The 121896-nt window shown below is 42.5% G+C and overlaps 2 long non-coding RNA genes across 3 annotated transcripts; both read right to left on the bottom strand.

The window, feature by feature from the left end:
* Positions 1 to 4692: 4692 nt before the first annotated feature.
* Positions 4693 to 84611, bottom strand: LOC116663593. Of its 2 annotated transcripts, XR_004319807.1 has the most exons (4): positions 84524 to 84611; positions 55615 to 55712; positions 25716 to 25796; positions 4693 to 4817 (listed from the first exon to the last, which is right to left on the bottom strand). It is a non-coding gene; the product is annotated as an uncharacterized LOC116663593 (long non-coding RNA). The 2 variants fall into 2 exon arrangements; XR_004319806.1 differs by lacking the exon at positions 4693 to 4817 and having other exon boundaries at positions 25685 to 25796.
* Positions 84612 to 88656: 4045 nt separating this feature from the next.
* On the bottom strand, positions 88657 to 96751 carry LOC116663594. Its single transcript, XR_004319808.1, has 4 exons — positions 96741 to 96751; positions 94416 to 94426; positions 90748 to 90750; positions 88657 to 88731 (listed from the first exon to the last, which is right to left on the bottom strand). It is a non-coding gene; the product is annotated as an uncharacterized LOC116663594 (long non-coding RNA).
* Positions 96752 to 121896: the final 25145 nt, after the last annotated feature.

Genomic DNA, 121896 nt, shown 5'->3' with positions numbered 1-121896 from the left:
GTGTCTGCTTCTTTGTCATATTTCTCAAAAGATTATTCACTTACTTATTTTAGCCCCTGGTGAAAAAAAAACTAAGTGACAATAACAATTTTAACTTGCTTATTCTTAAACAATTCTTTCCCATGAAAATCATCAATTGCTGAAGCTCTGGGATCACACCTTCAATTGTGCCCAAGGCCTGTCATCAGACCAGAGAACTTCCCAGCTTCTGCCGCAGTCTTTTTTTTTTTTTTTTTTAATGTCACAGATTTCGACTCCCAATAGCAATGCCAAATCTCTCTCTTTTCTGACATAATCTCTGTCTGATTTGAATGAACATTTTCTCCTGGGCCTATTATAAATAACACAAGGGAGCAGCTGGGAAAGAGAAATGGGCGCTTGACGGCAGGTGATTTAGAAATTCAGAGACACAAAAATTCTGGGCAGAGAGGTGCAAACACAAAGGCGGGTTAAAAATACAGGACAGGACTCACTACATATGGCCTTGATGTCCCTGAGATTCATCATTTCCTCGTAATGGAGTTTAATAAATCCAAGCCAAACTGATAAGGGTTGGGCTCTTAGCAACCAGGAGACAGATCTTATTGGCCCAAAGACCCCATACATTAGAGGAAGGAAAGGGGGCAGTTGACACCCCATTCCAGTGGAGCCGTGGAGACAGATGGGAAGGCAGACACCAGAAATACTCTGTTTCATGGAGTAATACAAGGTTGTGAGCCAGTATGACTGTTTATGTGCCTGAAATGACTTCTTTGGCGGTTGCTTGCTCTCTTCTCCCAGTATCCTGCAGAATCATGTGGGAAAAAATGAGATTTTTTTTCTCCTATGAGGCACTTGGTTTTCAGAGGCAAGCAAAAACAGTACTGAGGTGATTTTTAAATTTTTTTCTTAATAAGGAGATTTAAATAACAATTATCTGCCCAAAATTCAGCTGTTTAACAACCAAATTGTTCCTCAGTCCCACAAGGACCAAAGATGCCTGATTCCAATCAATTCATAGGCATTACATTGTCCAGGAGAGTTGAGGAGACAAAGCTCTATTGTGCTTTGCCTTGATTTCTGTCCCTCAGCACTCGTGTCTGCTTAGTTTGGCGTCAGTGGCTCCAATACTGAGACGGGGGCCCTCCCAGGGTTTGAAACCTAGAGTGGGGGAATTTAGACTCCAACTCCTAGCTTCGGTTCTGGTAACAGGGTCCTTGCTGACCCACCTCGATCACCTGTCTGTGTCCCAGGTCCTGTGGCACCAGGGCCTTGTGATGCTGTCATCAAGGACCTCACTTAACCCCTTCCCCACCAGTGCCTGGCATCTTGACTGCTGTCCAGTGTGCAGCTGACACAAGGGGAGAGTGGGCTGATGGGAATGCACCAATATGCACAATTAGAGAACGCTTCACTCTACGGATATTTATCGAGTGCCCTGTATGTGCAGACTCTGTTCTAGACAGTATGGAAGACCTATGAAAGTCATGCGCTTGTACTCTCATGGGGAAGACAGACAGTACACAGATGTAGAGCTCCTTTAATGCCACTCAGGGATGTTACATAAAAGGAAACATGACAGACTCCCACACAGAAATGTAACCCCCAAGTCCCCACAGGACTGTGAAAAACTAGTGATCCCACAACTGAGAAGTGAGGATGCCAGCAGGTCAAAGTGACCTCTTTTGCCAGTTACACACCACCCAGACTATTCCACAGGCTTCAGCTCCCAGCCTGCCTCCTTCACAGAGGCCAGTGGATTTATCTGCGTGAACTGTGCCACAAAAGAAATCAAAGTTCCATTTTCCAGGTCTGATATTCCTTAGCAGAACCCAATCTCAGGCCTGACTGGAATTGCTCCCAAAATAGAGGAATTTCTTAATATTGTTTTTTGTGATCACTTTCAGGAGAGATGCAGGGAGAGAAAACCAGGAGTCACCTTGTGTGAAAGCATTTTCCCCTGAAGAGTGCTATAATTATTTCACCTTGAAAATAATATCACTCTGTTTAGAGTTAGATATTGAGTTTCTGATATGGCTTAAAACATAAAAGGAATCAGAGAAAGTATAGATGACTCAATGAGATCCAGCTAGAAATAGGTTTTGACTTCAGTATTGGCCAAATGCTTTACTGAATAAGGTAAACGAGTGAAGAAAATAATAATTACATTCTCTGTCTTAGGAAAAGATAAGCTTAAGAAAGAGTTTATTTTTGCTTCTGAGGTGGGGTGGAGCAGTCACGTTTTGAAGGACAGGAGTCACGGATCGATCACCATGGAGCGAGCCTGTGGGGATGACACTCTACTCATCCTTTCCAGATGACAATCTGAGACTAAGCACAGCTCCTCTAAGTCCGTTCCTAAACAGGAGACTTGTCTGGGGCTCAGAGCAGACAAACACTGACCCAGAATGAGCCCCATTTTCCATTGGTCACACACATCCTCAAGGGGAAAAGCACAAACTGTAAAAGCTTTCTTTCCTAGAACAGGAGTGGGAGACAGGGACAAAGGGAAGTTCGTGCCACTTTCTAGTCCCAAAGTAACTCAGCCTCCCTTCCTTGGTTAAATGTCTAATGACAAGAGTCCTCAATTTGGTCCATATGTGGGACTTAGTTACATTTCGCTGGCAGTCCCCATGAACCCTGCACTGGGGCATGGGCCTTATCTCCTCAGAAAATCTCACCTGCCTGCCCCAATATCTTTTTTTTTTTAATTGAAGTATAGTCAGTTTACAATGTTGTGTTAATTTCTGGTGTACAACATTCAGTTATATGTGTATATATATTTATATGTATACTCTTTTTCATTATAGGTTATTACAAGGTATTGAATATAGTTCCCTGTGCTATACAGTAGGACCTTGCTATTTATCTTCTTTTTTTTTATAGTTAATTCCTTCTACTTTTATTTTTTAATTAATTAATTTATTTAAGTACCATTTAATTACAGTGTTAGTTTCTGGTGTACAGCATAGTGATTTAGTCATATATAGATATATATTCTTTTTAATATTCTTTTTCATTGTAGGTTATCGCAATATGGGCCCCAGAAGCCCCATGGCAGGACACCATGTTTGTTAGCACCCGTGGCCTGTGTGCAGGTGCTCAGAACACTGACTTCTACCATCTGGGTTAGGCTTTTCCCAGCACATGACATAGATCTCACTTTGCATCTGCTCTTACCCAGTGATTTGTCCACTACCATGTCCATTCCCCTCTTAGAATGCTCCTGTCCAAGTCCAGTTATCTTACCTATGTCTAAATATACCACAAGATACATTAAGAGTGATTTAAGCCCTGTGTGTGAACATGATTAGGACTATAACAGTCAGTCCAACTGTCTGAATTCCTACAGCCCTTACTATCCATACAACTCATTTGGGAATTTGCATACATTCATACTATTGTCTTTCCATATGTGTGTACATTTCTACACATAAGCATCCTTCCTCTCCAACTAGATTTCATGCTTCTTAAGAGCAGAAACCACAATTCATATTCTGCATTCTCAGCATCTTACATAATCCCTCCCATTTGTAAGTGCAATGAAATATTTATCACCAGTGGTGACAGTGATCAAGATTTGTCCAAGACAATCTCAGTAATCTCAGTGCTTAATAAGCACTGAGTCAGCTGCCCCTGCCCATGAGCAGGCTACACAGATCAGGAGAAGAAAATCAACCCCTGAGTGTGCCCAATCAATGGGGTAAGTACCAGACAAAAATCAGCTTGGTCCACAAGCTGATCTTCTGGACAAGATCAAGAATATCTCTGGCTTTTGGGCTGAAGAGATACTTTCCAATGTACAGCCGACACTCTTATAAGAGATCTCCATTAACCAAATCAACAGGTTTGGCACCGTCCAATTGCTCTACAAAGCACAGTGGCTGATGCCTGCGGCACAATCCAGGCACGTGGCTAAGAGGCCACGTATTGGAGCCCTCACGCTTTTGCGCCCACCTGTTGTATCCTGTGCCTGCCAAGAGCATGTGAATTTGTTCCTTACCCTGTCAAAGTTTTAAATGCATATGAAATTTTATAACTATTACAAAAATTGATAAAATGTGAGCTTAAAAAGAAAGTTAATTCTATAAAAACGAGGTTGTAAACTATGGAAAGATTCCAAAGGCAGGTTGAGAGGAAGGTGAACAAATTTTAAAAACCTGGGAAAATTACTATAAATATCTAGGTTTCTATGCATTGCAAGGAGCTAGGTTTCCCCTCCTCGAGAGAGAAACTGCTCCTATTTTGATAATGTGTATGGAAGAGTAAGGCTTTGACCCTAAATCAAAAGATTGAGAAAAAAAATATGCCTTCCCAGGTTTTTAAACTGAAATAAGATGTTCGCGCTGAGTAGGCATCATTTCTTCGGATTCCCATTTTTAACCAGTCTTTACATTAAAACAACTACCCATCCTGTCACATTCAGATAAGAAGGCTCTTACTATCCACCCACCCCTACTTTATTCCCAGAACCCAGCTGAGAAATTGCTCAGAATTCAGGAGGCCAGAAGCAGCAGGAGCTGTCACCTAAATTGTGATAGAAAATGTAACAGAGAGTCATTACTGGGGATTGTCTTCTCTTCTGCTGGTTTTTATTTTCAGTCTTAAATATCTATGTCTGTATCTATCCCATGTGCTTTTGGAAGCTTCTGGGTCTCTGTAGAATATTTACAGAAATACAGTACATAATTAAAATCAATAGCAACAAATAAATTACCTGCCAAACTGAGAATGCACCTTCAACACGTCACCACACGGAATTCAACACAGTCAAGCGCGTCAAACGGTCAGTTAAGCAAACAGGCTGAACAGTGCATGCAGGATCTGGAACCATGGTTCTGGGATGAAACACACAGGAGATTAGACACAGTCCCTTTCCCTGCAGAGCTTACAATTCAGTGATCAAAGTGGGTCCATCGAATTGCATTTAGTTCATATGACAGCAAGGCAGGGTTAAGGTGGAGGGGAGGGAGGGAAGGAGCCAATTTTGAGTTTACTCCTTCAGTACTTCCATGGTCACTGCCAAATGGATATTGGAAAGCAGCAAGCATGAGGTAGAAATATTGTGTAGAATACAATTATAAAAATCTTTTTCGTAGATTCACAAAATGTTAAAAATAGGAAAGATGATCTTAGACACATCTTGTCTAACTGCCTTACATTGAAGACGTGTAACCAAGATACAGGGAGACAGCTGAGTAAGGCAGCACCGCTAATTAGGAGCGAGGTTGGAACCAGAAATCAGATATCCTGACTCTAAGTCCAGTGCATTCTAGAACACTGCACGACAATGTTCCCCTCTTTTTGGTTAGCATCCCTTCTCCACTTCATGACCTCAAACCTGCCCAAAGCACTGAGGTTGAGGGGAACCCCTGAAAGCTCATTTCTCAGCAAAGTCAAAACTCCTAAATAAATAGGCTGAAAAACTTTAACAAATTGAAGAAAACATCAAGTTGAACAAAATTTCATGCTAATTGTGTGGTTTAATGTAGACGAAATATTTAAAGTACTGAAACAATCATTGATCAAGTTAAGCTGAGAACACAGACTCATTTATCTGGAAGAAATCCAGTCAGAAAACCTATCTACATTTTATTTACTCAGCATATATTCTCTCTCCTCAAAAAAAAAAAAAGTAAACCTCACTAGAATTATTATAAGAATTTACATTGCTTTCTGTAATCATGGCCTCTAACTAACTCAATTCAGTAAATATTTCATGAGTGTACAAAGTATTTAGTGAGCATCCACTGTGTTCAAGGCTGGGTGTTGCTGGGTGACACCAAGGAGAGCGTCTCACATTTCGAGGAGTTTACAGTCTAATCCTGGAAGCTGTACTTCAAATAACAAACACAGACTGGATTGTGGTCAGTGTTACAATGGAGGCAAGAATGACCTGGAAACACAGAGAGGGAAACGGGTGTGGGGGGAACTTTCATAGGTGAGATTGTTTTTGCGCTGGGCCCTGAAAATGGGAGGAGACACCACATAGAGAAACTCAGACTTTCTTATCCTAAAAGGATAGCCCACTGCCATATTTTTTTTCTGCTCTTTACCTCCTGCTCATGTGTCAGCCCCTTGAAACTTCCGTTCCACCTCCCACCTCCAAATTAAAACTGTTCTCGCCCATTTCTCCGGTGACCTGCTACATTGCCAGATTCAATCGCCATTTTCAGTCCTGATTCCAAATCATCCCTTTGCCAAATCCTGTTGGGCTCTTAGCTGGTTTTCATCATCTGCTCTCTTCTGCGGCTCCCTGCTTCTCTGACAGCTCCCTCTCCATCATCCTGTTCTCCACAGTTCCTTGCTCACACATTTTCTATGTTGGCCCCTAGCCCTCCCAGCTAGATAATTTTACAAACTCCATGGCTCCAACCCCTACCTTGCACTGATGATGTACATTTAAATTTCTAATTCCCTATCTCTTGGTTAAATTCCAAAGTCATCTTTCCTACTATTTGCAGGCCTGCCAATGTGAAGGGCCCACGAGCACCCCAAACTCAACATGTTCAAAAGCTGACATGCATCTCGCTCCCTAAACTTCCTCCCCAACTTACGTTCCTTATTTCTACTTTTATACCTTTCACACCTCTGTACCTTTTTATCTTTTATTTCCTACCCTAAAAAAAAAAACTGTTCTAAATATGAACTACTGAGAATTTAACCTGGAAATGGTTAAAAGTACATTTGTCACCTCCTCTGTGACAACCCAGAGAGCAATGTTGTCTTGAAAAAAGTAACAAATCTCATTATGAATTCTGGTTCCAGCATTAATTATGTGGTCCTATAACCCTGACCCCACTGAACTTGTATTTCCTCAGCTGTATTATCTACCTCAGAGGGTCATAAGCTTCACCTGACATGCTCTATATGACAAGCTTGGCACAGGAAATGGCACCTGGGAGGTCTTCCATGGATATGTGCCATGGTCCCCTCTCTCCTGTCTCTGGGCTACCACGGCACATTAACCTGCTGACTGCAGCCAAGGTTACACGGTATTCTCATGCTGATCCTCCAGGCCCTAAGCTCTTCAATGGGAAAGCCTACAACCCAGTACCACCAACGGGCACTCAGCACTTATTTAATTCCTAATTAGACTGGAGACCGGTCAGCACCCAAGTCTAGGGCTCAGGATCTTGAGTTGACATCACTGATGAAATGATGATACTCTTAAGGAAAACAGAGAAATGGAGGATAAATTCTTTTTTGGGTATACTGTGAAGAATTTCACGTGGGGCACACTGACTTTTAAAGAGCAGAAGGAAGACACCCAGCAGGCAGTTGGGGCGGTGCCTGGCCTGGGGGAATCCCACACTTAAGGAACAGGGGGAAGGGACAAGAGGCAGCAGCAAAAGAAAAGGGCCGGGGACATCAGGATAATACAGTGACAGAGAAACAAAAAAGGAAGGGATTTCAGGAAGAAAACAGAGGGTCCCTGATGCTGAATACAAAAGAGAGGTTCCTAGGATTAGGACAAAAAATAGGCTCTGGGGTTTTGGTCAAGGAGGAGAAGACAGTTTCAACAGAAGTGTGAAAACAAAAGAGACTGCAAGGGGTTAAAAAGTGAGGGAAAATCTCCACAGTAACTAAATCACATCTAGCAGTCTGTATGTGTATGAATGCACAGAGTTTTCAATACCTGATATTTGATACCATCAGCAGAAGCCAAGGCGACAGCCCAAGTGTCCTCCCTCCCAGGTGTCATGATCTACTACACCATGCTGGAAGGCACACATGTCTTTTCTGTGTACATTTATTCCCCTCCCCACTCCACCCCACTCCACCCCACTGCAGCTACATGACTCTTATCCAGACATCGGCCTGCCGTCTCACTCAACTGCAGGCTGAGATTCTGATGGATTCCTGCCTTGCATCATTGACAATTTCATCAGTCAGAAGAATCAGGGAGAAATGAGAGGAACAGCTTTCCCTCAATTAATTTTGACCAACAGTCAGCCTTGAATGATGGAGTGGATGTGATAAGAACTTTAGGGGAAAAGTGATGAAATCGTCTTGTAATAGTCAAGGAAGAGAAAGCTGGTCCTAGTTAGACACGGCTCATAGGATTCAGGAGAGTGGATTTTCGTGTTTGACTTTCCACCCTTCCATCCCCGAGGCTCAGAGTTCCTAAATGGGAAACACAGGGCCTTGAACCCAGCTCTGACTGGTTAGTGATTTTTTTTAATTAATGACTCCCATAAACTCATGCATATTAAAATTGAAGATGACACCAAACAGAAAGAGGACTTAGAGGACTGGATCACGACCTCACAATCATTCATCAGCCTAGCAGGATGAATTGAAACTAATAAGATTATTTTAATTAGAAAAATAGAAAGCTCTTCCCTGGGGCTACAGAAAGAAGAGAAGAAATATAGGTTTGGAATAGGATAAAGATATTAAATAAACTTAGGCTTTAAAAAATTAGGAAGGAATGTTAACATTGTGACAGATTAGCACTTAGAAGCTGGAAATATAATCTATAACTTGCAAACAGGAGAAAAAAGAAAGGGAAGAAAACAGGAAAGAAGAAAAGAAGGAATGACAAAAGCATAAAATAGATGACATAAATGAGTTCAAGTATATCAATTTTTTCAGCAAATACAGATGAGTAAGCTTACTTGTTAAAATTCAGAGTATCAAATAGTATTTAAAAAAACAGCTATACATTATACACAAGTAACCCCCCAAACCTAGCACTACTGGAAATTTGAAAATAATGTAAAAGTTTTAAAAATGTAGGAAAAATCTTAGCAGAAAATTTCTAACACAGTAATATTTTTATAAGACAAAATAGAAATTAAGATGAAAAGCATTAATATGAATAAATAGGGCCCCTACACATTAATCAAAGGAACTACCCCAGGAACAGATAACAATCATTAAATTACACGCAGAAATGTAGGATAGAAGATCTCAATTTAATAGCAGTTCATGTGAAAATGATGAGGTTTTACTTTCATAAATTAAATAATGGCCAACGGGTTAACACAGTTGCATCCAAAAGGCAGTGTAATGTTGGCTAACATTGATGGTGTGCAGAACAGCTCAGTTCAAGACGTGCTTTCTCTGCACTACCAAAATTTATCTGAGGTGGAGTGCTCAGGTCTGGCTATGTCATCTTGAGACAGACACTGTCAAACTGGAGAACTTCTTGCAGGATGTTCTCCAGGATGACAAAGATGAAAACAGAATGAAAAAAAAAAATCACCTAGTAACAGCTGAAGGACAGGTGATACCATTTAAGAAAAGAGCAAAGTTTACAGGAGCATGTAAACCAAAGTGGGCACTGTAGCCAAGTGGTAGAGCCAGGGCTGGAATGAAGGACATCTCACTACAGAGAGCATACCAACCATTCTCAACTCCACTACCCTACATTGCCTCTCCATAAAAATATCAGAAGAAAATAAAAGAAATCGTTTTCATAATATCAGAGTTTAAAAGACTTTCCTAACCGTAACATGGAGATCACTGCCATGAATGAAAAGGGCTCTTTTTTCAACAAGATGAATTTTTGAAATTTTGCAAACAGAAAGATACAATAAACAAAGATTAGGTAAAGATACAATAAACAAAGGAGTGACAATAAAAAATGCTAGTGAAGATGCAGAGAAACTGGATTCCTCATACATGGCTGATGAGAATGTAAAATGGTCGAGCCACTTTGGAAAACAATTCAACAATTTTTAATCAAGCTTAACATTTGTGGACCATAAAACCCATAAAACCCAGAAACCACACTGTTGGACCTTTATCCTAAAGAAATGTAGACTTACGTTCACACAAAACCCTGTACATGTATGTTTACAGCAGCATTATTTGTAATGGCCAAACACTGGAAACAACCCAGATATGCTTTAATAGATGAATCCTTAAACAAACAATGTTGTGTTCAGACCATAGAACACTAGTCAGCAATAAAATGAAACGAACTATTGATACATACAACTTGGATGCATTTCCAAGGAATTATACTGAGTGATAAAAGTCAGTCCCAAAAGGCTACTTAGTGTGTGATTCCATTGTACATAACATTTTTGACATGACAAAAATTTTAGAGATGGAGAACAAATTAGTGATTGCCAGGGGTTGGTGGGAGTTGGAGGGTGCAGCATAAAAAGGAGGTGGATGTGCTTACAAAACGGCAACATTCAGGGTCCTTGTGGTGATGGTACTTACTGTTCAGTATCTTGACTGTGGTGGGGCATTCATGGACCTACACCTGTGATAAAATTGTATAGAACTATCAAAAAGATAAGACGGTAACAAGTTTGGGGCAGGATGTGGAAAACCTGGAATCCTCAAACACTGCTAGTAGGGCTATAAAATTGTACAGCCACTTTGAAAAACAGTTTGGAAGTTTTTGGAAAGGTTCGATATGGAGCTACTCTGTGACTCAGCAACTGCACTCAGAGGTATATACCAAAGAGAAATGAAAACATGAGTCCACGCAAAAGCTTGCACATCACTGTTCAGAGCAGCGTAATTTATCATAGTCTGATAGTGGAAGCAACCCAAATGCTATTATCTGAGGAATGGATGAAATGATGTGGTACATTCACACAACGGAATATTATTCTGCAATTAAAAGGAATGAATACTGATACTTGCTACAACATGAATGAATCTTGAAAATGTTATTTATGTTATGTGAAATAAGCCAGTCACAAAAGATCACACATTGTATGATTCCATTTATATGAAATGTCCAGAATAGGCATATCCAGAGAGAAAGGAGATTAATGGTTACCTAGAGTTGGTGGGAGGAGTGACTGTTAATGGGTACAGAGTTTCTTTTGTGATTGATGAAAATGTTTTAGAATTAGATAGTAGTGAAGACTGCAAACCTTCATGAATATACTAAACTATTGAACTGTATACTCTAAACGTTAATAAATTTTGTGGAATTAAATACACACACAAATTAGTGCAAGTAAAACTGGGGAACGCTGAACAGTATCACTGAATTGTACCAATATCAATATCTTAATTGTGATATCACACTACCATCCTGCAAAATGTTACCATTGGCGGAAATGGTAAAAGGTATGCAAGATTTATCTGTATTATTTCTTGCAACTGCATGTGATTCTACTGCTGCAAAACTTTACAATCACCATATGCTGTAAAATTCACATTCACCTAAACCTCCTCGCTCCTCAGTGCTGGAGGAACAATACTATTTCTGCTTCTCCCTGCTTTCCAATCACATTGAGTCCTCTCATTGACAGAGTCTAAATTAGCACCCAGCTGGCAAAGGATTCTGGGACATGTTGTCCTAGGCTTCCAGCCCCTCTGATACAGGGAGATCCTGGAAGAAAGCATGGTGAAGGCATATATATATATTTTATATGTGCATATATACATATGCATACATGTATATTCATTATAATTGACATCTAGAGAAATGTATATCCATCCTAAATTCATGGCATAATGTTTAAATAAAATCTGTGTTTGAAATTGCACATATAATGTCTCAGCTTGTGTTTCCCCAAAAGTAACATCTACAACAGAGTTTGATGTGTGGGAGGTTTATTCAGGAATATGATCCCAGGAAGCAAAGCAGAGAAGTAGGAGGACTGAACAGCAGAGAAGGGAGAGAGGAAATAAAGATGAAATATCGCGTTGGCCACCACAAGAGGAACTAACTGCTTTGTCTCTTTCTGAGAAGCCCAGGAAACAAAGGGGCATGTTTGGTCAAAGGTTAGGGTTGCACCTGCTGAGCGGTTCCCTCAGATGTGTCACACGCCGACACCCCCGTGTCAGAGAAGCGAGAGGCACGTGGCGTGTGCCTGAGGTGAGGCTGTTAGAAACTGGCTGAAGCCCACATCGCTGTGGCTGGTGACAACGAGAAGATGGGATGCAATGCACAAGAGGAATCTGATAAATACAGGATGATTCCAATTACATGAAATGCTTGTATCAGACTGAAAAAAGTCTGAAAGGAATTTTAGTACTATGCTAGCAGTGGGCTATAGGATTATGGATGATAATTTTTGTTTTTTTTAAATATGTTCTTCTACTTTCAAGCTTTCTACAGTAAGCATATACTGTTTCTGTAATCACAAAATGCTATCGAAATTATTTTTAAGGGCTGAGCTGTATGGTTTGAGGATGAATGTTTATACAAAGACCAGATGACCCAGATAGGATTCTTCTACTGGATGGAAAGCCAGACCATTTGACCTCTCAGATTATAGGTTAGGACTCTGTAATTATCAACCTGCAATGGCTGGGAAGTACCAGACACTAAGTAGACACAGAACACAACACACATTTGCCAAAGGAATGAATTTTTGCAGCAGCACAAATAGAGAGAGTTGGAAGACTCCTGCTCCTAAGAGTCCACAATCTCGTAGAGAAAATAAAAGGCAGAGATTTAAAAAGCCAGAGCTAGCTTATGACCCAGAAATTCTAGGTATGTACTAAAAAAAAAAAAAGAAAAGAAAATGCATATCCACACAAAAATTTGTACACCAGTGTTCATAGCAGCACCATTCAGAAGAGCCAAAAGGTGGAAACAACCCAAATGTCCATCGATAGACAAATGAATAAACGAAATGTGGTATATCTATATAATGAAATATGATTCAGCCATAGTAAGGCATGAAGTACTAATACACACACACACACACACACACACAGACACACACACACATATATATACTGCAACATGGAAGAACCTTGAAAACATTATATGAAGCAAAAAAAAGCTAGATGCAAAGGGCCACATTTATATGATTCCTTGTATGTGAAATATCCAGAATTGGCAAATCCATGCAGGAAAAAAGTATATTAGTAGTGGCCAAAGGCAGCGGGGAGAGAGGAATGGGGAGTGATTATTTAAAGGGTATGATGTTATTTTGTGGACAATAAAAGTGTTCTAGAAGTAGATAGTGGTGGTGGTTGCAGAACATTGTAAATACATTTTAAAAAATCACTGAAGTGTCCACGTTAAAGAGGTTAACATGGTAGATTTTGTTATGTGAGTTTCATTTCAATTAAAAACGATAATAGCTAACATATAATGTACGGCAAATAATGACATTAGAGTCTAGAGGAGAGCGGGAGAGGGCACATGGGCTTGGGGTCATCAGAGATGGCTTCATGAAGGAGGTAGGAGTTGGGGACTTCAAAGGGGCAGGTTAACAGACATTCCAAAGAACTCAGTAAATGCTTGTGGAATTGAATTCAATGAGAAAACATTCCAGACAGTGGTATCAGCAAGGGCCAAGACAGCAAGATGCAGGATGAGTCCTGTGATGATCAGTCAACCTCTCTAGTTACGGAAGATTTGAACAGTGGAGGGATGGGAGCAGATAAGGCACAAGAAAGAAAACCGTTTGACATTCACATAAACATTTTACACTGAAAAAATCCTGCCCAGGTGATGCTTTCTCCAAATTTTATTGTTTTTATTCCTAATTAGAGGAAGAATATAAAAGAAGACACTCTGGCCTAATGGTTTTAAGATTCTGTGTCAGCCGTAAGGTCATGCTGCAGAGCAAATGACCCCAGGATTTTAGTGGCTTCCAGCAGCAACGGATCATTTCTCATTCACTCCATGGGCTGATTACAGATGGTCTGTGGCCATGCTCTCTGTCATCTTCACTCTGGAACCCAGGCTCACTGAGCAGCCTCTACCTGGAACTGTCATCGTGGCAGAGAACAATCAAACTGATTGATCTTAAAGTTGCTGCTCAGGAAGGACACCTCGTCCACTCTCTCACTGGTCAAAGTCAGTTGCATGGCGTTGCACGAGGTCAACAGGATGGGGAAGAGACACCAAATACGGGCGACCAGGAAGACAACTGAGCACAAGCTCCAACCCTGGTCCTGCTACTTACTGACTGTTGGCAGAGTTGCTTAATCTAAGCTTCAGAGTCTTCACCTTTTAATGAGGATCATGATTTCTACACCATGGAATTCTTGTGATGATTAAATGATCACGTAAGTAAAATGCTTGGTGCAGTACCTGGCATGTAGGCATCGCCCACTAAAATGAACTGTTCTCCTTCAGGACAGGAACTTTTTTTTACTTACTGGTTACTCAGTACTCAGCACATGCTGAGCACAATGTACGTACTGCAGTAGATGCTTCATAAAGGAGTAAATGAATGAATATATGCTCACTAAAGAAAACTTAGAAAACAGAAAAATATTCAGAAGAAAATAAACTTATTCTTTTCAATTAATGGCCAATGCACAAGGAATATACTGATGAACAAGTTATGGGCCCTTTTTAACTTACATTCTTTTTTAAATTGAAGTATAGTTGATTTACAATGTTGTGTTAGTTTCTGGTATACAGCATAGTGATTCAGTTATATAAATACACATATATATATACTTTTTCATTAGAGGTTATTACAAGCTATTGAATATAGTTCTCTGTGCTATACAGTATGACCTTGTTGTTTATCCATTTTTTTATATATAGTAGTTTATATCTGCTAATCCCAAACTTCTAATTTATCCTCTACCCGCCCCCCACTTTCCCCTTTGGTAACTATAAGTTTGTTTTCTAAGTCTGTTTCTGTTGAATTTACATCCTTTCTTGTCCTGGCTCATGCCTGAAGCAGAAATCAAAGCTTAAATGCACAGATTCTGCCTCCCTTCTAGTAGGCTGGGCACCATTTCTGAATAATATGTCTAGCTCAGCAGGGGCCTGGTGATAAGCAGTCCTAATGGAGCTCACTGTCCAGACAGGGCACGGGATTATACTGGAAGCCTTCAGAAAGTGAGAACAAGAGACAAAAAAATGGAAATTATTGCCCAACTTAGTCTTTCCTGAGATGAGGTCTCCAAAGAATGGAAGCCCCTCTGCTGGGATTCCACTTACTTATCATCACCTCAGGACAACAGAGAAGTTCTTTTTGAGATTTAAAAAATTTTTTATTTGAAGGCCCATAATTTAAATGTATACCAGTAGATACAGAAAAGAGGAAGTGCAAATAAAAATTCTAACTAAACCCCAACATGACTAAAGGCAAAGTCATATCTCCTTTTTCATATTCTCCTTTTGAATATGTGAATTATATATTAAGTTTGCTTTTGCAATGTAAAAGTTTTCATTACTTGTTGACCCCTTGATTGGCGTGGCCCATTATTACAAGGGTTTACCACAGGTAAGATGGTGCTCCCACCACTTACATACACACAGATACACGGACATACGCACACTGCATCTATGAAAAGAGACATAATGGCTAGTCAAGCCTAAGGGCCCCGCTAAGGAATACAAATCCTTGTTCCGTGTAGACTAATTGGTAGAAGCCACAGGGAAACACCTCTCAGTTAAATGGAAGACTTTTCACGTATAGCCTTTCAAGTCCTTTAACCCTGAGCTGCAATGATACCTGTAATGGTCTGATTTAACCCGAAGAGCCCATCAGGCAGTTGTTCTGTTGTATTTACGGTTCTTTCCATCCCCTGAGAGTCTGGCAACAAATGTGTGTGAGCACCTGGGTTCTGCCCCCAACTCTACTAGGAGTTATAAGGGACACCAGACTTAGGACCACAGTCCCTTCCTTGGAGGGGGTTACTCTCTACCTAGGCAAACAATAGACACCGTGGGAGGTTCAATAACTTGGCCAACGATGACACAGCAGCTCACAATATCACAAGGAGGATTAAGGTTAATTGCCAAGAAAGTGCCACAGATAATCAGTGCCAGGGGATGAATAAATACACCAACATCCACTCTGGCCGCTGCCTAATCTATAGATTTAGATCAAATGAGCTATCAGCAAAACAGATTTTTTCAGGTTCCCTGAGGCGGCTGTTTCAGAAGAACCTCCACCCCACTCTCAAGTCCTTGACTCCACCCCAGCACCAGCAACCCCCTACACACACTCACACACACTCATAACTCCCCAACTCTACCCTGCACAAGGACCTCCCCTTACACACACACACACACGTTATTACTCTGTGGGGAAGGCTTTTCAATGGAATGGCTTCTCTGCTCTATGAATTGTGTCCCCTTCATATTTCTCGCCACTTTTTCCTCCTTTGGTCAACCACCTGTTCACTGCTAAAAGCCAAGTGTTTCCTTATGGACCTTTAGAATTGGCTTGGACAATCAAAACACTGCATCTGATCTCTTAAAGAACACAGCCAAGATTTGAGAAAGACAGAGGGAGTTTTAGATACAGAGGATTCTGAGAAGATGGAGGACATGACCATTGTTCTTCCTATATTCAAAAGGAAAAAGCAGGCTTGTACCATCTGATGTCAAAAAAGTAGATGTTAGGATGATAAGATTTGTTTAAACCTATGGCAGGACACAGAGCCAGCAATGCTGCCCAGCAGCGGCAATGAGCCATCTTAGCAAGTTGTGAGGTATTTGTCCCAGCAGAGTTCAAGCTAAGGAGTGGCGAATGCCTGGGGAGGATGATCTAGGAGCCTGAACCCTCTCTCAAGCCAGAGAGTCTCTCCCATGTGGTCCCAAAAGTGCCTTGTCAAGGAAGAGAGACTAGAGCTGGGTCATGGTCACCAAGTAACACGTAAGAGTGAATGGACAAAAGTCCTGGGGTAAAGTGATGACAAAGACCATGGGGTCAAAACCACTGGGGGAGAATGAAGGCCCAAGTCTGAATGAGAGGCTTCCAGAAGGACAGTGATGAGGAGATGACAGGGAGAACTTAGCTAGGGATTCAATTTTAGATGACCTGAATGCCAAGATTAAAAAGTGGGGATTTTGTCTTAAAGGCCATTGGTAATAAACTGGTAGCCGACCAGTGGATTTTTACTTGAAATGCCCAGTGTTTTAAAAGGTGTTTGGCTTACGGTTATCAAAGTGGAAAGGAGGGGAGGGATAAATTAGGAGTATGGGACTGACAGATATACAGTACTATACATAAAATAAACAAGGATTTACTGTATACTGCAGGGAATTATATTCAGTATCTTGTAAAAACCTATCACGGAAAAGAATCTGAAAAAGAATATATACATATAACTGGATCACTTTGCTGTATACCTGAAACTAGCATAATGTAAATCAACTAAAGTTCAATAAGAAAAAATGGAGAATTTGCTTATTAGATCATCACACATATTATAGAACGTTTATAGTTGTTAATTGGTTTCCATTGTCCACTGAATAAAAAAATTGGATAAAGTTATGTCTTTTTTTTAAAGGTGTTTGGTCCCAATGCAAGCAGTTTAGAGTCTAGTGTCTCACATTCAACGACTTTACAGATTTATATTACTTGCTGTCCACAGTGACTGCTGCCACAGATGATACATCACAGGCGATTTTCAAGCGGGAAAGTGGAATGACTACCATCGTAGGGAAATCAGTCCAGTAGGAAAGTGCAGCTTAGATTTAAGCCTTTTCCACTGCAACAGTCCAGGCATGAGACACTTGACCTAAACCTGAAGGGTGACAGTGTGAGAGGAGATGACAATGGAGATGCAAGACAGGTCTGAAGGGAGAGGTGATGAGAGAAAGGCATTCATAGGGGAGGAGCATTTACTATAGTCAAATCTCTATTCATCCAAGATAAGCTGTGTGACTTAAGGAGAGTTACCTAACAGCTCTGTGCTTTATTTTTCTAAGATACATAGTGGGGATAAAGTGGTCTATCCATCCCTCTGTCTGCATTAAGGATCTATAATAATTTATAGAAATCCACATAAACTTCCTAGCCCAGATCCTGCCGCATAGCATTTCATAAATGTTAGAAAATTTTATTGCATTTGACTGTTAAAATAAAATTGTGTGATTATTTGTTTATACATGTGTGTGTTTGTGGTGTATTAATAGACTGGAAGTAGGAGAAGTCAAAAATTACTAATTTCAATACACATTTGAGGTGCAGATTTGAGGAAAAGATGAGTAGTTAAGTTTTAGATATTTGGGGTCTCAAAAATAACAGTTCATAGGCTTTATCTGAGTAAAATTTTCTTGCTGAAAATTGACAATATGCAGTTAGGGAAAAGTTGGACTGAAGTTTCAGATTAATTGGGGAGGTTTGGGCTGCAAGTAACCAAAAATTCAAACTCAGCAGGCTTCAACAATAAAGGCAACAGATTAGCTCCCACAATGGGAAGTCCAGAGGTGGGAAAGCTCAGGATTAGTTACTTTAAGGACTCTGGTATGGCAAGGGATCCTGGTTCTTTCTGTCTTTCCCCCATCAGCCTAAATGTGTCAGTTTTCTTCTAGACCTGTTATCCACATGGTCATAAGATGGCTGCAGCCACTTCAGGGATTACATTAAGACATGACAATGAAGCCACTCTTTCCTGTGAAGGAATATTTACCAGATATCCTCCAATATATTTCCCTTCTCTTCTCTTTGACTAGGATTGGGATAAATTCTCTTCCCTAAACCAGTCATTAGCTAGAAGAATTGGATTCCTCAATCTGTCTGAGATAAATCTGGATTTACCCCCTGAGTCAGGAAGGGGAGGAGTGGACACTCAGTTAAAGACAAGTATGGCTGCTGGATAGCAGTCTCACCAGCTTGCATCACAGGCTGAGTCTTAGGGGTCCAAAACCTAGGCAGGTGGCTCCCCAATTCTTTTTACTGTCACATGACTCCTGCAGAAGACAGCTGCCTTCTGGCCACTGGACCTTTCCACCTCCTTTCCAGCATTTGGGATCTTGTGTCCTTCTCAACAAGACAGCTGTCCCTCAGCTCTTCCAGGTGTCCAGAGTGAAGTTACCACCATGGACCAGAAACTAACTCCATGCAGCAAAAGGAGAGTGTGGTGGTGTCTCCTTTCCCACCGCCACCTGCAGCAATGCTGCCACTCTGGCATTGTCCTTGGAAAACCAGGGCAGGCTGGATCAGTTACATGGACTGCCTGACACCCCCCAACTGACTCACACAACAGGCAGGAAGCTGGGTTGGCTGGTTGGCTGGCAGATGGTGGCAAGGAGTGGCTGGCAGATGGTGGAGGGTTGCCCAGTTGCCAGGAGGAGCAATAAGCAAGAGTCCTAGCAGAACATAAGCCCTTTGTCTCATTAATCCACATGACAAACTCACTTTCAATCAGCACACAATTCCCCCCCTTTCCTGAGGTCCTCCTTGTTAGCCACTGACCAGGAGGTGGCATCAGAGTGTTGGACAACACAGATGGCCATCTGCAGTTCTCCAGATGGAGGGAAAGAGAGGAGCCCAGAGGAACTTGGGACCCTCAACTCACTCTCACTGAACAAGAAACTCATAACAAGCCAATCTGAAAAACGCTGTCAGGAAAAGATCATTAAACCATCTCCTTACGTCTTGCAAGGTCTGGATCTAAGTCATCTTAGAATGACAACATTCTCTCATAATGTTCATGAAAATACCATTAACTTGCCATGGACTCCCTCGGTAACAAACACACTGTCAATGAGACAGTTTGTTTTGAAAGTTCAGCCCACTGGCTCCAAAGCTTTCACAAGGGGTCCCCCGAGAAAATCATTCATCAATTTTTCCCCTGGGTTGGGCCCATAATTTAAAAAATATTGTCTTCCAAACAATTTTTCCAGCAATAGTTAATTTCCTCTCCCATCTTCTACAATGAAAAGTTGTATTTAACTGGGCATGCAATACAAACCAGAAACAGCTATCACAGAATTTCCAGTAACCATTTAAAATTTTTTAATTGAATTAAAATTAAAAGCACGCATATCAGAGTATGTTGTTCAATTTACCTTCACAAACTGAACACACTCACATAACCAGCACCCAGATTAAGAAACAGAACACCACTAGCACCCTTGCCCTCCCTTCTAGTCACTAGGCACCAGCCCCTCTTAAGGGTAATCCCCATCCTGACTTCCAGCGTAAATGGTTTTTACAGGATGTATTCTTTCTCTCTTGCTACTTTTGAGCAACACTGGATAAGATCCATGTTACACATAATTAAAGATCATTTGCTCTCAGTGCCTAGTGTATGTTCTATTGTATGAATATACTACAATTCACTTATCAGTTCTACCATTGTTGGGCACTTGGGTAATTTCCAGGTATTGGCTATTTCAAGAGTACTTCTCTGAACATTCTGGTACCTGTCTTTTGGGGAATATATATAAGCATTCCTGTATCTGGTATCCATACCTAGCAGAGGAATTGCTGGGCCCTAGAAAATGTGTGTATTCAGCATTCAGCTTTGGTAGACAGATTCTGCTACACAGTAGACTCTGCCAAAGTGGTTCTGCTAGACATTAGAGATTTTTGAAATGTGGAAAAAGCTTATGGATGCCACAACTGCTTTCATGGACCCCTTCAAGGTCTAAGGACATCAGTTAACATAAAAGTCTACATAAAAGAAATGTATTGTCTTATTCTGTCTTCAATGAAAACAGGTAACACTTACTATCCCTCATAAAATGCTTCCTCACTTCAATTATTTTGACACTGCAATGAAATCCTCTCCTAGGCCTGTTACCATGGACTTTAAAGACTTTCCACCTGGGTAATGCCTAGCTGATGGGCACAGGTAATACTCATCTGAGGCCTCTCTGTGTGATGGGGACGCTGAGTCTCAGGAGCCTTATGTGGCCACAGTAGGGGTGGGCTGACCTCCATAACAACACCCTCCATCACAATCGACCTCTCTCTTCAGTGTCAGGGAGAAAAGGAGGCAGAGTGAGGTCTGAAAGGCACACACTCTGGGGGAGACAGATAGCAGTCTAGACCCGGATTTGGCCACTCTCTTGTGTAAACCTGGGACATGTGACTAACAAGGACAGTTGTCCAGATCCATGAACCTGTGATTAACATTGTTTTTCTAAACCCAGCACCTTCCTTCCTGGTAATTGAAAGAAGCCATTAGAATGAAATCTAAATTTCTGACTATGCCCATAAGGCCGCATCTGAACTGAGTTTCTCCTGGCCTGTCTCCCCTCACTCTCTCTTTTGCTCACGATCTCCCAGTTGCATGGCTCCTTCTTTTTCCCTCAAAGATGGCAAGCTATGTTGTCCTTTCAGAGCCTTTGCACCTGCTGGTCCCTCTGCTCCATGTGCTCTTTCCCTTCATCTCCACGTGGCTGCCTCTTCCTCCTGGTTCAGGTCACAGCTTAAATGTCACCTCCCCTTGGAGTGCCCTTCACTGACCAACTCTCACAAAGCAGCACCCCCCCAACCTTTCTCTATCCCATCAGTCTATTTAGTATTCTTTGAGCATATCGCATTATGTGACATCATTTGCTTATGTGTTTATTGCCTTCCACAACTGGGACAAAAGATCCATAAGGACAGTGATGAAGTTTCTTATTCATTACTCTACCCTCAGCACCTAGCATAGTTCCTGACTCATAGTAAGTGCTCAGTAAATGTCTGAGGAATGCATGACAGAGGCCCAGGTGAAAGAGTGTCTGGCTCAGATTCCATTATCATTCACTGCCTTTGGGAAAACAAGCGAAAGCCCAGGTCCCACCCGTCACAGTTTGATACCCTTCCTCTCCTGAGTCCCGGATCAGCAGTTGTGCTGGCCCTAAGACACTCACTCTTCTAAGAACCTGGCATCTCTCCTACCTCATTTCAACAAATCAATGTCATGAACTTTCTGTTCTGCACAAATGTGCTGACACCATGCAGTGAATCACCAATACACCAAGAAGGCAGTTTAATTTGTCAGAAATGAAAACTATTGGCTGTAGTAAATAGAAACTTGGAGCCTGAAGGCTCTGCAAGACCCAGATGCCATCCCTTCTAGCTCTGTAAACTCTGGGAGCCAAGACACGATCAATGGGGAAGCTGCCCAGCAGGACCAACCAATGGGGAAGCATGGTCTCGGTACGCTGGGTCTGTCAAGCCCAGCAAGGGCAAGAAGCACTGGTCTTCTCCTTGTACCTGGTGGCCATGAGCTGGCAGCTTCAAATGACTCTGGCAGCTTTACCAGGAGGAAGATGGGGCTTCGTTTATTGGACGTCCTCAGAGTTTTAAAAAACAGTATATATCAGTGGTTTTGTCTTTTCCCAGAAAATGAGTTCCACAGGCATCAACTAACATGTTTTCATTTTGTTAACTTCTGTGCTACTCAGTGCTTGCAAAAGGTCCAGAAAGAATGCAAAATAACAAACATGTTGAGAAGCTGTAAGTGTTCTTCAAACAGAACACTTCAACAGAAGACCCTGAATAGCCAAAACAATTTTGAAAATGAAGAACAGAGCTGGGGGAATCATGCTTTCTGACTTCAGGCTATACTACAAAGCTACAGTAATCAAAACAGGACAGTAACAAAACCCATGCACTTATGGTCAATTAATCTACAACAAAGGAGGCAAGAATATACAATGGAGAAAAGACAGTCTCTTTAACAAATGGTGCTGGGGAAACTGGACAGCTACCTGTAAAAGACTGAAATTAGAACATTCTCTAACACCATATACAAAAATAAACTCAAAATGGATTAAAGACCTAAATATAAGACCACATACTATGAAACTCCTAGAGGAAAACATAGGCAGAACACTCTAACATAAATCACAGCAATTTTTTTTCAAACCAGCTCCTAGAGTAATGTAAATAAAAGCAAAGATAAACAAATGGGATCTAATTAAATTTAAAAGCTTTTGCACAGCTAAGGATACCATCAACAAAGTGAAAAGACAACCTACAGAATGGGAGAAAATATTTGCAAATAATGCAATCAACAAGGGACTAATTTCCAAAATATACAAAGAGCTCATACACCTTAATAACAAAAAACAAACAACCCAATCAAAAAATAGGCAGAAGATCTAAATAGACATCTCTCCAAAGAAGATATCCAGATGGCCACCAAGCACATGAAAAGATGCTCAACATCATTAACAGTTAGAGAAACGCAAATAAAAACTACAATGAGGTACATCACCTCACACCAATCAGAATGGCCATTATTAAAAAGTCTACAAATGATAAATGCTGGAGAGGGTGTGGAGAAAAAGGAACCCTCCTACACTGTTGGTAGCAATGTAAATTGGTGCAGCAACTACAGAGAACAGTATGGAAGTTCCTTTAAAAACTAAAAATAAACTTACCATATGATCTAATTATCCCTCTCCTGAGCATATATCCAGAAAGAAATATAATTTAAAAAAATACATGAACCCCAATGTTCACAGCAGCACTACTTACAATAGCCAAGACATAGAAACAACCCAAATGTCCATCAATAGATGACTGGATAAAGAAGATGTGGTATATGTATATAATGGAATACTACTCAGCCCTAAAAAAGAATAAAATAATGCCATTTGCAGCCACATGGATGGACATGGAAATTGTCATTCTAAGTGAAGTAAGCCAGAAAGGTAAAGAAAAATGCCATATGACATCGCTCATATGTGGACTCTAAAAAGAAGGACACAAATGAACTTATCTACAATACAGAAACAGATTCACAGACATATAGAACAAACTTGTGGTTACCAAGGGTTAAATGGGAATTTGGAAATTGCACCTCTTGGGGAGTGATGGAAATGCTAGCTATCTTGATTGTGGTGGTGGTTTCATGGGTGTATACATTTATCAAAATTCATCAAATTGTATATCTGAAATATGTGTAGTTTACTGTACAGGAACCATACCACAATAAAGGTGTTTAAAAATAAATTAAAAAAAAAAACAGAACACTTAATACACAGGTCAGAAAATGAACCAACATGATACAATCAACTTTAAAAGACCAGAGAATTTTAAGGTTGGCTTGGCCTGTGCTCTTTAAGCTGACACAAAATTGGGCCTTGAATACCCTCTGATTATTTACTGCTTTGATCCCAAAGCACCTATTCTAACCCATCAGTGAACCAGAATCCAAATGCCCTGATCCCACAGGCTTCTGGCCAGATGTCTCTCCTATCAGAACATAACTTTGTCTCCCCTCTTGGCCAATCCACTGGCACTGGATCTCAGGCCAATGCTCCCACCGTATTCATCTCCGTCCCTGGTGAAGAGCCCAGACACATCAGGAACCAAGCACGCCCACATCCCATCTGAACCAGCTGTTCAGAACTCCGAGGTTGGGCTGCATCTAGCGATGACCGGAAACACCCAGCTGGGCCCCAGAAGCACTGGGTGAGATCTTTGCTTGGGGTTCTTGTGTCTGTGCGACACAGCTAGCATCCACACGTGGGTTTCCACCTCAAAGACTCCCAGTGGAGTAGGTGTGAAGCTGGCCAGGCAGCAGCAGCAGCAGCAGCACAGGCAATCAGGAGTGGAGGCTCCGGGGGTTCGTGGAGCAAACCCAGGTTTTGAAAACCTTCCCTCTGCCGAGCTTCCAGCATGCCGACGCACACAACTGTGCTCAGCTGGTAGGAGATCATGCCAGAAGAGAGCACAGGAATCTCAAAGCCAAAAAAACAAGAATGAGGAAACCAGAACGGGAGCCTGGAATTAGCCTGGAAACCACAGCCATTAGTGGAGTCACCCTGGTGAGCCCTTTGGGGGTCCTGGGCTGCCTCTCTAAGTGGCAACAGTCTGACAATGGTCTTTAGAGACCTCAGATACATAAACTTTTGATTATGTCCACTTTCCCAGAATCATGGTTAATACTGGTATTTTGGTGTCACGTTCACTCAGTAACCTAAAAGGGCTCTAGGTTAGAGAATTTAAAAACAAATAGTATGCCGCCCACAGATACGGATTTTTTTTTAAACATGAATTATTTGCCAATATTTTACATTAAGAAATCGCACCTAAAAATCCATTTTTACAATCTCCCTTGAGAAAATGAAGATCTGACAAAAATGAACCTGTAGTCCTGCTCGGTAACACCCAGCCAGCGCTCAGAGCAGTCTCCTTTTTGCTGCGGTCACAGGCTCTAGGTTCATTGCCATCTACCTGGCCTGCTTCCTCATTTAAGCTGCTGGCCTGGCGGGAATTTGAGTTTGAGACCCCTGAGCTCAGCACTTAGAGCACCCAACGGTGGGTGCCTGCACGGTGGGGTCTGGGGTAACATTAGCTGGGGTGGTGGCTGATGTCATAGGTATTGTCCTGGTTGTCTTGGATGAGGGTTTGTTGTTGAAGATTCTATGCGCTACAGTGCCTACTTCAGGAAGACAAGACAAGCATAGCTCTTCATCACATGAGCTTTAAACCAACAGCAAGATCAGCATAGGTTGATTTTGTAAAACACTGCAAAAATTCGAAAGTGACAATGATTGATGGGGTGTAGGAATGGAGGCTCCATAAAGAAAGAGGGAGATCATAAATTGGAATTTCATTGCTCGCTGTCACACAGGGAAGGGAAGACGCAGCCCACAGCCTCAGATACGAGATGGACAGATGCAGCCAGCCCCCTCCTGGGCTTTGGGGGTAAAGTCTTGGACTATCCGTAAAGAGAAAGGTGTCTGAGTCTAAACTCTGACCTCACGCAAATTCAGGACGCCCCTCAGAGGGCAATTTTTGAGCACTTAGTATGTGCTGATGTTGAATGAGGTATTCCACCTACACTGGTTCACAGAAAAGGCAAAGAATACAGATTGGAGTGGAGGCTTGTAGTTGGCTTGACTGGGTTCAAACTCTCGCTCCATGCCTTATGAGCTGTCTGAACTTGGTTATATAAGGTCCTTAAAATGTCCTTTTCCCAACCTACAAAAGGGAAAAATTGCAGGACCTACTATATTGCTGTTAGGAAGATTAAATTAAAGGGTTTAGCATAGCAGCTGGCTTATATTAAAGACACAATAACTATTATAAGCATTATTATTATTACTAACCCTCCTTTTATCCGGTGATGAACTGAAAGTCAAAGAGGGTCAGCAGCTTGCCCCAGATGATCATATAAGTACTAGAACCGGTACTCACATTCACCTTCATCTGCCCAAGGATATCTGTGGTTCTGGCACCTACTTTCCAGTGATATCTCCTGGACAAAGAGTAGAAATCCTAAATGAAAAAGAGAGAAGGAGTTTGGGTAATGCTTTCAAAGTACAGCATTAAATCATTCCTGACCTCTGGAACTTTTTCCCCCTAAATCCCACAGTTCTACCCGTCAGTGGAGCCATTTTCCAGGCCCAGGTTAAGCCCAATTCTCCATGGAAAGATAAGGCCATCCATCCCAGACACAAGTCAGGCTTAATAGAGAATGGCAGGACAGGGTCATCGGCAAAGCCACCTGGATCTCAGCCGGTCCTCTCACATGGAAGGCGAGCTCACTGCTGCTCAACCCCACGGTTCTGGACGTTCTCCAGGCATGAGTGACAGGTCCTGCCATGTGGGCAGTCGAAGGCGTGGGGGTGGTGGAAATCATATGGGAGATGGAAGAAACACATTGTGGGTAAGCAAAAACCAAACAGATGGCGTGGCTTCGCGGCAGGTGGCTAAGAAGCCACAGCAGCAAGCTGGCTAAACGGGCATATGCAAAGCCAAAGAACCAGGAGGGGGCAAAGAGATCGAGCCCCAGGGGCACCAGCTTGGCAAAGAACAACTGCAGCCAGGAAACTAAAGGAGAAGTTCATGGATTAGTGAAGAATCAAACCCCAGTGGTGTGAGGGGCCTGGGATTAATGGGGAGGGGGACATGGGGCAGAATTGAAATAATCAGACACAGAGCAAGCAGAAGTTTAGAGCAGCAGCCGAAAGCCAGCCTGGCCAGGTCTGAAAACTCAGGAACAAGTGACCACTAACACAGGGATGGTGGGCAAAGCTAGGAAGCCTAAGTAGACTAACACCAAGGGGTCTTCTGATGTCTCAGCAAGGCTAAGGGACCAGCTGGAGTTCTACTGGAAGCAGTCTGCATCCCACATCCCAGGGAAGCCACTGTTAATGGGCATATGCACATATATGCAAACATACGTGTGTGGTCATATACACACACATACTCTCAGGTATTCAAAAACAGGATTAGACTACATATATATTATCCAACATTTGTTCACTCAGCTGGATCAGGGACATCTTTCAGTATCTGTGAATTTACTGCTGCATGATCATTTTAGGGGCCTTGTTGTGCTCCATCAGGTATGTGAACACAGCTGACTTAGCCACTCCCCACTGAAGGGCATGTATGGTGGGGGACGTACGGTTTTTCACTGTTATAAGCCATACTGTTATCATCATTGCTTTCCTTGGGATTAATTCCTGGATGTAAAATTGGTGAATCAAAGGGCATAGGAATGTTTTAATATTTTACTACCTAAGAAAAAAAAGTGAAAAGGTTTCACCAATTTATCCTCTCACCTGCAGTACCAAAGGACAGTTTTCAACACACCCTCCCCAACACTATATATTATTATGACTTTGCCATTTGCTAAGTAAAAAACACCATGTTATTTTTCTATCTGTATTCCTCTGCTTACTAAGGAGACTGAACATTTTTATCAGTATATCCATGACTAAGTTCAAGATCAGTCCACCTACAGAGAGATGTCACTGAAAGTGGTGGCTGAAACCAGCTGGCCCGCTGCTCAGACCTGGCCTCAGAGAGAGATTCCTTCTTCACACCCACAGGTTCGAACATGGGCTCAAGGGGATGCACCTCAGCTTTGCAGATGCAAAACCCTACTGCTTCGGTTCACCCAAGCGTGTCCTCGCTCTGGGGATAGAGGTTTGCTAAGCAAATTCACAGGAGATGGGTTGTTAGACCAGGATGTGAATTCATCAATTTATAATAAAGAAATACAATCTTTCCAATAATGGGAATAGTCATGTCCAATAACTAGGATACTCTCTTCTGCAAAACAAACTAGGAATCAGAAGGTAACTTGATGACTGAAAATATATCCCCAGAGACAGAGAGGAGCAGCAAGACGGCATTTCTGGAGACCAGAACACATCTGCAGGCAGAGTCAGGGTCCCCCCACTGGTGAATTCTTTCTCTAGCTCCACATGTCTTGAGGACAGTTACTCTTGCCAAGCCCATCCAGAGAACCCCTCTCTTCCCAGACATGGCCAGGAAAGGGGTCTGTGACTGTGGACAACCCACATGATGATCAGACTAACAACTTCAGCAGCAGTCACCTCCTGCTCTAACCTACAAAGTTAATCCCTCACCCAGGCCCATGGATACAAAACCAATAGCCTTCACTGTCACCCTGTTCTAACCTTCTGGGCCAATCAACCAATCAATCAATATCCTCTCTCTTTCTCCATCTGTCTCTTCTGCCTACTCTGTCTAGTCTCTGTCTCTGTCTTTCACACACACACACACACACACACCATACTTTATTTCTTTGTTTTCTCATACTGTGGTCCAAATACTTTCTACTTTGCTTTAGCTTTCTTTTATTGCATGAATCCATGTTTCATCTCTCCACCTTATACCTGCCCGAGACCACCCACTGGCTCTCAAATTAGGATGTATGTACCCTGGAGGGGTCACAATGGTTTGCTGAGTTATACTTGGAGCCACAGGAGAAACACGGCTTATCTGAGATAACTCATTTTTCTAAACGTTACACAATTTAAAATAGATCAAAAGTAGAAAAACATAGTATGCAGCAGAATATAAAATGTGTGAGTTTTTCATATGAAATCAAATTTTTGAAAAAAAAATCAGACTCGAAGAAATTCCATGTCACCTACAGTTTCTGATTAAACCCCTAACCAGTCCTCACCCTCCTGCACCCACACCCCACCATGGGAGGGCTATGCATCTCAGTCCTCTGCTTCTTAAGAGCACTTCAGTGGGAAAGTTTAGGAAGCACTAATTATCCACTGGAGTAAAGGATAAGAGCAAAAAATCAGACAGACCAGGGGTCAGATAGACTTGAGTCACACAGACCTGGCTTGGAAAACAGCACCCCCTTAACTAGCTGGGTGCCTTCGAGTGAGTTATTTACCACCTCAAAGCCTCAATCTCCTCATTTGCTGAATGGGGTATCAGCAAACTAACTGATAGAATGTTTGACAGTCATGAGAGTCTATAAAACGTGTAAAACTGATTTTAAAAAATTTATTTGTAACCAACCTCAGCTCAGCTCTGTGGCTTCCATTTCTGCTGCTGGTGGAAAGCTTTTAATCTTTCAATGCAAGATAACTTGGTCTTTTCTAATTCAAGACTTACTTTGGGGGTAAAGTTTGACTTAAATTAAAATTCATCCCTCAAACTTCTCCACCCCTGGGAGGCATCTGGGTCCAAGGGGATTCTTCATGGTATTAGGAGGGAGCAGTGACCATCTTGTCAGCCCCTTGCTGGAGTTCATATCTGCTCTGGTCCATGTGCTGGAAGTGTTCATGCCAGCCACAGCCACAGCCTGGGGCCACCAGGAGGAAGACAGGCCTCCTTGTTTTATTCCTGGGTTGATCTAAGGTTGGTGATCCCTGCAACTGTGCCTTAGTCTAAGTGGGACACAGCTTTCCCTGGCATCATTCAGCTATCTCCTAGCCCTCAAAGGGGTGAAGACCCTTAAAGGGCTAGCCAGGGCTCCCTGCGGCTGTCACCAGCGGCACATGCCTTCCAGGGCATCCTCCTTGGTGTATCAGTGAAGCATCTCACTGCTGGGCTACCGCTGACACTTTCTCCACTCAAGAGGCTGGGGTGGAGGTCGGGGAGACTTAGGGCTGGGTGTCTTTGTGAAGCCCAGTAGATATTCTCCCAAGGGTGGGAACAGCTAGAACCCAAGATGACTCTGCCATTCACGAAACAACTTCTTGGTTTATCCCCTGCCACTGCAATCACCTCTGGCTCCAAAAAACATGCCGAGGTAGGACATACGCCCTTTGAGGTCAGCTCTGAGCCACAGCTATTAAAATAGCAGGTGCACATCAAACAGGAGTCATCATGTGTTCGCAGTCCCGGAAGGGTACAATAAACAAAATTAAATAGACATCTCAGTGATCAAAAGCGAAATAGCTACTGCCAAAAAAAAAAAAAAAAAAAAAAGCAGACAGAGAACACTTATAAACTTGAAACATGACTTGCATTTGACTCTTATCTCTAAGTATCATGAGAATTAACTAATGTTGAGCTCCTGGAGAATCTAAGTGATATATAAATGCTAAACAATTTATGTTTGCTGAACCACTTAGGATGCTTACTGAAATACTGTGCAATACAGATATTCTGGAAGATTAATCCCCCCAAAAAGCAAATGACTTCCAAAGTGGCTTGATAAATGACAAGGAAATAGCAGTTTTATGAATCTAATACTGATGTTCTATGCTGCGATGGAACAAATATTAAAAGAGAAAAATCTATCAGTATCTCCAGGATACCATTATGGTGCCCGGGTAGCTGCACCTGCCTTTCTGAAGAAAGTGATCCCAACATAATAGCTTTCCATAAAGACACTGGCACATGAAGAAATGGGCTGGCTATTTCAGTGAACACTTTGTGAACACTTAGATGCCGGAACTATGCTAAATGTTGGGAAAGCAAAGATAAATAAAGTGATTCTTAGGTCACTTGCCCTCACTTTCTATTTCACCTGTGTCCTCTATCTTGACAGCTAGAACCATCCCCGGGACTCTCCCAGTCTCCCCAGTCTCAACAACCTGGCAGTCATCCTGCACTCCTCCTTGTCTCTCAAACGCCAAATCCAATTAGTCACTAAGACCCAGGGTCGCTGCTGCAATCTCTTCCCATTGGAGAGTTGACCCTGGGGCGATAACTGCCCTGCACTTCCAGGCTGCCCTGGCACTGGAGAAGCACAGAAGCAAGGAGGACCTGAGGCTGTCCTCCAAGGCCATGGCCGAAATCACAAGTAGACCCAAGGATGTGACAGAGGACACCCAAGTGTCTGCTCCACCAGTCATATTACTCAAGGAGGCCACAGAGCAGAGAAATGACGAGATGAACAGTAAATGGAGAGACAGTGAGGATCAGGAGGGAATGGAGGGAAAAATAAAAAGAGAGATGATAGGAACAGAGACAAGAAGGAGATGGAAGGAGTCCTGAAGCCAAGTGAGAGGTAGCAGCTAGGACCTCAGAAAAAGTCAGTCCTTCTGCTGAGGGGACCAGGATAAAGAGCAGAGAGCAGATTTTCAGACAAATGGGACAGGGCCACTTACTGAAATAGGGTGAGGAGCTCTCAGAGGCCGCTGGTATTTGTTCAAGCAGACTTTTCAGATAACGGAGGTGGGAGTCAGGAGGGTATCAGGAAATACAGTTAAGAAAATTAGAAAAAAATAACACTGGATTTCACCCCAAAATATGGTCATATTCTGAACAGAAGGATCTGAGAGTTTGAAATTTGCAACTTCAAGGAAGGGTAAGCAAAGGCATTGCCTAGCTCCTGTGTCCCACAGTGATTGGAACCCCTGCTGCTACAACAAACGTGCTTCTGAACGTGGTCTGAGATTGCTATGCAATGTGATTGGGTGGGATGAGCGTCGGGGAAGGAGCTGGCACCTGGAAGATTTCTCTCCTCCAAAACTACCTTTCCCATCCACTCACTGAGGCCTGAGGTTCTAGTTGTGCTGGTAGAAGGAAAGCAATGAAGGACCAGGTGGTGAGTGCCTATCTCATGCTAGTTCCATGCCAGGGGGTTGACATACACTATCTCATTTACTTCTCGTAGCATCCTCTGAGGCAAAGATGTCTAATCCCCATTTTGCAGATGAGAACATTAAAGCTGGGAGTGGTTAAGAAACACTTTCTATTGTCACACAGCTAATAAGAGGCAGAGCCACAACTCACGCTCCATCTTTCTGCACCAAAGTCCCCGGTGTTTCCCCCTCTCACCATGCTGTGTCCATCGGGCTTAACACTTCATCTCCCCGTAACAAGGCCATCACCCCTAAAAAGGGTCACATACTTTTAGATGTCATTAGCTTTGTTCATTCATTCAGTGCACATCTACTTAGCACTTCATTGGATTCATTCATTCACCAGGTATTTACAGAGTCTCACTGATGTGCACGCACTGAGCTAGACTCTGAGATTCCACAGCCAATGACCCAGATGTGATCCCTGTGCCCTGGTGGGGGAAAAGGGACACAAAACAATGGAAGAATTACCAATTGCAAATTTGGAATGTGCTATCAAAGAAATAAACAGGAGGCTGGGACAGAGAGTACTAGGGAAAGGGTAGCCCGCATTAGAAGGCGATATTCAAGGCAAGCTCTGTAGAACAAGGTGGGCAAACATGGAGGCTGGGAGAAAGGGATTCAAAGCAGCAGTAACAAGTCATGAAAAGATCCGGAGCGTGAAACAAGCTTAAAGAAGGCTCGTCGGACTGGACAATGGTGAGAGCAGAAAACGGGGGTACACAGGATGCTTGAGACACAGGCGGGGCCCCATCCTGCAGGGCTTGGTGTGCTCTCTGGGGACTCAGGGTTTTATGCTACATGCAGAGGAAGCCATGACAGATTACAATCAGAGAAGGAATGTGATCCAGTTACGTTTTTGAAAGATTTCTCTGGCTGCACATGGAAAATGGACTCTCGGAAGCCCACAGTAGAGACAAGGAGAACTGCCAGGAGGCTGCTGCTGTATTCTAGGAGAGACAAAGATGGCCTAGATTAGAGTGGTGGCCACAGAGGTGGAGGGAAGTAGCTGGCTCTGAGGCATTTGGAGGCTGAACCTAAAGGACTAACTAAAAGCTCAGGTAGGGGAATTCTGGGATTCTGCAGGAGAAATGAGATGGATAACGGTGTCATTACTGAGATGATTTGGTAGGAGAGGAAGGAGAACAATAGTTTTGATTTTGAACTCTTGGCGTCTGAAATTCGACTTGCTTAAGAGACATCCAAGTGGAGATGTCCAGTAAACGCCCTGCTGTGTGAGTCTGGGATCCAGAAGAGAGGTCAGCTCAGGAGAAATCAATGTTGGAGCTGAGAAAATGAATAAATACCGAGGAGAAGCCCAAGGAGGAAGCTGACGTCTAGAGGTCTGGTGGAGGAGGAAGAGGCTGCAAAGAAAACAGAGAAGGAGCAGTCAGTGATGTCTCAGGCGAAACAGGGGAGGAGGATGTCACAGAAGCAAGGAGAGAGGCTATCTTAAAGGCTACGCTAAGGTTGCTGAGAGGTGAAGAAAGATGCGAGAGTAAAACGATAAATGAGACAGAATTCTCCTCCCAGAAGAGTTCACAGTCTGATGAGAAAAACCGATATGATTGATGAAGGAATAAAACACTAGTGTAACATTTATTGAGCACTCACTATGTGACAGGAACTAAGCTGATTTATATGCATTATCATCAAAGCCTCCACTGCAATAGGAATCCTTATTATTCTCATTTTACGGACGAGGGAACTAAGGCTCAGAGAAAGTTCATAGCTCACAAAGACCACAGAGATATTCAGGGGGAGAATCAGGATTTAAAGGTCGGCAGTGTGATTCCCAAGGCACACTCCTAACCACAAAGGTATCTGCCTCTTGTCGAGGACACAGACAAGCAGTCCATTCCCTTATTACTCTCCTTGGCTCTTCCCTGCCTAACTCACTGCTTCCCCTTATGCCCACAGACATCCCTGCTCGGGACCTGGGATGGCTCTATCCCTGCAGTGACCTTGTTCGACGTGGTAATGATGCTCAGAGAGGCAACTCTCATGGCTTTGAGATGTCACGTCCCCTCCACTTCCTTACAGCTACCAGGTTAATCTTACCAAGACCCTAAACCTTGCCTCGTGGGTGCCCTGACTCTCAGACCCGGTCTGTGAATATTTAACCTTCATTTTCAACCAGACACTGATCAGATCAATCTCAGGTACTTCAGAGGATGGTTGACACAGCAGACCAGCAAAGGCAGTATTCATTGCTGATAAACTGAGGAAATGGAAGCAAAAGCCATTTTAGCTTAACTTGTTTCCTATAAAACAGTTTTGAAGGTAAAAGGTACTATTTTCTTGTCAGTGTCAACATTTCTTCACTGGATAAGTGAAATTATGTTTCCATCAATGACGAAAACTCTCCAAAAGGGAGGTGACATCTTGTTTGGCTTCTGGCAATGGAAGATTGGGTCTAATGAAACCGGTAACAATGTGGATGCATAAAAGAACATTTGCAAAGGATGCAAGCGAACATCACCAAATGTCTACTGTCTGCAGTGAGTGTCTGCCCAGAACTCTCAAACCTTGCCTACACTAATTTGGTTCCATTGACTTGATGGATATTTTTCACTGAATTTTTGCCTGTTTTCTAGGTGAGAGGTACAGCCAGAGACTGAATGCTACTGCTTTCTCTCGATTACCTGTTATCCAAACTCATCACTGATTCTCAGCAGCCAATATTTGGATAGACACCTTTGCTCTCTGCTCCATAACCTCCAGCAGTGCCGTCTTGCTGATCCAACCAGAGCCATAGTCTATCACCCATTCATCTGAGTTCAGCTATATCACAAAATCAAAACCAGTTTAAGAGATGCCCGGTCTGGCATGGGAACTCAATATTCAAGGCTCCTGAGCTCCAGAAGGCTGATTTTTAGCTGCACTTCCTCTCCCTCTGTGTGAAGGACGACATGTCAGCTGAGCCCATGGCAGTTGATGCCCTCACTCCAAAGATGGGATCCCCAAGACCTACGGCTGGAGAGGTGAACCAAAGGAATCACTTTGAAGGGTTAAAAGCAATTCCCTTCTGTGGGAGAGAACCAAGTTCCCTTTATCTCATAGCTGCTGAACTGAAGCCTGCAGTTACTTGGCATCTAGCATGAGCTGTGCCCAGAAAACCAGAAATGAGAAATAGAAGCAGAAGCCCCACACACAAACGCTTTCGCGCTTAGCAGAAGTGGAATTCTCTAAGATATTAAGAGGCATCTTTGTCCCACCTTACAATACAGCTCTGACGCTGTTCTCAGATCTCTTCATGGCTGATTCTTCTCAAACTAACAGCTGATCTAAGTCACACGCACATTTTGGAAAGTTGTAAATGTGGAGCTCGCACCAAGCCAAAGTTGCACGTGTATGAGAAGCAGAGAAGGGAGAGAGAAACAAGTAAAGGAGAATTCAGAAGGAAGAGTTTAATAATTTTCACGGATCCATCCAAAGAACATAAGCAAATGCCATTTTTATTCCTAGGCACACAAAAAATAGTAGGAATCAAAGTAAAAAAATAATAATAAAGTCTTTTTTCTACGTTGTGCCATTATACAAAGCATCATCTCATTTTCTCCCACTTCTCTCCTTTTCCTCTTTCTCCACCCAACCCTGCCTCTAAATAAATCAAATTTACAACATAAGATGTGGCTGATTATAATATGCAACATTATTTTGTGAGCCATCAAAAAAGAAAAAAATGCTGCCAATTAAACCCTGACACACACCTTGGTTTCGGAGATGTTGAAATGTGAAAAAAGTGTTCATCAAAAAGTCTCTGAACCACAGCATGCACACGTGCACACACGTCAACGAATTTCTCCAGCGAGGGCAGAAAAACTGTCATCAAGAACCAATTTTCCAAACAGGCTAGATTTGTGCCACCCCTAAAAAGGAAGGGGTGGGGACGCTGAAGTTTATTTTCTAGCATATATTTGCTGCCTAAAGACATCTCAGAACACCACTGACAGATAATGGACCACATTTCATATCTGAGAAATGTGTCTTATTTTTAAAACTGAAAGCAGAGGAAGTCATTAGACTTGTTTCACTCTTGCCACAGAACGGCAGGGCAATTTTCATGCTACCTGCTCCTTTTTATTTTCTTCAGTTTTCCATTTTCCTCTCCTCTTTTACATTCATCTTTATTCTTGCTATCTCTTTGCTTATTTTGTTTTTGCTAACTTGAAATCTAGTTTCGGTGTCTCCATATCTCATTAATGTGGCCTGCCTCAAAGGTCCTTAATAATAACTTATTGTACATGTTTATTACACTTGATAGGAAGTAATTTTTATTGAAGCTTCTTTTGTCTCCTCGTTTGCAGGTAATCTTGTGTCTCCAAAGTGGTAATATGATCTTTAAGAAAGGAGTATTTTTAGCATTATTCTTCTTTGTTATAATCAGGGAGATGATAATGAGAATTCATGAGCCTGCAAAGCAGGTACAGACTGAGTCCATCTCCAAAAGAGCCCAGTACCTAATGATAATGAAGATGCTTTGTATTTATTTGGCGTAATGTTCCTGACACCTAATAGTGGCCATTTTCTCTCCAACACCATGGATTCATTTATATCAACTTCCTCATTGCATCTGTTATTTTTTAAAGCCTTATCTAGGTCACTCATACAAAAGGTGGGTGACAATTAATTGAAGTTTAATTATTCATCAAATCAACATTTATTAAGTGTCCAACTTTTGCCCAGACATTCTAGCAGGCACTGACGATAGGACAATGGCTAAGACATAGTCCCTGGCCTCAAGTTTAGCAGAAAAAGGGGAACATATTTGAATCAAACATGGCCCAGTGTATTTGTCCCTTCCAGCTGCTATAACAAAATGCCACAGACTGGGTAGCTTATAAAGAACAAACACAGTTCTGGAGGCTGGAAATCTGGGATCAGGGGGCCAGTGTGGTCAGATGAGGGCTTTCTTCTGGGTCGCAGACTTCTTGCGGTATCTTCACATGGCAGAAGGGGCTAGGGAGCTCTATGGGTTCCCCTTTATGAAAGCATTAATTCCATTCCTGAAGCCTCCACCTTCATCATCTAATCGCTTCCCAAAGGGTCCAGCTTCTATCACCATCATATTGTACATCAGACGTCAACATGTGAATTTTGCAGGGAAACAAACATTCAGACCATAGCACCCAACAACCTTCAGACAGTTAAACCAGTGCTGGCCCTCCTATATTTCCCCTAGCAGACTAGCAATTACCACCACCTTCTCCAGATCCCTGTTCCCCTCAACTAAGACAGCTCAAGCCTGTGTCTATGGCCTTCCCACCTCCGAATCCCACAAACACCCACAAAATACACCCTTAAGAAAAAAAGAAAAGTGGAGGCTACAATTAGAGGCATAGCCTATTCTGCGATTTATGTCCTCTGCTTCATTTCCCTGAGGCCTTAAAGCAAAAACTAGACCATTTTAACTATTTATCGTGGAAATTTTCAAATATATAAAATAGAAAGACTACAATATGAACCCCAAGTACTTATTCTTGGCTTCAATTTTTGCCATTTTTATTTCATCTCTGCCTCCCGCCTTTTTTCTTACTGGATTTCAAAGCCTAGGTCTCCTACTGTTTCACCCATAAATACTTCAGTATGTATCTCTAAATGATTGGGTATTTTTTCTTTTTAACTTCACCACAATGCCATTATCTCATCCAACAAAATTAACAAGAATTTATTATCTAATAACCTCCCTTATTTTCCCCTGACTGTTGCAAAAATATATTTGTATAGTTAATCTGTTCAAATCAGGATCCAAACAAAGTTCACAAAAAGCATTTGTTCAATTAGTTTTTTTAAGTCTCTTTTAATCCAAAACAGTTTTCTCTCCCTTCCTTCTCTGTGCCATTTATTTTTGAAGAAAACTGGTCATGTGTCCAGTGGCTGAATATATCTTCGTGGTGTCATCCAACATGTTCCCTTTTCCTTTGCATTTCCCATAAACTGGTAGTTGGATCTAGAGATTTGGTTACATATAGACTCAATATTTTTTTTTAGCAACAAGATGCTGTAGATAATGCTGCGATGTCCTACTGCATCACCTCAGGAGGTATACAATGTCTGATTGTTGCACTTTTTGTGATAATCAGTGAGTTCAGGTGATGTCAACCTGACCCACCCCCTGAGAAGTTCCCCCATGAACTTTCACCTAGTGTTTGCGCAGCCATTGATCATTATTGCCTAGAGTCACTATTCTATTGGGGATTTTATTGCAATTAATCAGTCATTTCATGTTACATATGTATAGCACAGAGTGAAATCATTTACCCTTGCATTGATTAAGCTAAATCAAAAAAATATATAGTTAACATTTTTTAGCACAGAAGCACCCTTGAGACAGTTATCCAAAAATAAATAAATAAATAAAAGTAGCAGAGTTCAACCTATAGATTCCTCCACCTTTCTGAGAACCAAAACTCTGTTTCAATAACCAAAAATTTCCCAGAGTACCTACTTGACAATATTTGTCCTTTTAAAATCTATTGATTAGGAAAATGTAAATGATGAAAAGCTTCTATGAATTCAGCAACCCACTAAACAGATTTCTATTATATTGATCATAGCAGTAGCCTATACACCCTTGAAATATAGCAAAGCATGTGTCCTAGGGATAAAATGTAATTTTAAATTATACAAGTTGCCATCTTTCCCCCTTCTGTCTTACATCCCAAACCATGCCCTCTAAAGGGCTGATGAGTAAAGACAGACTGGTGGAGAGAGATTTCTTCAGGCTAAGTGTCACAAAAAGTCTGTGGGAGTTCACAGAGAGCACAGAACAAGATTTTCTGGCCAGATTTGCTCCCCTCTCCACTCTCCACCCTTTGATATTTTCAAAAGAGACTGCAGAGGCCTCAAATTCCTATTCCAATTATTCTGGATGCTGGGATTTTACATGACTTACCTGCAGGTGTGAGACATGGTGTTGATTCAGCTGACAATGTTTTCTTACAGATTTACAACTCTAGGAGCCCCCTTGCCTTCTGCCACTGGGGTCTACAGTCCATCAATTGCCCACTATGGGTCTGCGTACTTGGGTTCCTAACACTTTAACATAAACTCTACCATCACTGCCATCCCTACAATAATACTAACAGTACCCACTATTAAGTGTCTTGTCTACATAAATCTAGAAGGCAAACAAGCCAATAAGGGCATATTTTAAGCTAGAAGTTGCTTCCCCAAGACCAACTAGACAGCCCGCAGCACCATCAGTCTTTAGTGGTCATCAAGGTCATCAAGTTGAGGCCAAAACACACACACTGTGCAGTTGTCTGGTTAGGCTGGTTGCTCACAGACAAGATACAAGGCTAATCTGATCAGTGACCTCAACTCTGATGTTTGCAGTGCCCACTCTTAGGGGCCCCAGATACAACCCTCCTTCCTGTATACAATAGGCTGTTTGATGTTTCTGCTGATATTCTTCACTCAGAGGTATTTTATTTCAGAACTCATGAAGTGAAACTTTTGAAATTGTGAAGGAATGAAGCAGTTTGTTGCAAGCAGAGCTGGCTTTATAGAGATGCAAAGACGAAAAGGAGCAGCTTCAAGCCATCAGTCAGGGAGAATTTGCAAAACATCTTAGATGAGTCAGTTCCTTGGAAAGACAGCTCAGAAGAGGAGTGGGGAGGCAGAGTGGACCTAAGGAGAATGATAAGGCTGCCAACTAAACAAGGACTGCTGCCCCAGTCCTTAATCCCCAGTGTGGTCATAGAGCTCTTTGCCAATATTCACAAACCAAAGGGGACAATTTGCTGTGATCCAAAAGGCGAAGCCTACTCTCTTCATCAAGCCTAGCCCAATATTCCTCTTAACATTTTTTTAGAATTGTTCAACCAGAACATATTCCTGAAATGCAAATCAGGGGGAAAAAAACAAAACAGTATCTTGCAGACACTGATTCCAGCCTTGAGAAATGAATCCTGACAGGAGCCACATAACATTTTCTTAGAGAACCAGTGGGTCTTGCTGCTTGCCTCCTCCAAGTGAAACTGGACAGTCATAAAGCCAGGATCAGCATTCATTCATTCACTCATTCATTCCTTCAATACACACTTATTGGACAGCCCTGTGCTAGGACGGACAGAGATGAACCTGACAGATTGCTGGTCTACGGTTTCCCAATCTAACCAGCAAGATAGAAAACAATGCCACTAACTCAGAGCCACACGGAAGGATGATGTTACAGTAGAAGTGAATCTCTCACATTATGGAAGATGCATTTTAATTTTTCAGTGTGCAGTCAGGGGAAGCTATGCAGGGCCATGCCTTTGGAGTCTTGCTTTTGCTCCTGATTTACTGCAGCTGCAGGTTGTAGCCCTGAAATAAGAAGAGGCTAGATTCCACTCACTCGCCGCCCGCCCCCAACAAGAAACTCCACGTCTCAGCTTTCTGAGTTTGCTGTGGCCAGCTCTTTCTCAGAAATGGTAGTCACTCGAGGAGGACTATTCCTGTAAAAAGAAGAGAGTGACTTAACCAAAGCTAAGAGTTCCTCCCCGGGGGTGGAGGAAGAAAAAAGAAAGGGGACTTTTAACAAAGATCTACTCCAGATGGGTGAGGGACAGCACAGATGAGATGAGATAGCCGAAGTCCAGGCCCCACTTTATTTTTTTGGAGAAAACTTTAATTTGAAAAGATACATACACCCCAATGTTCATAGCAACACTACAACAGCCAAAACATGGAAGCAACCCAAACGTCCATTGACAGATGATTGGATCAAGATATGGTATATATATATACAGGCCCCACTTTATTAATTAAAAATGTATTACAGTAATTATAGATTCACATGTATTGCAATAAATAATACACAGAGATCCCTATATATTTTCCCAGCTTCCTGCAAAGGTAACATCTTGCAAAATTACACTCTACAACCACAACCAGGATATGGACAGACATACACCCCACCAGTCTTACTTCAATTTCCCTTGTTCTACTTGTACTCATTTTCATGTGTGTCTATAAAGTTCTATATAATTCCATCACCTGTGTGGGTTCATGGACCCACCATGACAGTAAAGAAAATGTACAGTTCCAACACCAAAGGATCCCAAATTTTGCTCTTCTATGATCACAGCCATCTCCCCTAACACCTAGCAACCACTGAATCTGTCTTCCAGTCCTAACTTTTGTCATGTTCTGATTGTTATCTAAATGGAATTACATAACAGTAGCTTCTTGGGCTGGCTTTTTTGCCTTTGGCTCAACATAACGCCCTTGCTTTTTGTCTAAGTTGTATGCGTATCAATAGTTTGTTCTTTCTATTGCTGAGGGGTATTCTGCAGTATGGATGTACCATAGTTTAACACTTTACCTGTTAAAGGACATTCTAGAGACCCTCCTTGCTGGCTCCATGAAACCCACATACCAAAGACCTGCCGGGGCCTCTAAGAGCTGAGGCAGCGTTCAGCCTCCAGCAGCAAGAAGTCATGACCCACACCCGACAACCGCAAGGTTGTGAGTTCTGCCAATGACCTGAGTGGGCTTGGAGGTGGATTCCTCCACAGTCCAGAGAGTCACCATCCTGATTGTAGCCTCATGAGAAACTAAGTAGAGGACCCAGCTGAGCCCTGCTCAGATTCCTGATCTCCAGAGACCGTGAAATAGCAAATGTAGGTTGTTTTAAGCTGCCAAATTTATGGTAATTTGTTACACAGCAATAGAAAGTGCATACAACAGGTGTTACAACTGAACGTTTGAGGCCTCTCATTATTCGTATGTTGAAATCGAATCCCCAGTGTAATGGTATTTGGAGGAATGTCCTTTGTGAAGGTAATTAGGTCATGAGACAGAACCCTCACGAATGGGATTAGTGCTCTTATAAAAAGAGGCCAGAGACAACTGGTTGCTTTTCAGCCATGTGAGGATACAGTGAAAAGTCAGCAGTCTACAGCCTAGAACAGAGTCCTCATCAGAATTCAACCCTGCTGGCAATCTGATCTCATACTTCCAGCCTCTAGGACTGTGAGAAATAAATGTTGTTTCAGCCACTCAGTCTATGATATTTTATTACAGCAGCCCGAGCTGACCAAGACACCAGGTGAATTCTGCTGCTTCTTGCCAAGGACAAAATATCAAAATCTCACCTTCACGTATAATGGAATAGAACAAGAAACGAACTTGATGTCAAAAGCACCCGGCTCAGCCATTCACTGGTCTCACCTTGGTAACTTATTTGGACCTCATTTGCTTCATCTATGAAATGGAAATAAAAATAACTTCCTCACAGGAAAAAATTTTTTTCCGCACAGCAGCAGATAACCAGCATCCTGAGCAATTCTGATGCAGAGCTTGGAGTCTATGCTGGACCACACCTTGAGAACCACTGGCCCAAACCAAGGTCAAGCTGAGCCTCCCGCACTAAGCTACCTGGAACCAAACCCTACAGTCTTCTTGACATTAAAGACCTTCCTGTCTCCTCGGGGCCCTTCAGCTCTTCAGGAGTACTTTGGACTTTGAGTAACATCTGCCTCCTGTCCCCCAGGCAGCCATCTGACTCTCCCACCCAGAGGGGGCCCAAGATCATACACAGGGAATCATACAGCAGACATTTTGTAGTTCGTCCCTTTTTACCATTTTTTGAGGTAGTGGGGAGCTTCTGGAAAAATATTCGGGGTCTCGAATGCCTCTACTTAGTTTTCTAATGTCTAGTTCGTCACAAGGTCACCTTTTAAATGACAAAAAGATTGACATGTACAATTATGACAATTATGTGTACATAAAAATATATACATTTTAGTGTCTGCCTCCACCTACACACATACAAACACACACAAACACAGAAGAATGCAAGCACCAAAACATAAGGGCAGGGAGTTTTTCTGTGGTGTTTACTGATGTACCTCCAGAGCCTAGAACTTTGCCTGACCTGTATTTGTAGGGAGTAGAAAGAAAGGAAAGAGGGAGGGAAGGAGGGGAAGGGCAGGGGGAGCCAGGACAGGTCAGGGGAGGAGCTAAGCTAATCAATGAAATTAATCCGATGTTAATGAAGGATTGTAATTTCAACCTTTCACACCTCAAAGAAGTAGCTAGTAGAAACCTTCCAGGGCCACGATATGGTGACTCACATTCCAAAAGCAGTTGTCCATTCATCCCCTTGCAGGGACAGCAGGAACATCTTAACTTCCCATTTATCTGTCATAAAACACCCCGGTGCCCTCAAACAGCCACAATTTGCAGCCAATTGAAGACAGCACGCATATTTTTAGAAACCCTAACAATGACACACCGCTGTTCATTCGTGAGACTTCTTCTCACGCCAATCCACTTCCTGTCACACAGTGGACTCACACCGAGGGATGGCCCGTTGCTGAAGGGCCCCGTTAATGCACAATGGCCTTAATGGGCCAATCTTTAAACAGATCACCCAGGCCAATTAATAATAGAATCAAGTCAGAGAGAGAAGCTTCTCTTTTAACTTTCAATTTCCTTTTCTGGTCAAAGACGGATCTGTAATGTGATTTTTAACATGGCTTTTTGCAGCTCCAGATTTCTTGAGCATTAAAACCAGCTTCATGGCAGTATTTTTCCTCCTTCCCTACTTCCCTAGCTTTGGGGAGCAAATTCTTTCAAATCTGTCCGCAGATGAATCCGACGAGCTTCCTGCATTACTCATCGTTGGTAAATTAGGAAAATTATTACCAGGTTGCTTTGTATCTCTTGACAAGTTTAACCACTAAGCACCCTGATGTCCTGTTTAATCGAATAATTTATTTACACAGAATTGACATTTCTATCCATATTTCACACTAAAAAAAAAAAAAAAAAGAAAGCACTGATATACATTTTCTCCCTTAATTCCCACGAGACATAAATTTGTTCTCCTCCATGTTAAGAAGAATTTCTTAAATCTCTAGTCTTTAATTTGGAACCATCACCTCTGGTCACTCTGGGGAGTGGGAGCAGAAGGAAGGGAAGATACTGGAACACGCACTAACCAAGGTTGGCCTGGCTTGCGGTACCTGTGTGTGTGCACATGCCTGGGAGAAACCACGCACGTCTGATTTATCCCAGGTCCCAGATGAGACGTCAGAGAGTAGCACTGAGGCAGGTCGTCTGCCCCTCAGGTTTTGGAGAATGTGCTCTAACTCTCCACCTCTGTGCACTAACGAACAAATATGAAATGCTCATTATGTGCAAGGGACTGAACGATGCGTATGTGAAGACAGAAGCCCACAGGCGGGGGCGCGGTGCAGGTGGAGTGATCCAGTACCACACTCAGTGCCAGGCACAGATGTACATTTTCTCCTTTAATTCCCGTGAGATACAAATTGGTTCTTCCCCATTTTATCCATTCAGAAACTGAGGTTCAGAGGAGTCAAGTAACCTGCCCAAGGTCACACAGCCAATTATGAACACAAGCCCATCTTCTTCCTCCTAGATCACAAATTATCCCTGGTCTGCCAACTATTAACTCTTGCTCTTCCCCAGGCCTTCATTCCCTCTACTCACAAATGGTCACCACTTTATCTGGTGGCTTCCTTCTTTTTAATACTATAGCATTAGGGTAACTCTCTTCCCAGGTAACTTCCAAAGGGCTATTTTACATTACTCCTAAATTCATCTCACAAGTGGGGCCAGCTTTTGGGAGAATGGGATGATTTATCACCAAAGCATTCGATGTAAACCCCACCCGGTAAAGCTGTACAAAATGTAGGATATGAATCCTCACTTCAAGAGCTGAAAAATAAGTATGTGACCCCTAAAAAGAACAAATTTGGGTGGCCCAAGCCCTTAAAAACATAACCTTTATTTCTTCAATCAGGGTCTTTCCTTAAAATTGGACAGTTAAACATAAACGAATAAATAAATAAGGCTTCAAAGGAAGTAAGGACCATGCAGAAAGCCTAGTGTACTCTTTCTTTGCAGTTGCCGATCAAATCAACAACCCCCTCCAGCCCTGTGCTGTGGGTGTCTCTTGCTCTCCTCAGCATTCACCCCTCAAGAGCAGTGACATTTGCTGATTACACCCATTTGATTTTCAGAGGCCAAGGTGGATTGTATTCACCGTTCCTATTAGCCTAGCAATATCTCCCTGTATTTTCTGCAGTAGATTTTCCAGACAGCAATAGATTCTAATCAATCTTCCTGGCTTCATTTCTCAGAATCTTACCATCTCCTCAAGGAAAATTTCAAACCTGATTTATCATCATTACCAGACCCTAAATATTCACCAGATTCTATATTATTTATTACACCTAGTTAATTTCCCTGTTCTGGACTTATGGGTCAAATCACAAAGCATGTGAAAGATTATCCCCACAATATGTCATAAAGACTCAACTCTAATGCAGAGTCACATTTAAAAAGAAGCTTTTCGCTCCCCACAGAATAGCTCTGAACAGAAGCTGAGCCCTTCTGCTTCTCTTCAAGACTCTGAGCCACAGCCAGGCACAGGCTCCCAGTGGTCCCGGAACTGCACACCTGCAGACGCAAATGCAGTGACTTCCCCATCTCCCTCCAGCCGGGCCAAACCTCCCCCACCATACACCCGCTGCTGTATTACAGAGCCTGGCAAGGGGCTGCAGGAGAAGCAATTCCAGGTCAGCCCTGGGTGAAGAGAAAGTGTTCTAGGGTTACAAGGAGATAAAACGGGGACACAGGACACAGGTCACAGGACTGCCCTTCTGGGGCAAAACGACGCTCCCAGTTTGACCCATCCATCCTAGAGAACAAAGATCCCCTCAATGGCGACCCTCTGAAGGAGGCAGGTTGCACCCGCACCCCTCACGTCTCCCAACAGGCTAACGGTGGCAGCTGTTCAGTCCATACCTCCCAGCCCCCTCCCCTCTCCGAGAATGAGGGAAATTTGGTTTAGCCACCAGCAGTCTGAACCTGGGCTTACCCATAGCACAAGCAATGCTAGAACAGGTTCCATCTGAATTCTCTTCCAGGAGAATTTCTAGGTTACCTGACACTCTGTGCTTGAAGATGACCTTTCAAAGCCCTGCTGCCCAGGAAGCAGCTGCCTGGTGTGGGCTGGGGCACAGGAGCGGGCTCGCCCAGGTCTAACGCCTTAAGAGACAAAGGAGGTGTTCCGTATTGCTCCAGATGTCAGAGTTAGAATGAAGATGAAATGAAATGAAAGGTTTCTTCTTGATACAAGAAGGAACTTCAGAGTCCCTTCCAGAACAGCCTGACTTATGGAATCGCTAAACAGAGGTTAAGTCACAACTGCCAGGGATGTGTGAGGCAAATCAGAAAACGGCGAAGAACTCTGCACCCGCCTACACTGGCGTGACTCTATTCCACATTAAACTCACAGAGCCACAGTACTCTCCACCTGGAACAGGCTTCTGAGCTCATTTAAAAAAAATTAGAAAATCTGGTCACACAAGGCCTACATTAAACTAGATGAGGCTATGCTCTACCACAGTCGCCACCATCCTCAACTGCCCCCCAGCTTCACATTAAAGTTGGGGTTCTGTTGGCTTTCTGTTTTATTGTTTTGTTTTCTTTTCTTCCAAGGCCTCCTTTTTTTCACATGTTATTTTCTGTCTCACCTCTGTGGCTAGGAGTGTTTGCTGCTGCTGGCCTAGTGAAACCCTAGATAAGCTAAGGCTCAGAGAAGTTAAGTAACTTGTCCGATGTCACACAGCCAGCAAGTACAAAGCAAGGAGCAGTACCCAGGTTTTCTTGTGATCTGGTTCTCCTTAAACTTGTCCACACTGCCAGCCTAGAGATGACTCATTCCTCTGGACTGATTTGACTATTCACATTCAGGGTGTGTAAACTGCCCCCTGCCTTGCACTTTTCATTTAACATTTCCTAGTGATCGAGTGTCCACATTTTCCCTTAAAAAACAATAATAATAGCAAAAAATAACTCTTCTTTCCAGCTGACTTTACAAATTACCAGCATCCCAAAGACCAAACACCCTTTTGTGTATCCAATAAAAAATCGACCTGATGAACACATAAGATTGCAGTTTTCCTTGTAAAATCAGGACTAGGCCCAAACCTTATTATTTCAGACTCTGTACTGATAGTCCAAATCAATAGTGCAAACAAGATTTCTGGGGGAAAGGTTAAAGTAATTGACAGAACATGCTGGTTTTAAGCCACCAGAAGCACTTTCAAAGCAAGGAATTAAACACAAATAATTGATAAGCTCATTATAAATCATCTTTATCTATCTACATATACGTGTATATATATATATGGGGCTTTACAAGACATCTCTTTATAATCTAATTTGACTTACTGCTCACATTTGAAAGTGATCTGACTGTACATCTCTTAACATCTTTGGTAATCAGACCCTTAAGCTGATTTAAGCTGCCTATGTTCCCAATTAGTCAGGATTTGTAAGGACTGAGCAAACTGAAGAAAAGACTGGTTAAGAACTTTAAAGCTTTCACTTGGGGTGGGAGATCCCACTAGCCAGGGCCTAGGCTTACTCATTTGGTGTGCGTGTTAAATAGGGTTATGTTTCCCCCGAGCTCTAAACAGAGCTGCAGCTTGGTTGACTTGCTCTCAGGTCCCTACACCGGAGGGAGCTGGACTTAGCTGGGTCAGGTCACATGTCACATTTAGGCTCACATTTTACATGAGACTAATTTTAACAGAGCAAGTTAAAAGTGAGATTGCCTAATCACCGAGGCCACACATACTGAGCTATCAGACTAGACAACTGGGATGGAGGATTACCTTTGCTGAACATTAAGCCTAACTCTCAGAACACATTAAGTCGTCACTGTGGGCTGCCTACCCAGGAACCATTCTCCCTTCTTCCTTCTGAGGAAAACTTACATTAAGCAGTTAGGTATCTAGGATTGATACTCAGGTAGTAGACAACAGACAGACTTACAGCTGTTTACAGATAGCATCCAGCCTGACTGGTCATGTCCAAACTGTATTAGACATAACACAATTAGAATTTCAGTCCTTCCCGAGATAGTCTAAGAACCAGTCCTGACCACAGAAATGAGCCCTGATTAGTGTCAGCCAATCACAGTAATCCTAACCTCCTTGCCAGCGATTGGCTTAGGTACCCTGGCTTGAGCCAATCAGTATAGAGCATTCTCCCTGTTGACTGCTATTGGACCAGGGCTGAGTCCACAACCTAAATGACCCAACTGGACTGGAGACAATGAATACTTGGTCCATAATTGAGGGAAAGATTTTTCTCTCACTCACATAGAACAAAGAAGTCACTTGTCCCAGCTGTTAATGGCAGCCCTCTTGAAACTCAGGACAAAGCCTATAAACAGATAAGGGGAAGTAGGGGGAGTATGAAGACTTGCAGAGAGACAGAGCCACAGTCCCCAGGATTTGAGTACTGTGCCTGGAGCCTGCCCTACCTCCTATCCTCCATTACAAGAAGTAGTACATTTCCTTATTGTTTAAATTATTTTAGATTTCTGTTCCTTACAGTTCAAAATATATGTGCACAAGCCAATTTATTAGAAGCAGGTTAGAGGGACTTTCCAGGTAAAGTCAGTGTCTTAACCCAACCCCATACATTTTTTTAATCAGAGCAGATAGAGCAACTGTTCACAGCTGCAAAGGAAGTTCAAAGTTTTTAACGTATGCACACAGTGTATGCACACATGCTTGTAACTGGTGAGGCAAGGAGGTTAACAAGGTGGAGAAACATGGATCTGGAAAGAGTTAGTCTCAGGTCCCTCTCAGCTCTTCTCTTGTAAACTCTGTGACCATAGCGAAGTGTCCATATCTGTAAATTATGGGCTAAATACGTGTCTTACAGCACTGTTCTGAGAAGTCAGTGGAGTGCTGTGTATAAAATACTGGTGCACAAGACAGAAGATCAGTAAGTAAAAGACGTTTTTCCTTCTCCTTTTCCCACCCCGTCTTTGAAGAAGGCTTTGCAGATCTCTTGACCCAAAGCTCCCAGTGCCTCAATTTCTCCAGCTTCTATTTCAGCCTTTCTTTTCTTCCCCTCCAGCTCCACATTTGTTTAACTCTCTAGCTCTGGTATGTTTTGTGTGATTGGTGTATGTTTTTCATCGATTCCATTTACCAATACCTATTACGTGGCAGGTACTGTTGTGACATGTAATGCTATGACCACAATCACGCAGTGAGAAATATGATACACTTTTTTATAGTTGATGAAATGAGGACCAGAGGAGTGACATAAGCTTGTTCACGATTTTTCTTAAGGTGAATTAAAAGCAAGGAATTCTAGGCCATGTGACTCTAAAGGCTGTGCTCTTAGCTACTTCATTACACTGTCCATCCAAGGAGTATCTATATATCTCCATATGTCTCTTCCAGTGGACTAAGAGTTCTTCAAAAGTACAGCCATTGTTTTCTAAGGGAAGCTAGGTAGTGCATGGACTGGACAGTCACCTATTCTAAGCCATCACTGACAACACACACTTTTGACTGCCCATTGTGCAAGCCTTCTTGAGGCCTGAGCTACACAAAGTAAGAGACATTGTTCTTACGTTCAAGAGGCCCTAAATCAGAAACAAGATCTCTGCACAGAAAGCAATATGATATAGCATATCTTACTTCCCCAGGGAGAAGCACCAAGTCCAAGTGCCACAGGAGGTCAAAAAAAGGAGACCACCAAGAGCTGGAATGGATGAGCAGAGGTGGAGCAGGCACTGCAGGCCCATGGGAATTAAGCAGGACCTTAGAGGGATGATCCTGTGTGCTTGAGGGGAGGAAAGGTGATGGAGGGGATGGAGGTGATGAATACAATCGTTGGAGGCAACACAGACAGAATACAGAAGGTGCCAAAGATAAACAAAGCCAGATATTACTTAGAGTGATAAGGACAGATTTTTAATCAGCAATATACTATTGCAATAGGGAAAAGGGTCCAGCAGGAACTGAACTCAATTTTGATTTGTACAGAGGTGACTGGGCATTTTAAAGGGAGGATGAGTGACTAGGGAGGGGATGAGCGGAGGCTCAAGGATGAAGTGGAGAATGACAGTAAGCTGGAAGGAGTCAGTCCCTGGGAAACCCGTCTGGGTTTGCTAACTGGTGCTTATTAAAGTTGGGCTCCACCCTCCCACAGAGTCTGGAGGCAGGAACCCCATCTTCAGGTCTTGGCTGGAACAAGGAGTAAATTCTTTTAACAGCGCTGAGTTTTCTCAGGCAGGCACTTTAAGGCAGGGGCTAGGGTCATTCCCAGGATACAGCCTTGAGCTGTTTGTTAGAAACTATTTTAGTGTTTGTTCAAGTCTTCACAGGCCAAGGTTGAGAAGAGGACCCGGAGGAGCCTGGCTAGAGTCTGGTCAAGGAGAGAGTCCCTGACGGAGAACAGCTTCTAGCTGGCCGGGCACTGACAGAGCTCTCTACGTGGAAGAGCAGTGGATTGATCGGATTGATAATGAGGTCAAAAATCAGGCTGGTGATTTTGAACTCTCCCTAAGAGGTAGTGAAAGCACCCATCCCATTTTCCCCAAGACTGAGGGCTTTCCCACGATGGGAGACATTTGGTGCTAAAATGGGGAAAATCAGGCCAACAAGGACTTGTTGATAATCCCCCTACGTGGAGGCACCAGGCTTCCAGGGAAGACGATTGAACAGGAAGACAGTGTGTGTAAGAGTTAGTGGTTTTGGGTGATTCCTCCCACTGTAACACTTAAGACCTCAAGATTACCTGGCCCTTTGGTGGGTCAGGTTGTGTGGCTGGTCCCTGCATCCTGGTTTGCTAGTTCTGGCAATAAGTCAATGTTGCAAAGTTTCTGAGCTGAGATGGGTCTGCCTACTTTGTTTTGAGAACCTCGAACAGACAAGAGTGTGCTTGTTGAACTGCTGGAGAAGGTAAGACCTTCTAGATCTGCATTTAAGGAATAGTGAGGAATTTGAAGAATTTCAGTGCAGAAGGACTGGGTTGGAATTCCCTCGCCACCAATATCTAGCTAGACATGCGACCCTGTACACTGCTCTTAACCTTCCCTAAGCCTCAGTCTCCTCATCTGTAAAATAGAGATAAAAACGTCTCGAGCTCACAGGGTTACTGACAGAAGTGAGATTATGTGTGAAAGGTTACCTGGAATCTATTAAACATTCAGTGAGGAGCAGCCACTGTTACAAGAGCGGTGGTTGTTTTTGTTGTTATGTGTGGGAAAGAAGCATGATTTTATCCACAGTGTTTAAAGGTCAACATCCTGAAACATTTCCACTGGGTTAGATTTTGAGGTGAAATAAACCAACATGAGGAATCTGTCACATAAATAGAAGCTGACCCTGGGTCCTTCAGACTTATGTAATGGCCACTCAGAGAATTCTGGAAAAACAAAGTAGACTAGTGAAAAATGCTGTATTGCCCCTAGGTGCCATCCATCCGAGGGAGAGCCCTAACCCCAGATTTTACTTTCTGTGTGAGAGGAAGGTTGAAAGAAGGGGAACAAAATTCAGTTAACAAAAACATAATTGATTTCCAAAATCCACGAGCAGAAAGCATCATTCTTGCTCGTCAAGGAAAACTCTATCAGCATCAAGTGTGGTTAACAACACAGAGAGCTGAAACATTTATTTATGAATCTTTTAAAATATGCTTTTCTTTGAAAGCCTGGGGAACAAAGTATAATCAAATCTCTATAAAATATTGACACCAGATTATTGCTGCAGTAAGGAGCAAAATCCAAAGCAAGTCACCTGTCACCTCCCCTGAGTCCAGGGAGGCCTCTGAAAGGGGACGTGTGAGCAGCTGGCTCAGGACCTTTAAAATGCCCAAGTGTGCCCAGGCCACAGCATTCCTGTCACCACTCTCACCACATGGGTGTCTCCATCCGGCCCACCTGGCCTCCACCTGGACTCACAGCCTCCAGAGAACCCAGGGTTTGTCACTTGGAAAGTTTAGTACCAGACTTGACCTCTCTAAAGCTTCAGTTTTCTCAGCTGCACAGTTGGAAAGACAACACTGACGGCCCAGGATTCTTCTGAAGATGAGGAGGAAGTGCATGCTAAGTCCTTTAGTTCAATGCATGGCACACAGTGAGCCCCAGTGCCTTTTTCTATCTGTCCTCTGTCCTCTTAGGCCCCCTGACTCTTCCAGACTCTCAACTCATACCTCTTCCTAGAACATGATGGTGCTGATTTAGCAATTCTGTCTCATTTCATGAGTATCCATTTATCCTACCACACAACAACAGGGTAAATTCTTTACAGCCAGAGATGGCTGATCATTTAATAATAACATAGCGTGCCAACCTCATCTCTAAATCTTTACAAACATTGACTTGTTCAACAGTCATTACTCTTACAATTCCTATTTTACAGATGAGGAAACTGAGGCAGAGAGACAGAGAGATTCAGTAACTTGCCCAGGTAGCAGCAGGTCAGCTGCTGTGCTGAGATTTGAACTCACAACACCAAACTCTTAACCACCAGACCCCCTGTATTTCAGACTTCTGAGCCCCACGGTGCCGAACACATGGAAGGCCCTCCACAAAGACCCATCAACGGAAAGATGATTTAGCCAACAAGTATCACTTTGCATGTAAGGAGAGAGAAGAAAAGAGCAGTTACAGAGTATGCCCTGGGTCAGAGAGGCAACGGGGAATCAGATTATGGTCCAAAGTGTCAGATCCTACTCGTTTTACTCTTCCCACCACATGACTTTTTGAGGGACGAGCCACCTACTAATGGAAGAAGAAGAGAGGAAGGTACTGAGTGAGCCTCTGTCTGTGACCCCACACCCCATGACCCACCCACCACGTCCCGAGTGGGGTCTTCACACTTGGCGTCAGCAGTAACTACTCACTGGCTCTGGTTTTCAGGGATACTTAAGGTTGTGCACAGACAAGAGAGCCAGCTGAACTTGAGTGTACAGGCCACTCACTGGCAGGGGCCAGGGGAGCGAAACAGAGGTCAGCCCAGGTGCCTTGGGTGGCTGCCTGTAGCCAACCTTCACCCACTTCAAATAAGCATCCCAAGGATGTGAGGTTTTCCAAACAACATGCTGCTTCTGGGGGCTGCAGAACTGTCACCGGTACAGCTCTTCACAATTCAGTCACCTAGTTTTTAAAAACTCAAGAGCATACATCTCTAATTTTACCCCTTTGCAGCCCACCGACGAGTTACTTTGTGCCACCAGGAAAACTCACTGTCGTGTAGCCTGGACACAGTCTCAGGGGCCAGGGATTGGGTTCAAATCTCAGCTCCTGAACTTGGTAGCTGGGGGACACTGGGCTTTGTGCCTCAGTTTCCTCATATTTAAAAGGATAGTAATCACAGTACCTACCTCATAGGCTTGTTTTGAGGATTGGATGAGTTGGTGTGTACGTACATGTATTCTACATATGTGTGTACAGGCATACCCTGATGTGTTGTGCTTCACAGATACTGCATTTTTTACACATTGAGGATTTATGGCAAACCTACATCAAGCAAGTCTGTTAGCGCCATTTTTCCAACAGCATTTACTCACTTCATGTCTCTGTGTCACATTTCAGTAATTCTTGCAATATTTCAAATGTTTTCATTATTATTATAATATCCCTTATGGTGATCTGTGCTCGGTGATTTTTGACACTACTATTGCAAAAAGATTACTACTTACTGAAGGTTTGGATGATGGCTGGCATTTTTTAACAGTAAAATATTTTTTAATTAAGATGCATACACAGTTTTAAAAGTATAATGCTATTGCACACTTAGATGGCAGTATAGTGTTAAACATAACTTACATGCACTGGAAAATCAAAAAATTGGTATGAATCGCTTTATTGTAATATTTGCTTTATTGTGGTGGCCTGGAACCAAAACCACAATATCTCTGAGATCTGCCTGAATTTATATACACACATGCAGAAACACATACATATATACTCTCTAAGTATACATACATATAACTATATCTGTATAATTATATACAGGTGCAAATAACTATACCTGCATAATTATGTATTATATAATATATATGCTATATATGTTATATATACTGCATATATTATATGTATACATAGTACAATATACATTATATGTAATTAGATATATTATAATTTTATATATTATATACTATATGTGTAATATGTAATATATACTATATAGTGTAATACATTCTATATATTGTGTATATAGTATAATATATAGTATAGTATAATATACTATATATTATATTATAATATATGTAATTATATAGGTATAGTTATGGGTTGAATTGAGTTCCCCCAAAATTCATATGTTAAAGTCCTAACCCCCAATGCCTCAGAACGTGAGCTTGTGTAGATATAGGGTCTTTATAGAGGTAAACAAGTTAAAATGGAGTTATTGGGGTGGGCCCTAATCCAGTATGGGTGGTGTCCTTTTAAGGAGGAAATCTGGACACAAACATGCATAGAAGGAAGACAACGTGAAGACACAGGGAGAAGATGGCCATCTGCAAGCCATGGAGGGAGACCAGAAACAGATTTTCCCACACAGCTCTCAGGAGGCACCACCATGCTCTCAGACTTCTAGACTCCAAAACATGAGAAAATAAATTTTTGTTGTTGAAACAACCCAATGTATGTGTAGAGAGAGAGGGAGGCACCACCACTCAAAAAGGTATCCAGCACATGTAAGTGTCAGTACTTAACTATTAGGTACTCATAGTAGTAAAGATGTTATTAATCTGAAAGTCTGTAGTTTTACACTGCACGTTAAAAACTCAGACCTGTGGATACAAAATCACATAAGAGGATCTAAAAGATGAGGGCCATCCACATGACCACCGCTGAAACGCCAGGCCAGCCAAGTTCATCTCTTCAGATCTGGATCCAACCATAAGAGCTGCACCATAATGAGTAATAATGTGGACTCTCTCCAGCTTGCTCTCAGTCCTTAGTGCTTCCCTTTGACTCTTATAAGCCCCAGACATGAGCCAATGTCATCACTGATGTAATGTTAAAACAAACATTTCCTACTGCTCCTCTTTCCAGTTCCGAAATGACTTGAATAGAAATGTATTCTGTTACATCAAGGCAGGCTACCAAAAAAAGAATATTATAGTACAGAGCCAATTATCTGTGAATTTGTTTCAGTATTGCGCAATCAAATCACAATGCAGACATTTGGGACTGAGGGTGATGGAAGGTTGTAACTGCCATCCATAACCCCTTATTGCATATTTTTGTGTTCACCAAAACAGTCTCATTTTCCCTCATTGACTGTTTATTAGAAGTAAATTATAAACTAGAACTCTTGGTGTAATACAGATTTACGCTAGTTCAAAATCCTGATTCTGACGTGCGTCATGAATTAGAGACCTGCAGGAGATGATGTTTGGAGAAGAGGGGAATGGTGAGGGTTAATTTTATGTGTCAACTTGATTGAGCCACAAGGCACCCAGGTATTTGATGAAACATCTTTTCGGGAGTATCCATGAGAGTGTTCCTAGGTGAGGTTAACATCTACATCAGGAGACAGGAAAGCAGACCACCCTCCCCAGTGGTGGAGGACCCTCACACAATCCACCGGAGGCTTGACTAGAACAAAAAAGCTGAGTAATGGTGAATTCTCTCTCTCTCTCTCTGCCTGACGCTGAGCTGGGACATGGGTTTTCTCCTGCCTTTGGGCTCGGACTAGAACTTACACCATCAGTTCTTAGTGGTGCAGCACTGATAAATGAAACAGACCGGGGGAAAAAATTCTTACCCAAACCCTAACCCTTACTTTAACCAGATCTTCAGATGCAGACTAGAGCTCACCATTGGCACTCCTGAGTTTCCAGCTTGCTGACTGTAGATCTTGGGACTTGGCAGCCTGCCTAATCACAGGAGCCAATTCCTTACAATATGTTTCTTGATGGAGACAGAGACAGATATCCCACTGGTTCTGTTTCTCTGGAGAATCCTGAATACTAGCACAGTGGTTGCTCCATTACTGGTTAATATTCCCTACATCACACTCTTAGGGAGAAACTGCTTTTTGAATTTCATTCAAATGAACGTTGCCGCCTGTAGGCACCATTGCTCTGTTCCTTCCCTTCTGGAGAATGAGGATGGCGGCCAGGAAGCTCAGACACAAGGTTTTGCTCAACCACAGGGAGAGTACTGGCTCTTACCTTACAGCTGGCCTCTTTGCTTTCCCTTTATTTCATGGCTGCACTATGGGTCATGAAACTGGCTTCCTAACACCAAATTCTTTTTGGAAAAGGGTAAGTACAGTCAGTAAGTAATTTTGCTTCACCTGTAGATCCAAATTTCATCTGCATCTTCCTTCTTATATTAGTGGTTGGGTATTTTCCATGAAAGAAAGATGTGAACAACATTTGACTTTTCTTTTCCCACTCTTCTCCCTTCTACCTGAAGGTAATTCCTCCAGACTAAACAGAATAACGTAAAAAAGTATGATTTGAAAATGTCACATCACCTGATAGTTTCTGAAGCATCCCTAGTGTTCTTTATAATTATTTTTAACTGTAGGCTCAACAGGCAGATATATTGGCTTATCTCCTCCTGCCCAGGTTCCTGAAAGACAAAACATAGCAATTACTGTTAAAGGAAAGAATTACAAAAATCATGCATCTTTAATGAAAAGCACAGGAATAGAAATATTATTATCTAGCTCGGCTTGTTCCCAGTTTGAGCCTCTCATGAGCCTGTCCTGCTAGTAATTCTGGGGGGAGTGGACAGAACCCTGTACTGGGGGTCAGACTCCAGAGGTCAGGGTCCTATTCCAGTCCTGCCCCTGCACTTAAGCAGCTAGATGGCATTGGGCAAGTCGATTGTTCTTTGCAGATCTCAGTCACCTGTAAAATCAGGGGGCTGGAATGCCTCATGATTCAGACAGTTCAGCATAATGGTTAAGGTATGGGTCCTGGACTAGACAAAGTAACCTTGGATGAGTTACTTAACTCCTTGTTTCTGTTTCTTTACCTGTGAAATGGAAACAGTAACAGATTTCCCTCAAAGACTCCTTGTGAGATTTAACCAAATTAATACGTGTAAAGTACCCAGAAGGGAACCTAGCTCAGAGGCCTTCTTTAAATCATAGCTTTTATGATTATCCCCAAAGTGCCTTTTCATTTTAGAATTATTCAACTCTATGACTCTGATACTTCCCCTAAAATTCTTAGTATTTTGGGATTTCACCATTGAGACAGAAAATGAACACAGAAGGAAAATACTGAAACTGAAGAGTCACATTTTTCTCTCTTTATCAATACATTCATGGAAAGTTAAAAGTCATAGACATTTCCTAAGTATCAAACGCAGATAAAACAGACAGACCATGGATGTAAAATGAGCGATATCACAAGGTAGAAGGCTTAAAAGAGGTGGGGGGAATAAACGTTTTGTCTTTCAAGAGATGGAAACAACGTGCACTGAGCACCCAGTATCTGTTGGGTACTCTATAACCTCATTGCATTAAACCCTCTAGTATCATGATGAAACAGTCGTTACCATCCCTGCTTTAAAGATGAGGAATTGGAGGCTCAAGGAGGCTGATCACAGTTCCAAAGGCACATGGCTCTTCAAAGGCAGACTCAGATTCCCCCTAGCCTACCTGCCAAGCCTGTGCTTCTTCCACACAGAAGGCCGGTTCTAGAACACAGGCATTTCCTCACACAGGATATCAGTGGTTAGGGAGAAGTTGGCTTTTATGAAAAAAAAATTATAATTTAAGTGCACCAAAAAAATTTGCTCTTTAAAAGACTCTTACATAAATTTCAATATGAAGCAAAAAATAAAATAAAATCTACAAAGTATTGTACCACTTCCTAATTTCTTTTTTTTTTTTATTGAAGTACAGTCAGTTACAATGTGTCAATTTCTGGTGTACAGCATGATGTCCCAGTCATGCATATACATATATACATATATTTATTTTCATATTCTTTTTCATTAAAAGTTATTACAAGATATTGAATATACAAGAAATTTGTGCTATACAGAAGAAATTTTTTTATCTATTTTTATATATAGTGGTTAACCTTTGCAAATCTCAAACTCCCAAATTTATGCCTTCCCACTCCCTTTTCCCTGGTAACCATAAAATTCTTTACTATGTCTCAAGTCTGTTTCTGTTTTGTAGATGAGTTCATTAATGTCCTCTCTCCCTTTCTTTCTTTCTTTCTTTCTTTCTTTCTTTCTTTCTTTCTTTCTTTCTTTCTTTCTTTCTTTCTTTCTTTCTTTCTTTCTTTCTTTCTTTCTTTCTTTCTTCTTCCTTCCTTTCTAAGATTCCATACATGAGTGATATCATATGGTATTTTTATTTCTCTTTCTGGCTTACTTCACTTAGAATGATAATCTCTAGGTCCATCCATGTTGATGTAAATGGCATTATTTATTCTTTTTTTTATGGCTGAGTAGTATCCCATTATATAAATATACCACAATTTATTTATCCAGTCATCTGTCAATGGACATTTAGGTTGTTTCCATGTCTTGGCTATTGTAAACAGTGGTGGTATGAACACTGGGGTGCATGTATTTTTTTGAATTAAGGTTCCCTCTGGATATATGCCAAGCAGTGGGACTGCTGGATCATATGGTTAGTATATTTTTAGTTTTTTAAGGAATCTCCATACTGTTTTCCATTATGGCTGCTCTAAGCTACATTCCCACAAGCAGTATAGGATTCCCTTTTCTCCACATTCTCTCCAGCATTTGTTAGTAACAGGAAAGTAAGAATAGTGGTCGAATTAAGGATTGCAATGAGTAGATCACTGGAATGCAGTGGGAAAGACTTTGCAACCAGATGACCTAGGTTTTAGTCCTACTTTTGACAATTATTAGCAGGGTACAGTCACTCTCACAGATTTGACTAAAGATATCTGCAGGGTCTCTCTTCTAATTTATGAAGTTGGATTAAAAGATGTGAAAGCCTCCAATTTCTGTACTGCTAGCTCTAATTATTTGGTTTTGTCTTAACAAAAAGAGTGTTTCTAAAGTGTCATACAAATTTGAACACTCAGATACAATCAGAAATAGCAACACTACAAATTCATTCAGGACTCCTTCCATCACCAGGAGAAACTGGGAATTCACTCCTGCCCCCAGACCTTGGCCATGAGGTTCCATAAGTATCTACAAGATCGCAGGCATTTCTCCCCAAAACAAGTGCTAAGGCAGAAGGAAGCAGACACCAGCTCCCCTCGCTTTTCTTCTTTTTTGCATCTCCTGTATCTGGCATTGTGGTATACTCAATAAATGTTCAATAAACCATTGCTGAATGAGTGAATGAATCTCTGAATTGCATTTATCTGTGCCTGGGTACAGAGCCAGCTACATAATTCATGGAGCTCAGGGCAAAATGCAAATTAAGCCCCCCTTGTTCAAAAAGCAGGAAAAAAGTGATGTTAAAGGTACTAAAATATAAAGCTTTCTCCTTTGTTTTGTGGTCTCTCTCTTCACCTGTCATTTGTTATTTAATGTCATTCTAAATAAAGAAAAAATTAAATTTAAATTATTAGCAAAAAGCTTGTTCATCTTTATATTGTATAGAGCTAGCTTTATTTCCTTTTAAAGATGACATTTATCTTTATTGTTTATTGGTTTTTCTGATGACAAAAGAAACAGTCTATGGTTGAACAGAATTCCAACCTTACAAAAATATATCATGTAGAAAGTGATTGCCCCTTATAATAATGCTAGCTTTAAATGCAATTATAAGAGACTTCACAAGTCACATACCTAAGAGGTCAGCCCAGACTGGGTACGGTCCTAACAAATCAAGGAATAAATGACAAAATTCAGGTTATCTACTGGCATGAGCTTACACAACAGTAGCAAGCAAAGTCAAAGACATCTGTGTGTAATAGGAAGAGGTCATTGTGGAATAGCTTTCTTCAACTTGTAGTAACACCAAGAAAACCTCTCATTTAACCGATTGCAAACCAAATTTATTCCCATGGAGATGAAGTCCTTCGATAGTACATAAAATGTTCATGTAAGTTTCTATCTTCCTTAGGGGGAAAAAAAAAGAACAGAGAAAATATACTATTGATATAAAGAATTAAGGATGGAGAAAATTGCTGGATTTTATTTACTCATATTCCATTCTACCTTCGTGCATGTAAGAGGCTGGCAAGCTATTATATCATAATTATGGACTCCCCTAGCAGCTTGGGTATCAAAGGATCCTATTGTTCCAAGCCTCTGCAAACTCGTGAGCTTCCAGATTGCATCGAACAGAAAAAGAGCAGGTGCTAATTGCATTGCATATTTATACTTCCCCTCTTCCCATCACTACCCACATAATTCCCTGTGGGTTCTAATTAGCTCAGTCAGAGCTGGGGGGGAGATAAGTTTTAAGCAATTTCAAATAAATATGGGGTTTGCTACCGCCATACAATTTGGCAAAATGTTAACCTTACCCAAATACAGTTTATCTCCTGTTTCTGAAGAAACTGGATAGCATTTTTTGTTGTGCTTAGATTTAACCAAGGATAATGGCTTCTTAAATAATATCAACGAAGCTGGTTTGCATTTTGGCATTTTCCTGAAATTGGAGGGAAAAAATCCATTTTGAAAATAATTTTTGTGGGGCTCTGAAGTGACAGCTGTGAAAACAACAACCAGTAACTCTTTCGTGTTCCCTTTCCTCTCCCGTTTTATAACCAGCATTGCCCAGAATCCTTACCTTTAAATCTTGTGCACACTCTAATGGATGGTGCTTAGGTAAAAGATTTCCTAAAGGGTCATATGCTGGGAAAATAAGCTTAATTACTCCAGGTACAAATCTGTGATTTAAAGATTGGAGAAATCACTTCTTTTTTTTTTAAGTGAAAGCACCTAAAACTTCTCAAAATAAACAAGAGCAGAGTCACTTCTCCCCATCACCTCATTATTAATTCATCTGACTTCAGAATCTCAGTTCTAATCAGGGAGATGGCTCCTGAGGCTGCACTTACAATCAGCTCAGGGCAAAACGGCCTCATGCAATCACCCTCCTCAAGTCTACAGATGACTCCTAATGAAGAAAATCATTCGAAGGCAACTGATACGCTGAGACCTAGCCAGTGGTGTCTAACGGCCGGAGCTTAGGGGTTCACACCAGCTGTCTTCTCCTTAACCTCCAATCTCCATCTTGGGGAAGGAGAGGAAGACCCAGAGACTTCTACAGAGGACCCGAGGAGACAACCCAGCCCCTAGGTCGATCTTGGCTGCGGAAGGACTGAAGGTAGTCCACAAACACAGTTGGTTTTTCTTGCCTCCCTCCCCCAACCCCAATACATTGTATTTTATTGGTGGCTAATATTTAAATATTGGAAGCATTTACATAAAACTCCAGGGTGTAAGATTCTTTTGACAATTCATAGGTTCTGTAAATAGGAAGCCCACATTCTGACATGTTAAGAACTGGTAAGCATTCATTTGCAGCAACATGGATGGACCTGGAGATTGTCATACTAAATGAAGTAAGCCAGAAAGAGAACGAAAGATACCATATGATATCACTTATATGTGGAATCTAAAAAAGAGAGACAAAAGAACTTATTTACAAAACAGAAACGAGGATTCACAGACATAGAAAACAAACTTGTGGTTACCGGGGGGGAAAGGATGCAGGGATAAATTGGGAGTTAGGGATTTGCAGATACTAACTGCTATGTATAAAATAGGTAAACAACAAGGTCCTACTGTACAGCACGGGGAACTAAATTCAATACTTTGTAATAGCCTATCATGAAAAAAAGAATATGGAAAGGAATATATATATATATATTCCTTTCCATATTCTTCCAGTTACATATATATGCATGTAACTGAATCACTATGCTATACACCAGAAATTAACACAACATTGTCAACTGAGTATACTTCAATTAAAAAAAAAAAAGAATCGGTAGGTGTTGAGTCAAGGCTGCCATCTTTCACTAGAGGATGCCACCCCCACCCACCAGGCTGGTCGTTCTTTCACCTGCCTCGCTTCTAAGATGGATGAGTTTGGTTCCCTGAATCTAAAACCCACACAGATCTTCTCTGCAACTTTCTCCAGATGGTGGTTGGCCTGGTCCAAAATGCCAGCCCATAAAGAGAGAAAGAGATATAAAGCAGAAGCTTTATAGAAACTTACATAGAGGAAGGATCGGGCATCAGCACGCCCTCATTCCATACATAACTGTTGAGAACCCACCATGTGCCTGGTACAGTTAGAAGAGCTCGCGATGCTACAGCAACAAGACAAGGTCCCTTCCCTCCCTCACCAAGCTTCCTCTCGCTTGCGAGGCAGGCACTAACTAGAGAAACAAACATGCATCACATCTGACAAACGGTGAGTGCTGAGAGACTGAGTACACAAACAGGCGATGGCCAGAATATATACATAAATAGAACTCTGACATACAACCTGCAGCAGCCTGTCCAGGAAACCAACCCAGGAAGCCAGCCTGCTATCATCAGACTTGTAGGAGGTCAGACCACTATCTCTAGTGATAGCTCACAAGCCAAACAATAACCCTGTAACAATTAGCCCCAAATGGCCAGGCCTTGATTAATAACTGGCAGCTTCCCTAATGTTTGCCCCTGCTTCCAACGTAGGACCAACCAGAGAAGCAAATATAGCCTTACCCATTCACGCACTACACCCCTTCTAGGTAGCCCACCTCCAGCCTCCCTAGGACATCAGCCTCCAGTCAGGTCATACATGAAGCCTTCCCATTTTTTCACAAGAAAGCTTTCCCACTCTGCCTGCCTTTGAATCTCTGCCAAATACAAGGGATGGAGCTGACTCCCTTGCTGTAGCAAACTCTGAATACGTGGCCTTTGCTTGTTCTCATTTGGGTTCTCATTTATTTCCATAGGCCTCTGAAGCAAAATAAATTAAAGGAACAGAGTGATGAGCAGATGGGGTGGTTGGAGAAGAGGTGACGTTGGAAATGAGAAGACAGGAGGCGGGATGGAGGGAGCCATATCACTCTGATGGAAAAGCATCCCAAGGAGAGGGAACAGCAACACGGAGGCCAGTGGGAAAAGAAGCTGGTGTGTTCTAGACTCAGTGAGCAGAGGAACAGGGCACAGAGAGAGCTGGGGGAGGAGAGTGGAGAGGCAGGAGATGCCAGGTGGCATGGGGCCTGTCGGCCATGGGAAGGAATCTGGATTTCCTCCTCAGTGTCACAGAAAGGCACTGGAAGTTTCTGAGCAGGATGGTAACATATCCAGAATCTGCACTACACCTGCTGCATGGAGAATAGCGGGCAAGGGAGGAGTTGACAGAGAGGTTCCAGATGATGGCAGTGATCCATGTGAGAGGTGGTGGCCACCAGGATCAGCACACAGCAGTAGGGGCGCTGGACATGACCAATTTGGGATACAAACATTGCTGAGATGTTGAATATGACGTGACAGAGAAAGTAAGGTGTCCAAGATGACACCTATTCCTCCTTCCTCCTATTTTCCATCCCAAATTAGTAATTTTTCCTGCCACCATCCCCAACACTCCCAGTACGCCCTCTTCAAAGTCATCTGCCCAGCACTACAACCAGATATTGATCAACGTGGCCAAGAGTGGATGAGGCTGAATACAAGGCCTGGGAATTTCTGAGGAGAGACAATGGGAGTGGTAATAGCCAAGCCAGGGTGGTCTTGGTGTGTAAAGTTCTCAGGCCTCTTACCTGAAGGCTGTACCCAAGTCAGGAAACCTCCAGGCCTCCAAAAGCACTTTCCTTCAAAGGGCCCAAAGCTTTTCTCTCTTATTTCTCACTCCCCTTTCCTGGTGGTGCCAGGACCTGGTGGCCGACAGTGTTGGTGCCCAGTTTCTAACCCCATCTCCATGTCTGTGTGAGCCAGCCTGACTTCCAGCCACCTTTTGGGGCTAGAGGGTCCTGGGAATGTGAATGCCTCCCGCACCCCTCATCCGCACCTACCCCCCCACCCTACCCCACACAGCAGCTCTAGACTAGGCCTGGCAGGTGGTGGGTGTAAACTCTAGCCATCTCACCCCTTGGCCAGGGTTGTTTTGAGGTGTGGGTTTTGCACCATTTTCAAAGTGCCCCACTATGGTAGCCAGCCTGACAGCACCCTTCCTGTCTCGCCTCTCTCTCACCTAACACCGCCCTGCCAGGTCAACAGCTTGCCCTTGAATTCTTGGATCAAAGGTAGCTTCTAGGGGACCCAAATTCAGACCACTTGCTATGACCTGGCTGTTTGTGTCCCCCCAGAATTCAAATGTTGAAAATCTAATTTTCTTAAGGTGATAGTATTAAGAGGTGGGGCCTTTGGGAGGTGATTAGGTCATGAGGGTAGCATTCTCATGAATGGGCATTAGTGCTCTTAAAAAAAGAGAACCCACAGGGTTCCCAAACCCCTTCTACCATATAAGGACACAAAGAGAAGTCAGCAGTCTGCAGCCTAGAAGAGCACCCTCACCAGAACCTGACCTTGCTGGCACCCTGATCTTGGATGTCCAGCCTCCAGAACTGTGAGAAATAAATTTTGACTGTTCATAAGCCACTGTCTATGATATTCTGTTATAGCAGCCTGAAGAACTAAGACAAGACCTACAACAGATTTTTTTTTTTAATTCTTAGATAGTATCCATGTATTGCAAAACAAACAAACAAATCGCCTCCAGGCCATGGTTTGTAAATACCACAGCCTACTAAACGGAACCATGCCCCTTGGAGGAAAGGCTAATTCCAGAGCTGGGGCAGGGAAAATACAAGACGGTCATGGAACACCTTATACCAAAAAGTGAAGAAGTGCTCAAAGAAGGATGAGAACATGTGAAAAGGACACAGGCAGCAGCTTTGAGGGGCTCCCACTGGCTAAATTTGGGACAATCAGAGTATGAAAATAAATTTTTAAAAATTAATGTATTATAATCCACTGAATAAAATAAGAGTATATGAGTCTATCCAGATGATTAAATAAATAAACATGAAAAAGGGAGCGCTCTTCCTTTTAGTAGACTATTGACTAATAAGTATAGAAGGAATGATAGCATTAGTAAAACCATCACAGCAAAAAGGCAAAAAGAAAAAAAATCAACAGTGATGCTAAAGCAAAAAAAAAAAAAAAAAAAAATCTAGAAAGTTTGATGAGGAATGGGATATTTATGTGGTCTCAAAGTATCTCCCCACATTATTAATTACAAAGGGAAAAACAGGATCTACATGGTAGAGAAAATGGAATAAAATAAAGACCACTCCCTTAGACATGGCCAAAGATCTTCACTCATTCCTTAGTAGGAAAGGTATGGGGAATAAGATAAGAAACTCAGCGACTGGATCACTTACATCTTTGTTATATATGCCATGCTTACGTCAGTGTGCTAGCTACATGTACACAGGGGTAGGGTCATTTCTAACTACTTCCTTCCCTTTTTTTTATTAAGCCTAGGTTTTTGTTAGAGAACCATGCCACATTCAGATGAGCCCTACCTGATTGTTCTTCAAAGACACCAGTGTTCGGGGTTGAGAGGCAACGGAAGAGGCTGTGAATGAGCTGATGGAGTCCTCACCGTTGCCAATGGCTCCAGGGCAGCTCTGGTCATTTTCAGTCCCTCAATGAATATGCTACCCTTTGTTTGTTGCTTAAATCAGCTTCCTACCCTGTTTTATCTGCCTAATATTTAAGGATCAAATTGTAGCATAACTGTCTTTCTCTGCCTGCCTTCCTCCCAACACAAAAGGTCAGGGCTCTTTACATTTTCTTTTTTCAAACCAATTCATTGATGTTTATCATGTTAGTTCAGAAATTTTCCGATTTTTTTTTTTTTTGGCTGCATGTGGTGGGCTGAATGTTGCCCCTCCCCCCAAAAGATATCTCTAAGTCCTCATCCCCAGAACCTGTGAATGGGACCTTATTTGGAAAGCGTATTTAATTGCAGATGTAATTAAGTATCTTGAGATGAAGAGATTATCCAGCATTATCTCTGTAAACCCCAAATGCCATCACGTGTCCTTATGAGAGGCAGAGGTAAAGTAAGTCAGAGAAAGACAAATATTATATGATAGCACTTATATGTGGAATCTTAAAAAAAAAAGATACAAATTCTATTTACAAACAAAAGCAGATTCACAGACATAGAAAACAAACTATGGTCACCAAAGGGGAAAGGGTCGGGGAGGGATAAATAAGGAGTTTGGGATTAATAGACATATTACTATATATAAAATAGATAAACAAAATAGTCCTCTTGTATAGCACAGGGAACTATATTCAATTTCTTGTAATAAAATATAATGGAAAAGAATCTGAAAAGAAAAAATATATATGTGTGTATATGTATAACTGAATCACTTTGCTGTGCACCTGAAACTAACATTGTAAATTAACTATACCTCAATAAAATTTTTTTAAATTAAAAAAGAAAAGAGAGAGGGAAAGGCAGAGGGAGATTGGGCACACATCTACAGAAGAGAAGGTGATAGGAAGACGGAGCAGAGAGATGCTGCCACAAGGTAAGGAGTGCCAAAAGCCACCAGAAACTAGAGGAAGGAAGTAATGATTCTCTCCTAGATGGTCTAGAAAGAGTGTGGTCCCACCCACACCTTCATATCAGACTCCGCGTCTGTCTTTTTAAGTCATCCAGTTTGTGGTCAGTTGTTACAGCAGTCACAGCAAACTAACACATAGTAGAACCTTTCTTTCAAATGACATCGTCACAACCCCATATGCAAAACAGGACCAAAGGAGAACTACCGTCAAACACAGGTAGGTAGCAGTAGCCTCCCATCACGGGCCATCTCTCCCCTCCTACCTCCTCCCACAGACCTTCCTACTCTCCCAGGGACCGGGGACACTGAAGGCACCCTCCCAGTGGCCAAGGAACAGCAAAGTAGCTCTATAGGACAGAGGTTAAAAACCACTCTTCTAAATCATCATCATAGTCAGGATTCTAATGCTTTCACTCCCTGGATGTGCATACCATCTCCTAGGTGTCTGCTTTCTTCTCCTTGCTTTTTCTGTTTAACCAATCCTTGTATTACACAAGTGTCCTTTGGAAAAGTTTTATAAGCATAGGCATGTGGGTTGCACAGCTGGCTTCAGTCTCTGAGCCACAGCCTCTGGAACATTCTTCTGGTAATGACAGCTCATTCTGGGTCCTGTCCCCTGTTTTAAACTTGTGATCAGGTGTCTTCCTCTTTTTCTCAGCCTCCAGTCTTGATTCTACCTCCACTCCCAGGGCTTGTCTTTGCTCTGTTTCAGAACTTTCCTTTTCATCTCATTTTATGTTTTTCAGCCATGGATTCCTGATCTTGACCCTGGCTTGTGGTTTCATTTGTGCATACTCTGAAGCTCTCCTGCCCGTCCTGAGGCACCTGCTCCAGACCACATGTTACTTCCCCACAAAGTCAGCAGGTGTTTCCTGCCATCCCATCCAGGTTTTCTGAAGCCAGTAGAACCCTTCCTTCAAGTACCATCCAAAGCTGATTCTATATGTTTCACAAGTCATAATTAACAGTCAAGATGCAGAGGCAAAATCACTTGCCTTATAAAAACTCTATAAGTAGGACACAGAAGTAGGACAAGAACAAAAATGCCTCTAATTCACACATTGTTTTAGGAGACGCCAGCCATCAATGATCCTCTCCTTAGTGCCCTCTCAGCATTCAAGTAAAACCTGGGGACCGGTGGGGATGGAGGGAAAGAGGTAAGAGAGAGGTGAGGAGGACAGCTAGAACTTCATATCAAATGACCAACTTTGTAATGCAATTGGCACACACCTTAGATCATCATTTGAAGATTGCCTACACATTCTTTGGTGCATTTTCATCATTCACTTTAAAATGGCAGTTGACATAGCAGCTGTCCAGGCTGCCTTTTCCTACTCTTCATGAAATAGAGACGGGGCTCAACTTTCATGTTCAACTTTCAAACAGTCTGTACATTCACACATTATATGTTATCACTCCAAACCTCTTCCCACGCTTTCACTCAACATTTTCATTCCGCAGCCAAGGACTGATCAATTCAAGCTATCGCATGCTGGTGTTACCCCAAAGTGAACTGTTCTGTTTCAGTTCAGAGATGTGTGTGTGATTAGTTGGATGTTTATCATATTTCGCCCTACTGTTTTATGAAACTGAATAGAGAACAGAAGAATGAAGTGCTGATGTAAGTGATAAGGAGTACAGTGCATCTAAATGTAACACAGTTGAGACAAAAGATGAAAATCATTAAGGAGCTGGAAGACAGAGAATCTTTCACCTTAATCAGAGTCTCATTGGACTTAGGCAGGTCAATTGTGTGCTCAAAAATTGTGAAGGAAAAGAACACAATTAAAGAACATGTACCAAATGTTGGCAACAAATCATAAATGACTGTATTTTAAAAACTGAGGTGTAATTAGGGATCTTATCACTGTTTTAGCTCTCTGGGAATGGAACTCCTACCTTCTTTATATCAAAGTAAGTCCATTGTCTGGCTTTTCTACATGTAACTCCTGTATAAATTTACAAAAATGTTTTACACATGGAAGGAAAGAATTGCCTATACTTAGGACCTAAAGAAAGAGACAAAAATACTGAAGTCTAAACTGATAGCAACCTAATACCAATATCCAAAAGGAATTTACTTATTTACTTCTACACTACAAAGCAAATAAAGCAGACCTGAGAAAGCCTAACCATAGGCTTTTCCCCAGAACAGAGACCACCTGGACAAAAGTACAATGACAAAGACCCTGAATACAAACATCCACATATATGAAACAACCAGTGCACAAGGGCGTTCATGGCTGAGGCATTTGTAATCACAAAAGACTGGAAACCCAAACATCTCTCAGTAAGAGGCTGGGTGAATAGCCCATAATACACAGTGGAAAACCATATAGCAAAGTTAAGCTCTCTATGAATTAATACAGAATAACTTCTAAAAAATATTGCTTGGTTAAAAAGTTAAAGTATAAAATATTATATAGTTAGACGTCTTTTATATAGGAAAGAGGGTGAGTATACACAGAAAATTTGCTTATTTTTGAAAGAAATGTAAAAATTAGTTAATGGTTGTCTACAGACTGTGGTGATAACGGGGTAGAGAAGAAAGGGATAGGAACATCTCTAAATATACTTTTGTTCATAATTTTGATTTTTTTAAGTGTGTAAATAGTCCACATATTTAAATATTAAATTAAATTTAAGAATAAGCCTTAAAATCATACATAATCAGAAACAAAATGAACTCAACTGCATATAAAATTGGTATCCACACAGAGAAGTATTCAAAATTTATTTGAATACAAAGCTATGGCTGTACCTCCTTACGGTGTATATTCTAAAGGCAAAGAACAGTAAAGAAACATTAAACTTGAGTTTACTACAAACATCAGTATTAGAATTCTAATTTTTCGACTATTTTATGATTACTATTGGGTGGGGGAGGGAGAGTAGCCAAGAATTTTATACCCAGCCAAGTTGTCCCCCATGTGTAAAGGTAAAATACGCTACCACATATTCTTCTGTGGAAAAAGAAATCACTTAAAAATATGCTCCAGGAAACAAGAGAAGAATCACATTTAAGAGATCAAAAATCTGTCAGTTGTGGTATCAAATGATTCACCAGTCTTCCCTTACTCAGGCTGGGCCTTAAACAAGTACGTCTGTTGGATTTTATGTTCCAAGATGGATTCCACAACTCAAGATACAGGTTGGCCCTGCAATCCTACCCTGGGCTGCTCTCTCTCTCTTACCAGTGCCAGAAAGCATGTTTATTGAGTTCTGTTCCTTATCCCAGAGTTCAGATAAAAGCTTTTGCCGTGTTTGATTACCACTTGAAGTAACTTATATTATTCTGTTCCAGCACTTGCTCTAATAAAAAACTACGTGGTTAAGATGCTGTGCTGGGAGCATCACTGAAGTACTTTTTCTTCCTTCTTCCCTGAAAGCATAGCTGCACAGAGTAACATAATAACCATTTCCATTGCCAACGAACTCAAATAATTACTTTCTGCAACTTCAAAACTCATATTGAATGACCTAAATCTCAGAGATTTTTGTTTTTTCTGTTGGTAAAAATGAAATAATAAACTCATTTATAGCAGATATCATCCTCTTCAATCCCTCTTTTTATCGTCTTCCACCTACCAATTATAGATGTCCCTGCATTTACTCAATTTTAAACTTTGAAATGAAGACATTTTAAAATGCATGCAATAAAACGGAGCAATAGCATTTATCTCTGAAATTCTGTGTAATTATTTTTTTCTTTATACTTTAATATTTTTTAAGTTTTCTGCAAAGCATATATATCACTTTCATAGCCACAAAAATAGATGTTTATATCAGGACATAACAATTTTGTATATATAATATGATTGTAATTATGTTTTTTTAATATGTATGGAAAAGCACAAAGAAAACCAGCACGGTTACTTGTTCTATGATGAATTGTTTTCTCCTTCCCTCTGCTTTTCTATATTGTCCGAGTTTTCCATGATGAATGTACATATATTCCTTTTATCAGGGTTAGGGGATTTTTGTGTGTTTTTTTTTTTGGTGGTGAGGGAAAGAACAAGTCAAAATCACTAATCAGTTGGAAATCACCAGGCTAATTGTTATTCATTTAAAATGAGGAGAGGGGATAGGCAAGAAAAAGACCTTAAGGCACTCTTATGCTCAGACACACTCAGCTTCCACATCTGCTCCAGCCACACATGGTGAGCAGCAAATGAACATCTTTATCAGGCTGATCTGGCCCATGTTCCCAGTTCTCTGTTATGTACCTTTGTGGGTCACAGCAGAAGGGCAGTGGACTTTACTACCACCTTTCCCTCCCCACATTTTCCAGTCTGCCACAAAACTGGTACAGCCCGACCACCACGTTAACACCCTTTCCGCTGGCATAGGCATTGGAGAGCTGTGTGCTTACTGGCAAAGAAAGACGTGGTTGCCTCGTAAAGCCCAGAATTAAGTTCCCTAAACAGATTTGGTTTACAGGACTCTTTCAAACTGCATTACTTTTCTCCTAATAAAGTTTTCCTCCGTGCTGCCAGAGTAGAGAGAAACATTTTATGGCTTGCCTTTAAAAATGATCTGGTGGAGAAAGAGAAAGAAAAGTGCCGTACGATATCATTTATATGTGGGATCTAAAAAAAACGGACACAAGGGAAATTCTCTACAAAACAGAAACACATTCACAGACATAGAGAACAAACTTATGGTTACCAGGGGTAAAAGGGGTGGGAAGGGATAAATTGGGAATTCAAAAGCTGCACCTCTTGGGGAGTGATGGAAATGTTAGCTATCTTGACTGTGGTAGTGGTTTCACGAGTGTATACATCTATCAAAATTCATCAAATTGTACATTTGAAATATGTCTAGTTTACTGCACAGAAACCGAACCACAATAAAGGTGTGAAAAAAAAATGATCTGGCAGGAGGCTCATAGCACAATAAGAAATTTGATTCTCCTGATGGAAAAACCAACCATAGCAAACTTCATAGCAACTAATAGCTTCTAAGTACAGATACTTCTGGGCTGTTTTGGGTTTTTTTTTTTTTAATATCTCAGGGTAAATGCCTGTTGTGCACTTTGTAACAAACTGACAAATTTCCTTTTGCTATTGTGTTAGCCTGAGTGACCCAAAAGGAAAAGAAGTAGCTGATCTAACATGGGCTTCAGAACTATTTTTAATAATCCATGCTGCCTCTGCAAGACACGATGACAAGGAACACACAGGAGCGGGTGCTGTTACAAGTCCTCACCCCTCGAGTGTTTATACTAGCATTGTGCTCATAATCATTCCTCTTCAAGTTTCACTGTGGGCAGAGTGCTATTTTTTTTGTTTGTTTGTTTTATTTTTTCTATTACCCTTCACTATGGTATCCAATATTTCTTTGGCTCTTCTGGGGCATGTTGGACCAATTTTTTTTAGGAAATGTGTCTCTGCTGCTTTATTAATTCCATTCTTGGGCTGTCATTTTATCTGTCTCTGTCCCCATTCCATACTCCATGTCAGACGAACAGCTTTTCTCATAATGGAAAAAACTAGGCTTTGGAGCCAGATGCACCTTAACTCTAATCTCATCGCACATACTTTCTGGGCTGATGAGTTAGAAGGGGCAATTCATTCTCCCTAAGACTCAACTTGATCACTGCAAATTGGAATAAATAGCATTTATATCACAAGGTTGCCATGACAAAAAGAGATAGTGTATGGAAGGTTCCAGCCAATAGCAGACCTCATGGAAAGGCAGCTGTTATTCTAATCAGTCACATCATTAACACCTGTCCTCACTGACCCCTTCTGTCAACGTCCTGCCTTGTAAGATATCACTGGGGCTTTTCTTATTGCTTTGTTATTCCATAGCTTAGAGGACTTTAGTGTTGTTCTGAGCTCTACATATTTTCCTGGATGCTTTCTCTGCTTTATCACCTAAGACTATTAAATGCCTTCAGTCTAAGTATCAGTCCCTCTAGGTCCCTGCCATTAAAACTTTGCAAAAAGTAGAGCTATGTGTCCCTCTATGTTTCCTGTGTTGACTTAAGTATCTATTCAGCAAACATGCCTGTGCACATGTGGGACAGGAGGAAAGAGGGCAGGGCACAGCCATTAAAAGAAGGACACAGCCATTAGCGTCAAGATGGCGGAAGATTCAACTTCCAGTGGACCTTGAGCTTCAATATACACTCACTGTAATACAATTGCAGGTTAAATGGTCCTCCCACAGGTGCCAGGACAGTTCTGAGGCTGACTGTAAAAGGTCAAAGTGTGGGCAGTGGCCCAGTTCCTGGGAATCCCACCCACTTCCTTAAAGGAGTTGGAATAATCCTCCCTCTTTTTAGCGTATGAAGTTATCAGGCCCATACAAACTAACAACCCTGCACCTCATGCCGCTCTCCCTTCTGAGTGAGACAGACCGCATTCTCTCTATGGATTGTGTGTCTACCTTTACTTTAAACTGAGCACCTAACCCCCACATCTCGTGGTCTTTCTCTTGCCTTCTGAAACAGCCTACACTCTATGTAGTATGTATCTCTCTCAGTAAATCTACCTTTACTCAACTCTGGTTCGCTCTTGAATTCTTTCCTGTGTGAAGCCAAGGACCCACACTTGGCAGGGTGCATCCCAGGGACTCAACCGAGACCTGGGACATGGCCCTCCTCCTGCCCCACATTTTTTTCCTGTATCACATGGACCTGTCCAGACATGTGACAGTGGAGCATCTGCCTGCCCAGAGTACACAGTCTAGGAGAGGGACCAGATGCGCACACCCATGACTCTGCTAGAAGAAGTTGGGTTGAGCTTTTTATAAATGATTTTATTTCATGAAATCAAACAGTAACAAGATAGCACAACTCTGTGTGACTTTAATAAAGCTTAAAGCCCCACTAAAGCAGAAGATGTCTGAGCACGTTCTTATATTCTTAGGTTGCAAATAAAAGAGAAGGAGGTATAAAGGACAAACACTGTATCATTCCCTTTATATGAAGTATCTAGAATAGGAACATTTGCAGGGACAGAAAAGTAGGTTAGAGACTACCAAGGGCTGAGGGGAGAGGGGAATGTGGATTCACCGCTTGATGGTTATAGAGTTTCAGGTTGGGGTGATGAAAACGTTTTGGAAACGGTGGTGATGATTGTACACACTGTATAATGCCACTGGACCGTACACTTAATAATAGTTAAAATCACAAATTTTATGTTATATATACTGCAACTTAAAAAAAAAAAGTGAAATCAAAACAGAGTTATAGACAGTAAAGTACCTCCCTTTCTACCACATTCCAGCCCCTCTGGACTCCGTATGCTTCTACACACAAGCCTTTCAGAGTAAATTAGTCCATGAGACTTTTTTGTTTTGTTTTATTTGGGGGGGCAGGGATTAGGTTTATTTACTTATCTTTTTTTTTAATGGAGGTACTGGGGATTGAACCCTGGACCTTGCACATGCTAAGCATGTGCTCTACCTCTGAGCTATACCTTCCCCACTCACAATGAGGGTTTGTTGAAAGGCTGCTGTGTGTTAGACACTGTGGTAGGTGATGGAGAAGGACAAAAAGAATCTCATGCCCAGGCTCAATCCAGACCTACAGCCAAAAGAGCCAATGCCCTTTTTGTCCAGCTCCAGTGCCACCACCTCCTTCACGGAGCCTCTAAGATCACCAGTTTGGAGTGAATTGCCCTCTTGTCCATATCTTCATTGCCTTTGTTATCAGAGCTCTCTTTTCAGCCTCCCTCACCTCTTGGCTTTTACCTGTCAGTCTCTGCCCCACGTCCCGCCCACTCCTACCCTGGCCAACTCCTGCCAGGTCTAAAATCTAACTTTCCAACTTTGCACCCAGCCCCTTGCGCAGCACATGCGTAGTGGGACCTCGGGTCTTCTGGATCTTTCAGAGCCTGCCTAGCAGCCCCCTCCCACTCTGCTTTAATCACTTAATCCTCTCATCTCTCCTCACTGTACTGCCTTTATAAGCTGCTTCTTAACTAAGGATATAAAAGAAAAAAGTGACTGTCTCCTTTGTGAATTAGCCTCAGCCCCGGGAATGCTGAGAAGGGCTCAGCTCAGGGCTCCTACCCCCGCTGATAAAAGGAACACACCTATGGGTGTTCAGTGCATAACAAGTATTTTAATTCCAGATAAGGTCAATCATTACCAAGCAAAGAAATAAATATGAGCAACACGAGAAGGAAGAATGAGGGGGGATATTCAATTAGACAAACAGAAAGAATGTTGGTAATAAATGAACAGCCGTCCTAGAGAGCAGATTTCTCCTTCGCTGAGCTCTAAGCAAAACACTTACACATGCAAAGACTTGGGAAAACCTGGATGTAATATGTGCATTTTTATATTTTAATGTACAATCTTTGTGAGGACAAGAGACAGGGCATTTTTAAGCCTGCAATAATAAGAGCTACAGTTTATTTGGTACTTACTACACGCCAGATGCCATAAAAGCCGACGAACATTAGCTTATTGAATCCCTACAATAATCCTGAGAGGACATAAATACTGTCTCCTTAAGGACATCAGTGCCCAGAGAGAGTAAGTCTCTTGTCCAAGATCACACAGCTGTGAAGTAGCAAAGTGAGGATTAAAATGGGTTTTTGATTCCAAGTATCTTATTCAGTGCCCTAAACTGACTGCTCACCTGTCCTTAATGCCCCCTGCTTTTGCCTGTCTTTGTACTTTTGCCAAAACCCAGGGATCATCTCCGATTCCTGCCTCAATCAGTCATTAAATCTTGCTGGCACTGCCTCCAAAATGCATCCTGAACCTGGCCCATTCCTCACCTCCTCTGCTGTTCCAGTTTTGCCCAAGCCACCATCAAGTCTGGTCTGGACCCCAGTGTGGTACTGTCATTCCTGCCCCCAACATCCTACTTCTCTATGTGGCAACCACAAAGCATAAATCACTCTTATGATTCAACCTCCCAAAGCTTCCCATTGACTCTGGAATAAAATCCTAAGTCTGACCATTGTCCACATGGCCTGTCCTAAGCAGAGCCTTGTTTTTGATCTCACCTCCTAGCCCCTTCCATCCCTCATTTCCACCTCCACAGTCCAATGTACTCCCATCCACTAGCTTTCTCCCACCCCCTCCCCATGCCATTGCTGCCTATTTACCTCAAATACTCTTCCTTCAGCTGTCTTTTCACCACCAAGGTCATCTCAGAGAAATGTTTCCTATCCTTTATAACTGAAGTGTCAGCACCCATCCCCTGCCACCCACCTAGTCATTCTCTATCCCGTGCCATTTTATTTGCCCCATAGGACCTTCCTCTAAACGTGTATCAATTATTGATATGATTTAAATATTTGTTGGTTCTCTCCCCAGCCGCTCCCCTCAACTAGAATATATGCTTCATAAAGGCAGATACTGTATCTCCAGAGCTTGGAACAGTGGCTGGTATGTACCAGATGCTCAGTGATCACTGGTTAAGTTAATGTGAATGGTGCTTCCTGCATACCCTGCTCTCCCATCTTCACCTAACTCCTACTTGTCACCTCCTCCGAGAAGCCTTCCCAGCAACCTCAGCTGAACTACCCTCCTCTCTGTATCGTCTACTGTCTTCCATCAGAATATTTATCAAACTCTTCTGTCACTGTCCATCTCCCACACTGGATCATGACCTCCCCTGTCTTTTACTTCAATGTCCCTGTCCTCCAACACAGCCTGGCCACACAACAGCAGCTCAACCTATGCCCAATGAAAGAATAAGGAAATGAATCCATTTTTATTATTGTTTGGCAAAGGTAACCAGTGTTCATGTGTGGGAACTTCTTGGAGTGCTCTTAGAAGAAACTATACTGAAAAAAACTGAAAAAAAATTTTAAATGTGCCTAATGTCTTAAAGCTCACCTTGAGAACAGAAGGAAGATGAAGGGAGAGATATAATCCTAGGTAACAGGACGCATGGGAAATGATTAGTAAATCCTGGTTGGATGACTGACAGGGTGAGGAATGAGGCCTCACAGACATGTAGGTCTCTGGTGGCCAGCCAACACAGAACACACCGCTTCCTTGAAACACCTAGCAGGCCATGCTGTAGCCCCATGTGGTCTTTCCCTTGACAGAGCAGACTTTTCCAAGGAGCCTGATGAGCTTAAGGCTCCCAGATGCTCTGGCTTTATCCCCCGCACAGCAAGAGTAAGCCAAGCAAACTCTGAATCCTTGGATCCCCTTTCCTGTAAACCTATGACAACAGCCCCCTCCCTTAAAGCAATCTTTCCTTGGCCATGTCTACCCATCTTTCTGGCTCTAGCTTTGCCCTGTTCTTCCCGTTTGGGGTCTGTTTGTGAAGGTGCCCCTGCAGATATCTGATCTCACCATGTAGGGCTGATTTTTTTCTAGCTTATGTCACAGCGCTCCGGGGATACCTCACTGTTCACCCTATGCCATCTACATTACCATGGGCTGGAGTTTTCATTTGTCATTTATTAAACCTCAGTGTTCTCCAGCAAAGGATTATTTCCTCTTGCTGTCTGACCTTTACCCTTTCCTGCATCTTTATTTAAGCTGTTGATAGAATTTCCCCCTCTCCCTGATCAATTGTGATTTCACTGCGTGTACAATGGTATGCAATAAATAATCCTTGTCTCTAGGATTGTACTGGCTCTCTCCCTAAACTGCATTCTCAGAAAGAACTGACTCACTTCTCTGAGTTGAGTCCATTTAGTCAATATGGGGTCAAAAAGACTGGGAGGCTGGATTTATGGAAGTGCCTACCTAAAATTCAGTAGTAAATTCCTCTAACACATTCACTAGACACTACAAAGTTGGATTCTATTTTGCTGGCCCTTCTTACTTCAGGTGTTGGCAAAACAAACTGTTTCTTAGCTGACACTGAGTTCTATTCCATGCATTTAAAACATAGATTGCTGGGGGTTTTCTGGCTTTGTTCTTCTGTTTGATTGTTTTTGCTTGACTTAGTGGGTTTAACATTTGCTTCCTGTTGAAAGAAAGCAAGGAAACATTGCCTGATTATTGATGACTTTTTATAGTCTTCACCCCTTTGCTAAAAACAACCGATCCTAATCTCAGCCCATCTTAGCTCAGTCACTTAGAAATTACTCATCATTCTGTCACCAGACATGAGTTCATACACATTCTTGTCAAAATCCCTTTCTATTCTGCAAGGAGAGCAACTAGGGGGAAGAAAAGGGGGGGATCAAATCATCTTGAATCCTCCTAAGCATCAAGGCTCAAGACCCTCACCATAAAACTGGTAACAAGAGGGCAGAACTGAGGATGCAGTTCTTCTGGCCTGTACTTGAACCATTGGGGTTTCACTGCTGAAAAGTCGTAATGCAGACAGACTGTGCCAACATCATGATGTTGAAGGTCTGAGATGTGACCTTCTGGAGACAAGGTGAATCCACACCCGTGTACTCAGTAGCACTTCTAGAGCGACTGAGACTAAAAAATAAATAAATCAATGATGGCATCAACCTGAGTGATTTTTTTTGAACATTCTAAGTAGCATTTCCAACTAATGAAAAAATATTCAGCACTCTCAAGATTGCTTGAAGCATTTGATTCATATCATGTTTGAGCTTTGTATAGAGTACTGATCATCCTCTTCCACATCAGGCAAAAGGGGAGAAGGCTGAGATCACTAATTCAGAGTAATGGCCAGGGCTCAATTAAACTCAGTAAACATTTACTGAGTCCCTGCCACAATCAGGTAACATGCAGGATACCAGAGACATGAAATGCACAGGGCACTCCTTGCTCTCAAGGAGTTCACAATCTGTGGGGAGAAACAGACACATAAATAATTAAATACACTTTGGAGATGAAATAATTGAGGTCTACACAGACATGGAAACATGTGGAAGGGCATTCTGCCCAAGGGAAGGGTCTTAAAAGAGAAGTAACAGTCAGTATCATTATTCAAGTTCCCTTCCTGGGCAGTTTATAATTCTTACCTAAAGAGATCACAGTAATTTGTGCCTCATCAAAACATAAAAATAAAATTTGGAAGGCAAGGGGATAAAGATTGTGAAAAAAATTTATATGAGCCTTTGAATCATCAAAGCATGAAAACTGTGTGGTGTGTTTTGTGTGTGTATGTGAATGTGTGTGTGTAGTCACAATGACTGGGTATATGTAGCCTTAGATAACAGGTACTTTCCTCTACTTTTAAAACATGGGTTGACAAAGAACTAATTGACTGAAAATTACAACCCACACATGTGTGATATATTAGTTTCTTCATGGGTTTGGAGATAATCAGCAATCTGCCTATGCAAGCAAGAATCCACAGTAAATGCCACTCACTGATGATTTTAGTTACGGTTTCTTCATTTCAGAATATTTGCCTTTTACGAGAAAGGGTCATGTGCCCTAGTCACACTGAAAGTGAATGCCTGGTTTGAGTTGTAGCTGTCCATTTTTCAATCTCACCTTTTTAAGGGAAAGAAAAATAACACCAGTTGAACAGCTACTTTTGTGCAAAACATAGGTCCTTTTCTTATATTACACTTAGTTAATCTTTACAGCAATTCTCCAAGGAAGGTATTGCTATTCCCCAGCCCCTATGCTCACCACACTGTACACATTTCACAGATGAGGAAATGCAGATTTGGGGAAGTTACAGGCACATGCTCAAGGTCCTACACCTAGGTCTGATTTCTGCTAAACATGATATCATGTTTTCCCAAGGACAAAAGATTGTCCAATGCAAGGAGCATGCCTTCTTCTTCACCTCTCTCTCCCCACATTAAAATTTCTAGACACACAGCTGTTGTGGAACAGGATTAAAAAAACTGTAAGAAGAAAGACTGAAATGTAATAATAACAGAGTGAGATGAAAATGATAATTTGAGGAAGGATGACAAGGACCCTAGAATGCAGCAAGAGAATTTAAACCCACAGTGGAGGCAGTAAATAACAGAAATGCATTTATAAAGTCAAATAAATAACAAAGAGGAAAAAAAGTAATAATTATAACAGATCATGAGAAAGAAATCAGAATAACTAAAAAAAAAAAAAAAAAAAAAAAAAAAAAGGAATATCAAAGAAATAATAAAAGAAAACATCCCTAAACCTGAGTAGGAACTGAGACCTCAATTTGGAATGGCTTACTCATTCATTTATTTACTTGCTATTAATGGGTGCCTATTATGTGCCAAGTTTACAGAGGTGAACATAATTGCATCCCAGGAAAAATAATTTAAAGAGATTCACACATGGTTTCAATGTGCTAAAATTTTTGAACAATTAAGTGAAGTTAAAAATCTCACTTGTGCTGTAGCAGAAACACATGGTGGAGGGGTGCTACCTGCAAGAAAGAGTATTTAGGCTGTACTCCAGTTCTCTTCTGAAGTAGGATATGGAGCATAATGTTCTAAATTTTGAGCCAAGAATATTATACCCAACTAAGAATTCTTGCTTATGTGGAAACAACAGAAAGCTACACTGAGGTACATAGGATTTTATACAATATAACCTCCACATACTGTCAAAAAATTTAAAGAGATAACCCACCAACTATGAAATTAGACGAATAAATCTCTCCCAATTTAAAATGTGAGGCTGAATGCACATGTTTACCTTCCCAGTCTTAAAACAGACTGTAGCGGCAGTTAGGAAGGGAATACACTCCTCAAAGGACTGAAACTTGTAGGGAGGGATACCAGGAGACCAACGTTTTAAATAAATTTCCTAAAGATAGAAGGCAAACAATATGAACTACCATAGAAATATGCTGCTTAAAGAATGCACCAAAGAAGGCTTCAGTGGAGGTGAGAGTATCTCTTCATGGAAGAACTCCTTAAAGTCAGCAGGAGCCCAGAACATGGGTGAGATGAAGGACAGAAATTAAGGTCATTGGTTGAAGAATTGTGCAGTGATGGCATTTTCCCAAAGGCTGAAGTCACAAAAATACTCTGAAGAAAAGAAGTAATCTGACAGCTATAAGCTGGGGCTCTCAAAGGGGCTGACACCCCAAGATAAGCCATCAGATTTCAGAAATACTACTCAGCCATTAAAAAGAATGAAATTTTGCCATCTGCAACAACACAGGTGGACTTAGAGGGTATTATGCTTAGTGAAATAAGTCAAACAGAGAAAGACAAATACTATATGATATCATTTATATGTGAAATTTAAAAAATAAACTAGTGAATATAAGAAAAAAGGAACAGACTTGCAGTTATAGAAAACAAACTAGTGGTTACCAGTGGGGAAAGGGAAGGAAGGAAGGGCAAGATAAGGGTAGGGAATTAAGGCGTACAAACTACTATGTATAAAATAAATAAACCTCAAGGATATACTGTACAGCACAGGGAATATAGCCAACACTTTATAATAACCATAATAGAGTATAACTTTAAAAATTATAAATCACTATGCTGTATGCCTAAAACTTGTATAACAGTGCAAATCAACTATACCTCAATTTTTAAAAATTGGGAGGAAGAGAGATCAGATTAAATGTTAACTGAAGTGAATTTTAACCCTATCTGTTTTGCTAAAGCATCAATAAATACAATTTAAAGTTGATAAATCAATTAATTGAGCTATTTATTATTTAGAATTATGCTTTCATAACACTAACAGAACTGGGCTGAGGGAGTTTTACTATTCATGCTGTACAATTCTTTATTAATATTTTAGTTTCCATGTACATCTACTACAATAACAATAACATAACAGGAAGCATCAGTTCACCACTGTCCTGTCCCAAGGGGCAATTTCCCACTGGTTCTGTCCAGACCCCACTTGGCCCCACGATGATCAAGAGGCCAGGCTTTCTCTTCACACCACCCTGTCAACCCCAGGAGGGTTACAGTTTCCTTAGTCTCTATCCCCAAAGGGCTTACAGTGGCCCATGACCAGCAGCAAGCTATGACTGGGACAGGCAGAGAGACTGGACAGAATCTCTGTGGCCCAGACAAGCGTCACTTTGCCCTAGACACTTGTGGCTGATAGGCCAACCACTGGCTGTTGGCAGGAGCAACAAGAAGGATGGCTGAGTCCACCTTCTCAGCATCCTCTGGTACCCTCCAAAAAAGTGTCATGCCATCACCCCTCCTCCAACGCAGGTTTGAGGGTTTCCCACTCTTTCTTCTTTCCTCAGTCCTTCAAATTCCTTCCCCTCCTCCCCCTATGTCAATTGTATGTTGTTCACAGAAACAGGAAAATTCATTCAGCAAGCCTGCTTCCAAATCTTGCGCCTGACTCCTTCATCTGACACTTTTACAAGCAGCTTCTTTCTTTGCATCTTAGGCTCTTAGATGCTGCCTCTGAAGCGGTGACCCAAGCTCACAGATCTGAACGATAGAGAAGGGAAAAGCCCTCAGGACATGAATCAGACATTAGTGTGTCTAGTGAGGGTGAGAAACACACAGGAAAGGCACAGATATAACCCAACTATGACAAGAAGAACAAAAATAACAAGGATAATGATATTGTGCAGATCTAAAAATCAAGGATTCTCAGAGAACCAAGGAAAAACTGTTTCTATCTTACCATATTAGTCAAATTTCCCCTGAGCGGGAAAAACATTTGCAATTCCTCTAAGAACCTTTTATGTATAATAAAGACATTATTATTTTAGGACAGTATGTGGTTCATAATCTTTATGATAAAAATGGAAATGTCTTTGCATCCTGCTTAAACAAATGCTAAAAGTAAATCTACTGATCTTGGGGGTAAAGAAGTTGATTTTTAAAGTACACTAAAACCTCAGCGTATTTTCTTCTTCCTCTTTTTCCTCTTCCCATTCTTTCCTGAACAATTCAAACCAGAAGACCTGGATGGGAGAGCAATTTGAAGTGGCCCAAAGTGGGATGTTAGAGCCTTACCAAGGTGAAGAAAGCATCCCCACGTTGGAGGGGTGGCAGTGGGGACACAGGGGAACAACCCAAGATGGTTCGTTGGAGCCCAAGTGCAGTGAGTAAGGCATTCACAAGAGATGGAGAAGGGTTGGTGGTCCAGCCCAGCACATGATTTCACAGCCTGAGTGAGGCAGGGAGGGCAGTGGTGCAGGGTATCAGAGCCATAGCTGGGTGAGGACGTCATTCATGGGTGCACAAGAGAGGGAGTCCAACACAAAGTGCCAAAGTCCGAGCAGGGTAAGGAGATCATCTGTGTAGGAGAAGTGGCCCCTACATGGGGTATCTGCGCCCAGAGGGTGAGAGGCATCTGTGCAGGACAAAGTAGTGGCAGGGGCCAGCATGGGTGTCAGATCCCAAGTGAGATGTGGAGGGTATCCGTGCAGGGAGTGGGGCAGCAGTGGTGATGCGAAGCTAGTCATATAGATGGAGAAGTTGATCAAAAACATAAAATAGTGTAAAAATAGTGGGAATCAGATTTCTCATCATTAAAGCAGGGAGCTACAAACACAGAAAGGGAGAAACCTAGAATAAACTCTGTGGTGTTGGACTGGAATAGGAGATACCAGTATGAACTCATGGTTTTTAATATGTATAGCTAAATACTGAAACAAATGCAGATTTAAATGTGTGTATAGACACACACACAGAGTCCCTAGCTCTGTCCACTGGGAGCAGCCTGGAAGAAGTGATACCCCAGGAGCAACGAGCACACCTAGTACCCAGATCTTGATTTCTACCATTTGCCACTGAAAGAGGAAAAGAAAAGGGAAGGGAAGGAAAGGGAAGGGAAGGGAAGGGAAGGAAAGGAAAGGAAAGAAAAGGAAAGAAAAAGCTGTGTCTCAAAGCTTAGAAAACCACACAGATAAAGGACCACCATAAAACCCAGGTACCTGCAAAGGTGTAGAGAGCATGAGCCAGAGTGAATCACACCTGCCCCCTTGTCTAGGGGGATGAACAAGCACATAGAAATGGTGGCCCCCACGAGCTACCTTTTCCTTTATCTGACCACTCGCCCACTGACATTGCAATTGCTTATTTCATACCACTTCCCAAAGGAGTTTCCAATATAGTCTTAACAACCATCATTACAACACATTATCTTAAAAACAATGACAAGAAAGAGGCCACTAGAAAATGTGTGTCCACCTCCCCCTTACATCTGAGCCACCACACTGTCCTAGTGAACCCTAGCATATCAGTGAGCAAATCTGATAGGGTCCCATGATTTAATAAGCCGGCATTCAGGAACCAGAAGGAGTTGCTGAACTTCAGATAACACCAAGCAAGAAGCTGCAGCAAGTTATTTACTACTAACAAAGCTGACGTCTCTCTTTCCCAAGGAAAAGTGGGCTATTTAGTGGCTTCTCCTGTCCCCAACTCCATGCACAAATAATAGCTTCAGGAAAAACAGACCAGGAATTCCTGACATATTCTACTCCCAGATAGCTTGCCCCCACCCCACGCCCCGCAGGCAGTGTTTCCAATCAGCCTGTGAGTGAGCGGAGATGCTCGAGTTCTTCCCTACAAACAAGGTGGTATTGTTTGCAGAGAAATGGAACAGGGTGGGGAAGGGATGCTAAGAACCAGCCCATTGTTCCTCAGGAAGGGTTAACATAAGTTAAAGCCACTATTTCAAGGTCAGGCAGGAGACAAGCAGATGTGATGCTGTAAATACAGTGTCCTTTTGGGTCCCAAGGAATAGATCATAACAAGCCAAGGGCTAAGTGGGACACATGGTGGGTGCCTGTCACTCTCAAGCCTGATGGATTGACAGGCAGACAGATATGAAACACCAGCCTCGCAGCCAGACCCTATCTTGGGTAAAATCTCACAAAATACACAGCAAAGATGGCAATGGCAGGGGTGAAAAGTAGAAAACAGAGCCAGCCTGGGGGTAAGAGAGGAGGAGAAGAGGGGAGTTGACATTAAGCAGGAACCATTTCCAGCTGCCTGCTGGCTGTCAAGCCTGCAACAATTTGGCAACCTCCTCCCCAAAGGCCATGGGGGCTCAAAATTATCCTGCTTCACAGCCTGGGGACAGACCTGTGACATAATGTCATAATATAACAAGAACCACCTGCCCGTGTGCAGGCACTGTGCTGGGTACCCTGGGTCTATTCTCTCATTTCATTAGTCCAGATGGTGGACAGGGCAAGTGTCACCCAGCCCGCTTCACACATGCAGAAGCTGGAGGTCAGGACAGGTTAGTCACTGGTCCAAGATCACACTGGTGGGAAAGCTAGGGTTTATGTTTTTATCTCCGATGCTGCTGCCTTGGCTCCTGCAGTATCACAAGCTGCCTGGCCCTGGCCCTGGCCCTTACCACCCTCCGTGGCAGCTGAGCCAGGAACAGCCCACACACACTGCCACTCCCCTCTCAGGCCCACTCATCACTGATTAACAATCAAGGGTCCTGCTGAGCCTGGACTCCCAGACACAGAATCTTGCTGAGAGCCTGCCTGTAAGCAGCTGCTGCCAGCCCACCCCAGGGCAGCATGAGCACACCAAGTGGTGCCCTTGGTTAGTGCAGTGTGTCCAGCGGAGGTGATGGACAGCAAACACCACTGCTCCAGTAGTGGGGACAAGACTCCCCCAGTGAGAAAAGGACACGCCTCACCCCCTTTGCCACACAGGTCCCTTCTCTCCAGTCCCACAGCTAGTGGCCTAGCTCAGGTGCCCTTCATCTCACCAGGCCACACCGTGGCCACGCAAGTCCCAGCACACAAGTCCCAGCACACAAGTGAGGATGCCGCCGTCCAGCTCTCAGACCTGCAGGGCTCCCACTGCCCCCAGGACGTACCAAGGAAGTCCTCCGCAGCCAGATACCTCCCACAAGCCCTTGTCCACCTCGGTCCCTTAGGGAATCCCTCTCAGTTGACAAGATTTGGCTCAAGGACAAGGAGAGGCACATAGCAAACTATTGCTATGGATGATGCCGAAACTGAGACTGTAAGAGGGTAAGAGGGAAATTGTCAACTCAGTATTCACTCAGCTCGGGATTGTTCTACTTACCATAAAGATGTGTCGTGGTCTTAAAAGGCATGATACAGTCCAAAGTAACCAACATATAAAGATGGGGAAACTGACATCTAGCTCCACATACCTCCTCCCTCCACACCTGTGTGGGTCCAGCATCCAGGATTCTCCACTGTTCTCCCACCGGCCCGGTTAGATTTCATGTTTACACTCCTGGAAGACAGGAAGGAACCTCTCTTTTACATCATTGAATCTGCAGGTGACTGACACATATTATTACTGGTTAGCTGAAAAAAATGAATGAACAATGGAATGAATGCGAGTGAACAAAGTCTCCCTAGAAACTTTGTTCACCATATAGCCGACATGCTCACCTCTGGGGGTTGTGAGTCTGTACAGGGGCCAACCAGTCCATAGCCACACACTCCAGAAAGCAAGGTTAACAACTTAGATAAGAAAGACTAGATCAGTATTACTCAAGATGTGATCTGTGAAATTGCACAGGACATATGACCTACTTCTTCAATAAATATACAGCACAGGTTTTTTTTCCCCAATGTTTCAGATTTAAGAAATATAACAACCAAAATCAGGGTGTGGGTCTTTTCTGGATCCTAAAAAAACAACTCTAAAGAGACATTTTTGAGACAATGAGGGAAATTGGAACAATGATGGAGTATTAGAGGATGTTAAAGATTATTGTTAATTTTGTTAGATGTGGTAATGGCATTGTGGTCATATAAAAAAGTCCACGTTAGAGATGGGTGAAATAACATCTGAAAATTGCTTGAAAATACTCCAGCCTTAAAAAAAATGTAGAGGGATAATTAGGTAAAACAACATTAGGAAGATGTGTTGCTAATTGTTGGAAGTGAATGAACACATATGGGATTCTTTATTCTACTTTTTTATGTATTTTCAAAGATTTCCACAGTAAAAAGTTTGAAAAATAAATTTAAATGTCTCCTAATAAAAAAAAAAAAAAACAAAACATAGTCCATGAACTCTTTGCATCAGAATCACTTGGTGCTTGTTAAAATGCTGATTCCAGGCCTCTCTGACCTTTTGGGAGGAGGACAGTGGACTTAAAGCTGCACTTTAACAAGCACCTCCCACTCTACCCTCAGCTCTAATACACTTGTGGTTCTGAGAGAGGATTCCACTGAGAATGACTAATTACACCGTGTCCCCACCTGCATGTGCTGAACCCCCACCTCTCTACCAAGGCCCAGCTCAAGCACCACCCCCAAGCCTTGTCTGATTGTTAGAGCAGGCAGATAGCTAGATATGAGCAGAGAAAGGGGGACACAGACCAAATGGCAGGAATTGGGCAGAAAGAAGGGGCACAGGCCAAATGCAGGAAACCACACATCATGTAAGCAGCAGGGATCCTTGGGCAGAGAAAGAAAAGCAGGAACCTTGGGGCTGATAAGGGATTATGCCTTTTGGGATGACAAGTGGCCTGGAGAAGAACAAAGAAAGGTGAGAAAAGGCAGGAGTTTCTAGGATCCGAATGTCACCTTTTGCTCATTATGCCCTCATTTCAATAAAATCAGCCTTGCAGATCAGAAGTACCCATCATGCACCGATGCCATAATACTTCCGATTCCGACTAAATAAGGACAAAAATCCCTCCTCCCTTTGGGAAGGTGGAGTTAGGATGATAATCAGGGAATATGACCCCAAACCCTTCCCTCCCCAATGAATATTCCGCCCATTCATTTTTACACCCTATGTAACTAACTTGCCAAAGAAACTCAGGGCAGCCACTCACCTGAGCCCGCCCGCTCTCCCCTGAGAGTGTATAAATCCCATCCTTTAATAAATTTTCATTTTACTTTTTTTTTAACCTCTAAGTCTTGTCTCTGAATTCTTTCTGGGACAGGACAAGAACCTGGAATACCGGTTGCATCGATCGGCAACATGATGACTCCAAGTGAGAGAACTCCTCCACCCTTTAAAGCACAGACCCTCAGCCCCAGAGAGCACATAAATGCACAGAAGCATCCTCAAGTGTATCTGTCCAGATGGCTTTGATATTATGATATAATAAGAAACAGTCAATTTGGTCTCTGCTCCTTGTTCCTGGCACGAAACTCCTGAAACCCTTGGAATTTCCTATAGCAGTGAGAGGAGAGTCTTTTGCTATTTATTAATAAGCCCCTTTCAATCACACCTGAGTTTATGCTAATGAGGTGATTCTTGGAGGGTGGGAGCTGTTTGCCTGAGGAACCAACCATGCCTATGATTAGATGGTGAGAACTTTCAGTCCCATCCCTGACCTCTAGGGAGGGGAGAAGGGCCAGGGATTGAATCAATGGCCAATGATTCAATTAATTTAATTAACCATGCCTACGTAATGGAACCACCATTAAAAACTCTCAATCACACAGTTCCAAGAGCTCCCTGGTTGGTGAACACATCAAGGTGTGGGGTAGGTGACAGCCCAGCATGAGCAGGGAAGCTCCAAGCTCCTTCCCACATAACTTGCCCTACCACGTCCCTCTGTCTGGCTGTACTTGAGTTGTATCATAAGTAAACTGTTTCCCTGAGTTCTGTGAACCATTAGAGTAAATTATCAAGCCTGAGGAGGGGATCCAGAGAACACCCCAGTTTATAGCGGGTCCAACAGAAGTGCGGGAGGCCTGTTCTTGTGATTGGCATCTGACATGGGGGCAGTCTTGTGGGACCGAGCCCTTCACCTACGGGGTCTATGCTAACTCCAGGCAGTGTCAGAATTGAATTGTAGGAAACCCAATTGGTATCCGAACAGTTGGAAATTGGTTGGTGTAGGAAAACTTCCCATACATTTGGTTTCAGAAGTATTGTGAGTAGGAAAAGACCATCTCTCCAGGGGCAGGGTGGTGTAGCTCTGTAGTACAGTGCTTGCTTAGCATGCATGAGGTCCTGGGTTCAATCCAAAGTACCTCCAAAAAAAAAAAAGTCATTCTTTGTTTACAAGGTGCTGGGAATTCTTAAAAGCAAAGTCTGTGTCTTATTTAGCTCCTCTCCAGTACTATCGACGATAGATGTTTGATAAGTGTTGTTTGATGAATGAATAAATAAACAACTGAATTAATACCTAGAGTCATGGGGCACCTCATAGACATATCTGTGTTTACTTAAATTCTGATATGTTGTCATGATGAAATGTTAGGCAGCCTTACTTTATTTTTAGTGTGAAATCTGGGTAAAACATGGGGGAAATGTGACATATGATGTGGGGGAAGAGACCCAAATTCCAAAAAGTGTGTGTATATTAATTGTAACTTTAAAAATGTGTATCTATTATTATATTTATATTTTTATTATTTTTTTAAGAACAAAACCAAAAGGTAATATACAAAAAAGAAGTAAAACAATGTGATTCTAGGTGACTATATCTGTATCCTATTCCCATTTTCCAAATATTCCTCTTTTTTTTCCCCAATAAGGAACTAGAAAGCAGGGGAAACAGCTTGGAGACTGTTTAGTCTGGTGATAACCTGCATGACACTAACTCCTCCCAGGGCCCTCCAACCCCAACACAGGAGAAGGAGCCTCTAGTGCTGTCCCTGGCATCAGGGACAGGGGAGAGAGATGGAAACAAATCATTTGTCCACAGAACCAGGGCTTCCCCGGGAGGAGTCTAGCAAGACCTCCAACCCCTAAGACAGAAAGACTTAATAGATTTACATGGACTGCACGCTGCACAGGCCTGTGTGTACAGAGGTATTTAACAGAACAAAGAGCTTAAACAGTCACTTTGTCTGTACTGAGAGCATCTGGGCCTTCCAATCATCCTGCAAGGAGCCTGCTCAAGTATTAACAGGTATCAACCTAATATGCTGCGCAGCAGGCACCATTATTTTCTCCTCAATCTATTTTACCTAGCACGTTTCCCAGGGGCAGGCTGGAAAATATGTGGTAATTATACATTGACAGAACATGGGAGCAGGTTATATACGGACCCATTGTACTTGGCTTCCTTATTAACCAGCTAAAATGTGCTCTGTGGGCTCCTTCCTTGTTCCTCAAAGAATCTCCGGAGCTGAGGTATGATTTTGCCACTTACATCTTTCCCCTCGGTTGGGAAAAGTGTCCAGCTCTACCAGAATCTCCCGTGTACAGACAGAGCAAGACGGGGCTCTGAGGCACAACCCCCCCGTGTCACCCTCCTTGGAGAGGTCTCCATTTGAAGCTGGCAACTTCCACACAAAGACACAGAACAACTCACTGGGCGGGCTGCCCGGTCCCCTGCACAGTCTAATTAAGGAAGAGGTAGTCAGCATGAAAAGTACTTATTAGGAAAGGGTCATTGGACCATATTTGTGGGCCTTCAGAAGAAGTAAATTACTTTTTTAAGGAGCTTAGCAAGCTTTTAATGGTAAGTTTTCTTCACCGACACTAAAGATAATAGCCCCAAGGAAAGGAGTCATCGGAAAATGGGATTGAGTAACTCTGGCAATTTTAATGGTCTTTTTTTTTTTAAATTGAAGTATAATCGATTTGCAATATTGTGTTAATTTCTGGTGTACAGCATAGTGATTCATACACACACACACACACACACACACACACGCACATTCCTTTTCGTATTCATTTTCATTATAGGCCATTACAAGGTATTGAATATACTCCCCTGTGCTATACAGCTGGACCTTTTTGTTTATCTATTTTATATATAATAGTCTGTATCTGCATAATGGTCTTTACTTGGTTGATTTGTCTAGAATGCTTAACCAGAGGAAGCAAGAGGAGACCTGGTGTCAAAGACATCTGGGTGAAGGACAGGGTGGAAAGCAAATGGTGAGCTCGGCGGGCTTGGGGACTGCTGTCCAGGGGATGTAATGGATGATCTAACAGATAGTCGTCATGGATGATCTAGGTGGATCTTAGATCTAAAGGAAATGTGAGGAAGCCACATAGTCCACATATGGAAGGTGCAGCGGTCAGGCTGTCCCAAAGCGGCCCTGTCATTCCACAAGCATTTAATCAGCATTTCCAATGGACATGATCGTGCCCAACTCTCCCTAGATGCCCGGACCTTGGACCCCATCGCAGGAAGGTGGCAAGTGGCAGATCACTTAACTTGGAGTAGCAGAACCTGAGTCCCTCCACCAGTTCTGCCACCCAAATAGAGGGCCGGTCTTCTGCAGGACTTGTCTCTCTGGGCCCTTTCCAACTAGCAAATAAAGAAGGAAGACAGTAGGTGATCTTGGGGCCTCATCCAGCTGGGGCATCTGACTGCATATGTGAAAAGAACCCACCCCAAACAGCTGCTTTTCTTCTTAGTCTGGTCTTGTCTGTCTACACAGCTCTTTTGCCAAAAGATACCCCATCCTGGAGCAGCTGAGCCAAAGGCCCTGCAGGGAACTGAACTGGCTTTCCATCAGGTAGACCTGAAAAGGGCACAAGGAAACAGAACTCACCCTTGAAGGTGAGACTCTGCCGTTTAAAAATTCAAGTCTGGAAACCATCATCTAAATTATTAAATACCACCTTTTCCACCACCACCCCTTGTCAAAAAAAAAAAAAAAAAAAAAGCCTGTGTAGGTATAGCAATAATTAGGGAGGCATGTTCCCTCTAAAATGAAACCACCAATACTATCATTTCCAGTTAAATTTAATTACGGCCTAATTTCCTTTACAATAGATGACCTAGTTTTTGGACCATATTCTCAGAGAAGAGATTATGTGTGGGTGTAAAAAGTCTGCCCTATCTTGGAGAAGCAGAGAGACCATTCACCGGGCTCATCTAATCCATCCCAATGTGAATGTATGCAAGGCAAATGGGTAAGACACAGCCCCACGGGAGAACACGTTCTGTTCTTACACAAAGGCCAAAGCAGCGAATGGTCCAGCATTTATGCCTCTAACAAAAAGCAGTTCCATGGAGACAGGAGAGCTGGTTGTCAGACTTGCTGACCAACTTCCAGAAGGCATCCTCGGATATTTGTATGAAGCGCCAGCCTGTGACTCAGCCTGTCATCTTCTACATGTGCAGACCCAGACCATGCTCCCGAGTCCTCAGGTCCCAGGACAAGGACGGGGCCCTGGCACAAAGCAGCCCACGTTGTGGGGGCTGCACAGGCCTCTCACACCTCAGAAAGTTCCCAACCTGGCAGGAAAGCAGGGAGGGTGGATCCAAGGATGTCCTGGCTTGCCCTCAGTTCTTACCAAAGTAGTCTGAAGCTGAATGCAATGAATGGGGACATGTGAATGACAATGAATGGTAACATGCAAAATGAATGAGGGACAGAGGGGTGTCAGGAGCATCCCAATAATCCCAGGTAGCCAGGATATCCTGAGGACAAGTTCAACTGCCCTTCATTCCCTATTTCCCATAATTAAAAAGAGTGGGGTATTAACATCCTACCCCATCCTCAGAGTCTAGGAGGAAAATAAACATGTAAACAGGCAATCATGGAAGAGTGTAGTTAACCCTATGGCAAGAGAGTCCAGCGTGTTATAGATGGAAAAGGCGGCAGCGAGAGGAGTAAAAGAAGGGGAGTCAATAAGGAAATTAAAGAAATGGAAAGATATCCCATGTTCTTGGATTGGAAGAATTAATACTGTTAAAATGGTCATATTACCCCAAGCAATCTACAGATTTAATGCAATCCCTATCAAATTACCCAGGACATTTTTCACAGAATTAGAACAAATAATCCTTAAATTTATATGGAATCACAAAAGACCCAGAACTGCCAAAGCAATATTGAAGAAAAGAATGAAGCTGGAAGAATAACCCTCCCAGACTTCAGACAATACTATAGAGCTACAGTCATCAGAACAGCATGGTATTGGTACAAAAACAGACATATGGATAAATGGAACAGACTAGAGAGCCCATAAATAAACCCACAGACTTTTGGTGAATTAATCTTTGACAAAGGAGGCAAGAATATACAATGGAGTAAAGACAGTCTTTTCAACAAATGGTGTTGGGAAAACTGGACAGCTGCATGTAAATCAATGAAGTTAGAACACTCCCTAACACCATACACAACAATAAACTCAAAATGGCTTAAAGACTTAAGCATAAGACTATAATCCTCTTGGAAGAAAACACAGGCAAAACATTACCTGACATAAATCTTAGCAATGTTCTCCTAGGGCAGTCTACCCAGGCAATAGAAATAAAAGCAAAAATAAACAAATGGGACCTAATTAAATTTATAAGCTTTTGCACAGCAAAGGAAACTGTAAGAAAAGCAAAATGACAACCTATGGAATGGGAGAAAATATTTGCAAAAGATGAGATTGACAAGGACTTAATATTCAGAATATATAAACAGCTCATACAACTTAATAATAATAAAAAAAAAACCCAACCCAAAAATGGGCAGAAGAACTAGAATAAGCAATTCACCAATGAAAACATACAAATGGCCAACAGGCACATGAAAAAATGCTCAATATCATTAATTATCAGAGAAATACAAATCAAAATTACAAAGAGGTATCACCCTCACACTAGTCAGAATGGTCATCATTAAAAAGTCTGCAAACAATAAATGCTGGAGAAGGTGTGGAGAAAAGGGAACGCTCCTACACTGTTGGTGGGAATGTAGTTGGTGCATCCATCTGGAAAACAGTATGGAGATTCCTCAAAAAACTAAAAATAGACTTATTATATGATCCAGTAATCCCACTCCTGGGCATGTATCCAGAGGGAACTTTAATTTGAAAAGACACATGCACCCCAGTGTTCACAGCAGCACTATTTACAACACCCAAGACACGGAAACAACCTAAATGCCCACTGACAGATGACTGGATGAAGAAGCAGTGGTATATTTATACAACGGAACACTACTTAGTCATAAAAAAGAATAAAATAATGCCATTTGCAGCAACATGGATGGATGTGGAGATTGTCATTCTAAGTGAAGTAAGCCAGAAAGAGAAAGAAAAATACCATATGATATCACTTATATGTGGAAGCTGAAAAAAAAAAGACAAATTAATTTATTTACAAAACAGAAACAGACTCACAGACATAGAAAACAAACTTATGGTTACCAAGGGAGAAAGGGGGTAGGAAGGGATAAACTAGGAGTTTGATTTACAGATACACACTACTATATATAAAATAGATAAACAACAAGTTTATATTGTATAACACAGGGAACTATATTCAATATCTCGTAGTAACCTTGTAATGAAAAATATGAAAAGGAATATATATATATGTATATGTATGACTGAACTATTATGTTGTCCACCAGAAATTGACACATTGTAAATTGACTATACTTCAATAAATAAAGAAGAGTAGTCAATATGGCTCCCCAGAGCTCAAGACCTTAAAGTCAGATCTAAAATACAGAAAGGAAATAAGTGGTGTATAGGGTATGGGGTAGGATGGGAGAGACTGGACCCCAGGTAAAGACGTTAGCAAGTACGGAGACCTGCAGGCAGAGAGAGAGGATGGCAATTTGAGGAAAAGCAAGTGGTCCCGTGGGACGTGGCATGGGAAGGACGAAGAGACGAGGAGCAAGAGACAAGGCTGCTGATAAGCTGAGGCCGGCAGGTGCAGGCTGTAGTGCTGGCACTCAGTCTGGCGGCTCTGGGGTGACACTGAAAGAGTGTAGGTAGACCAGTGACAAGTCCTGGTCTGTGTTCAGGAATAATCACACTGAAATGACCTGATGCCTGGTAATTACAAAATATAAAGATTTGCTACTCAAGCAAAAGATAAAACAAAATAAAAACAAAAAGGGGGATTGATGAGAAAATGGTGAACTGTTGATAATGATAAGCGTTGATAACTGTTGAAGGCAGGTGATGGGTACATGGGGATTCATTATACCATTCACTCTATTTTCATCTAGGTTTGAAATCTTCCATAGCAGAAATACTTTTTAAAAACTAACATGAGTTATTTTTTTTAAATCAGAAGCATGTATGTTTAATTCTTGGAATTAAAAAATGCTATATTATCCTAACTCATCAGACAAAATAAATGGGAGCGTGTTTGCGTATTTTTTTCCATATTTTAAAAATATCAGTGTGCTGCAGAGTGGAGAGTAAATTGGAGAGAAGAAGAGACGAGACAGGAGGCCACTAGGAGGTTGTACAGGGCCCAGGTGAGAGATGGTGGTGGCCTGTACCAACACAGTGGCAAAGGAGATGAGGAATGGATTTAAAATGTTCAGGAGGTAAAATGGCCAGGACCCAGTGACTGACTCAACATGAGTGAATCATACATTCAATCACTCTCGGTAAAGATGCAGGGCCACCTGCTCTGTCCATGGCACTGCCAGGGACTGTGGGAGGAGGCCAGATATCAGCACAGCTATCTGTGACAGCAAAAAGACGAAATAAGCTAAAAGGGCAAAAACAGTTTTGAACAAGTAAAAAGTAACAGCCATAAGTAAACATTAGCTTAAAATATGCTGGAGTGAATACCAGCAAATCAAAAAATAATGGAATATAAATTTGATAAGTTGAACGGTGAACACTTAAAACATTACAACTAGAAAAATGTAGCCAAGATAAAATAAACAGTAAGATTACATCATAAAAAAGCAGATAATACAATAAAAAGCTGTAAATAAAAAGGCAAAAGTAAATAATATTAGCTAATGGTACATATGAAAAAGATTAAATAGCAAAATAAAAATTATTTAGAATGTATAAATTATGCTCAATACACATTTTTAACCAAAGGGTAGCAGGAAGAATATGGGCTATGGTATTGATGTCAACACACAGGTGACCTGCCTGGCCACCTGGTCAACCTCACCTCCCCTTGCCACTGTAAAGCACTCTGAACCCAGCTATCCAAAACACTTGCCATTCCCCAAATCTACCATGTTTCCTTAAAGGACACTGCTAGGGGGAGGTGAGGATTACACGGCACAATCCATAGAAAAGCCTCATAAAATCCTCTTTAGACATCTGTCCCTCTTCTCAAAGCTTCCCACCCATGGCAGTTTTCAAAAATCTCTCCTCTCACCGCCCTCCCTGCTGTAGTACCCATTCCCATGTACAACACCAGCCTCCACTGCTCAAGCACCCTTGCTTCTGACAGAAGAGCCTCCTTGCCAGACTCATCCTTTGTAGGAGGGCAGCCCATCTGGAGACTCTGAGTGCTCATCTTGCCAGAAAGTGGCCCCTAGACCTGAGTGAATGGAATTATCCACTTATTACATGTACACACAGGCCAAGCTTCCCCCAAGACTGGGTTCTTGGAGGTACAAGTACCATAGTCCTTCCTTAAGTGCCTGGGTCCCAGCCATGGGCCTGATACACTGTCAAGTACTCAGTTAACCTCTGTTGAAAGTAAAGAAACGAAACGAATAATCAGTAGTTTTTAAGCTGAAATGGACAGGGCTCAATTATTCAACAAAGATGAATTTCACAGCAGAAGATCCCAGTCCCATGTAACTTTTTATAGCTTGTCCCCTGTTAGAGGTCCCTGGGGCTCTTGCCTTCCATGTGCGCATCATCAGCTCTTCCCAAAAGGCACATAAGACAACAGCAGAGATGTCCTCACCCAGGGTCCACAGCAACAATGCAAGCAAGCAAATAGCAGCACTGCTGCACGATCTCAAAAAGAGATGGCTTCCAGGCTTAATGGAGGAGGGGCGTTTGAGCTAAGGCTCAGAAGATGCCTAGGCTGCGTGGATGGAGGGAGAACAGGTCAGGATTCCTGGAAAGGGAACAGGATATGAGCTAACATACACGGAGACGATTTCAGCCCTCCACCACAAAGGGTGCCTTCCCCCACCCCAAGTGCCCAGCAGAAAGCCAACCAGAGGAATGCAGGCAGCATTTTATCTAGTGTGGAGTAAGTTCCCCAAACTCAACAGTGGGAACTTTGCACATGGCAGGGCCACTGATCTTGTAGCCAGATCACATCTTTTTTTTTTTTTTTTAACTTTTTTTTATTGAGTTACAGTCATTTTACAATGTTGTGTCATATTCCAGAGTAGGGCACAATTTTTCAGTTATACATGAACATACATATATTCATTGTCACATTTTTTTTTCACTGTGAGCTACCACAAGATCTTGTATATATTTCTCTCTGCTATACAGTATAATCTTGTTTGTGGCAACATGCATATTCCTGGAGAATGTCACTCTAAGTGAAGTAAGCCAGAAAGAGAAAGACAAATACCATATGAGATCGCTCATATGTGGAATCTAAAAAAAAAAAAACAGAAATACAAAACAGAAACAGACTCACAGACATAGAATACAGACTTGTGGTTGCCAGTGGGGAGAGGGGTGGGAAGGGACAGAATGGGATTTCAAAATTTGTAGATACTGACAGATCACATCTTTTTTAAGATGCAGAGACCAGCTACCTGGCTTTCAGGACACCTCCAACACTTGGCGATCATCAGCAGCCACTGCCTTTGCATTTGGACAGCACTAAGTGTGAGAAGCCATCACATTCTATTCTCTGAAAAAAAACATGGCAGTTCTGGCTGTCTCATCCATAAGGCACTCCCTGTGAAGTCTAAACAGACAGCGACAGTTTGCAGCATTCTACTCCTTAGCAAGAATTTGCCCAACCTCCCGTAGAAGCCAATTTTCAGGTCTCACAGCCATTTGGATTATATAAATCATTACATGTTCTTATTACCACCAGGACAATTGCTCACTTTTAATTTTTTCAGCTCCAGAGAGAACAGGATCTTCTTTGTCCCGACTTTAGAGAAGCTTTGAGGGGAGATTCACCAGCTACACAGACTCACACATTCACCCAGAAGATGCCAGGCTGCAATGCTATCCATTTCAACTGAGACGCCGACACCACAGACAGCAGACAGCAGTATAAGTGTAGAACAGCCTTGCTATCTATTGACTGAATATCTATGTCCCCTCAAATTCCTGTGTTAAAATCCTAGCCCACAATGGAACGGTGCTTGAAGGTGGGGCCTTTGCGAGTGATTAGGTCATGAAGGCAGAGACCTCACAAATGGGATTAGAGCTCTTATAAGAGACCCCAGAGAGCTCCCTTCTCCCTTCTGCCACGTGAGGACACAGAGAGAGGAGAATCACCTATAAACCAGAAGGCAGATTCTCACCAGACACCAAATCTGCCGGCGCCTTGACTGTGGGACTTCCCCTCCTTTGTAAGTGTGAGATGCAAATCTGTGTTCACATGCCACCTAATCACTGGTGTTCTGTGACAACAGCCCAAACAGACCAAGACAAGCTTCCAATGCAGAATTTCTAGGAAATGGTTAGGAACCAGTTTCCTGACTTGAGCTCCTCACCCAGAGGCCTTTGTTTGCTTTGGGAATATAACATTTTTGAGAGAGTGGAGGAAGGGGGAATTTGTGAAGTGACCGTTTTGAAGGAATTATTAACATGCTATGAGTCCCACCCTACACTGCTACGTGCAGGGAAAGGACGTGCTTTCTGTCACCTCCAGCCTGGTGGCAGTGAGGTGGGGAGGGCTTTCCCTTGGGCCATTGAAGAGGTATGAAGATGGTCCCAGTATCTAGGGGACACTGCTCCGTAGACAGAACCGAGCAGCACATGGCAGCAGGAGAGGACGTACAGCTGGGTCTGGCCAGTACCCCCAAGGTTTACAGGAATGAGATGCAGACCATGAGGAAAAGCCAGCCTGGGTCCATTTTAAATCCTGCCCAAAAGGTCTACCTGGGAGGGTATGAGGTCTCCCACAGTGAGACAGTGTGTGGAGAACATCAGAGAAACAGGAGGAGAGCCGTGTGGAAGGGGAGGAATTGCACCGTCTGCATCAAGGGAGCTGCAGGGGGTCCCCAAGCAGAGGTAGTCCCAAGCAGCCCACCAGAGCATCAAAGAAAGATTAAGCTAAAAATATCTGCCAGGCATGGGAGTGTGGAGCAAACGGCAGTTCAAGGAAGAACCCCCCGTCCCTCCTTACTCTCCTCTTTTCCCACCCAGAGGTCAGTAAGAGCAGTTATACGGGACAGACAGAGGCACAGACAAAAGGAGAGAGATGTGTATCTGCTCTAGCAAGGGATCAGCCACAGTGAGGGTCCAGCTGCGGGAGGTACACAGTGACATTAATTAAATTTAGAGATTTGACTATTGTTGGATCTGGATAGCTTAATTTCTGAAATTTGTTCACAACTAACACAACCATTGGATTGTCCGCTGCCTGAGAGCAGAAGAGCCATGGACCTGCCCAAATTTTTTATAATAGGCAAGGGAACTTCATTCCCCCACCCCATCCAATAGAACTTAAAGGAGCAATGAGAGATTATAAAAATGCAGCTCCATTTGATTATATCCCCAAGGTCAGGTTTGTTCCACACACATCAATGTTGCCACTGACACAGTCTGAAAGTAATTCTACAAAGCTTTCTTTAGGTGATAAACTTTTTAAGCCATACATTTCATGTCTAGAAATCATCCTAAGAAAGCAATCCTAACTATACACAAATATTGGATACTGAATGCATCATTGTCTGTGAGGCAGACACTGCAGTTGAATCTCCCCAATACCAGCAGCAGGCATCTCACTCTTGCCCGCTGTACAGAGACGGTGTAAAAGCTCAGTGTTCATTTTCACAGCCTCGCTTGCAGCTAGGAGTGGTCATGTGACAGGGTTCTGGCCCATGACACGCAGCAAAATGTCTGCAGGTGCTGCCTTTCACCTTCTGCCTTGTTCCTGCAATGAACGCAGCTGACGTGGCTACAATGGCAGCCACCATCATCACCACCTGAGCAAACGGCCAAGGGAACTGCAGAGGATCCAGCACTGACGCCCTGAACCACAGAACCTGCCATGTACCCCCTCTCTACAAATCTCTTGTTAGAGACAAATAAATGCCTGTTTGTTGAAAACACTTGCAGTTCGGTTTTCTATCACTTTAAGCCATATGCAACCTTCACCTGGAGAACAGACACATGCAGGCAAACGTGTATCTATACACATACACCACACACACACACACACATACACACACACACAAAACACATACGTGCATACCAAAAAAAAAAGTAGGAGATACATCAAAATGTATGCTGGTGGGATTTTATGTCATTTTTTTCCTTCCTTTTTCCCTGTTGATATTTCAAATTTTTCTACAATGAATATGCATTGCTTCTGTGAGAAGACAAAAACTTTATGAAAACTACTTTGTGATAGTGAAGCCCTGGCTGTGCTCACTGAAATGCAGACCTGATTCATGGTCCTGAAAGAGCCCTGTCTATGTTTGTTTTATGGCTGGCTCAGAGCACACCTACTCTAAACTGCTTCTATGAAGATGAAACCCAAGAGAGACCAGCTAAAATTCTAAGATCCACTGAGCATGACATGATAAGGGCCAGGTTTATCAGAGAGAAAATGGCAGATACTTATCATTTCTTGTGTAAAATTGCAAGGCCTAGAGGTTAACATGTATTATGGGAGAATGGAGAGAAAAATTAAGGATGGCTAAAATCTTTGGGCCCCAGATACTAAGCAGCAACTGACAGAACTAGGGAAGTTGGGAAGGAGAGCCAGTTTGGGGGTGGCTGGAACTCTTGATCTCATTTTTGGACATGATGAGCTTAAGGTTGATGAAGGGACCTCCCAGGGGAACAGTCCAATAGGCTGATGACAGTTGTTCACCCAGTAAGCCCTTACTGGACACCTAATTCACCTGTAGAATTACATACACACTAATCACCTGACTACATACAGAGACAAATAAGATACAGCACCTGCTGTATCCAACAGCATGCAACCTGGAGAGGGTTAGGATGTAAGCACCAACTGCACAGTAGAACACGAAGAAGAGCTATTAAGTTACAGTAAAGAACAGTTCATTCGAACTAGATATAAAAAAAGGATTTCACAAAGATGGTGCAGCTTCAACTGAGGCTTAAAGGATAAAAAAAAATTTCAAGAGACAGAGGAAGCAGGGAAAAGATTTTTAAGATGAAGAAGAAAACATAGAGATGTGAAAGGTACACATGCTCTAGCTGATGAGAGCAGAGCCTGATGGAAGACGGGGCAGGGCTAGTTGGGAGACTGATGGAATTGCCAAGCTGAGGAATCCAAACTGTAGCCAACGGGGAGCCACAATAAGATTCTAAGAGGGCAGAAGCATGATTGCACCTGTAGTTGGGGACGAGACACCTAGTTGTGGAGGCAGAACTTCAGAGACAATATATTAGAGGTGGAATCTTTTAAGATTTTTTTGTGTGTATCAGAGAGATCATGTCACCAGCAAACAGAGACGATTTTATTTATTTATTCCCAATTTGGATGCCTTTTCTTTCTTTTTCTTGCCTAATTGTTCCAGCTAGGATTTCTAGTACTCTGTTGAAAAAGAGTGGTGAGAATGGGCACTCACGGTGTTACTGATCTTAGGGAAACAGCTCTTGACTTCTCACCATCGAGTATAATGCTAGTTGTGGGTTTGTTGTACCTGACTTTTATTATATCGAGGTGTTTTCCTTCTATATCCAATGTGTTGAGAGTTTCTACCAAAATATAATGTTGAATTTTGTCAAATTCTGTATCTTTTTCTGTATCTATTAAGACAACAGCATAATTTTTATCTTTAATTTTATTAATGTGGAGAATTAGGTCTGATTTGCACATGTTGAATCATCCTGGTATCCTAGGAATAAATCTTTATTGATCATAGTGTATGATCCTTTTAATGTGCTGTTGAATTCAGTTTGCTAGTGTTTTGTTGAGGATTTTTTTAATCTGTATTATGAAGGATATTGCCCTGTAATTGCTTCTTGTAATGTCTTTGTCTAACTTTGGTATGAGATTAATGCTGGCCTCAAGAGATTGGAAGCTTTTCCTCTTCTTCAATTTTTTATAAGAGTTTGAGAAGGATTGGCTTTAATTCTTCTTTAAATGTTTGGTAGAATTCACCAGTGAAGCCATCCAGTCCTGGGCTTTTCTTTATTGGAAGGTTTTTAATTACTGCTTCAATCTTTTTACTCATTATTGGTCTGTTTAGATTTTCTACTTTTTTCATGATGCAGTCTTGGTAGGTTGTATGTTTCTAGAAATTTGTCCATTTCTTCTAGGTTGTTCAGTTTGTTCTAGTGGTCTCTTATGATTCTTTGTATTTGTGTGGTATCAGTTGTAACATCTCCTCTTTCATTTATAAATTTATTTGTCTTTTTTTTTCCTTTGGAAATATAGATAAAAGTTTGTCAATTTTGTTTATCTTTTATTTTTGTTGATCTTCTTTATTGTTTCTCTATTTCATTTAATTCTGCTCTAATCTTTATTCTCTCCACCTTTCTGCTAGATTTGGGCTTAGTTTGTTATTTTTCTAGTTCCTTGAGGTATGAAATTAGGTTGTTTACTTGACATCTTTCTTTTTTCTTAATGTAGACGTTTATCACTATAAACTTCCCTCTTAACACTGCTTTTCCTGCCTCCTGTACATTTTGACATGTTGTATTTCCACTTTCATTTGTTTCTCGTATTTTTTTATTTCTGAAAATTTTTATTTCATCTTTGAGCCATTGGTTGTTCAGGAGCTTGGTGTTTAATCTCTATGTATTTGTGAATTTTCAGTTTTCCTCCTGTTACTGATTTCTAATTTCATACCATTTGTGGTCAGAAAGTTAACCTGGTATGATTTCAACCTTTTAAACTTTGTTAAAATTTGTTCTGTAACCTAACATATGATTTCTCCTAGATCATGTTACCTAGAATGTTACATGTGTGTTTGAGAAGAATGCGTCTTCTGCTGCTGTTGGATGGAATGTTCTATATAAATATCTGTTAGGTTCATTTGATTGACAGTGTAGTTCATGTCCAGTGTTTCTTCACTGATTTTCTGTCTGCGTGATTTATCCATTGTTGAAAGTGGGATATTGTATTTATCTATTATTGGATTGCTGTCTCTCACCCACTTCAAATGGATAGTACTTGCTTAATATATTTAGGTGTTCCTATGCTGTGTGTATTAATATTTATAAATGTTATATCCTCTTGATGAATTGACCCTTTTACCTTTATGTAATTACCTTCTTGTTTTCCTGTTACAGTTTTTGATCTAAAGTCTATTTTGTCTGATATAAGTATTGCCACCCTTGCTCTCTTTTGGTTTCTATTTGCATGGAATATTTTTTTCCATCCCTTCACTTTCAGCCTATGTGTGTCCTTGAGGCTAAAGTGAATGTCTTCAAGTTCACTGATTCATTCCTCTGCTTGGTTCAGTCTTCCGTTAAAGCTTTCTATTGACTTCTTTAGCTTGGTCATTGTATTCTTCAGCTCCAAATTTCTATTTGGTTCTTTTTTGTTTTCTCTTTGTTGAACTTTTCATTTTGTTCTTGTATTGTTCTCCTGATTTCATTAAATTGTGCATCTGTGTTCTCAAGTAGCTCTCTGAATATCTTTAGAACAATTATTTTGATAACTTTGTTGGGCAATTCCTGGATCTCCATTCTTTGAGATCAGTTACTGGAGATTTACCATGTTCCTTTGGTGGAGGTGTGTTTCCCTGATTCTTCATAGCCTTGTATAGATGTCTGCACATCTGAAGTAGACCAGAAAAGGTCCATACTTTACAGACTGACTTTGCTAAGGAAAGTGCTTCATCTGCAGATGGGGACACACTGGAGCATGCTGTCCTCCCAGGTCCACTGGTGCGGGGCATCAAGTGGGGGGCATGTGGCATCTCTGGATACAGAAGGGCATGATGTCTCATTGGCTTAGCCACTGGGATCCACAACACTGACAACTGTGTGCTGTTAGGTGAGTGCCATAGAAGTCCTAGTGGCTGCAAGAGCTATGGGGGGTCCTCAGCAGCAGCTCCAGGTCCAGCAGCTTAGGGACCAGGACAGGCAGCAGTAGTGGCCAGAGAAGGTGGTGATGCACACTCAGCTGCAGGTGCCACTGTAATGTCAGGAGCTGATGCACACACACACACACACCGTGGCAAGGGCCTTGGCCAACAGCAAGGATCAAGGCCAACTTCAGGTACACAAGTAGCTGCAGGGGCCCTGACTGCCGGCGTGCAGTCTTGTGGCCACAGGGTCTCACCACAGGCAGGAGCACAGCAGTGGAAGCTGGTAACAAAGAGTCAGGCCAGCAGGGTACACATGCACAGTGGAAGGGGCTAGCTGTAGGTAAACCCAGTGGTGCAGGCCAGTGACAGGAGCCAGGGCTGGATCCATGCCCACAGCAGCTCCAGGGGTGTTGGGGGGAGGACTGTCAGTGTGCACTTTCATGGCTGCTGTGCACACAGTGGAGGTTGGTGACAGGAATCAGGTCAGTGGTGTGCAAGCGCACAGCTGGAGAAGCAGCACTCAGCACACACACAGTGGTGAGGTCAGCCATGAGAATCTAGGCTGGCAGGCACCTTCGCACTTGTGCAACACAGAGGCTGGAGCCAGCTTCCAGTGTAGGTCCCAGGCTCTGGGGTGAGGGTGGGTCAGGTGGGGATGGGGGAGAGGTAGTGAGCAGGGAGGGACTCAGACTAGTGAATGCAAATACCTGTGGGGTGAAAACCAGTGACATCTGGGGCAGGGCCTGCTGGCTTCTTCATTGGTGAAAGCCATTGAGGTTCTCTGCAGAGCTGGTCACTGGGCACCATGATCACGCCTGCTGTATGGCTGATATTGGTAACCTCTGCTCTTCTTCCTTGCTCCCAACCATCTTTACACATCTCAGCTTTGCCGGTTTCTGGGTAGGGTGAAGCTGAAGTGAATCCTATGTGTAGGGTCTGGAAAGCTGTCACTCACCCTGCTCTCCCTTTCCTGGCAAGGAGACCACTTTCCAGATGGGGAGTTCCCTCTTGACGCCAAGCAGTGCCAACCTGGGGGATGGGATGACACAGGCAAAATGAAGCTATTTTTCCTTCCCTTTTTGTGTGGTTATTCTCTGTTTTTTGTTTTTTTCACATTACTATATTGCTGGAGTTTCTTAAGCGGACTCCAGAGCTCGGCCAAGCTGTTTTTGTTCTTGGATATCTGCCTAATTACTGATCTTCACGGAGGGACAGAGGCTGGGGCCTTCTACTCTGCCATCTTAGTGACTCACCCCCCTCACACAGGTGAAGGAAGGTATCACATATTATCCCAGGCCCTCTTACCTAATAGGTATTCAGTAAATTAACAAATACAGAAACAAAAGAATCAATTGATAAAAGAAATTCTCACATATTGAGATATAGGGAATAGCATATACAATCATTCTGGCTTATACATGAGTTAACTTGAATTTTATGCCAACTAAAATATAGCCTGTTTGTGGCTGATCAAACATATATTGTACATCGGCATTCATCATTAAAGAAAAGGGAACACTGACCAGAAGTAAAGAATGTTCATGTTAAAAATAAAGATTAAGTGTCCCTCTTCCTGGGACGCCAATGCTGGTTCTCCTTTGATGATAAGACTCCCCTCCTAGGTGCCAAGGCCAGGCTGTACGTGCTGTACGTGTACATGCTGGTCTGTTTTTTTTTTTTGAAACCTTGAAGGAACATATTCCTGACTTGTTTAATGTTCTTTGTCCTGACAAAATATAAAACTGTGCTGAAAATCCTGCTTCTCCATAGCAGTTTCTCAGAGTCATCTGGGAAGCGGGTTTCCAGGCTAGTACTCAGTTTGGCACCCATAAAACTCCTCTATTTTTACTATTGATAGTTTATTGATTAATTTTGTGACACAATCAGTCAGCAGAGAGAGAAGTTCCTACCAAGATTTTTTAAGGCCATAAAAAAGAAGAGCAAAGAAATCACAAAGAAAAATTCCTCTTCCTAATCAACTCTCTAGTCAGCCCAGCTATTCCCCCTGTTTTATCTAAATCCTTTATTTTTCAACTGGCTGCTCTGGCAAAAAAAAAACAGCCTTCGCACCCTTCTTACTGCTCAACCAACTCTCCCTAGAACTCACTGGTCTGCAAAGCTCTTTACTAACAAATTAGTCCCAGGGTGCCCATGAGACAAGGCTCTGTTGTCAGATTGGCAGATAGGAGGGTTTTCTGATTTGACAGACAGACCAAGCCCACATCACAGCTAAGGCCACAGATTTGTTGCGTCAAAGCCCTCGAGCTTGAGCAACTATTCCAGCACCTTTAGCTTATTTCAAAAGCCAAACTGAATCTTCCAGAGCAAAGAGTTCCAGATTTGGTGGATTTATGCTCATCAGCATGTGGAGATCCAGGACCTCATTATGACACAAAAGGTGATTTGTTCAATAAAAGTGCAAAAGCATAAATGAAAAGATAAGCCAAGAAGCCACACGGCAACAAAGTATATAAAACAGCAGGAACCATACACACTCCAATCCCATTAGGAAACAGGAGGTGATTAAAGAAAAAAAAAAAAAAGGCTTTAATGCTCTCTGTGGAAATGGCTGCAGTCTTCCCCTGAGTCATCGTTTATGAAGATAAATTTACTTATTTTCAAGATATGCTAAATACGTGTGTGTGTGTGTGTGTGTGTATGTGTGTATACATCTCTCTCTCTCTATATATATATAAGTCCTTTTTCTCAGTTGTTTAGACTATCGTATTAATTAAGTCCAGATCAGTGGTTTCATTCTCACACGGCCTGCATAGTTTCACTGAGGATAACCTGGCGCAAAACCTCAGAACATTCTGCTGCCTGAGGTCAGCCTTCCTTCCAAGCCAGCACAGACCACAGACATCATGGGTGGACAAGCATCCCTTCCCTAATTTGTAAAAGCATCAACACTTTCTTGCTTTAAATATGGTGAGTCATCACATACCAACATCACTTTTTTATTTACACCATACTAGCAACTAAAGTATGTCCATCCTATAACTTGTATGTTGAAGCCCTAACACTCAGTATATCAGAATGTGACTGCACTGGGAGATAGGGTCTTTAAAGGGCTAGTTAAGTTTAACATGGGGTCATTAGGGTAGGCCCTAAGACAACATAACTGGTGTCCTTTTAAGAAGAGGAAATACGGACACAGACGCAGATAAAGGGAAGACCACGTGAAGACGTGAGGATAAGATGGCCACCCACAAGCCAAGGAGAGAGGCTCCAGAAAAAACCAAACCTGCCAACGATCTCAGGCTTCCAGCCTCCAGGACTGGGAGACAGCACATTTCTGTTGTTTAAGCCACCCCATTTGTGATACTTGATTTTGTAGCCCTACCAAACTAATACATGTCACGTTTCCTTTCATTAACTTTGCAACCCCAATAGAATGTAAGCCCCAAGAAGGCAGGGATTTTTCAAAGTCTGGACCACTGCTGTATTGCCAGTGTCTAAAATAATGCCTGGTATAGAATTGGCACTTGACAAATATTTGTTGGAAAAAAAATATGAAGACATCACTCTAAAATACCATTTCTGAACTACCTTTCCCTCCCCTCTTACTCCAGTCAAGTTAAATTCTGGTTATATTGTTTTGGAAAAGATTCAGAGAATCCAAACCAGCGCTAACTGGAATGCACCGTATTCAGTTTTGCCCAGCAGACACACAGTCTAATCAGATGGGCACACATTTTCTGAACCCGCTTTCTCTTTGATATACACACTGCTGGCGATGGATTCTACCCTGTCAGGCACAGCAGAAACCATCCTCTTTGTTTAGTTCTGCTGTGGCAAATCCACAGCATGAAGAGTCATCTCTAACCTCAAAGACTAGTGACTGCACAAAATCCACGGGGTCCCGTCTCAAGCTCACTCAGAATGCCAGCCTGGCCATCAGTTATGGGAACTTTCACCAATGGTGACCTCCATCACTGCCTCAAACCTAGAGCATCCTACCCTTCAATTGAATAAGTACTTGTTGAGCACCTACTCAGTGTCTGGCAACAGACACAGCAAGAGGAAGTGGAAGAAATGGATGTAGAAAGCATGAGCTCAGCCCTCAAGCTTAACTGTATGACGGGAAGCCAAGGCTGAGATGCAAGGAGGAATCAAAGAAGCATGTGTCCTGGAGCAGCAAGGAACCTGGATAAGACTTAGGAGACCTGCTGACTGCTGGCAAGTCCTCTCCCTTCTGCAGCCTGAGCTCTCTCATCTGCAAAACTGGGATGGCAAGCCAGGCCTTCCAGAAGGTCTCGTCCAGTCTATCAGGCTGTGGATTTGTCACCCTTCAGACAGGCTGCCTTGTATGATTGCAAAGACGAGCAAGATACCTCCAGGGAGGGGATGGGTCAAGAATAGGATTGTCAGATAAACGGGCTGGACACAAACCTGGAAACCCCAGGAACGAGCAGAGTGGGTGCTGGTCTCTTGATCTCTTCCTCCCTCCCTCTCTCTCTTCCATGGCTCTTCTGATTCTCTCTGGGATCCACACAGTTCTCTCCTCTCTGCCGACATATTCCTATTTTCTGCTCCCTCATGATGTCATTTTACACGTGGCTTTGGCCATGATCCAGTCCTGACTCTGCCTTAGGAGATCACCAGTAAATCCTCCCCATTTATAGCAGTTTATGTTCCTGGGAAAGAACATCTGATTGTCCTCAGTCATCTTTTGACACCAGATAGTAATCATAACCCACCTCTGGGCCATCGATAAGATGGGCCTGAGGCCCAGGACACCCTGGCCCTAAGCCTGGCAGCTGAGGCAGCAGAGGCGATGGGTGGGCAGCTTCTCTTGGAAGGGGAGATGGGTGGGTCAGGATTTGGAGGTCAAAGGTCATAAAACAGGGTACAGTCCACAAGTGCTCAATACAAGATGTATCAGGAATGCAGGTTGGGTTACCCCATAAATGAAGGCACTTCATCTTCTACACCTGCCCTCCCTGCATCCATCATGAGACTGTACCCAGAGGTCTGTGGGTCCTTGCTCTCTGACTCAAAACTTCTGGAGATGGGGAAAGGAGTAACAGTGAGTCCCTTGGCCATAAATAACCCTAGGGCTGTCCCACTGATGGGTCAGACCTCTACACACAGAGAGGACTAGGATCAGGTAGAAAGACCCCTTGATGACAATGGAGACACCTGGGCCACTTCTGTGACCTTGAGAAAAATCACTTAATCTCCGGACCTTGATTTCTCACTTGTAATAAGAGAATACCATCTTTCCTACATCCTTTCTTGAATTATAAGGAGAAAACAGATTTCAAAATGGCTTATAAAAGCATCACGTCCTCACCCTCCTACACTGCTGGTGGGAATGCAGTTTGGTGCAGCCACTATGGAAAACAGTGTGGAGATTCCTCAAAAGACTAGGAATACACTTACTGTATGACCCAGGAATCCCGCTCCTGGGCATATATCCAGAAGGAACCCTACTTCAGGATGACACCTGCACCCCAATGTTCATAGCAGTACTATTTACAATAGCCAGGACATGGAAACAGCCTAAATGTCCATCAGCAGATGACTGGATAAAGAAGATGTGGTATATTTATACAATGGAATACTACTCAGCCATAAAAACCTACAACGTAACGCCATTTGCAGCAACATGGATGCTCCTGGAGAATGTCATTCTAAGTGAAGTAAGCCAGAAAGAGAAAGAAAAATACCATATGAGATCGCTCATATGTGGAATCTAAAAAAAAAAAAAAAAAAAACCCCCACAAACAAAGCATAAATATAAAACAGAAAGAGACTCATAGACATAGAATACAAACTTGTGGTTGCCAAGGGGGTGGAGGGTGTGAAGGGATAGATGGGATTTCAAAATTGTAGAATAGATAGACAAGATTATACTGTAAAGCACAGGAAAATATACACAAGATCTTATGGTAGCTCAGAGAAAAAAATGTGACAATGAATATATATATGCTCATGTATAACTGAAAATTTATGATCTACACTGGAATTTGACACAACATTGTAAAATGATTATAAATCAATAAAAAATGTTAAAAAAAAGCATCATGTCCTCAATACATTGAAATTAAAGAAATAACTTTTCTCAAATCAGAAAATACAGTCTGTATTTCAGCAGAGGGGGGAAAAAAAGACAAGAAGGAAATACACCAAAATGGCCAATTTTTCTGGTAGATGGTGGCTGTAATGATAAGATACGAATGATTTTCACATCTTCATACTTTTATCCTATATTTTTCAAATTTTCTACAATGAAAGTGTGATAAACAGAAAAATCATCTTTAAAAAAGGTGTGGGTCAGTGAGATCCCACTTTCTTCCCTGGCTGTACTAGCAGCCTTCTGAACATTTTATTGTTCTGTTCCCAAGAGTTTCACTTAGAGGTGGGGCAAAGAAAATAAAAGAAGGTCAGCTTCGAACCAGTCAATTTCTGCTGCATGTCTGCACCCCTTTGAAAGGCTTCACTAGAAAGAGAAGGCAGAAAACCTCGCGGCTGAAATGAGGCTTAGACGGCAGGTTTGCATTTCAACTGTTCAGGCTGCCCCCTGCTCCCTGCTACTGAGATTTCACTCCACCGAGCTGTTTCATCTCATTTGGGGAATCCACATGATGTGCAAATTACTTAAAAAGGAAAAAAACATGTTCTCAGATCCTCAAGTAAAGAGATACGATGTGGAAGTTTCGTCCCTTTGTGATTTTTAAAGGAATATTACATCCTCGGACCCAGCATGTCAGCAATGGTCATCTGACTGTCCTGGTAATTAACACAAACACACTTTCATCACCAAACTAAATATTTCTTGAGTCCCTACCACGTGCCAGACTCAGTGCTAAACAGAATCTAATGGTGACAGAGACAGACCTAGCTCTCCAGCACCTGACAGTGCCTGGACGTACAGGCAGCTACCAATCAACAGTTATCAAATGAATATCTGAGCGTCTTCTGCCTCTATAGCTGTCCTCTCACCTACAAACGTGGGCAGGGCTGTCCCTGAAAAGACTGGGAACACAGAGTCACACTGAGGAAAAAGGGCGGGTAAACCAGGGGTGAGTCAACTGCCTGCCCCTTTCACCAACTCCACAACCTCAGAAATAGTGGGGGGTAGGGGGTATTATTCATCCCTTTGGAATCAAATTAAATCAAGGATAAAGGAGAGAAAGAAATACTTCAAAGCTAAACTGAACATCAAAGACAGGACACTACATGATACTAAGGAATCATAGTTGATTTTTTTTGGAGTGATAATGTTATTATGCTTATATTTTGCTTTCAAGTTCTTAATGTATTGTGAAGCATTTAAGGATAAGTCTGGTATTCGCTTTAAAATAATCTAGGGGCAATGGAAAATTGGGGATCTTGGAAGAGCTGCAACATCAGCAAGACTGGCCACTTCTCGTAATCGTGGAAGCAGGGTGAAGGGGACATCAGTGGTTCCCGGATGTGTCTGTACAGGGAAACCAGCCAGGAAGCTTCAAATATACTTCAAATAAATATACTGTGTTCCAACCCCAGAGACTATGAGTTAAATGGTCTGGGACAATACTTCAGCGTTGGGATTTTTAAAAGATCCCTAAGTGATTGTAACATGCAGGAACCACACATCATACAATTCTCCGTACTTCTGAGTATGCTGCATAATTTTCAAAGTAAATGGGTTTTTTTTGAAATGCAATGGGGACCAAAGGCAGTTAAGCATATGAGGAGGGGTGAGGGGCAGCCCTGCTCCCCCTTGTCTGAGGATAGAGAACCCCCTGGTCTCCCCTTAGTCCTTTAGTCCCAGGGCGCTCTGCCTGCAGTTGGCTCCCCACCTCTTGGTCCCCCAAGCAGGGGAGGGGGACCTGTAGAACGTGGTGCAAACACATCAACCCACTGTCACTGACAGATGGCTCCCTCCTCGAGCCCCAAAAAGGAAAGGCCCTGAGTGTGGGAGTCTGGACCTCACAGGGAAGCCTCCTGCCCGCTCCCTCTTCTCCTTAGCCACCCCCACCCTTCTCCCTCGGCTCCTTTTGTGAAAGTGAATTATCCACTTTCACCCCCTGCCAGGAAGGGAAGGCCAGGGCTTCCTAACAGGCCCATGATCGAGATTAATCTTCCTTGGGTGGATGGATGGATGCCTTTTACCTACTCATTTCCAGCAGGACCTGCAAAGCCCTCTCACCTGGCTCCCCACAGACCCCCACAGACAGGCCCATCTTAGGGACTAATGCTTTCTTTTAACCAGAATGTCTCAGTAGTATGTTTCAAGCTCTCAGCTGTGCTCATGGTGGGGCTGTGATTTTCTTTCATGAGAATGCTATGATTATGGAACCCCAGGCTCACCCTCCTCCCAACAATAGTTCGCTATTATTTGTGGGGAAATGGTACTTGGGAGAGGGATTTGCATGTGGTTCTCTAAAAAGAGCCAAGCATGGCTGACAAAGACCTGCATACAACTGTAAGTTTAGCCAGCCTCCAGACCTTCACTGGGCCCCTGGCAATGGCCCCACAATGAAAGAGAAAACCCAGCAGACTGAATTCTGACTTTATGGCTGTAGCTCAATCTACAGTGTTCTGTTTCCTCCATTCTCTCGTTAGGCCCTGCGTAGATGTCTGTCACTGTTGGGGGAGCGGCCTGGGAGGCCATCTCAGCTCTCGAGGAGGAAAGGAAACGGCAGGTATGAAGTACCCACCGTGTGCTGCTGTTCTAGACACTACATATTAGAGGTTGCATCTCCAATGTCCATAGGGTCAGGGACAGAAAATGAACAAGTGAAGCGGGTTGAGTTGAGCATGCACTTGGGCGTGGTAGGGACTGTGGCACACACTCTGTCCAGAGAAGGCAGCTACCACTTAGTGTTAGACCATAATTTCATGCAGACACATTGGCTTAACAAAGAAACCCAGAATCCCAAGTGAAATCTCTCCATTTTCAAATGATGGTGGCATTTTTAGGAAAAATAAAATACGGTCGCAAACACTGTTCATTCCAAACCAGAGGTGTGTTTGTGCTGGACTCTACCCGCATTCCCCAGACTGAAACCGGCTGCCTCTGATTGATGTATGGATCTCTCTCCACTCTCTCCCCGAACATTCTTTACTCAGACCCCTGGCCCTTGGGGCACCTCAAGCAAACTTCAGGTAGGGTGCTTCTCCGACTGCACTGGAAACATTCATGGACATGTTAATCTTCCCACCTGACTGCAAGGGACCAGAGTTTATGGTTGCGGCACCCTCAGTACCTAGCCTGTGCCCGGGGCACAGGTCTGGAATGCAAGTACATTTGCTGCATGAGTGAATGACTGAATGAATGTTTCCATGTTTCATTCACTCCTCACCACAACCCATGATGCTGGTTTTTATCCCCATCACTCAGATGAGGAAACTGAGGCTTACACGGGACGAAGGACTTGTCCCCAGCTCCCAACCATCCAAATTCAAGCCTGTGTTCTTTGGGCTGCACCACTGCCTCCTCCCGTCATCTCCCTCTTCACCTGCGAACATCTGGTACCCACTGAAAGCCATCCACCTGTCTTGAGATACAAACAGCCATTAAAATCATGCTCAAAAGCCTCCACTTTTCAGCTAGACGTGTCACCAAAACACTTGCCGAGTTATTTACTGTAGACTGTGACCCCTTGCTAGGTCAAGGCCTGAAGTGGGTCAGCAAATCCATGTTTTTAAGATGCCAATTAAACAGCCAACAGCTAGTGCGTGTTAACCGACGTCACCGTCCACCAACACCCAGGCATTTTCGAACACAGAACATCTATTCCGCCTCGGGCCTTTTAATTATTTGAAAGAATATATCACCAAAACATCACACTCCCTCCGAAGAAACAGCCGCTTGTGAACGGTATGCCTCCACACGTGCACACGCTCGAACGCCCGCCTCCCTCAGAGCAAGGCTCGTGGGGCCCCGGGGCAGGCGGCTGCGGTGACGCCACTCACGGGGGGAGGGGCAGTGGGCGTTCTCACCTTCCCCCGAGAACAAGCGCACGCCTGCTGCGTGACCCGCCGGCTTCACTTCTAGCCTGAGCATCCACGGGAACCCCACAACCTCCTCCAGGCACCCCCAAACCGTGCAAAGGCACATGGTCCCTCACACGCCTTCGGAGAACTGCGCGGCGCTCCCGGCGGCAGGCTGCGCGCGCCCTTGGCGCCCAAATCCAAGTGCCTGGCCTGCCACCTTGTGGACGCTACGAGGAAAACACCCTGGCGGGCTGGCTCCCAGGGCCCTCGGGCGGCCGATTTTCACTCTCCACTCACTGAGAGCAGACAGACCGCAATACACATGAGAAGCAGATTAGTTCGGCAAAATTAAAGAGAATCCATGAGGAGGATTTGGGGATCATTTCCCCCTCCATATAATTAAGGCTTTATATCAAGGATGGTGTAAGGCTTAAATGCCCTAAATCCAAACCACAGACACATCTTTCAAAATGACCCAGTGATTCTGAAAGTTTGGTGGGTGTCGAAATCTTCCAGGGAGAGGTTTTAAAATGTAAATAATCTGCCTGCTCCAAACTATTTACTCAGAATCTAGGCACAGCATGGTATATTTATTTTTATTGTGGTAAAAAACACACAACATAAAATTTCCACCTATTTTCTTTTTTTAATTGAAATATAGTCAGTTCACAATGTTGTGCCAATTTCTGGTGTACAGCATAATAGTTCAGTCATACAAATATACATACATATATTCCTTTTCATGTTCTTTTGGTAACCATAAGTTTGTTTTCTATGTCTGAGAGTCTATGTTTTGTAAGTAAGTTCATTTGTGGCTTTTTTTTTTTTTAGATTCCATATATGAGTGATATCATATGGTATTTTTCTTTCTCTTTCTGGCTTACTTCACTTAAAATGATGATCTCCAGGTCCATCCATGCTGCTGCAAATGGCATTATTTTACTCTTTTTTATGGTTGATTAGTATTCCATTTGTATATATATGCCACAACTTCTTTATCCAGTCATCTGTTGATGAACATTTAGGTTGTTTCTATGTCTTAGCTATCGTAAATAGTGCTGCTATGAAAATTGGGGTGTATGTAGCTTTTTGAATTAGTTTCTTCTGGATATATGCCCAGGAGTGGGGTTGCTGGATCATACGGTAAGTCTATTTTTAGTTTTTTAATGAATCTCCATACTGTTTTGCATAATGGCTGCACCAAACTACATTCCCACCAACAGTATAGAAGGGTTCCCTTTTCTCCACACCGTCTCTAGCATTTATTGTTTGTGGACATTTTGATGTGGCCATTCTGATTAATGTGAGGTGATAACTCATTGTAGTTTTGATTTGCATTTCTCTGATAATTAGTGATATTGAGCATTTATTCATGTGCCTATTGGCCGTTTGTATGTCTTCATTGGAGAATTGCTGGTTTAGGTGTTCTGCCATTTTTGGATTGGATTGTTTGTTTTTTCGTTATTAAGTTGTAAGAGCTGTTTATATATTCTGGAAATTAAGCCCTTGTCAGTCGCATCATTTGCAAATATTTTTTCTCATTCTGTAGGTTGTCTTTTTGTTTATAGTTTCCTTTGCTGTGCAAAAGGAAGTTTAATTAGGTCCCATTTGTTTCTTTTTGCTTTTATTTCTGTTGCCTGGTTAGACTGCCCTATCCACATTAACCATTTTCAAGTGTACAGTTCTGTAGTGTTAAGTATTTCACACTGTTATGAAACAGATCTCCAGAACTTTTTCATCCTGTAAAACTAAAATTGTACTCTAAACTACACTTCCCCATTCTCCCCAACCCCTATCCCCTGGTAATTACTATCACACTACTTTCTCTTTCTGTGAATTAAACTTTAGATACTTCGTATGAGTGGAATCATGCAGTATTTTTCCTATCATGACTGGCTTATTTCACTTAGCATAATGTCCTCAAGGTTCATCCACACTGTAGCATGTGACAGAATTTCCTTCCCTTTTAAGATTGAACCACATTCCATGGTATGGATAGACTACATTTGGTTTATCCATTCATCTGTCAGTGGACACTTAGGTTGCTTCCACATTTTGGCTATTGTGAATAATGCTGCTGTTGACATGAGTGTGCAAATATCTTTTCAAGACTCTGCTTTCAGTTCTGTTAGATACGAACTCTGAAGCAGGATTGCGGGATCATATGGGAGTTCTTTTGGGCACTTCTAGTTTTCACAGGCTTCCTGGGAGACTGGATATACAACAGAATCACTTGAGTGATTCCATCCCTTGACTACACAGGGTGGGAAACCAGGTCCAGGGCGGGGGAGGAAGGGGGATGGGACACAGGAGGATGCCATTGATGAGGTTTTCCTCCATTTGCCCCATCTGAGAAATAAACTTTGAGTTTGGGTAGTTGCAATTATTCAATCTGCATATAGCCTGGAAGACAGAGGTAGTAAATAAGCAAATAAAGTAATTTCAAACAGTGATTATTGCTATAAAGAAAACAGACCAGGGTTAGTGACAGTGACTTGGAGTGGGGGCTCCTATAACTTGTGTAGCACGGACTGCACCCAGGCACTGTCCTCAGGGCTTCACTGACGCTAACTTCTATAAACTTCACATCAACCTTGCGATATAAGGATATCATAATCCTCATTTACAGCTGAGCAAAATGAGGCACCGAGCAGTTAAGTGCCAGCTGAATATTACACAGCTGACACATGATACAGCCAAGATGGAAGCCAGGCAGTTGGGCTCTGGAGTCCCTGCTTAGGGCTGGCAACATCGGAGCCGAGACGTGAGGGGGAGTCAGCCAAGCACAGTTCTGGGATGAGCATGCCCAGGCAGCAAATGCAGAGGGGCAGGAATCAGCTTCCAGAAACCGAAAGAAGACCAAAGTGGCTGAAGCCACAGGTGGAGTCAGAGAGAAAGAGGAGAGTGCACAGGAAGGCAAGATCAGATCGTAAAAGACCTGGCTGGCTGGAATGAGGAGGCTGGATTTTATTCTGCTGACTATGGGAAGCCACTAAAGAGTTATAACCAAGGAAGAGACTCCAGCTTTTGCTTTCCTGCTGATAGCCTTCCTCAGTGAGGTATATTAAATATGGTCACAACAAGAAACCAAAGGCTGGTGGGGACCCTGAAGGTCCAAGTCTCAGAGTTTCTGTACTCTCAGCCATGTTTCACTAATATTCTGTGCCCACTTAGAATCTCGGACGCTAGAGCATCATATCCGTTTCTCTACTCACGAGCATCCTCACACTGAGGCCAGCTCTCCTTGGCAGCCATTACTTAACTGATGACCTACGTCCACTTTAACTGCAGACTCTATAATTTGCTTTAACCTCACTATGCTACCATCACACCTCCTGGCCCTGGGAACAGTCCTTGATCTTTCTGGAGTTCTGAGTTTTCACTACCAAAGGACAAGATTGCTTGCCCCCACTTAAGGAGGTCCCTGAAGACCCACAATTGCTGCGGTGGGTAAGTGAGTGTGAATTAGAAACTGCAACCCAGTTAAGAGAAGAAGAAAAGGCAAGCAAGGAAACAGAAGTGTTAGTATTTTCACCATGAAATATCGCTTATGTCTACATAAACCGGAGATGATTAAAAGAGCTCTTTCACATGACGCGTTTGCCCTCCCCACAGGCGCTGCTGATTTTGTAAGCCTTTGTTCCTGGGATGGGTGGGCTTGTCAGGAACTGCTCATCCCTGAAGCCTTTGTGCACAACAATCTTTGCCTTTTATCTTGACCAACTCACTTCATCACAGAAAGGTCTAAATCCTCTGCTATTCCACGCAGCTTTGTTTTGTTTTGCTTTTTTGAAGGTGGGACACTCAGTGCAGCTTTATTAAGCTGGGCACTCCTTTCCCTAAAGCACTCTGATTTTTGTGTAGGGACTTGCCTCTGCCTCGCACTGGATGCCATCGTGGTGGGACAGTAAGTCCAGGGGCCTGTCCTCCCAGAGTGGGAGCCGAAGTGCTCCTGGGAGGCCCCTTTTGCTCTGTCCTCCCTCTCTCCAGCTTGCTACAGGATGGCCATGCCATCTTAGCTCAGAACGGTCACATGACCTTGGCTCAGCCAATCGAATACTTGCTTCCTTGAGATGTTGAATCTTGACAGAAAGACACAAGGGAAATGGCAAGAAATTGGGGTGCACTGATGAGCTTGATCAGCAGAGCCTACTATCAGGACCTTCCAGAGCAACCTGGTGCCCTTCTGCTCCCGACTTAGTTCTTCAGCCCTCACTCCAATCTTATGAGCAACCCCATAAACTTCTCCAAGGATAATTAGTCCCTAAAATTAGCCAATGTTTCTGTTACTTGCAGTTAAAAAAAACCCAACCAGTGGGGTCAACAGCAAACATTCAGGGTTCACAATTAGGCATCAATAAGCACATAAACTCTACCAGGAGGCCCGTGCCTCTGCTATCCAGAAATACAGTGGCAAGAAAAGATGGGAGAGTTATCTTTCTTTCACGTTGACGAAGTCCAGAGGTAGGTCCTCCAGGGCTGGTGTGGTGGCTGCATGATGCTCACATTGGTCCAGGCTGCTCCTATGTTCCTTTTCCACCATCTTTAATTCAGACTTCGATCTACAAGTTCTCCTTGATAGATTATCACTGTGGCCCTAGTCATCCCAGCCACGTTCCAGTCAGGAAGGAGAGACGGGGATAAGGTGAGGGTCTCCTGCCAGCCAAGTGAGTCCCCTTGAAAGAACTCTGCTGGAAGTAACTTCTACCCACACCTCACTGACTCCCCCAGCCTCAAGGAAAACTGGCAAATGAAGTGACTTTTTTTTAATTGGGGAAATTGCCATGCTCAAATATATAGAACTCTATCCTTAAAAAGGATATTGGGTAGTCAACTAGTGATCTCTTTCACACCCTGGTTTCTTGATGACTGCTGAAGCTTCAGAAAGATATTCTGAGGACGGACCCCCATCTATCTTTCCTCAACCTTCCTTAGTCAAGCCTGGTCTAAACTCTGATTATGAGGCAAACCACAGGAAACTGTCCATTTCGATAGACCTGACTTGGAATCCTGGTTCCACCACATCTTTAATGAATGACTTTGAATAAGACAGTTGATTCTCAAGGAGATTAATTGCCTCAATTATAAAACCTGCTTCAACTGAGGAGGACTGGCCTACATAACTACCTACAGTCCCATTGAGTTCAAAGATGATGTGAGATTAACTTTTCCAATAGTTGGAGTGTCCAACAGCCCTTCCAAGAGCACCAAAGTAAAAGAGAGACACTGGTCATAAAGGGAATAAAACTTTGAAAATTCTTCTCAGCCTCTACCCCTAGGAAGAGTTTGAATTGTGCCTTGAGCTCAGGCAGAAATCTGCCTGCCTAAATTTCCCTGGAAATTAGAGAAAGCTATTAGGATCCAAAACCAGGGGTGAATTCACCTGAGGCTGCTGGGGAGGAAGAGGGGACATTGCAACTTTAGGGCAAAAACATGTCTTTGGAAGACAGTCTTCATGTATCTCTTGGGTTTCTGCAAATCCTACAAGCAGAGGCACTGACTATTTTTGTTCCAGACTATCTGCTTCAGGATGTCTGTAGAGAGAACAGTCTTGGAAGAGAGAGAGAGTCTCCAGAGCAAAGGGCAAATTTGCTTCCTGCCCGTATAATAAATATGTCTTCCTCTAGAGCTCAGGGCAGGCAAGCTGACTGCTCGTTATAAAAGATTCCAGCCCCCTAAGCTCAGGCTGCCTCTCTGTAACACAATCCACTACATGTCTAGGTGTTACCTGGCTTGCTTCATGTCACCCTGTGGGAATGGGGCCAGAGCATTACCCCAAACGCTGATACCCTGGCTATTGCTACTGGGGAAAGTAATAAGGCTCTTTGTCTCTGAACCAGGAACCCATCAGCATCTGGGCCGCAGTGGGCTAACTGTTTGGCTTGCAAGTTGCAAGGTGAGTAAAATCTCAGACTCTTCACAGTCTTTCCTCTTCCTTTCCTCTTCATGACCTCTTCACCCAGCTTCCCTGACCTGCTCCTCTAGTATAAACACAGAGTCCTTAGCTTCCAGTCATCTCCAGAAAATACAAATATTTTAATGCTTTTAACCGAGTCATAGAAATCTCAAAATAATTCTCTATGCATCTTTAAGAACTTTCTACTTGCAGAAATAATCCTTCCAGGCACTAAGCTCCCTGCTGTGGCCAAAGCCTCGGTATAACATGGTTCAAGAATATTTAACCACGGGGTCCTGGTTTCTTATGGGATTCAACCACAAAAGTCACAAGAAGGGGATTGCGTGTCAAACCCAAAGTTTCTCAGAAGGGACCCAAGAGCCATGAAGGATATGTGTTTATCTCCAGCTTTCATCTTCCCACATTATCAGGCTGAGCTGCCAATGGCTGATTTTTCCTTTTTTCACAACTGTAAAGTTAAGGGACCAGAACAGTAAATAACCGGCTAAGCTGATGGTGGGTGAAACGGTCCACTGCTATTTGACTTTCCAATATTACAAACCTTTGGTCACCCCAAATATACACAAAGAATGACCAGATAAGAAATCATCTGCTCTTGGTCATGCCCAGCAATCTGTTGTCATCGGCCAGAGCTACAGCAGAAATCAAACACTGAACAGTCATAAAAAAGATAGCCATCAACTCTGCTGATTCCATTCATTTCTGACCCACCTGTGCCCTGGGTGCATCAGCCCTCAGAGAGAGAGAGCACGCATGTTTCAGCCAGCTAGCCCCAGCACCACCCTTTTTTCCTCGGTGAGAGAAGTCTAGGGTGAAAGCTACCTTTCTCAAATTCCATTCTCCTCAATCAATAAAAGACTGTTTATTTCCAAAAGCACATCTACATTGGCAAGCAGCCTCTTGTTTTTCCTAAGGGAATGGCTTTGTTGTAAAATCATCAGATGTTAGCATTGATTGGGACCTTGGAAATCTCCTAAGTCAAACCCTCATTTTCATATAAAAAGTGAGGCTCAGAGCGGGGCTAGTGATCACCTAAAACACACAGCAGTGTCCACGTCCCCAGCCATGGCTCTCTCTACAACATCCCACTGCCTCAGGGCCTTTGCACTTGCTGTTCCCTCTGCCTGGAATGCTCTTCCCGAGCCATATTTGCATGGTTTGTTCCTTCACTTCCTTCATGTTTTGGTTTAAATGTCTTGGTGAACCCTTCCCTGACTATCCTATTTTTAAATTGCACCCGTCCACACATGCTGTGTGCCCTTTTCTGTTGTGTTTTCTTCCTAGAACAATCATCTTCCCATATACTCTATAATTTACTTATTTGCTTATTGTCTGTCTTCCCACACTAAAATGTAAGCTCCATGCAGCCAGGGATTTTGTGAGTTTGCCTAGCCATTATAGATATTCAATCAATATTTATTAGCAAAATGAAAAAACTATCTCAATAAACCTTCATCTAGAGGTTACACATTCAAATTTCTACAGGAAAAAGGCAGGGAATGTCAGGGGTGGGGTGAGGACTATGGAAAACCAGAGATCTCATGCTACCATCTAAAAAGGACAGCATCACGTAGCACAAGCCAATCATTGCCATGTGACGGCTGTTTCTATTTCGATTTTTAAAGGGAAACCTGAAATTGGAATTTGGGGATGAAACGTGAAATCTCCTGATTTTTACATGAGGGAAAAAATTAATTGAATAGTGAGCATTTTGTTCAAACTAAAGTTCATATTGAACTAACCAGATGGTATGCATTTGAGACCTCTCCTTGACCAAACTGGAAAATGGCCAGAGCAGAGGGGAGGCAGGGAAGGGGCACATCAGAAGAGTTCCTCCTTCTCCTTCCATGTGTCGCTGCAGAGCTGAGAGAGAGGAACAAATGGCCAGGTTTTACCTAGTCTAGGAAGCCAAGAGAGTAATTGAAGAACTGTTGATGGAGGTTCAGAATAGATTATTGCATACCAGAAGTTCCCCAAACATATTAAAAAGTCTCACTCTTAGAAGGAAGAAACTCAAGAGGTTCCTCAATATGCATTTTGTGAAAACCACCCTGTCCCCACAGCCTTGGCTGAGTCTTGACTAAAGGTTAATAGTTTGATTGAAAACATAAATGTAAGACCTGAAACCGTGAAACTACTAAAAGAAAACATAGGCAAAACGCCGCTTGGCATAAGTCTTGGCAATGATTTTGTTAGATGTGACACCTAAAGCACAAGCAACCCAATGAAACATAAAAGGGTAGGATGACATTAAGCTGAAAAGATTCTGTACAGGAAAAAAAAAAATCCATAAAGTGAAAAAACAACCTACAAAGTGGGAAAAAAATTTCCAATCATGTGTCTGATAAGAGGTTAATATTCAAAACATAGAAAAGCTCATACAACTCAACAGCAAAAAAGCAAAAACAAAAACAAGCAAAACCAAAAAATAATCCACTTAAAAATGGGCAGAGGACAGAAATAGACATTTTTCAAAAGAAGTTACACACATAGCCAACAGGTACATGAAAAGGTGCTCAATATCACTAGTCATCAGGGAAATGCAAATCAAAACCTGAATGAGACATTACCTCATGCCTGTCAGAATGACTATCGTCAAACAGATGAGAGATAAGTGTCGGAGAGGGTGTGGAGAAAAGGGAACCCTGGTGCAAAGTTGATGAGGACGTAAATTGGTGCATCCACTATGGAAAATAGTACAGAAGTTCCTCAAAAAATTAGAAATATGGTTACCACATGATCTAGCAATTCCACTTCTGAAAATACATCCAAAGAAAACAAAAACACGATGTCAAAGAGATATGTGCATCCCCATGTTCACAGCAACAATATTTATAATAGCTAAGACATGGAAACACACCTATGGATGAATGAGTAGAGAAGTTATGGTACACACACACACACACACACACACAAAACATATATATATATATATGTATACATACAGTCTACACACACACACACACACACAAAACATATATATATATGTATACATACAGTCTACACACACACACACACATACAAAACACACATATATATATGTATACATACAGTCTACACACACACAAACACAAAACATATATATATGTATACATACAGTCTACACATACACACACACACACACACACAAAACACACATATATATATGTATACATACAGTCTACACACACACACACAAAACATATATATATATATGTATACATACAGTCTACACACACACACACACACACACATACAGTATTACTCAGCCATTAAAAAAGAAGGAAATCCTGCCATTTGTGACAACATGGGCCTTCAGGGCATAATGCTAAGTAAAATCAATCAGACAGAGAAAGATAAATACTATTCGATCTCAGTTATACGTGGAATCGTAAAAAAACAAAAACCTAAACTTCTAGAATAAGAGATCAAATTTGTGGATTTGGTTACCAGAGTGGGGGATGGGAGAAGGAGGAATCAGATAAAGGTGGTCGAAAGTTACAAACTTCCAGTTTTAAGATAAATAAGTGTTAAGGATGAAATGTACAACATGATGACTGTAAACATTGCTGTATGGTACACATGAAAGTCGTTCTAGAGTAAATTCTAAGAGTTCTCAGCACAAGGGAAAAAAACATCATTTTTTTTCCCTTTTTTTTTGGTCTCTATATGAGATGATGGATGTTACTTAAACTTACTGTGGTAATCATGTCACAAGATATGTAAGTCAAATCATCACGCTGTGTATCTTAACTTAAACAGTGCTGTGTGTCAACTGTATCTTAGTAAAACTGGAAAAAAAAGGTTTTAAAATGTTTACAGTTTCTCAAGAAAATAGAATAGTCAAAAACTTTGCCTAAGAAGGTCAATAACCAGGGAAGAACCAACCAGGCCAGCCTGGAGCTTCCCACACCCCACGCTCCTCCCGGCTACGCAGAAGTTCTCAAGTGGAGGACAGGGTCCAAGGTCTTCCTGGGTCGGTCA

Source organism: Camelus ferus, chromosome 5 (genome assembly GCF_009834535.1).
Source record: "Camelus ferus isolate YT-003-E chromosome 5, BCGSAC_Cfer_1.0, whole genome shotgun sequence".
NCBI lineage: Eukaryota > Metazoa > Chordata > Mammalia > Artiodactyla > Camelidae > Camelus > Camelus ferus.
The sequence above is the reverse complement of the archived record's forward strand: the minus strand, read 5'-3'. Positions and strand labels throughout refer to the sequence as shown.